Source organism: Hemitrygon akajei, unplaced genomic scaffold (assembly GCF_048418815.1).
Source record: "Hemitrygon akajei unplaced genomic scaffold, sHemAka1.3 Scf000060, whole genome shotgun sequence".
NCBI classification, from domain to species: domain Eukaryota; kingdom Metazoa; phylum Chordata; class Chondrichthyes; order Myliobatiformes; family Dasyatidae; genus Hemitrygon; species Hemitrygon akajei.
Genome location: NW_027331946.1, coordinates 54,056 through 198,234, shown reverse-complemented (window position 1 = coordinate 198,234; position 144,179 = coordinate 54,056). Strand labels below are relative to the sequence as shown.

Here is a 144,179-nt window from a genome sequence, read left to right as displayed (position 1 = left end):
TATATAATTGCCGCATTGGGATACAGGCTGGGCAAACATGAACAAGACTTAACTCTCGCATTAATAGGGCCAGACATCGGGAAACCCTGTCAGCATTTCGGCAAGTCGTAGCAATGGAAAGAAGAAGGAATTTAACTTCCCAGTCCCCCGAGAGGACGTGAGAGATCTGGATCTCACTGTCCTGTCTGAACGGGGAAAGATGAAACTACTCATACACGTGGAGGAGTCTCCCGAGGGTGCGATTACTCTGCTTAACCCTCGAGTCTGCAAGAACACAACGGGCTGAACGGCCGCTTCCAGTGTGCTGGAAATATGTAAAACAATTATCGACCCCAGGCGTCGATCCAGGTGAAGTTTGGATCCGATACCGGGCCGGGTGATGGAGGTAAAGTTCACCAGGTACATCTTAATGGATGGGTTCAGTCTCGGCATCACCACCTCATCCCGCTCCTGGGACCAGAACACCAGGGGCTGAGCGGCGGCTCATCTCAGGCGGTTCGGTGTGAAGGTCCCATAACCCGGACCGACCCCGGCAGGTTGTGTCCAGGAAGCGGGACGAGGCCGCCATTTCGAGGAAGTTAACGGGACTCTCTGCACAACATCAGGTTTCCCTCCCCTGGGATCGGCTTCAGTACTCACCGATGGGAAATCGTCGGTCGCGTTCACCCCGAGTGACCCGCCACAATATTGACCGATGAGAACTTGATCAATTTGCCCCGGAAACAGCGATCAGTCCACCGGCTCCACGCCAACGATCCACTTCAACAGAGAACGGAAATAAAACCCCGCCCATCCGGACACTGTGAGAGCGGGGGCGTGGCCTCGGAAGCGTAAACAGCGGATGCTGCTGATCTGCGTTTGAAATGCGAGCGAGAAACTTGTCGGGTGGAGGGTTTCCCGTCTGAACCGATGACTCTGCTCCTCGCCCCTCACACACTGCCCGACCCACCACATTTTAACCATACCTATAACGCATTTTACACGTTATTTCATATTTACACCAGCTACATTTTTTATTTTTCCCTCGGTACCTTTGGCGTCCCCATCGCTCCACCTCTCGGATCTCGGAGTTACGGGTTCGATTCCCATCCCGATCCGATACACAAGTCAGACCCGAAAAGGTTTCATTCAAATCACTTCTATCTTTATAAGTAATAATATTATTCACATTCCTCCAGCGTCACTGGACAGAATCACTGAAACATCAAGTGAGAAACAGCAGGATAAAGCCATTCAGCCCCTCTAACCATCAACAAGATGGAACCTGCTCTCCCATTTCAGCCACATGTTTCTGCCCGGTCCTCATTTCCTCAATCCCCTCGGTCCCCACACATCTGCCGCCCTCTGTTTTAAGTGAAGACGATCAGTGAAACTTCGTCGTCCTCCAGGAATTAGTGTGGTAAATCTCTAAACCATATACTCTATAACCTTTTTGTTAATACTCCATGGAATTAAATTCCATTTCTGCAGCCCCGTGTTGCCCACCACTCACCTCCCACCCTCTGTCACTATTTTCATTTTCCCACCTCCCCCTCACCTGGATCCACCTCTCACTCCCCAGTTCTTGCCCCATCCCCACCCCTCACCTCTTTTCTCTGACTATTTCCCGTCCACTCTCAGTCCAGAGGGAGGGTCTCGGCCTGAAGTGTTGACGGTCCATTTCCCTCCACAGATGCTGCCCAACCCACTGATTTCCTCGGGCAGTTTGTTCTTTGGTCTGTGTAACCCGTGTTAGTATGGCGAGCGGGATTTTACACCATATTCCAGGTACAATCTCAACAAAACCATAATAATTGTTACGGTATTTATCATACTTAAACAGTAGAAAGCTTGCAAAGGCTGGAAATCCAAGGCAACACACAGAGAATGCTGGAGGAACTCAGCACAACAGGCAGAATCTATGGGGAAGAGTAAATAGTCCACATTTTGGACCACGAGCCTTTTTCATTACTGAGGGATGGGGGGTGGAGAAGTGATCTGAATATAAAGGTCGGGGAAGGGAAAATGGCGAACTGGAAGCTGATAGGTGAAGTCAAGTCATGAGCGGGTCAAGGGCAGGAGATGAAAGAATTGGAGCATTGTCAATAGGACAAAGGGAAAGAGGAGACCCGGGGGGAAGTAATAGACTGGTGAGCAGAAATGAAAGTTCAGAGTGGGGAATAGAGAAGGGGGTGGGGGGGATTTGTTTAGTGGAAGGAGAACTCAATATCCATTCAATCAGGTTGGAGGGTACCCGGATGGAATATAAGGTGTTGCTCCTCCACCTTCTGGGTGGTCTCATCTTGGCACACGAGGAGGCCATTGATCGAGACGTCGGAATGGGAATCAGAATTGAAATGTTTGGCCACTGCGAAGTCCCCCTTGTGGCAGATGATACAGAGATGCTCGACAAAACGGTCTCCCAATTGATGGCGGGTCTCACCAATGTAAAGGAGGCCGCATCGGGAGCACCGGACATAACAGATGACCTCAGTAGATTCACAGTGAAGTGTTGCCTCACCTGGAAGGACTGTTTTGTGTCTGAATGGAGCTGAGGGAGGAGGGGTACGGGTAGGTGTAGCACTTAGGCCGTATGCAGGGATAAGTATCTGGAGGAAAATTAGTGAGGAGGGGTGAATGAGCAAGGGGATTGTGGAGGGAGTGGTCCCTGTTGACCCCTGTTTGTGACATCCTGAACAGATTTGTATCAATGCAATCCCTACATTCATTAGTTATCTCTCTATTGCAACTTAAATATCATATATTCCATACAGTGGATGCTCAAGGCATCCGGGCCTCCACACCGGCTCCTGAGGTCACTGAGGGGCGGCGACCAGAGAGCGATAACAATGTTCAACACTCTGTAGCTCTGCTGGGCTGTTACCCTGGTGATGGAGGAAGTGGCTCAGCAGAACTAACTGAAAATAGGAAATAAGGAACAACCTCACATACTTTGAGTTTCATTGTGACAAAGATGAATGCTGAGCTCTCAGCCATTTTGTAATTGGGAAACTACAATTCTAATGGCTGTTTTAACCCTGTCTCGAGGTACCTCCATTAAATCTGTTAGTAGTTTAATCTCTACAGAACTTAAAGCAGTGCCGAAGCTGTTACAAACTCAAAACAAATTGTTGGATGCGAAATGTCTGTTCCAAATGTGAAATATAGGATATTTACAAAGGGCCTCACACAATGCATTGTGGTGATAACCATTAAGGGTCCTTATTTATTCAATTAAGTAGTTAAAATGCCATTATATTCTTGGCCTGCAATTAACCTATAACTACGATCAACACTAGGCATTCATACAGGTGATATTCAGATCCTGTTACTGGACAGAAGTATGGAAGATAATGTCCCTATATACAACTGAATACATTGAGAGTGTGATCTCAGATCCTAGACTCCTCTCCTGTTTAAAACATCTTGTCCTATCACTCTATCCAGCACTCAGGATTTCATTGACATTTCTGTTCCCAGAGTCACCACCCCTCCATTGAGAATAGGCCCAGAGACACAAAATGCCCGTCATACATAAAACTTTTCATTCCATAATCACCCTTGTGAAATTTGTAAACAACAACTGTAATGAGCACATTTCCACGAATTGGTGCAGGATAATTTATTGGGAGAAACTGTGCTTTCCTTACTGCCCTGTTAACGGTCACAAGATATCTCCCGATGTTCAGTGTGCCAATCTGTGCATGGAGCCGAAAGAGATGGGAGAGATTTTCAACAAATTCTGTGTGCCTGTGTTTCCTTGGGAGACAGGAAGAGACAGTGGAAATGACGAAAGCCGGCCAGATCATGGATTGTGTACGGATTACACAACAGGTGCTTGCTGTCTTGTGGTAAATTAGGATGGATAAATCCCCATGAATAGGGTAGAGGCTGCAGGAGCCCTGCCGGACACGGATGTTGCTGGTGTTTAAGGAGTAGAGTTACAGGGGTCGGTTGAACAGGTTAGAAATTGATTCCCTGAAACACAGGAGAATGAGGGGAGATACTAGCAGGGGTTCCCAAATTTTTTGTTTGTCATGGATCCCTACCATTAACTGGAGGGTTTGTGGGCCCCAGGTTGGGAACCCCGGCTAGAGTTAAAGACAACTATGATGGTAGAAATAGGGTGAATGCAGGTAGGGTTTTGCCCCTCATGTTCAGTGTGGTCATGGGTTTGGGGCAAAAAGTGAAATATTAAACAGGAATCGGAGTAGGAACAATCTCACTCAGAAGGTGACATGAATGCGGATGCAGGTTTCAAATGCAAATAGGAGAAGTTTGTATGGGTGCATGGATGAGGGAGGTGTTCAGGGATATGGTCTGGGTGCATGTGGATGGGATCAGGCAGAGGAAGGCACAGTCTAGATGGGCCGAAAGCCCTGTTTCGGTGCTGTGAAATGGCGAATTTAAATTGAATGTCCTACACAAGTCTATTTACCAGGAGACTAAATCATTCCAACTTAATGTTCGAAAATCCTGCAAGCTCAAGGAACACTCTACAGATAAAGAATATCAGTGGAAAGGAACAAAGTTAATGCTCCAACCCCCCTATGTCGGAATGGTTTCAAACATTTTCTGATTTGATTTCAAATCAAATCAACTTGACTGTTTCTTTAATTTCCAGCTGCTCACAGACAGACGACAGTGAGTGGGGATTTCCAAACACGGAGAGAATACTGAACCCAGAGTAGATAAACAAGAATGCAAACACTGAACAGTTCGTTCCAGACACTCACTCGTTCTGTGTCTTGAGATTACCCCTCAGGCCTCTCTGGCCTCTCTGCTCCATTGTATCTGTGCTCTTTGGGTTTGGACTCCCCAACCCCGAGAAACAATCCTTGATATATATTGACTGGACATCAAAGGCAATACAGACTACGTTAGAAAAAAAAGCTTTGACTGTACCAGTGATACCACCTCCCCGGCCCCCCGTGCTTCGAGGCATCCAACACAAACCAGCCACGAAAGCTACCCACTCCTACGTTTGAATAGATTGCAATAGGTACACTTAATATCAAAGAAGTGTATAAAATATACATCCTGAAATTATCTTTCTTCGCAAACATCCATGAAAACAGAGGAGTGCCCTGAAGAATGAATGACAGTTAAATGTTAGAACCCCAAATCCCACCCCCAAGCTCCCCCTCCCATGCATAAGCAGCAGCAAAGCAACAACCGCTTCCCCCCCCCCAGCAAAAGAAAGCATCGGCAACCCCCATCGAACAATCAAGCCCGCAGCAAAGCATCAATAAAGACACAGACTTGCAGAACCCCAAAGACTACTCGTTCACCTGATAATTCGAAATACCACAGTGTGTGTGTCTCTCTCTCACCCTCTCTCTCTCACCCTCGCTCTCACACTCTCTTCCCCTCTCTCCGCCTCTCTCTCTTTCTCTCTCTCCCTCTCTCTCTCTCGCACCCTGTCTCTCTCCCTCTCTCTCACCTGTCTCATTCTGACACTCTCTCTCTCTCCCTCCCTCTCTCTCCCTCTCTCGCTCTCCCTTCCCCTCTCTCCCTCCCCCTCTCTTTCTCCCCCTCTCTCTCCCACCTCTCGCCCCTCCAAATAAGGGAAAAAGGTGTCATAATTTCACAGGTGAGCAGCCACTCTCTGTAACAACAATGAAAGGACTCTGCCGAGATCCAACCCCTGTGAGGCTGCCAGGGCAGAAACATCCCAGGCCGAGTGATCCGGCAGTGTGGGCACCAGCTCACTGATGACATCACGGCCATCGTCAACACTTCACTTAAGCAGGCTTCACATCGGCCAGCATCATCCCTGCACCAAAGAAGTATATACCTTCAGAATGAAACGACTACCGTCTGGTGGAACTGCCGCCAATCATCACAAAGAGCGTGAAACGGCCGGTAATGACACAAATCAATAACTCCAATCCTGCCGCACTGGTTACTCACCAATATTCTTACTGACGGAACCGCTCTGTAACAAAATCCAACTCTACCATCTAAATACAGCCCTGTGCAACTGGGTATTGGACTACTGAACCATCCGGCTTCAGAAAGTCAGGATGTAGAACTGCTCCTCACTCCCAGTCATCCTCAACACGGGCTGTGTGCTGAGCCCATTGCTGTACACTCTGTTCACACATGACCGCACGGCCAAACACCCGGGGAATCACATTGTCAAGTTCGCCAACGACACGACAGTGTGGGGTCCATCACTTATCAATGAGATGACATAGAGAGAGAAGGGCTCAAGGCCGGGTACACCCCAACCCACAAACTCACCCCACCACACCCTCATTACCCCGAGTTTAACATTTCCTGGCACCCACCATATGTACAGATACTCCTGTGCCTAACGTCACTTTATGGACATATCACCAATGTTTTAAGCTATGACATGTTTTTATATAATTCTGATATTTATCTCTGCGATTTTTGTTCCTGCATGAGATCCACAGCAACAATGATTTATGTTCCCCTTTACAACAGTTCACTGGATTGACATTAAACAATCCTGTGTATTGAACCTTGGGGAGAATACCACGACCACCCACATTATCTGTACACCCTCCTGATTTTATAACCTCCGATAATGTTACCCCCATTTTCCTGTGGAATAAAGATCCAGCTCGGCCAACCACTCCCTATAACTCGGCCCTCTAATCCAGGCAGCATCTTAAACAAACTCTTCTGCGCCCTGATAATGGCTTTCCTACGATAGTATGAAAAGAAAACACATATTTAATTTTCGGTATAGTCTTATCAACAATTTATATAACTACAATATAATGTCCGTAATCGAGAACTCAATGCCTAACTGATGAAGGCCAGCATGATTAAAGCCTTCTTTTCCACCCTCTATACTTGCCCGTCCACTTTCAGTGAACTGTACACCTGTACTCCCAGATCTCTCTGATCCACAACACTCCATGACCTCCCATTCACTATACCAGTCCCACCCTGGTTTGACTGCCAAAAGTCACCATCTCTCACTTGTCCAAGTTGAAACCATTTGCCATTTCTCAGCCCATCTCTATAACTGACCCAAGGGCCCCTTGAAATTATTTGTAACCTGTTGCAATATGAAAAACAAACTTGCTAACGGTGCCAGGTATTCATGTCAAATCAATGGCATGAATAATGAAATACAGAGGTCCCAATACTGACACGCACATCCCACCCGTCACAGGCATCCATTCGCTAAATCCAATTTCAGTCATCTCCCTCTGCTTCCTGTCATTGAACCCGGTGTGAATCCACCTCGCAAGCTCCCCGTGAATCTCACGTGACCGAACCTTCCAGATGAGCTGCCACGCAGGATCTTGTTAGAGGCTTCACCAAAGTCCGCTTAGACAAAATCTCTGCCCTACGTCATCTATCTCCATCGTTACCTTTTCGGACATCTCCAGAATATTTGTGAGGTATGATGTCCCAAAATATCTGAGAGGTATGATGTCCCAAAATATTTGAGAGGTATAATGTCCCACTGGGCATTGCGGACGATGATTTCCCCATAACCAATGTCTAACCACCCGAGACCTCAGCTTCACTGCAGATTGAGGAAATTCCAACCCGAGCTGTAGAATTACCAGCCTGGATCGAAGTCCATATACTGTAGGTTGCATGTTCTTAGAGACTCCATCCCTACATTATAACCCAGTCACAGATGCTTTGTTGCTGGCCATTTGACGTTGTGTTCCTGCCATTTTCGGTTCACAAACTAAGGTCAGAGGGGACCCTCAGGATCTTCTGCCTGCGTTGTTGTTCAGGCTGGTTACCAGGCTGTAGATTGTGAGAGGATACGGATACACTTCGGCTTGTCTGCAGCAGCTAAACTATCTCTGATCACTGTCTTCTTGCACTGTGGGATCTTGCCCAGCACAGTTGGCTGCGATGTTTCCCTCAGGTTAGCAGAAACACAATGTAAAATTATAAAACAGAAAATTCTGGGAACTCAGTACATCAGAGTACATCCGTGAAGGAGAAATGGTGGAAGACCCAGTTTCAGAACTGGGACTCTCCGAGATACTGCCGATCTGCTGAATGTTTCCAGCATTCTCTCTTTTTACTTTAAATTTCCTGCAGTAGCAGTTTGTCTTATTTTTAATGCAAAGATATTAACTGATTGGAGGGTTGCGGATGTTGTTCCTTTATTCAATAAAGGCAGTAGAGATCGCCCAGGAAATTATACACCAACGAGCCTTGCTTCAGAGTTTGGTAAATTGATCGGGAAGATCCTGAGAGGCAGGATTTATGGACATTTGGAGAGGCATAATATGATAAGGAATAGTCCGCATGGGTTAGTCAAAGGCAGGTCGTGCCTTACGAGACTGATTGAATTTTTTGAGGATGTGACTAAACGCATTGATGAAGGAAGAGTAGCAGATGTAATGTATATGCATTTCAGCAAGGCATTTGATAAGGTACACCATGCAAGGCTTATTAAGAAAGTAAGGAGGCACGAGGTCCGAGGGGTCATTGCTTTCTGGATCCAGAACTGGCTTGCCAATAGAAGGCAAAGTGTTGTTGTAGACGGGTCATATTCTGCATGGAGGTCAGTGACCAGTGCTGTGCCTCAAGGATCTGTTCTGGCACCATTTCTCTTCGTAATGTTTATAAATGACCTGGATAAGGAAGTGAAGGGATGGGTTAGTAAATTTGATGATGACACAAAGGTCGGGGGTGTTGTGGATAGTGTGGACGGCTGTCCATGGTTACAGCGGGACATTGATAGGATTCAAAACTGGGCTGAGAAGTGGCAGACGGAGGTCAACGCAGATAAGTGTGAAGTGGTTCATTTGGTACATCAAATATGACGGCAGAATATAGAATTAATTGCGACTCATGGCAGTGTGGAGGATCAGAGGGATCTTGGGATCCGAGTCCATAGGACACTCAAAACTGCTGCGCAGGTTGACTCTGTGGTTCAGAAGGCATGTGGTGTGTTGAACTTCATCAATCGTGGGATTGAGTTCAAGACCCAAGAGGTAATGTTACAGCTATACAGCATCCAGGTCAGACCCCACTTGGAGTACTGTGCTGAGTTCTGGTCACCTCACTACAGAAAGGATGTGGAAAACATAGAAAGGGTGCAAAAGAGATTTACAAGGATTTTTCTGGATTGGGAGCAACCCTTATGGGAATAGGTTGGGTGAACTTGTTCTTTTCTTCTTGAAATGGAGGATGAGAGGTGACCTGATAGAGGTGTATTAGATGATGAGAGGCATTGATCCTGTGGATTGTCAGCGGCTTTTTCCCAGGGCACAGTTTTCAAATGCTTGTAAGCAGGTACAGAGGCGATGTCAGGGCTAAGTTTCTTTTACGCAGACAGTGGTGAGTGCGAGGAATGGGCTGCCGGCGGCGGTGGTGGAGGCGGATACAGTATGGTCTTTTAAGAGACTTTTGGATAGGTATGTGAAGCTTAGAAGAAAAGAGGGCTGGTAACCCTAGGAAATCTCTAAAGTATGTTCATGTTTGGGACAGCACTGTTGACCGAAGGGTCTGTGCATTGTGCTGTAGGTTCTCTATGTTTCTATGCTTCTGTGTTCTCAGTTCATTCCATACAACCAATGCTCACAGCATCCTTTCCTCACACTATCATGCTGCTGTATTTACTCCCGAGGCCACTCTCCCTACCCTGAGAGGCAGTGAACACAGAGCGATAAAAAATGTGCAACTCTTCTTGCAGCTCTAGTGGGCTGTTACCCTGGAAACAGAGGAAGTGGCTCACCAAAAATAACCGAAAAGGGAAGTAACAAACTCAACATCGTATGCTGTGAGTTTAATTATGATAAAGTTTAACACTGCAGCCATTTTGAAATGAAGAATCTAAAATTGTGAAGTCTGCTTTTGACGTGCAACTTTTAATTAATCGTCTAGTAGCTCTGGCTAACAAAAATGATCAATACTTAGCGATCAATAATATATTAACCACTGCCGTGAATATACCCAGTGACAATCTCAATAACCATCTGTTGCAACAAACTCCACAAATCGACAAATTAAGGGGAACATAAATCATTGGTGCTGTGGATCACATGCAGGAACAAAAATCACAAAGAGATAAATATCAGAATTATTAAAAAAAAATGTCATAGCTTAAAACATTGGTGATATGTCCATAAAGTGACGTTAGGCACAGGAGTATCTGTACATATGGTGAGTGCCAGGAAATGTTAAACTCGTGGTAATGAGGGTGTGGTGGGGTGAGTTTGTGGGTTGGGGTGTACCCGGCCTTGAGCCCTTCTCTCTCTACGTCATCTCATTGATATGTGATGGACCCCACAATTGTCGTGTCGCTGGCGAACTTGACAATGTGATTCCCCGGGTGTTTGGCCGTGCGGTCATGTGTGAACAGAGTGTACAGCAATGGGCTCAGCACACAGTCCGTGTTGAGGATGATTGGGAGTGAGGAGCGGTTCTACATCCTGACTTTCTGAAGCCGGTTGTTTCAGTAGTCCAACACCCAGTTGCACAGGGGTTTATTTAGATGGTACTGCAAATCTGTGTTTTTATTGATGCATTGCTGCACGCTTGAGTGTTCGGTGGGGGTTCCAGATGTTTTTTTTTTGCAGGTGCGGGGGGGATGTTGCTTTGCTGCTGCTTACGCATGGGAGAGGAGCTTGGGGTGGGATTTTTTGGGTTCTAACATTTAACTGTCATTCATTCTTTAGGGCACTCCTCTGTTTTCATGGATTTTTGCGAAGAAAAATAATTTCAGGATGTATATCGTATACATTTCCCTAATATTAAATGTACCTATTACAATCTATTCAAACGTAGGATGGGGTAGCTTTCGTGGCTGGATTGTGTTGGGTGCCTCGAAGCATTGTTCAGAGTGCGTTACGTACCTAACGTAGTCTGCAATGCCGTTGATGCCCAGTCAAATATACGAAGGCTTGTTCCCCAGGGTTAGGGAGTCCGAAGCCAGAGGACACAGATACAATGGAGCAGAGAGATCAGAGAGACCTGCGATTTAATCTCAATACACAGAGCGAGTGAGTGTCTGGAACGAGCTGCGCAGTATTTGTATCGTTGGTTATCTACCCGGGGATCAGTATTCCCACCGTGTTTGGAAATTCCCGCTGCTGTCACCTATCTCTCAGCAGCTGGAAATTAAAGGAACGATCATATTGTTAGAGACCTGAAATCAGGTCAGAAAATTTTGAAGCCATTCCGACACAGGGGGTTGGAGCTGAAGCATTAACTTTGTTCCTCTCCATAGATATTCTTTATCTGCAGAGTGTTTCTTGTAGTTGCAGCGTTTTAGAACTTACGTTGAAATGATTTATTCTCCTAGGAAATAGACTTATGTAGGACGTTCAATTTAAATTCGCTCTCTTACAGCACAGAAAAAGGGCTTTCAGCCCATCTAGTCTGTGCCTTCCTCTGCCTGGACCCATCCACTTGCACCCAGACCATATCCCTCAATACCTCCCTCATCCATGTAACCATACAAACTTCTCCTATATACCACATTTGATACCGGCATCCGCGTTCGTGTCACCCTCTGAGTGAGATAGTTCCTAGTCCGATTCCCCTTAAATATTCCACTTTTTGCCCTAACCCCATGAGCACACCGAACATTTGGGGCGAAACCTATTCACGCTATTTCTACCATTATAGTTTTGTTTACCTCTAGCAGAGGTTCCCAACCTGAGGTCCACAGTCCCGCCAGTCTGGTAGAGGTCCACGGTCTTAAAAAGTTTGGGAACTCCTGCTAGCTTCTCTCCTCATTCTCCTGTGCTTCGCGGAATCAGCTTCTCACCTTTTCAACCTACCCCTGTAACTCTACTCCTTAAATCCCAGCATCATCCGTGTCCGACAGGGCTCCAGCTGTCTCTACCCTGTTCCGGGGGTTTATCCATCCAAATTCACCTCAAGACAGCAAGCACATGTTGTGTAATCCGTGCACAATCCATGACCTGGCCGGCTTTCGTCATTTCCACAGTCCCTTCCTGTCTCCCAAGGAAACACAGGCACACAGAATTTGATGAAAATCTCTCCCATCTCTTTCGGCTCCATGCATAGATAGGCACACTGAACATCGGGAGATATGTTGTGACTGTTCACAGGGCAGTAAGGAAAGCACAGTTTCTCACAATAAATTATCCTGTCACCAACTTGTCTATTATTCTGGAAATGTGCTCATGACAGTTATTGTTTACAAATTTCACAAGAATTATTCTGGAATGAAATGTTTTATGTATAAAGGGCATTTGGTGTCTTTGGGCCTATTCTCAATGGAGGGGTGGGGACTTGGAACAGAAATGTCAATGAAATCCTGAGGACTGGATAGAGTGATAGGACAAGATGTTTCCAGCAGTAGGAGATCCTAGGATCTGAGATCACAATCTCAATCTATTTAATTATATCTGGGGATCTTCTCTTCCATCCTTCGGTCCAGGAACAGGATCTGAATATCACCTGTATCAGTGCAGGGGTTTGATCGTAGTTATAGTTTATTCGCAGACACAAGAATATAATGGAATTTTTAACCACTTAATTGAACAATGAAGGACACTTAATGGTTATCGCCACAATGTATTGTGTGATATCCTTTGTAAATATCCTACAGTTGACATTTGAAACGGACAGGCCGCATTCAACAATGTGTTTTGATTTTGGAACAGCTTCTGCACTGCTGGAAGTTCTGTAGAGATGAAAGTACCGACAGATTTACTGGAGGCACCTCTAGACAGGGTTAAAACTGCCATTAGAATTTCAGCTTCCACATTACAAAATGGCTGAGAGCTCAGTATTCATCTTTGTCACAATGAAACTCAAAGTGTGTGAGGTTGTTCCTTATTTCCTATTTTCATTTAGTTCTGCTGAGCCATTTCTCCATCACCAGGTTAACAGCCCAGCAGAGCTATGGAGTGTTGAACATTTTTATCGCTCTCTGATCACCGCCCCTCAGTGGCCTCAGGAGCTGGTGTGGATGCCCGGATGCCGTGAGTTTTCACTGTATGGAATATATGACGTTCATGTTGCAATAAAGAGATAACTAATGAATGTAGGGATTGCATTAACTCCCCCGTCACGTGATCCACTTCTCGCTCCCATTTCAAACGCAGATCTGCAGCAGCTGCGGCTTTTCGAGGCCCCGCCCCCGCTCACGCGGTCCCCGGATGGGCGGGAGCTTTCTTTCCTTTCTGTGTCGAAACAGATCGTTGGCGGGGAGCCGGGGGTCGGATCACTGTCTGCGGGGGAAATTGATCAAATTCCCATCGGTGAGTAATGAGACCGGTCCTGAGAGGGAACCGGACCGACAATTTCTGGGGGGAGACCTGATGTTGTTCAGTGAGTCCCGTTAACGTCCCCGAACGGGCGGCCGCGTCCCGCTTCCTGGACACAGCCTGCTGAGGTTGGTCCGGGTTGTGGGACCTTCGCACCGAACCACCTGAGAGATGAGCCGCCGCACAGCCTCTGTTGCTCGGGTCACAGGAGCGGGATGAGGTGGTGATGCCCGGACTAAATCCATCCGTTCAGTTGTACCTGGGGAACTTCACCTCCATCACGCGGCCCGGTATCGGATCCAAACTTCACCTGGATCGATGCCTGGGGTCGATACTGGTTTTACAGCACACTGAAAGCGGCCATTCGGCCTTTATGTGTTCTTGCAGACAGAGAGGGTTAAACAGAGTAATCGCACCCTCGGGACACTGCTCCACGTGTATTGGTAGTTTCATCTTTCTTCCGTTCAGTCAGGACAGTGAAATCCAGATCTCTCACTTCCTGACGGGGAATTGGGAAATTTCTTTCCATCTTCCTTCCATTGCTATGACTTGCCGACATGCAGCCAATGTTTCCTATTATTTGACCGTATTAATGCAAGAATTAAGTCTTTTTCATTTATCCGAGTTTCTCGGAAATGTGTACACTCCCTCCGGAATTTCCAAAGGAGCCACCCAGGCTGTCTAATATTCCCACACGATTAAAATGGGGAATCTGTTTTTTTACATGAACCGAGGCACAGTGAAAATCCTGTCTTTGCCATCACCCACATAGGTCAAGCATTACAACAGTACATCGAGGTGATAAAAGTTAAAACAATAACAGAGGGTAACAATTCATTATGGTCACAGAGAAAGTAGAGTCCAAGTAGATATATGGTGCAAAGTCACATCTAGTTAGACTGTGAGGTCAGCTGTCCATCTCATCACACTGGGGAACATTCAGTTCGCTTATAACAGCAGAACGGAAACTGTCCTTGAGCCTGGTGTTACGTTTCTGTTTTATTTTATTTTCGACCCAATCGGAGACTGAGAAGTGAAGGGCATTTTCCATTATGTTGGCTGCTTTACTGAGGCAGCAGGGCGTATAGACAGAGTCCACGGAGGGGAGTTTGCCTTCTGTGATGTGCTCAGCTGTGTCCACTCTTCTCTGTTATTTCATTCATTTAAACGAAGTGCAATGGCCGTATGAAGATGTGAAGTATCGGGATGGGATACTTTCTGTGGAGCATTGGTAAAGCTTGTAGAGTGGAAAAGGACATATACCACAATTTTTATTGATTGTTCTGGCTTTGTTATATTGGAATCTGTTATCTATCAGTGTGTACTATTATTTCAGTATCTGTGTATTGCTGGAGGACCATCAGACATTGCCCTTGATTCCATCTCACTCCCGGTTTTATCTGCTTATTCCCTGCCCATCTTGTTCAACATCTGTCCAGCTTGCATCCCACCACCTTATTGATATATATCAGCAATCTCGCTACTAAACATTGTCTCAATTGTGAAGTTTTGTCTTGCACCTATTCCAGGTTTTTTTTTTTATTAGCTAGAGCTACCAGAGATTAAATTGAACACAGCACGTTGCAGGGTAAAAGCTGCCTTTACAATTTTTGTTTCACCGTTACAAAATGGCTGCAGTGTTAATCTTTGTCACGATGAAACACGCATCTGATGCTGAGTTTGTTATTATCTTTTTCGGTTAAATTTAGTGAGCCACTTCCTCCGTTTCCAGGGTAACAAACCACCAGAGCTGCAAGGATTGTTGCAGATCTTTATCGCTCCGTGATCACGGCCTCTCAGTGAACCTCCCCCTCAAATTACCCTTAATTATTAAAATTTTCGGCCCAAATCCATGCCCCCACCCATCCCGAAGGGCAATAGCCTACATGCATTCACCCTATTTATACCATTCTTGGTCTTGTATTCTCTAGGAGGGGTTCCCAACATGGGGTCCACAGGCCTCACCGTTCAGCATAGCAGAAAGTGGTTCAGAACCCCTGCGAGCATCTCTGCTGATTCTCATGTGCTCCAGGTTATCAATTTCTAATCTGTTCAACCTGTCCCTGTAACTCAGTTCCTTAAATGACAGCAACATCCGCGTCTGCCAGGCCTCCTGCACCGGCCTGCCACAGGGTCCGAGGGAGACCTTGTCAGGCCCTGGGGATTTATCCGTCCTAATTCTCCTGAAGGCAGCAAACTCCTGTTGTGTAATCCGTACACAATCCGTGACCTGACTGGCTTTTCTCATTTCTATAGTCTCTATCTGTCTCCCAAGTAAACACAGGCACTGAGATGTCATTGAAGATCTCTCCCATCTCTTACGGCTTCATGCGTAGATGAGCACGCTGATCTTCAGATGTTATTTTGTAACTGTTATCGGGGCGGGGAGGAAGTAACAGGTTTTCTCAATAATTTATCCTCCTACCACATTATCTGCTATTCGTGAGAATGTGTTCATTACAGTTGTTGTTTACAAAGTTCACAAGAGTGATTCTGGATTGAAAAGCTTTATGTATGAGGAATATACGAGGAAACCTGTAGATGCTGGAAATTCAGACAACAACAGACACAAAATGCTGGTGGAACACAGCAGGCCAGGCAGCATCTATAGGGAGAAGAGCTGTAGACGTTGCGGGCCGAGACCCTTCGTCAGGACTAACTGAAAGGAAAGATAGTAAGAGATTTGAAAATAGGAGCGGGAGGGGATAAAGCTAAATGATAGGAGAAGAACGGAGGGGGTGGGGTGAAGCTGAGAGCCAGAAAGGTGATAGGCAAAAGGGATACAGAGCTAAAGAAGGGAAAGGATCATGGGACGGGAGGCCTAGGGAGAAAGAAAGCGGTACGGGAGCATCAGGAGGAGGTGGAGAACAGGCAGAGTGATGGGCAGAGACAAAATGAAAAAAAGGGAGGGGGGAAATCTATATATCAGGGATGGGGCAAAAAGGGGAGGAGGGGAATTAACGGAAGTTGGATATGTCTCTGCTCTTATTATCGATGGAGGGATGGTGACTACGGGAACAGGAACCTCAGTGAAATCCTATGTTCTGGATAGAGTCGATGGGGACAAGATGTTTTCAACAGGAGGGGAGTCTGGAACCTGAGGTCACAATCTCAATCCATTCAATTGTATCTGAGGAAATTCCCTTTCATCATTCTGTCCAGTAGCAGGATCTGAAGTCCACCTGTATCAATGCCGGGGGTTTATCGCAGTTAGAAGATATTTGCAGACACAGGAATACGAGGAAAATTTTAACCACTTAACGAAGAAGGGAACTTCACGGTTATAACAACAATGCATTGTGCGATGCCCTTTGTAAATATCCCACAGTTGACATTTGGAACAGAGAGGCCGCATCCCACAATGTGTTTGATTTTGGACCAGCTTCTGCACTGCTGGAAGTTCTGTAGAGATGGAACTACCAATATATTTACTGCATGCACCTCGAGACAGGGTTAAAACAGCCACTGGAATTTTAGCTTCCCCATTACAAAATGGCTGAGAGCTCAGTATTCCTCTTTAACATAATGAAACTCAGAGCATGTGAGGTTGAGTTCATTATTTCCTTTTCCAGTTAGTTCTGCTTCCTACATCACCAGGGTAACAGACCACCAGAGCTCCAAGGAGTGTTGAACATTTGGGGTTTATTGAGATTGTACCTGGAATATGGTGTAAAATCCCGCTCCCCATAATAACGTGGGTTATATAGACCAAAGAACAAACTGTCAGAGGAACTCAGTGGGTCGGGCAGTGTCTGTGGAGGGGAACAACATTTTGGTCCGAGACCCTCCCACTGGACTGAGAGCAGACGGGAAAAAGTCAGAGAAAACAAGTGAGGGTTCGGGATGGGGCAAGAATTAGGGAGTGGGAGGTGAATACAAGTAATGGGGGAGGTGGGAAGTTGGAAATAATAACGGGGTGGAACATGAGTGGTTTGGGCAACACAGGGCAGCAGAAGATGGAATTTAATTCTATAGAGGATTAGCAAAGAGGTTAGAGAGCATTTATTTTAGAGATTCACCAGCCTGTTTCCTGGAGGGAAACAGAGATCAGCAGAACGAATGAATCGAGGAGAAACATGTGGCTGAGATAGGAGAGGAGCCGCCATCATAAACACAAAATACTCTGCAGATGCTGGGGTCAAGGCAACACGTACAACACGCTGGAGGACTCAGCAAGTCGGGCAGCATCCGTGGAAACCAACAGTCACGATCCGGGCCGAGACCCTTTGTCAGGACTGAAGAGGGAGGGGCAGGGGCCCTATCAAGAAGGTGGGGAAGGGTGGGAAGGAGAAGGCTGGCAGGTGCCAGTTGTAACAAATCATTCTGGTTCCAGAGAAAGTGCAGTGCAGGTAGATATGTGGTGCAAGGTCACATCGATTTAGACTGCGAGGTCAGGAGTCCATTCATCACGCTGTTCGCTTCTAACAGCAGAATGGACACCGTCCTCGAGCCTAGTGATATGTCTCGGTTTTATTTTATCTTCGGCTCGATGGGAGTATTAGAAATGATACGGTTGTGGGGATCTTTCATTATGTTGCCTGCTTTACTGAGTCAGTGGGAAGTATAGACAGAGTCCATGGAGGGGAGGTTAGTTTCTATGATGTACTCAGCTGTGCCCACAGTTCTCCGCTATTTCATTCAGTTAAAGGAAGAGCAGTAGCCGTATGAAGATGTGAAGTATCGGGAATTTCGTTTGGAGAAGGAAGTTGGAGGATAAGAACGGGAGTGCGGCGGGCACCATCTTAAATTTTTCTTTTTCTCATCGGAGTTCAGAGAGGCGGGACTGCGCAGGCGTGTGACGGTGGGAAGTGAAGCGGGGGAGATTTAAAAAGGACACAGTCTTATACAGCGAGGAGCGGAGTGAGCCTGGAGCAGAGTGAATGCTTAAGGGCTTGGGCTCAACGGGCTTAGACAGAAACGGTGAAATGGTTCATTTTGTTAGGTCAAATATGATGGCAGAATACAATATTAATGGTAAGACTCTTGGCAGTGTGGAGGATCAGAGGGATCTTGGGGTCCGACTCCATAGGACACTCAAAGCAGCTGCGCAGGTTGACTCTGAGGTTACGAAGGCCTATGGTGCATTGGCCATCAATCGTGGAATTGAATTTAGGAGCCGAGAGGTAATGTTGCAGCTATATAGGACCCTGGTTCCACCCCGCTTGGAGTACTGTGCTTAGTTCTGGTCGTCTCACTACAGGAAAGACGTGGAAGGCGTAGAAAGGGTGCAGAGGAGATTTACAGGGATGTTATCTGGATTGGGGAGCATGTCTTATGAGAATAGGTTGAGTGAACCCGGCCTTTTCTCGTTGGAACGACGAAGGATGAGAGGTGACCTGATAGAGTTGTATAAGATGATGAGAGGCATTGATCGTGTGGATAATCAGAGGCTTTTTCCTAGGGCTGAAATGGTTGCCACAAGAGGACACAGGTTTTAGGTGCTGGGACGTAGGTACAGAGGAAATGTCAAGGGTCAGTTTTTTCTCAGAGAGTGGTGAGTGCGTGGAATGGGCTGCAGGCAACAGTTGTGGAGGCGGATACGATAGGGTCTTTTAAGAGACTTTTACATAGGTTCCTTTGAGCTTAGTAAAATACAAGGCTATGGGTAAGCCGAGTATTTTCTAATGTAGGAACATGTTCGGCACAACTTTGTGGGCCGGAGAGCCTGTATGGTGCTGTTCGTTTTCTACGTTTCTATGATTCTATGTTCCATGTAGACACGGAGAAATCATTGAAAATCTCCCTCATCTCTTTTGCCTCTTGCATAGTTGAACACTCTGAACTTCCGAAGTTCTTTTGTCCAGTTAATAAACAGCAGAATTTCTCTTTTATTTATCCTGCCACCGAAAATGTTTTCATCTCAGTAGTTGTTTGCAAATATTTCTGGAATGAAAAGCTTTATGTATGTAATACATTTGCTGTCTCTGGGCCTGTTCTCAAAAGAGGAATGGGGGCACTGGGAGTACGAACCTCACTGAAACCTAACAAATACTGATGTCTCGATAGAGTGGGCGGGTGAAGATGTTTTCATCAGTAGTGGAGTCTGGAAACTGAGAGCAAAACCTCACAATCCATTCAGCTGCATCTAGAAACCTTCTCGAACATTCTGTCCAGTAGCAGGGGCCGAACTTGATTGTATTGTCAAATGTAGGTTTAGGTTATTTGAAGGTACAGAAATTTGAAAAATTTGAATTGCTGAATGAAGCAAAGACGGACACCTCATAAATATCACCACCATATAATTTCTTTTGTAAATAACAGATTACCGATGTTTGAAACAGACTGATCGTATTCAACAAACTGTTTTAGTTTGGAACAGCTTCTGCACTGCTGAAGTTCTGTAGAGCTGGAACTACCTCAAAACGGTTAAAACAGCAACTGGTATTTTAGTTTAACCATTCCAGAATGGCAGAGTCTTCAGTATTCATTGTGGTCATAAGGGAACTCAGAGCATGTGATGCTGAGAATGTAACTTCGCTTTTCGTTTAGTTCTGGTTGGACTCTTCCTCAGTCACCAGGGAAACAGCCCACCACAGCTTCAAGGAGTGTTGAAGATTTTTATCACTCTACACAGCCCTTCAGCGGAGATTCAGTGGCCTCAGGATCCAGTGTGGATTCGAGGATGTTTTGAGCATTTACTGTATGGAATGTATGATTTCTGTGCTGGAATGAAGAGATGACTAACGAATGTTGGGATTGTATTTATGCAAATCTTTTTAGAATGTCACAAACATCTTGCAATCGGTCAATAATTGTGAATCAAAAAAAAGAATAATCTCTATTCCCTGTTTCCAGGGCTATATTTACTATTTAATATTGAAATATATTGTTCCTGTTCCACTACGGGAAAAGTGGCGGCTAACTAACGTGGTGTAGATCCCACTCAACAATAAAATAAACAACAATATGCCCAGAGACATGAAATGTATCCGGGGCCATTTTGAGAATCATGGCGCGGAGGTCAAACCGATCCCCGTCCAGACAGCGGTTCCTCAGGTTGCAATTCTGCAATGGGTCGGTGTAGGGTTGTTAGATTTTTGAACTGGGAATAAGTGAGACACTGCAGCACATTTGCGACAGAAAGGAGTCCTGGGAGTGCTGGGCCATTCGTTATAATCCTGGGATGAGGAGTCCAGGAACATGGAAACTCCAGTGTTTGGTGTTCGTCCGATCTTGTTGCTTCTACAGGTGGAACTGGACATTCCTCCCTCCGCGATGAAGCAGACGTCTCGGACAGATAGGCACGGGTTGCGGGGAATTCTGATTACTGTGTGAGACAGGGGAAAGATGTGTGATCATCTTGGGGGTGGGTTGGGACCCTGTGAACATAGAACATAGAATAGTACAGCACATTACAGGCCCTTCGGCCCCCAATGTTGTGCCGACCCTCAAACCCTGCCTCCTATATAATCCCCCACCTTAAATTCCCCAATATACCTGTCTAGTAATCTCTTAAACTTCACTAGTGTATCTGCCTCCACCACTGACTCAGGGTCCTGGGATATCACACAGGTTTTGATACATACATAACAGACACGATGTTCAAGCTGCCCAGGAGTATGGGGTGATGCGTTAGTATTAATGTTCTGTGCTCAGATGTTTGGTTCTGGAGATCCTTTGGAAGCAAAGAACAGACGAAGTTGCCACTCCTTCCCCCATAGTGAGAGGCTAAGAGTTAATGGGCAGTTCCGTGTTTGCAGCAGTAAATCCGGGGTTTAGTGTTCAATCCGTGTTTGGAAAGTCCCTCTCACTGTCCCCTACAGTCAGCTAGTGGGAGTCAAATAGAAACTCCAGAAGGAGAAGCTAAAGACAGAGATATCGATATTACAGAATTACCAGCAATACAGTGGTGTACAGGGAATTACCGAGGCAGGAGAGGGGAATTCCCCAGAATTGATTGGAAACGGCCACTCGCAGGGATGGAAGCAGAGCAGCAATTTGTGGGAAGTTGGAGGATTGGCAAGTTTGTAAAAACAAACAGAAGGCAACAAAAGTTGTTAAAAAAACTGAGGTTGTATACCAAAGTAATCGAGCCGATAACATTAAAGAGGCTCCTAAACGTTTCTTCAGATACATAGAGGGAAAAAGAGAGACATGACTGGATATCAGAACACTGCAAACTGGGGATGTAGTAAATGGGGGACAAGGAATGGCGGACGAACTGAAGAAGTATTTTGCACTGATCTTCATGGAGGAAGTCTCTAGCAGTATATCGGAAGTTCAGGGGGCATCAAGTGTGTGAAGTTACCAGAACTAGAGAATGGTTTCTTGGGAAACTGAAAAGTTTGAAATTATATATGTCACCTAGACTTGATGGCGTGTACCCCAGAATGTGGGCTCAGGGTACCTGGAGACCCGTCATAAAATAGGCCGTAGTCTTGTCTGACAAAACTGATGGAGTTCTTTGAAGAAATAACGAGCAGGATAGACAAAGGGGAATTGGTTGATGCTGTGTATTTGGATTTTCAGAAGGTCTTTGTTACGCTTCAATACCTTAGGTTCCTTAACAAGCTACGAGATCATGGTATTACAAGAAAGATTCTAATATTGATAAAGCTGTGGTTGATTGAAAAGGGGCAAAGCGTCGGAATAAAAGGAAGCTTTTCTGGATTTCTCCCATTGACAGTGACAGTTATTTTCCACAGGGGTCTGTGTTGGGACCGATTATTTTACGTCATATGCTAATGACGATGGGATTGATGGTTCTGTTGCAAAGTGTGCAAACAGAATGAAGATAGGTAGAGGGGCAAGCGGTTTTGAGGAATTAGAAAGTCTACAGAAAGACTTACACAGTTAGGAAACTGGGCAAGGAAATGGAATACAGTGTTGGGAAATGTATGGTAGACGGAAGGAAAGAGTTAGTTATTTTCAAAATACAAAAGAAAACTGAGGTGCAAAGGGATTTGAAGGTCGTTGTGCAAGTTTCCCGAAAGGTTAATTTGCAGGTTGAGTCCGTGGTGAGGAAAGCAAATGCGATGTTAGCATTCATCTCAAGAAGACTAGAGTATTAAAGCAACGATGTAATTTTCAATCTGTATAAAGCACTAGTTAGGCCGCACTTGGAGTATTCAGAGCAGGTTTGGGCCTCTTAACTTCGAAAGGAATGTGCTGAAACTGCAGAGGATTCAAAGGGTGTTCGCAAAAGCGATTCCACGATTGAATGGCTTGTCATGTGAACCTCGTTTGATGGCTCTGGGCCAGTACTCACTGGAATTCAGAAGAATCAGTGGTGACTTTATTGAAACACATGGAATGGTGAATAGCCTTGATAGAGGTGATGTAGAGATAATGTTTCCTCTGGTGGGATACTATACGAGCAGATGACCCTACTTCAGAATAGAGGGGCCCCCTATTTGAACATGGCGAGCAGGAATTTATTTTACCAGAGAATGTTGAATCTGTGGAAGCTTTTTTGCCGCAGGCACCTATGAAGGCCTGATCTTTATATAAATTTAACACGGAGGTTGATTGGCTCTTGAATAGTGAGGGCATGAAAGGATTTGATGAGACGTCAGAAGATTGGGAATGTGAGGAAAATTTGATCAGCCATGCTGAAAGTGCGGAGCAGACTCGATGGGCCGAACGGCCTAATCCTGCTCCTATATCGTATGGTCAAATGGAGATAGGACATAACTTAGAACATAGAATAGTATATTACGAGAACACGTTCATTGGAATCAAACCTGGAATCATTTTCCTGAACCGCCTTTTAACCCTCCCCATTTCAATCATCCTTTCTCATGTTAGGGGCCCAAACCTGCGCACAATACTCTCAGTGTTGCCTCATCAGGTCTCTATAAATTCTGAACAGTACATCCTTCTTTTTATATTATTGTCCTCTTGAAATGAATTCAAACATCGCAATTGCCTTCTTCATCACCGACTCGGCCTGTATATTAACCTGTAGGGAAAACTGCACAAGCACTCCCAAGTCTCTTTGCGCCTTAGTAGGTTTTTTTGATTTTCGAAATTTTGACTCAACCTGTCCATGATCTCCACACAATTAAAATGGGATATCTGTGTATTTTTATCATGTACTGAGGTGCAATGAAAATATTGTTTAGCATACCATCCATACAGATCAATAGAGCACAACAGAACATTGAGGAGATATAGGGTAAGTGGAGCTACAGAGTGTAACAAAGCATCATTGTTTCAGAGAAACCAAAGCGCATTTTGGCATACGGTGCAAGGTCATAGCAAGTTACATTTTGAGGTTAAGGTGCATCTTATCTAGCTGTGGTGCATTCAGTTTGCTTATAGCAGCTGAATGGAAGCCGTCCTTGAGTCTGGTGATTTGTGTTTTCCACTGAGTGTGTAATCTTCGTCCCAGGTGGAAAGCGAGAATGACCAGGACTGTGAGGTTATTCTGCCTGCTTTACTGATACAACAGGAAGTTCATACACACCTCATGGCGGGCAGTCTGGTTTTCGCAATGTCTACAGCTCTCTCCAGTTCCTGGCAGTCATGAGTAAAGTAGTAGCAGTACGAACGCATAAAGTATCCTGTTGGGATACTTTCTATGGTAGGTTGATGAAACTTAGTGAAGGACAACGGTTATATGCCAAATTTCCTATTGTTCGTTCTATCTCTGTCATTTTAGAATCTTTTCCATGCAATAGTAGGTATTGTAAATTTACTGACTGTGTCTTGCTGGAGGACCACTTGTGATTGAACTTGATCCCTTCACCCAACTCTTTCATTCAGCTTATTCCATGCCGATTTTGTTCAACCTCTGTCCAGCCTGTATCCCATCACCGCAATGATATATATCAACCATCTTGTTCAACCTCTGTCCAGTCTGTATCCAGCACCTCAATGATATATATCAACCATCTTGTTCAACCTCTGTCCAGTCTGTATCCAGCACCTCAATGATATATATCAACCATCTTGTTCAACCTCTGTCCAGTCTGTATCCAGCACCTCAATGATATATATCAACCATCTTGTTCAACCTCTGTCCAGTCTGTATCCAGCACCTCAATGATATATATCAACCATCTTGTTCAACCTCTGTCCAGTCTGTATCCAGCACCTCAATGATATATATATCAACCATTTTGTTTTTTCTCTGCCCAGTCTATCCCACCACCTTAATGATATATATCAAACATATTTTTCAGTCTCTGTCCAGTCTGTATTCCACCACCTCAATGATATATATCGAACATTCTGTTCCACCTCTGTCCAGTGTGTATCCCAACACCGCAATGATATTTATCAAACATCTTTAACAAACTTTCACCAAAAATTATCCCACCGCCTCAATGATATATGCAAACAATCTTTTTCAATCTCCACCTATCCTATATACCAACAATCTTCCAATCTTTCATTGCCTTGTGAAGTACAGTTTTGCACCTCTCATCGCAATGAGTCATCCCGGACTCGGTTGTTGTTACCTAGAACTACCAGTGTTTTAATGGAATACAACACCAGGCAAGGTAAATCAGACATTACAATATTTGTTTCACAGATACAAATTTACTGTTGTGGTAATCTTTGTGATAATGAAACTCACAACACATGATGTGAAGTTTGTTATTTCACGTTTCGTTTATTTTCGGTTCCTTGTCTTTTGACTGTGCCTTGCATTTGTAGCTTGTTAAAGCAGCTAACTGTGGTGTCATTTTCAGTGAAATGTGGATCTGTATTCCATTGCAGTTTCTTTTGTCAGACCATTGGCATTCACTATATCAGTTATAGAACATAGAATATAGAATAGAACAGCACAATACAGGCCCTTAGGCCCACAATGTTGTGCAGACACTTAAAACCTGCCTCCCATATAATCCCCACCATAAATTCTTCCTTACACCTGTCCAGTATTCTCTTAAATTTCACTAGTGTATCAGCCTCCACAACTGACTCAAGACAGTGCATTCCACGCACCAACCACTCTCTGAGGAAAAAACATTCCTCTAATAACCCCCTTGAAATTCCCACCCCTTTCCTTAAAGCCATGTCCTCTTGTACTGAGCAGTGGTCCCCGGGGAGGAGGCGCTGGCTGTCCAGTCTATCTATTCCTCTTAATATCTTGTATAACTCTATCCTGTCACCCATCATCCTCCTTCTCTCCAAAGATGAAAGCCCCAGCTCCCTTAATCTCTGATCATAACGCATACTCTCTAAACCAGGCAGCATCTTGGTAAATCTCCTCTGTACCCTTTCCAATGCTTCCACATCCTACCTATAATGAGGCGACCAGAACTGGGCACAGTACTTCAAGTGTGGCCTAAGCAGAGCTTTATACAGCTGCATCATTACCTCCTGACTCTTAAACTCTATCCCTCGACTTATGAAGGCTAAGCTTTCTTAACTACTCTATCTAACTGTGAGGCAACATTCACGGATCTGTGGACATGTACCCCCAGATCCCTTTGCTCCTTCACACTACCAAGTATCCTGCCATTTACGTTGTACTCTGCCTTGGAGTTTGTCCTTCCAAAGTGTACCACCTCACACTTCTCCAGGTTGAACTCCATCTGCCACTTCTCAGCTCACTTCTGCATCCTATCAATGTCTCCCTGCAATCTTCGACAGTTCTCTACACTATCCACAAGATGACCAACCTTTGTGTCTGCTGAAAACTTGGAAACCCACCCCTCTACCCCCACATCGATGCTGTTAATAAAAACATATTCCTCAATGGACCGCTCTGATCCTTGCTTCCTAAACCTCATGTATGCTGCCTTGTTCCACCTGACTAGATTATCCACCTCACTTCATCCTACCATTCTTTATTTTCCTCACCGAGACAAATTTATCCCTAACATCCTGCAAGAGATACTCAAACATCGACCACATGCCCATAGTACAATTCGCTGCAAAACAAATATCAACCCAATTCGCACACGCAAGTTCTAGCCTTATAGCCTCACAATTTGCCCTTCCCCAATTAAAAATTTCCTGTCCTTTCTGATTCTATTCTTTTCCATGATAATGCCAAAGGTCAGGGAGCGATGATTGCTGTCCCCCAGATGCTCACCCACTGAGAGATCTGTGACCTGACCCGGTTCGTTACCTAATACTAGATCTGGTATGGCATTCCCCCTAGTAGGCCTGTCAACATACTGTGACAGTAATCCGTCCTGGACACACTTAACAAACTCTGCCACATCTAAACCCTTGGAACTAATCAGGTGCCAGTCAATATTAGGGAAGTTAAAGTCACCCATGATAACAACCCTATTACTTTTGTAGCTTTCCAAAATCTGCCCCCAATCTGCTCCTACCAGGGGGCCTACACAATATTCCCAATAGATTAACTGTTCCCTTCCTGTTCCAGACTCCCACCCATACTGACTCAAAAGAGGATCCTGCTAGATTAACTACCCTTCCTGTAGCTGTAATAGTATCCCTGACCAGTAATGCCACTTCACCCCCCTTTATCCCTTTTAAAGCACTGAAATCTAGAAATATTTATAATCCATTCCTGCTCTGGTCCCAGCCAAGTTTCTGTAACGGCCACTACATCATAATTCCATGAATGTATCCAAGCTCTCAGTTCATCACCTTTGTTCCTGATGTTTCTTACATTGAAGTACACACACTTTAGCCCTTCTACCTTACTACCTTTAGATCCTTTATTCTGCTTCTCATTCCTGAAAGCCTCTCTATATGTTAGATCTGGCTTTACTCTATGAACATCTTCTGCTGCTCTGTCTTTCTCTATTTGAGAGCCAGACACCTCTTCCCCAGTCTCTTCAGTTTGGCACCTGAAAACATTTCTATCAAATATAAACCTTTGATTTCAGTCCACAGAAGCAGTCCTCGCATGACCCTTATCCTCCTGCACCTCACCACCAGCTCTAACCCATTGGTTCCCCTCCCTCTGCAAATCCAGTGTAAACCCCCCCGGAGCAACATTAGCTAACCTAACCGCAAGGATGTTAGTTCCCCTCAAGTTCATGTGCAACCCGTCCCGTCGGAACAGGTCAACCTTCCCTGGAACAAAAGCCCTATTGTCCAGAAACGTGAAGCCCTCCCTCCTGCACCATCTCCTTAGCCACGTATTTAGCTGCATTATCTTCCTATTTCTAACCTCATTAGCATGTGGCACGGGGAACAATCCTGAGAAGGGATCCCTGGAGATTCTGTCCTTCAACTTTGCACCTAACTATTTAAACTCTTTGCAGGACCTCCTCCTTCTTCCTATCCACATTATCGGTCCCTACATGAATCACGACATCTGGCTTCTTACCCTCCCTCCTGAGCATACCGATAACTCGATCCGAGATAGCGCGGACCCTGGCACCCGGGAAGCAACAGACCATCCGAGATTTTCGATCTCTCCAACAGATCCTCTTCTTTGTCCCCCTAACTATCGAATCCCCTATCATCACTGCTCTCTTCTTTTCTTTCCTTCCCTTCTGAGCTGAGGGTCCAGTCTCGGTGCCAGAGACGCGACCACTGCAACTTGTCCCTGGTAGGTCGTCCCCATCAACAGTATCCAAAGCGGTATTCTTATTGTTGATGGGAATGGCCACAGGAGTGCTCTTCTCTTCCTGTCTATTCCCCTTCCCTCTCCTGACAGTCAGCCAACTACCGGCCTCCTGACTCTTAGGGGTAACTATCTCCCTGAAACTCCTGTCTATTTCTGCCTCTGCCTCCCGAATGATCCGACATTCATCCAGCTCCAGCTCCATCTCCCTAACTCGGTTTGTCAGGAACTGCAGTTGGATGCACCTTTTGGAGGTGTAGTCATCAGAGACAATTGTGCTCGCCCTGACTTCCCACATCCTGAATACGGAGCACTCCAATGCCCTAACTGCTCCCTCCATTTCCTACTCCGAAGTTAATTAAATTAATTAAAGAAACTTACCCGGCCTTACCTCACTGGGAGCAAACTCGTCCTCAGCCTCTGCTCGCCGAAACCTCTTGAGCCATAGCCTCAAAGCTCCACTCCTACCCTGATCCACTCACACCACTGGCCGCTCCTCTTCAGTTACCCGTCCTTTTATTTGTCCCTGCCAATTATCTCACGAGCCCTTCGCTCCTGCTCTTCCTTCTGCAACGGTCACACAGAACCGAAGGGTGCATGGCATCACCCTCAGACTATTCAGACTATTAAACTTCCTGAGCACTTGCTCAGTCGTTATTTTCACTGCACATAATCCGCTTCCCTGGCATTCTTAAATGTTGGGTATACTGCAGATGTCTTCCACTTGGCCTCTGATTACAATATCTCCGGCGTCATTTTCTATTATTCCTATATCTACCCTCAACTCTCTTTTAAGCTTTATATACTAAAAAAAAACCTCTCAGTAGCTTCTTTGAAATTAGTCGCCAGGTTCTTTTCATAATTCATCTCTTCTTTCCCAATGACCTTCTTAGTTTCCTTATGCAAGTTTTTAAGAGCTTCCCAATACACTATCTATCACTAGCTTCGGCTTCCTTCTATGGCCTCGGGTTTTGCTTTAACATTCGCTCTGTCTTCACTTGTCAGCCAAGACAGTGTCCTCTTTCCATTCGAAATTATCTTCCTATTTGAAATCTCGCTGTCTTGCACTTCCCTCACTTTTCGCAGAATCTCCAGCCATTGATGCTCTGCTGTCCTTCCTGCTACTGTCCTTTTCCCGTCAACCTTGGCCGGTTCCACTCTCATCCCATTGTAATTTGCCTCATTCCACTGAAATAACGATACATTAGAATTCAGTTTCTCCTTCTCAAATTTCAAAGTGAACTCGATTATATTGAGATCACTGTTCCCTAAGGGTCCCTTAACCTTAAGCTCTCTAATGACCTCCGGATCATTGCACAACACCCCAATGCAACACAGCCGATGCCCCAGTGGGCTCAACAACAAACTATTCTAAAAAGCCATCCCTTAAAAATTCTACAAATTCTCTTCCTTGCACTAACCTGGTATTCCCAATCCACTTTCATGTTAAATTCCCCAGCGATTATCATAACATTGCCCTTCTGACACGCTTTTTCTATCCCTTGCTGTAATCTGTAATGCTGCTGCTGTTTCGAGACCGGTATAAAATTGTCATTAGGGTCATTTCACCCTTGCCATTTCATAATTCAACCCACACAGACTCTACACCTTCCGATCCTATGTCATCCCTTTCACATGATTTAATATTATTTCTTATACGCAGGTCCACACCACTTCCCTCTACCTACTAACCTATCTTTCCGATACACCGTATATCCTTGGAGCGATTGTCTACTGAGACTCTCTGGGTGGAATTTAGGAAGAGAAAAGGGGCAAATCCTCTACTGAGTGTTTTTATAGACCACCCAATAGTAACAAGGACATCGAGGAGCATACAGGAAGACAGATTCTGGTATGGTGTAATAATAACAGGGTCATCGTGTTGCGAGACATTAATTTCCCAAATATTGATTGGCAGCTCCCTAGAGCAAGGGGTTTAGATGAGGTGAAGATTGTTAGGTGTGTTCAGGAAGGTTTCTTGATACAATATGTACAAACGTAGATAAGCCAATAGGAAGAGAGGCTGTTCTTGATCTGATATTGCGAAATGGGATCTCTCAGTGGGAGAGCATTTAGGAGATAGTGATCACAATTCTATCTCCTTTACCATAACATTGGAGAGGGATAGGAATAGACAAGTTATGAAAGCGTTCATTTGGAGTAAGAGAAATATGAGGCTATCAGTCAGGAACTTGGAAGCATAAAATGGGAACAGATGTTCTCAGGGAAATGGACGGCCGAAATGTGGAAAATGTTCAGGGAGAAGGTACAGGAGCCTCAAGTCCCACACCACCAGGTTCAGGGACAGTTATTACACCACGCAGCCATCAGGAAGAAGGTACAGGAGCCTTAGGAGATCTGCATAGATAATTTCCAATGAGACAGGGAAAGGATGGTAGGGTACAGGAACTGTGGTGTATAAAGTCTGTTGAAAATTTAGTCAAGAAGCAAAGAAATGCTTACGAAAGATTCAAAAATCTGGTAATAATAGAGATCTAGAATAATATAAGGGTAGCAGGAAAGAGCTGAAGAATTAAATTAGCGGAACCAGAAGGGGCCATGAGAAGGCATTGGTGGTTTAGTTGAAAGAAAGCCTCAAGGTATTCTACAAAATTGTGAAGAGCAAAAGGATAAGACGAGAGAGAATAGGACCAATCAAGTGTAACAGTAGAAAAATGTGTCTGGAACCGGAGGAGATTGCAGAGGTACTGAATGAATACTTTCCTTCAGTATTCACTTCAGAAAATGATCTTGACGATTGTAGGGATGACTTACAGCCGACTGAAAAGCTTGAGCATATGGATATTAAGAAAGAGGATGTGCTTGAGCATTTGGAAAGCATCAAGCTGGGTAATTCGCCGGGACCGGACGAGATTTACCCCAGGCTACTGTAGGAGGCGAGGAAGGAGATTGCTGAGCCTCTGCCGATGATTTTTGCATCATCAATGGGAACAGAGATTCCGGATGATGGGTGGGTTGGGGATATTGTTCTCTTATTCAAGAAATGGAGTAGAGATAGCCCAGGAAATTGTAGGCTAGTGAGTCATACGTCAGTGGTTGTTAAGCTGACGGAAAAGATCTTGAGAGGCAGGATTTATGAACATTTGGAGAGGTATAATATGATTAGGAATAGTCAACATTACTTTGTCAAAAGCAGTTCGTGCATTATGAGACTGACTGAATTTTTGACGATGTGACTAAACACATGAGGATAGAGCAGTAGATGCAGCGTATATGGATTTCAGTAAGGCATTTGATAAGGTACCCCATACAAGGCTTATTGAGAAAGTAAGGAGACATGGGATCCAAGGGGACATTGCTTTGTGGATCCAACTGGCTTGCCCACAGAAGGTAAATACTGGTTGTAGACGGGTCATATTTTGCATGGAGGTCGGTGACCAGTGGTGGGTCCCAGGAATCTGTTCTGGGACCACTGTTCTTCGTGAATTTTATAAATGACCTGAATAAGAAAGTGGAGGGATGGGTTAGTAAATTTGCTGAGAACACGGTTGGGGATGTTATGGATTGTGTGGAGGGCTGTCAGAGGTTACAGCGGGATATCGATAAGATGCAAAACCGGGCTGAAAGGTGGCAGATGAAGTTCAAACCAGATAGGTCTGAGGTGGTTCATTTTGGTAGTCAAATATGATGGCAGAATATAGAATTAATGGTAAGGCTCTTGGCAGTGTGGAGGATCAGAGGGATCTAGGTGTCCGAGTACATAGGATACTTAAAGCTGCTACACTGCTGCTCGAATCTTGACTCTGTGGTTAAAAAGGCATATGATGCATGGGCCTTCATCAACCGTGGGACTGAGTTTAGGAGCCGAGAGGTAATGTTTCAACAATATAGGACCCTGGTCAGACCACATTTGGAGTAGTGTGCTTAATTCTGGTCGCATCAGTACAGGAAGGATGTGGAAACCAGAGTGGGTGCAGAGAAGACTTACAAGGATGTTGCCTGGATTGGGGAGCATGCCTTATTAGAATACGTTGAGTGAACTCGGCCTTTTCTCTTTGGAGCGACGGAGGATGAGAGGTGACCTGATAGAGGTGTATAAGACGATGAGAGGCATTGATCGTGTGTGTAGTCAGATCACAGGGTGGGTAGTCAGAAACAGGGTGGGTTCGCAGGGCTGAAACGGATAACACCAGAGGGCACAGTTTTAAGGTGCTGGGAAGTAGGTACAGAGAAGATGTCAGGGGTAATATTGTTACTCAGAGAGTGGTGAGTGCATGGAATGGGCTGCCGGAGACGGTGGTGGAGGCGGATACGATAGGGACTTTGAAGGGTCTATGGATAGGTGCACGGAGCTTAGGAACACAGAGGGCTATGGATAACTCTAGGTAATTTATAAAAGAAGTACAAGTTCGTCACAGCATTGTGGGCCGAAGGGCATGTATTGTGCTGTAGGTTTTCTATGTTCTATGTACACCACTCGCTGTGAGATGTGGGGACGATGTCTGAGGTTTCCGGATAGTAAACACAAAGTACACTGCAGATGCTGTGGTCCAATCAACACATACAACAAACTTGGGGTACACAGCAGGTCGGGCAGCGTCTGTGGAAACGAGCAGTCAACGTTTCGGGCCGAGACCCTTCGTCAGGACTGAAGAAGGAGGGGGCAGGGGCCCCATAAAGAAGGTGGGGCGAAGGTGGGAAGGAGAAGCTGATAGGTACCAGGTGAAAAACCACAGAGGAAAGATCAAGGGGTGGGGGAGGGGAAGCAGGGAGGGGATAGGCAGGAAAGGTGAAGAAGAAATGTAAGGGGAAAGCACTATGGGTAGCAGAACAAGGCAGAGTTATGAGAGAGGTGATAGGGAGCTGGAAGAAGAGGCAGTGTGAAAGTGGAATGGGGAGGAGGGAGGGAGGTAATTACCGGAATTCGGAGAATTCAATGTTCATACCAAGGGGCTGGAGACAACCCAGACGGTAGATGAGGTGTTGCTTCTCCAGCCTGAGTTTGGCCTCATCATGGCAGTAGAGGAGGCCATGTATGGACATATCCAGATGGGAATGTGAAGGAGAGTTAATGTGGATGGCAACCGGGAGATCCTGTCTGTTGGGGCGGGCAGGTTTCCGTGGTCGGTGAGTAGCAGATTCAGCTGTGTGACCCTGTGAGGTTGGGTCCTGGGATCCAAGCCTTTTCTCCAAGTACAGTGCACCCGGGGATGAAGCTGCTCAGGGGTTTTGAGGTGTTGAGCCAGTATTTATTTTCTAAGCTCAGATGTTTGTTTCTGGAGTTCCTTTGGAATTAATGACTGCTAATCTGGGGAGAGGATGTGTTCCCATTCCATCCCTCTCAGATAGAGGCTGAAAGTAAATGGGCTGTTCCGTGTTTGCAACAGAAAGAGACCCGTGAGTTTGGTGTTCAAACTGTGTGTGGAAATCCACCCCACTCCCACTGTCCCTTGTCTTTCAGTCGGTGGAAAACAGGAAGAACCTCAAAATGGGGGAAATCTACACTAAAAATGGGAAATTGTTGACAATTTTAGATTCTTCATTTCAAAATGGCTGCAGTGCTAACATGTGTCACAATGGCACTCACAGCATATGATGTAGAGTTTCTTAATTCCCTTTTCGGTTAAGTTTGGAGTGCCATTTCCTCCGTTTCTAGGGTAACAGCGCACCAGAGCTGCAGGAAGTGTTGAACATATTTATGGCTCTGTGGTCATCGAGGAAGGGATGCCGTGAGCATTGAGTGTATGGGATGTATTACACCAGGTCCGGAATGGACTCAGAACTAACAAACCGGTGGAATGGGGTGGGATTTACACAGCTTGGGGTGTTGCTGACATTTTGCAATCAGTTACAATCTGCTCAATAAAATGAAGAGGAAAAATCTACAGTTGTAGGAAATTTAAAACAAGAAGGAGAAATTACAGGAAACGCTCCGCAGATCGCCATATCCACATTCCACTCTCTGAGTGAAGCAGTCTCCCTCAGATTCCCCTTAAATAGTTCAATTTTCACCCTAAACCCACGCAACCAACCTAAGGGACGAACGCCAACATGCCTTCTCCCTATTTATACCATCATAGTTTGCATACATCTAGCAGGGGTTCCCAACGGACCAAACGGATAATGTTAGGGATCCATGGTATAAAGAAGCTTGCGAACCCCTGTAACTTACTTCTATAAATACCAGCAACATGTTTGCCAAGGATGTATATTGTATGTATTTCTCTGACATTAAATGTACCTTTGAAACCTTTGTCTGCCAGGGCTCCTGCAGTCTCTACGCTAGCCTGCCGCAAGGTCCGAGGGACACCTTGTCAGGCATTGGGTATTCATCCATCCTAATTCATGTCAACACAGCTAGCACCTGTTATGCAATCTGTATACAATCCATGGCCCGACTCCCAGGTAAATATAGGCACAGAGAAGTTATTAAAAATCTCCCCATCTCTTTCGGCTCCATTGGTAGATGAGAACGCTGATCCTCAGGAGAAATTTTGTGACAGTTATTGGGACGGTGAGAAAACCACACGTTTTCTCAATGAATTATCCTGCCACCAAACTGTCTGTTATCCATGGAGATGTGCACAATACAGTTGTTGTTTACAAAGTTCATGAGTGATTCTGGAATGAAAAAAAAAATGGTGTAGGAGGGGCTTTTAGTGTCTCTGGGCCTGTGCTCAATGGAAGGACGGTGACTCTGAGAACAGCAACCTCAATGCAATCCTGCGGTCTGGGTAGATTGGATGTGAACAAGATGTTTTCAACAGCAGGGAGTCTAGGATCTGAGATCACCATCTGAACCCATTCAATTGTATCTGGGGACGTCCCCTTCCATCACTCTGTCGGTAGCAGGATCTGAATTGCACCTGTATCAATGCCGGGGGCTGATCGTAATTATACGTTACATGCAGAACAAGAATATGACGGAATTTGTAACCACTTAATTGAAAAAAGAGTGAAATTCATGATTATTACCACAATGTATTGTGTGATGTCTTTTGAAATAGCCCATAGTGGACATTTAGAGCCGACAGGCAACATCCAACAACCTGTTTTGATTTTGAAACAGCTTCTGCACTACTGGAAGTTCTCCAGAGATGGAACGACCAGCAGATCAACACATGTACTAGAGGCACCTCGAGACAGGTTTAAAACTACCACTGAAATTTTAGAGCTCAATATTCATTTTTGTCATAATGAAACAGAGCATGTGAGGTTGTTACTTATTTCCTATTTTCCGTTAGTTCTGTTGAGCCACTTCCTCCATCACCATGGTAACAGCCTACCAGCATTGCAAGGAGTGTTCAACATTTTTATCGCTCCCTGGTCACAGCCCCTCAGTGGCCTCAGGAGCAGGTATGGATGCAAAGATGCTTTGGGAATTTACTGTATGGAATAAGATGTCTGTGTTGGATGAGGAGATAACTAATGAATGTACTGTAGCTAGGGATTGCATATACGCAGATCTGCTCAGGATGTCAAAGACACCTTGCAGTCAGTCAATATTTGCGCACCAAAAGAAAAATAAAACCTGCACTGAGTTGCCAGCGATTTATCTTCAATGTTATTATTAAAATCATTTCTTTCTTGTTACACTGAAGGAAATGTGGCAGCGAATTGCTGCTCTAGATCCTACTCAGCAATAAGAAAATGGAATAATGTTCTCAATGTATATGCTGCAGAACAGTTAAAACATATTCTCACTCGCTGGTGACCGATATCCCGGTTCCCTAACCATTGAGAGCATCATCAGGTTCAAGTTCTGTTTGGGATGACGGGGTGTTAATTTTAAAACCGGGAATAGCCAAGACACTACAGCACCTTACCAGCACGAAAGAGTCCTGAGAGTGTTGCTGCTTGGGCTATAATCCTGGAATGGGGGCTCCAGGATTATGGAACTGGCAGTGTTAGGGTTTGGCTTTGGCCCAGCTTTGTTCTTCTGCAGATGAGGCTGAATGTTCCTCCATCTGCAGTAAAGCAGGTTTCCGGTCGGGTGGTTTGATGTAGGTTGTAGGACATGAGCTAGAATGAGAAGTTGTGCAAACTCTGTCCTGCATGGGAATTAATTTAAATTGAGCGTCTTACACAAGTCCATTTCCCAGGAAACGTGGATCATTTCACTGTAAAACTTGGGTTGATTCTCTGGAGTGGTGCAGGCTGAAGTTTTCTCAATAAATTGACATGCCACCAAATTGTCTGTTGTACACGAAAATGTGCACATTAGAGTTGTTGTTTACAAAGTTCACAAGAGTGATTTTAGAATGATGCGTTTGATGTAGGAGGGGCATTTGGTGTCTCTGGGCCTGTTCTCAATGGAAGGCTGGTGACTCTGGGAGCAGGAACCTCGATGAAATGCTGAGGTCCGGGTGGACTGGATGGGGACAAAATGTTATGGGGACCGTAGTGGGACGCATCTCTAAGAAAGATGAGTCAGCTTACAGTGAGGAGGTGCAGTGGCTAACAGACTGGTGCAGAGCCAACAAACTATCTCTGAATGTGAACAAACTAAAATTGACTTCAGGAGGGCAATGAGCGACCGCTCTCCGCTGAACATCGACTGCTCCTCCGTAGAGATCGGTAAGAGCACCATATTTATTAGTGTTCACCTGGCGGAGAATCTCACCTGGTCCCTCAACGCCAGCTCCATTGCAAAGAAAGCCCAGCAACGTCTCTACTTTCTTCAAAGGCTGAGAAAAGACCATCTCCCACCACCCCCCCCCCCCATCCTCACCACATTCTACAGAGGATGCATCGTGAGTATCCTGAGCAGCTGCATTACTGCCTGGTTCGGAAATTGCATCGCCTCGTATGCAAAACCCAGCAGCGGATAGTTAGGTCAGCTGAAGGGATCATAGGGGTCTGTCTTCCCGCCGCTACAGACAATTACACAACACGCTGCATCTGCAAAGCTACCAGCCTTCTGAGCGACCCCACGCACCACTCATACAAAATCTTCTCCCTCCTGATATCTGGCAAAAGGTACCGAAGCATTTGGGCTCTCACGAACAGCCTATGTAAAAGTTTCTTCCCCCAAGCTTTCGGACTCCTCAATGCCAAGAGTCTAGTCTGACAGCAGCCTACACGCAAACACACACACACACACACACACACAGACACACACACACACACACACACACACACACACACACACACACACACACACACACACACACAACTGAACATCAGTACAGCCCCTTTGCAATTTTTGCTCATGGCTTTTTAGCCATCAGTCAGCAATGAGCTCGAATCTGCTCAGGCATTCACAATCCTGCATGTTATAGCCAACCAAAGAACACGTCACAAATAATTCCTTATTTGGAAATGACCTCCAGTACAGCAGATTACCTGAAGAGTCTTTGTGTCTTCTTTAAAAGACTAATCAAGCCCAGCATGTCAAGCTCACAAAATGATGAATAGAGTGTCTTCACAAAATGGCAGTCTCCATCCCCCCAAGCACACGGCAAGAACAAAGACCGTTTCCACTGTCCTTGATTCATTTGAATTCACTGATTTGAAGATTGTCATTCCTTCTGGCCAACAGGCACATCTGTAGAAATCTGCAAATCTTTGGTCACATCCATAATCTCGTCAAACTCCTAATGAAATATAACCGCTGCCGTGAATTCTTTGTAACTGCATCGATATGCTGGGCCCTGGATAGATCCTCAGAGATGTTGACACACAGGAACATGAAGTTGTTCACTCTTTCCACTGCTGACTGATCAATGACGATTGGTGTGTGTGTGACCTCGTCTTACCCGTTCAGAAGTCCACAGTTAGTTTGTTGATCATACCGATGTTGAGTGCAAGTTTGTTGCTGCAACACCACTCATCCAGGTGATATATCTCGCTCCTGTTTGTCTTCTCCTCGCCACCTGATAATCTGCCAACAATAGCCGTGTCGCTGGTGATGTGCAGTTGTTATATCCAATCCTCAACAATTGCGGTTTTCCGGTGTGGAAATCAAGGATCCAGTTGCAGAGGGAGCTAGAAAGGCCCAGCCGTTCGAGCCTTTTGATCAGAACTGTAGAAATGATTGCATTACACGCTGAGCTCTGGTCGAGAAAGAGCATTCTGATGTAAGTATTTGTATTGTCAAGGTAATCCAAAGCCACGTGAGGAGCCGATGAGATTGCATTGTGACCTATTGTGGATACAGGCAAATTACAGTGGGACCAGGTCCTTGCTGAGAGAAGAGCTTGGGCACTGGTATAATTGTTAGCCTTTTAAGGGATGTGGAAGCTTCCAACTGCAGCAAAAATGACCCCATCTCTGAAGCATTCTCAGAATACAACTCGTGTTTTTCTGGGATGGCTGAAATCCCTTGTAAATCTGTGTGACGACAGCACCCACCACTTCCTCACTCTCCCAAAATCAATGGAAACACAAACGTTTTCCCACAATGTCCCAGGATTAGTCTCAGTAAGGGTCTCTATTAATGCCATCAGTGTCCTAAGATGTGGTGCAGAACGGTGCAGTGTAATGCTATACAAAGACCCAAGTGGGACTCGGTCTCAGACACCAGTCATGCCATCAGTATCCCAGGATAGGGCGCAGAATCAGATTCATTATCTCAGGGGTGAGGTTATGTGGGGGGAAAACCCGTTTGGCTGTGTGATGAGGTCGGTGGAGCTGGACTGTTTACTCCTGTCCCTGTTGCAGCCTGTCTGTTTAAAGTTGATTTGATAAATATCTCAGCAGTTGACTCTGGATCTGCAGACATGCTCGGACACGCTGCGGCACTGTAGTTTTATATCAATGCTGAATGACGGTGATAATTGTGGACAGTTTAACATTATTGTTAATTTGTTAATGATGGTGGATTTAAAGTCTGGAAGAAAATGTCGAAGTCGAATGGGTCAAGGACAGTAGAGTCACACAGATCAATTGTCTTTGCTCCTGCCAGGTGCTTGGAGATGGAAGCTGCTATTTTGTGGAACTGTTTTACATCCTCCATTTTGTGAGACAAAGTTGCTTTGCTTTTTGTGTTTTAAAATAGACACAGTGGGGTTTCAGGTCATTTACTAAACTAGAGATCCTTTCCAAAGAAGTTCTTTGATATAATACAACATGCAGTTTTGTGAATGCTGGGGATGGTGCCTGCCTGATGTGGTTCTAGCTGATTACTGAAGAGAATGCATTAGTGTTCTCTTCCTAGTCATCCTCCTCCTCTTGATGAATGTATTGAATGCCTTAGGATTCACCTTAATCTGACTTGCCAAGAATTTTTCATGACACCTCTTGCCTTTCGCAATTCCCTGTTTTAGTTATTTTCTGGTCTCTTTGTACTCCTCATGAGTTTTCTTTGATCCTAACTTCTGAATCTTTACATACATTTCCATTTCCTTCTTGACCAAATTTATCACCTCCCTGGCCATCTAACGTTCTTGTGTCTTTTCATCCTTCCTTTCTTTTAAGGAACTTTTGGTAAATATCAGAAGTTGATTGATTCACACAGTAATTTTCCAAGAATAGTCCCACAGCGTTTTGATGTCATTGTAAACTGCCACAGCCACTTTCCTCAGAAATGCTGTAATCAAATGGAACCGGTTCGACAAATCACTCTCATTCGGGTTTGAACAAAGTCACTTTAGTATTGTATTTAACCATTTCTGCTGCAGTGTAGTGATAGAGCCTTTGACATGACATAAAGAACATGACTTCGGGTCTCAAACCCATTACATTACCAGTTTCATTTGCTGCCTTGTTTGCTGTGAGTTTACAAAATTTTATTTTTACCTCAACTCTCATCATCTGCAGTTGTGTTTTTTCCATGATTTGTTCAAATAAACCAGTTCATGCCATTCCCAAATGTCACAATATTTAAATTAAAGAATATTACCCTAGGGTATGGAACCCACTAAGCTTTTAACTGCTGTTGATGTCAGGGTGAGTGACTGAGGGTAAGCAGGGGAGTGTTGGGGTGAGCAGGGTCAGGGGAAGGACAGGGTGAGTGTGTGGAAGGTGGAGAGGGGGAAGTAGAGGAAGTAGAGAGAGTGGGGAGAGTGGGAGTGAGAGATGGGGAATGAGGGGAGAGGGCAAGAGTGAGGGGAGGGAGAGGGCCAGAGAGAAGGGGAGTAAGAGAGTGATACATGGGGAGGGAAAGAAGGGGGAGTGAGAAGAGGAAAAGCAGGGTGTGAGAGGTCTAGAAAGAGGAGAGGGGGACAGATGGGGAGAGGGTCAGAGAGAGAAAGAAGGGGCAGAGAGAGGGAGGAATAAAGAGGGGGAAAGTGTGGGGAGTGAGGCTGAGAGAAAGGGAGTGAGAGGGTAATGGGAGGCATAGAGAGAGGGGAATGGAATAGGAGAGAGGGTGAAGGAAAAGAGGCAGAGAAAGAGAGGAGCAAGAGCGCCGAAGGATAAATGGTGGGGAGAGTGAGGGAGTGACAGGGAGTAGGAGGGGAAGGTAGAATAAATAGTGTCGAGGAGGGATTGAGTGAGTGGGAGGTTGAAGGAGGGGTGTGCAGGAGGCGGTGAGGAATGGGTGAGCAAGAGGGGCAAGTAGGTTAGCAAGGAGAGAGGGATAAGAGATGGGTGGTGAGGAGGGAGGGGTGGGATGTACAGTGAGGAAGGAAGAGTGACCGAGTTGGGTGGCGAAGAATGATGGGCGAGTGAAAATGACATCAGTGGCAGAGCAGTGAGGGAAATAGGATTGAGGCAGAAGGAATGAAGGTGTCGGGTAGGAGGGTGAGGACTGGGGTAATGATGAGAAAGGAGTGGGAGGTTGACGGGTAGCGAATAGTGTGGTGCTAGTTGGGAAGAGTGAGGGAGAGGGATAGAGAAGAGAGCAGGGTGAAGAGCGGTGGTGAGGAGGCAAGGATGAGTGAGGGAGGCCAAAATTATTGGACAAAATATTTATTCATCCACAATGGCAAGGATGTTCGTCATGGCTGATCACAAGTCACTGAACAACTCCACCATGAGGTTGTTGTTCCCGGTCTTGATATTCCATAGCAGGGGTGTTTACCACACATGTTTCCCGGTCTCCAATTCCACACGAGAATTTCTCTGCAAACAATTCCCGGTCTTTGGATCGTATTGCCCACCATTCCCAATCGCCATACCACACACCGGCTGCTTTACTGCGAATGATTCCTCTTCTCCCTTTCCCACACTGGGAGTTTTACTGTGCAGGGTTCCCGGTCTCCCTGTCGAACTGTTAATACGACGTGACCTTTTGACCTAACCTCCACCCCTCCCATCCATGCACCTATCCAAGTATCTCAAACAGATGTTGTTAAGACCTCAGACAAAGTCAGGAATCGAAGGTTAACCATGTTGTGATTAATATTCTGAGCTGCGTATATTTCAATGGAACAAGTATTGAAGGAAAGGCAGATGAGCTCAGGTCATGGATCAACACATGGCATTATGATACTGTCACCATTATTGAGACTGGCTTGCAGAGAACTGGCAGCTCAATATTCTGGTGTTCTGTTGCTTTAAATACAACAGAGCGTGAGGGATTAAAGGGGTAGGGTGGTTTCACTACTCAGGAAAACTGTCACAGCAGTGTGCAATAAGGACAGATGGGAGAACTCATCCAGTGAGGCTTTATGGGTAGACTGGAGAAATTAATTAGTACACTGAAGTCCTAAAGACTCAAATGTGATACTTGATCTCCTATTAGTGACTGAGACAGAACAGACGTAACAGATGTCTGTGTGGGGAAACTGTTTGCATCTGTGATCACAATACCATCAGATTCAAAGGAAGTATGGAGAACGACAGCTCTGCTCCGTGGTATTGAGGCTCTGCTATAGAAGAAAAAAATAGATGTATAACAGGTGTAGGCAGGTAGGGGAAAAAATCAGGTACTTATGAATTCGAGGAAATCAGGCTTTGGCGAGAACAGGCAGAGGTGAGGTTTGAACGGGGCACAACTGCGCAAGTGAGTGAAAGTCGGCCTGTGAGGCAGCGGGAGAATTTAAATAGTGAGCAGAGGCTGAGTACGAGCTTCACTCCAGGTGAGGTAAGGCCGGGTAAACTCCTTTAATTAATCTAATTAGCTTAGGAGTAGGTAATGGAGACAGCAGTTAGGGCAGTTGAGTGCTCTGTTTGCAGTATGTTGGAAGTTAGGGCGAGCACAGCTGTCTCTGATGACTACACCTGTAAAAGGTGCATCCAGCTGCAGCTCCTGACAAACCGTGTTAGGGAACTGGAACTGGAGCTGGATGAACTTCGGATCATTCGGGAGACAGAGGCAGAAATAGAGAGGGGTTTCAGGGTGATAGTCACCCGTAGGAGTCAGGAGACAGGTAGTTGGGTGACTGTCAGGAGAGGGAAGGGGAATAGACAGGAAGAGCAGAGCACCCCTGTGGCTGTTCCCATCAACAATAAATATACGATTTTGGATACTGTGGGGATGACCTACCAGGGACAAGTTGCAGTGGTTGTGTCTCTGGCGACGAGACTGGACCCTCAGATCAGAAGGGAAGGAGGGAAAAGAGGAGAGCAGTAAGTGATAGAGGATTCGATAGTTAAGGGGACAGATAGTAGGTTCTGTAGAAGAGATCGAGAATCCCGGATGGTCTGTTGCCTCCATGGTGCCAGGGTCCGCGTTATCTGGGATTGAGTTCTCATTATTCTCAAGAGGGAGGGTGAGCAGCCGGATGTCGTGGTCCATGTAGGGACTAATGACGTGGGTAGGAAGAGTGAGGAGGTCCTGAAAGGTGAGTTTAGGGAGCTACGTGCCAAGTTAAAGGACAGGACCTCCAGGGTAGCGATCTCAGGATTGCTACCAGTGCCCACCTGCAGGTGGGTTCAGAAATAGTAAGATAGTGCAGATCAACACATGGCTGAAGACATGGTACAGGAGGGAGAGCTTCAGATTTATAGATAATTGGGCAGTTTTCCAGGGAAGGTGGGACCTTGTCCGGCGGGACTGTTTACAGGTGAACTGGAGGGGGGGGACAAATATTCTTTTAGGCAGGTTTGCTAGAGAGGCTCCAGTGAATTCAAACTAGATATTAGGCGGGAGGGGAACCAGAGTGTAGAAACAGATGTATGGCAGAAGGAAGAAAAAGAAGACAGTAAAGTTCTGTATACTGTTAGAGATAAACAGAGAGGAAGAGCTGGAGAATTTCTTAAATGCACTTATTTTATTGCTAGGAGCATTGTAAGAAAGGTGGATGAGCTTAGAGCATGGATTGATATCTGGAAATATGATGTTGTAGATATTAGTGAAACATGGTTGCAGGACGGGTTTGATTGGCAACTAAATATTCCTAGATTTTGTTGCTTCAGGTGTGATAGTATCGGAGGGACAAGAGGGGGAGGTGTTGCGTTGCTTGTCAGAGAAAATATTACAGCGCTGATCTGGCAGGACAGATTAGAGGTCTCATCTAGGGAGACTATTTGGGTGGAATTGAGGAATTGGAAAGGTGTAGTAATACTAATAGGGGTGCATTATAGACCACGTAATGGGGAGTGAGTATTGGAGGAGCAAATTTGGAAGGAGATAGCAGATATTTGTAGTAAGCACGGGGTTGTGATTGTGGGAGATTTTAATTTCCACACATAGACTGGGGAGCCCATACTGTAAAAGGGATGGATGGTTTGGAGTTTGTAAAATGTGTGCAGGATAGTTTTTTGCAGCAATACATAGAGGTACCAACTAGAGAAGGGGCAGTGTTGGATCTTCTGTTAGGGAATGAAATAGGTCAGGTGACGGAGGTATGTGTTGGGGAGCACTTTGGGTCCAGTGATCACAATGCCATTAGTTTCAATATAATTATGGAAAAGGATAAGACTGGACCCAGGATTGAGATTTATCTGTATGGACTTCAGTAAGGCCTTTGAAGGTTAGTTAGGAAGGTTCAATCGTTAGATATTAATATTGAAGTAGTAAAATGGATTCTACAGTGGCTGGGTGGAAGATGGCACAGAGTAGTGTCAGATTGGACTCCGGTGACTAGCGATGTGCCACAGGGATCAAAGGCCTTACTGAAGTCCATATAGATAACATCCACTGCTTTACCCTCATCAACTCTCCTCAGAACTTCTTCAAAATATTCAATAAGATTTGTCAAACATGACCTTCCACGCACAAATCCATGTTGACTGTTCCTAATCAGACCCTGTCTATCCAGATAATTATATATACAATCTTTAAGAATACTTTCCATTAATTTACCCATCACTGGTACTGTGTCCAATGTTGTTTGTCATATAGATTAATGATCTGGATGATGTGGTGGTAAATTGGATTAGTAGGTATGCAGATGATAATAAGGTAGGTGGTGTTGTGGATAATGAAGTAGGTTTTCAAAGCTTGCAGAGAGATTTAGGACAGTTAGAAGATGGAGATGGCAGATGGAGTTTAATGCTGATAAGTGTGAGGTGCTACATTTTGGTAGGAACAATCCAAATAAGACATGCATGGTAAATGGTAGGGCGTTGAAGAATGCAGTAGAACAGAGTGATCTAGGAATAATGGTGCATAGTTCCCTGAAGGTGGAATCTCATATGGATAGGGTGGTGAAGAAAACTTTTGGTATACTGGCCTTTATAAATCAGAGCATTGAGTATAGGAGTTGGGATGTAATGTTAAAACTGTACAAGGCATTGGTACGGCCAAATTAGGAGTATTGTGTACAGTTCTGGTCACCGAATTATAGGAAAGATGTCAAAAAATGGAGAGAGTACAGAGAAGATTTACTAGAATGTTACCTCGGTTTCAGCACCTAAGTTAGAGGGAAAGATTGAACAAGTTAGGTCTTTATTCTTTGAAGCGTAGAAGGTTGAGGGGGGACTTGATAGAGGTATCAAAAATCATGAGGGGGATAGATAGAGTTGATGTGGATAGGCTTTTTCCATTGAGAGTAGTGGAGAATCAAACAAGAGGACATGAGTTGAGACTCAGGGGGCAAAAGTTTAAGGGTAACATGAGGGGGAATTTCTTTACTCAGAGAGTGGTAGCCGTGTGGAGTGAGCTTCCAGTAGAAGTGGTAGGGGCAGGTTCTGTATTGTAATTTAAAGCAAAATTGGATAGGTATATGGACAGGAAAGGAATGGAGGGTTTTGGGCTGAGTGCGGGTCAGTGGGACTAGGTGAGCGCAAGTGTTCGGCACAGACTAGAAGGACTGTTTACGTGTTGTAATTGTTATATGATTACATGTAAATGCAAGATAAGATTGAGGAAAGAAACCAGGAAGGCTATAGGGTGGCATAAGGTTGTCCTAACAGACAAGGTGAGGGATTATACAGATGTTTTAAAAGCAAAAAGATTGGAGGAGACACAATTGATTGATTGGGTTATCAGAATGGCAATGTCCACATGGAGCCAAAAAGCGTAGAGGAGTTCTTAAGTGGGTTTTTGCTTCTGTGTTCACTCGGGAAAAGACTCTATTGAAGTGAGGCCATGGATGTTATACAAATTACGGATGAGTAAGTGTTATGGGCAAATTGGACAACTTTGAGTGTATAAATCCCCAGCGACTGAGAAATTCAGTCCTCGGACCCCGATGGAGGTGGATGCAGAAATTGCAGGGACGTAACCTAATTTGGAATATTGTGTGCAGTTTACGTCACCTAAATGGGAAAGATGTTAATAAGGTTGACAGAGTACAACAAAAATGTACAAGGATTTGCTGCGATTGGAGGACCTGAGTTATAAGTGAAGATTGAATAGGTTACGAATTTGTTCCTTGGAACGCAGAAGATTTGGGGGAGATTTGATGGAGGTCTACAAAATCATGAGGATAGATGGGGTAGAGGGATGAAGATAGTGAGGGTTAGGTCAGGGGATAGAGAGGAGTGAGGCTCCCACTTTTAATCGGCACACAATTCCCCCTCCTCCCATACTCATTTCAATCAGTGCGTCCTTCCCTCCCTGTCGACCATTTTAACGAATGTGACAATTTTCAGTGAGTGCGTTACTCCCTCTCTCGGTAAAACTTCAGGCCATTTGGAATAAATGACTTTTAAAAGAAATAAATTTAACAAGTATTTTAGGCGGGGTGTCAATCAACAACCTCCGCTTGTGAAATGAAACCCGCTGTTATCTGTGGGCGAGGCGGTTTCTTGTGACAGTAGTTGTCCGGATGGAAATGCAATAATCTCTCCAGTTTTTTTTTCCAGTTACTGGAAATATATAGTCGAACGTGTTTGCTTTAATTTCAGCAGAAATGCGGCTCCCTGTACCTGAACAGGCGAGGGAGGTTTGAGCTGAAACTCTATCCATGTCAGGTAGACTTGCTTACACAGAGGGCGGAGTTCAGACCCTCCCAGAACCCGGGCTGGATCAAATCCGCAGCCTGGGACTCGCTGAGTTAAACACAGAAACTCCGCCCCACTGGTTACGATGAAAGAAAAAGGAGAGATCCACACGGAAACCCGGACAGAAAGGTTAACGCAGCCTGTTTGTTTCCCTCTTTAGGGTTGCTACATTGATCCCACTCCCGCCTCCTCCCGCTGTCAGACCCGTCCTGAGCCGGTGAGAGTTGGTGTGACCCGGACTGCGGCAGTCCCGCTCTACCCCGGCTCACCCGGCCCTGTCCATCTGTAATGAGCGACGGACACATCACAGCCGAGAGGCCTCGGGAGCAGCAGCTCAGACTCAACTCTCCGTACAGGGTGAGCACACCGGTGTAGGACCATTGTCGATCACCCGGGAAGTAAGACTGAGATTTCCCCAGACCACATTGAACGCCATCCGGTTAAACATCAGAGGTAAGTGTTGTCTATGATTCTGCACAACGATTCAGCGTTTACAGCGAGACTCGGCTTTGGTCGGGATCGGGAGTGAATTTAGTGGGAGAAGGGAGTCCTGACATGTTCATGTTAACGAGTCAATTACAGTCCAAATGGATTAAGAGAAACGAGAGTGGTTTCTACTGAGAACGAGCAGAAGAAATCTTTCACCCCGGTAGTAACATATGAAATACCCACGGGGCAGTGATCCGCCATTGATCTCTCTCGAACAAGAGAAAATAAGCAGATAAATGCTGGGAATCCGAGCAACACACACAAAATGCTGGAGGAACTCTGCAGGCCAGGCAGCATCAATGGAAAAAAGAATAGTCAAACTTCAAGAGTCCAGCTCATGTATGTTACATCACCTCATTGGTTCTATTGCTCCTCCTTGTAGTGCAAAGGGTTAAACTTTCTTCACGCTTGAATGACAGTGTTTTGCTGAACCGGTTTGGATTTGATTTCAGCGGAACGGCCGCTCCCTGTTCTGAGGAATGTGACGGACAGGCAGCTACTTGCTCGCAGACCCTGAGCACCGAGTCTCTCAGAACAACAAGCCACACCTTCCAAATCAGTCAATCATCTTCCCTCTTCCCCTTTCCAGTCCAGTCCGGATGAAGGGACTCGGACCATAACGTCGACTGTTTATTCCCATCCATAAATACTGCCTGACCTGCTGAGTTCCTCCAACATTGTGTGTGTTGCCATGGTTTCGAGAGATCCATGTGGGGCAGTGGGCGGGGTTATTTGTAAGAAAAGATACACAGTATCCTCACTATCAGAGTATTCGTGGGGAATTAAGATGAGAATAACTCAGCCTCTGATATTTATTTCAGAGATTTATTTCCCAACAACCAGTTGTCTGTGCGTTAAATCAGCGATCAAGGAGATATTTGTTTTTTTGAAGCCTCTTCTGGCTCTGGTGCCTTTTGTGTTCCAACTGTTTCCTGCTGGCATGATTTACATTTCCACAGGTTTGGTAAAGATTAAGATCTGCTCTAGAACAATGGCCACCTGTTTCAAAGCAAGGGTACGGGAGCTGTACAGCAAACACTTGTTCTGTTTTCAAAGTTTCTTATTGCAGGCAAATACATTGATTGTTCCTGTGTTCCTGTGTTGATTGTGATAAATTTGAATTCCTCAATCGCCAGTGGAAGCAAAGACTGTAATTCTGTTTAAGCACGGGATTCCTGATGAACAGTGGGTTAGAAGTGTTACAGGGATGGACACAGAGGAATACGTAATGAAATTTTAGATTCGACCAGTCATGATTTCTTGATCTACAGCAGTTTCGAGGGGCCGTGTGGTCCAGTTATGCATGTTGGTATGTTGACTGGAAAATCTCTGACAATTTAATTGATGTAAGCTGGTATAATGACTGCATGCAAAGGGAGGTAGGATTTAATTTATGCATTTGTACTGAAATCAAACATAAATAACACACAAAGCTGCATGCAAATAATTAATGTACCCCAGCTTCGAGAGGGGATCGAGCTTATGTCAAACTCGGAGTGCTGGAGAGCACAGTATTGGACCAAGAGACACTCTCCCCGTTTCCTCCTACTCCCGCTGCAGACTCCCTGGGGCTCTCACGCACCAGCTCACTGTCCCGCCCCGCCCACTGCCTGACATGCGTGATGTCATGGAGCTCGTTACCCTCCGCTCCCGGGCTCACACTGAGAGGATTTGAGAAACCTTGCGTGGCCGTCAGGAGACATGCGAGTTATTTAACTCCCATTGGTGCCAGAAAATGTCAATACAGGCCACATCGCAGACTGAAGTCTCCACGCAGGTTAAGCACTCTAGTCCAGGTCCACTGCCGCTCACCCAGGAAATCAGACTGTGGTTACCCGGGACCCCACCGAACGCCGTCGGGTTACAGCATCAGATGTAAGTGGTGTCTTCCATATCAGGGTATAGGTTTTATCGGTTTCCCAGCAGGAGAAAGAGTTAAAGTGACTTTGCTCATTTCCTAATGAGAGTGAATTGTCGGATAAATTGGATCTAATTTCATCAGAAAGGCCACTCCAGTGTGAGGAATGAGCACAGACAGGCAGCTGCTGACACACAGACCCGAGTCCCTCAGATAAACAACCCACGCATCCCTAATCAATCAATCATCTGGCTCTTCCTCTTTTATTTCCAGTACCGACGAAGTGTTTTGGCTCAATAGATCAACTGTTCATTTGCCCCCACGGATGTTGCCAGGACTGCTGAGTTCTTCATGCAATTTATGCATTGCCATGGCTACAAAAGATCAGTGAGGGACCGCTTGTGGGCCAGAGTGTGGAATCGGTTGAAATTAATTGAAATTAGTTGAAAGGAACGATGGATATTGAAATCATACCCACACTGTCAGAATATTCCTAGGGAATTGAGAAGAGATCTCAGTGGAGCCCCCCAGTGGCCGGAGGTCCCCACATCACCACCATTGTTCGGAAGCTGGAGGGACAACAGAGAGGTTTCGGCTGTCCGGCCGTTTCTCTGTGACACTCCCGACCTCTACATCAACTCCATCCATCCGACTGTGGCAAACTTTTACAAACAACAAACATAATTCCTCTCAGCCACCGTCTGTCTGCATGATCCCCTGGCTTTGAGGATATGAGGGTATCAATGGTCCGCACTGTCAGGGTTTCAGTCTACCAGGGGACAAAGACTGCAGGGACGAGAGATCTTCTGTTGTCTAATACACTGCATGTAGATCCCACTGGCAACTCTGGTTTACATTAGTGAAACAGTTGTTTTTCAAAATACTGAACAGCGAGACACTGCACTGATGAAACAATCCGAAACCAGATCAGCCTAGAAAGTCCTCCCCAAAAATTAGGGTTTTGTGATCCAACTCAAGACAAACAGCACGCTGTCCACTCCACCAGTGCGTTATTCGCAGCCGGGCGAATCCCATGATTGATTTTGTTGTCCCCCTGAAAACAAATTAAATGTCCATTCAGGTATTTCAAAATACAAGCGCTCCCCCACACTGGGGATCTGACGTCACGAGTGCGGTACTTGACGTCATACATGCACGGCCTGGCTTGCGCTGAGATTGGTTAACGGCTCAAGTACTAATCATGTCAGCCCACACCACTTGGTGCAGTCAACAGAGTATTTACAAGCCGTGTTAATTCTCATTGATGCGAAGAGATGTCAGTCACTGGTTACACCCAACAGCGCAGGCGGACCGACGAGGAGGGTGTTACCTCCAGTCCGATCTCCTGGTCAAAGCGGAACAAACAAAGTAAATGACCTGCTTTATGATTTATTCCCATTTCTCTCCAAGGGAAGTTGGGGCATTTGTGAAGCGTCTCCTGCGGCCGGAGTCTGATGTATCGCTGAGAGGTAAAAGGTGACCGCTCGTTCATCAACTTGATGCCGGTCCGCCGGGGAGGGACCCTGGCAGAAGACGGAGGGCGAGGGGGATTTTATTATCAGGATAAAGATGCTGTGAGAGGGAGTGGACAGGATTGATGTCCCACTGGGTCAAGAGGAGCTCATCTGTGGAAATGTCTGAACCCATGGTGGTGGCGAGCAGAGAGATTCACCACATTAGGGGGCAAACACGGGCAGACTGTTGACCAGCAGTGGGGCCAATAGTCTGGGGAAAGTAGGGGGAAAGAGTGGTGTTGGCGGGGTAAAGATGCACCGGCCCAGCGTCTTGTTGAATGACAGGACAGTTTGGAGGGGCCGGGTGGCCTGCTCCTTTTCCTGTTTGTGTGTTTAAATAGAAGGACCCTCGTGGACCTTCAGGATGTTCCAGTGTGTGTTGTAGGGACTGGTGCCTGGAGCCCAGTTTTTCACAAACTGGCAACAAGTGGGCTGAGGGGGCAAATTCAACAATTCCAAGTGTGCTCTCGATACAAAATGTGTATTTCCATATCTTTAATAACATAAAACCGATATTTCCATATTGTTACTGACAGAGAATCGTATAATTTATGTTCCATGTGTTATCTGAGTGTACTTGCCTGTGATGCTGCCACAAGTCAGTGTTTCTCTGTACCTGTACCTTCCCGTACTTGCTCACTTGGAAATAAATTCAATGTGATTCGAAAAGCTCAGTGAGATTTTATTAGTGATGATCATCTTGGCTCCTCGGTAGATCAAATGTAAATGTAAGACCCTTAGCAGTGTCGATGAGCACAGGGATCTTGGAATCCATTGCTCTCAGAAAGTGACTACACAGATTGATAGGGTGGTTACGAAGGCAAACAGTATCCTTAACTTTATTATTCGAGGCATTGAGTTCAAAAATCGGGAAGTTGTGTTGCAGCTTTTTAAAACTCTAGTTAGACCACATCTGGAGTGTTTCATACAGTTATGGTCGCCTCATTCCAGGAACGATGTCAGGGCTTTGGAGAAGGTGCAGAAGAGGTTTGCCAGGAAATTGCCTGGATTAGAGGGCATGAGCTGTAACAGGAGGTTGAACTGCTTGGGTTGTTTTCTCTGGAGCCCTGCAGGCTGGGGTGAGACTTGATAGACGTTTATAAGATTATGAGAGACATAGGTAGAGTAGATAGAAAATGTATTTTTACTATGGTAGGAATGTCTAAAACCAGAGGCCATGCATTTAAGGTGAGGGGGGAATTTTAAAGGAAATGTGAGGGGGCAAGTGTTTTTACACAGAGAGTGCTGGGTCGCTAGAAATTGCTGCCTGGGGTGCTGGTAGATCAGACACATTGGGGACTTTCCAGAGACATTTCAATAGGCCACGAATGTGAGGAAAATAGAGGAATATGGACATTTTGTAAACAGAAGGGATTTGATTCGTTAACATTCTGATAACAAATTTAATTGGTTGAGCACAACACTATGGGTCGAAGGGCCTGTTCCTGTGCTGTACTGTTCTTTGTTCTGTGTCTCTTGTCGAGAGATTTCAGCGTAACAGAGGCAAAAGGAGTGAGTGGGAACAACAGGTCAGCTGGTCCAATGTGGGAAATGTGAGATTACCCATTTCTGTAGGAGAAACAGAAACACTGGGTGTGTGTGTGGAGAGGGACTGAGGTGCAGTGGGCAGGGAAGGAAGTCAAAAGTACATTGTATTGATGGTAAGACTCATTGGTATAAGACTGAGAATTAGTTTAACAATTATTTGGGCTTTGTTGAGATTGTACCTGGAATATGGAGTAAAATCCCGCTCCCCATACTAACACGGGTTATACAGACCAAAGAACAAACTGCCGGAGGAACTCCGTGGGTCGGGCAGCATCTGTGGAGGGAAATGGACCATCAACATTTCGGGCCGAGACCATCCCTCTGGACTGAGAGTGGACGGGAAATAGTCAGAGAAAAGAGGTGAGGGGTGGGGATGGGGCAAGAGCTGGGGAGTGAGAGGTGCAAAGGTGGAAATAGTGACAGAGGTCAGCAGATGTGTGGAGACTGAAGTGATCAAGGAGATGAGGATTGGGATGAAACGTGGCTGAGATGGGAGAGCAGCCATAATCTTGTTGATGGTTCGAGGTGCTGAATGGCCACCTTCTGCTGTTTCTCACTTGATGTTTCAGTGTTCCTGACCACTGAACCCAGGGGAATGTGATAGAAATCGGTGTCTGTTCACATAGAAGTGGCTTGAATGCACAATTCCTTTTTGGGTCTGAATTGTCTGTTGGACAGTGATTTCTTGTGGATGGATGTGGCGGATCGTGTGTGGGGCTGGGATCAGGAGAGTGACCACTCCCCCTGGGGCGAGGAGCCGGGGAAGAGATCATTCTCTATGGGGCGAGATCAACGGGATTCCGTAGGTGAGAACTGAGGCCGGTCCCGAGTGATGTTGGGCAGTGATTCTCTGTTACTTCCCTGAACAACCTGCCACCCACCGTTTCCTGGACATTCAGACCGAACATCCTGAGATGAGCTGCCGCTCAGCCCCTCTTGCCCTGGTCCTGGGAGCGTGATGGGGTGGTGATACCGAGACTGCACTCATCCATTGTGGTTTATCCCGGGAACTTTACCTTCGTCACCCGGCCCCGCATCGGGTCCAAGCGTCACCTAGATCGATAGCCGATCTCTACAATTGTTTTACCTCATTCCAGGGTGCAGGAAGCGGCTCTTCCACCTGTTGTGTTCTTGCAGACAGAGAAGGTTAAACCGGGTAATCGCACCTTCGGGACACTGCTCCATCTGTCTGAGTAGATCCATCTTTCGCCCATTCAGACAAGGCAGTGAGATCCAGATTTCTCACGGCCTCTCGTTTTTGGTGGCCATCATTGTGTTTATTTTTGTTGAATCCATGCCACTGTTCCAACTTGCCGAAGCACAGCCAATGTTTCCGGTTGTATAACCCCATTAAATGCGAGAAATAAGCCTTTTCCAGTTACCCGGGCTGCTCAAAAGTGTACAGTATACATCGAGTTAGACTGTGGGATCAAGAGTCCAACTTATCACGCGGGAAACATTCAATGTGCTTACAACAGCAACCTGGAATATTTCCTGGAGCCTGGTGCTGTCTGTTTTCAATGTTATTTTAAATCTTCGACCCGGCTGAGAAGAGAGAATAGCGAGGGTTATGAGGATCTTTGATGCTGCCTGCTTTACTGATGCAATGGGAAGTGCAGTCACAGTCCAGGGAGGGGAGTCTGGTTTCTGTCATGTCCTCAGCGGTGCCCACAGTTTCCTGCAGTTCCTTGCAGTCAAGGGTAGAGCGGTAGCCTTATGAAGGCGTTATGTATCCGGATGGGATACTTTCTATGGTGCTTTGATAAGGTTTGGGGAGGGGCAATGTGCCTAAGCCAAATTTATTGTTGTTTGATCTAGGTTTGTCATTTTAGGATATTTTTCTATCGTATTATTCAGTCCCCATGTATTGCTGAATGACCACCAGTGACTGTCCTTGATCCCGCACCCACATGGTTCCATCTCTTTCACTCACATCTTGTGCAACCTCTCTCCAGCCCGTGTGAACCCACCTCGATGATATACAATACATCAATAAAGTTTCCTGTAACATTTGACTTCATTGTGAAGTATTATCTTGCACCTCCTATCTCATTGAGATTTCCAGGAATCGGTTTTTGTTAGCTAGAACGACGAGGTTTAACTTAATGCAGCACCTGGTAAGGTAAGAGTTACAAGCTATGATCCTAGGGTATGACAGAGAAGATTCCAGCATGTACAGAGCAGTAGTTGGTAGGCAGGAGACAAAGAGTGGGAATAAAGTGAGCCATTACTGTTCGGCTGCCGGTGACTAGAGGTTCCACAGGGGTCTGTGACGGGACCCATTTTTTTACCTTATATGTCGATGATTTGGATGCTGGAATTGATGGTTGTTGCAATGATTGCAGAGGATATGAAGGATGGCGGAAGGGCAGGTAGTTTTCTGGAGAAGGATTTAGGACAGATTAGGAGGACACACAAAGATGTGGCAAATGAAATAAAGTTTCGGGAAGGGTTTGGGCATTTACTTTGGTAGAAGAAATGAAATGGTTTACTATTTTTTTAATGGACAGAAAATACAAATAACTGAGACGCAAAGGGACTTGGGAGATATTGTACAGGATTCCATAAAGGTTAATTTGCAGATTGGGTCTGTGGTCAGGAAGGCAAATACAATGTTAACATTCATTTCAAGAGGACTAGAATATAAAAGCAATAATGTAATGTTGAGATTTCATAAAGCACTGGTGAGGCCTCACGTAGAATATTTTGAACAGTTCTGGACCGCGTATCTTTGATCGGATGTGCTGAAACAGGTGATGGTTCAAAGGAAGTTCACGAAAATGGTTCAGGATTCAGCGGCTTGTCAGATACAGAACGTCTGATGACTCTGGGTCAATTAATCACTGGCATTCAGAAGACTGAGCGGTGCCCTGATGGATCATATCAAATGGTGAAAAGCCTTGATAGAGTGGATGTGGAAAGTGCGCTTCCTCTGGTGGAAGAGCTTAATACTAGAAGTCACAGCTTCAGAATAGAGGTGCGCCATTTTAGAACGGAGATGAGCCGGAATCTCTTTAATCAGAGTGGTGAATCTGTGGATTTCCTTGCCGCAGGCAGCTGCGGAGGTCTTTTTTTATGTAGATTTAAAGTAGAGGTAATGGGGTAAGACAGAAGATTGGGGAAAGGCAGAAGATTGGGGCAGAAGAAAAATGTATCAGTCATGATAAAATGGCGGAGCAGACTCGATGGTCCAAATGGCCTAATTCTCCTCCTATAGCTATGGTCTTAAAGGGTAAAAGCAGCCATTACAGTTTTTAGTTTCACCATTACAAAATGGCTACAGCATTAATATTTGTCACAATGAAGCTCACAGCATGTGATGTTGTTTGTTATTTCTTTTTTAGGTTAATTAGCTTAGAAATGTTTCTTGCGTTTGTAGTTTTTTAAAAACATTACCTTGGAATGATTTGTGTTTTCTGGGAAATGGACTTACGTAAAACGCTTAGTTAAGATTTATTCCCCTACAGCGCAGAAACAGTCCTTTCAGCCCATCTAGTCCGTCACATTCTCTGCCTGGACTCATCCACCTGCATGCAAACCACAGCCTCAACACTTCTCTCAACGATGTACCCACGGAAACTTCTCTGAAACACTGCAATTGAACCCGCATCTACCAGTTCCGCTGGGAGCTGCTTCCACATTCGCCCTTCCCTCTGAGTGAAATAGTTCCCGCTCTGACTCCCCTTAAATATTTCACTTGTCACCCTAAATTACCTAAATTGTCACCTTACCAAAACTAAGGGGCAAGTACCTAAATGCATTCCAAAGAACCATAGAAAATTACAGCACAGAAACAGGCCTTTTGGCCCTTCTTGGCTGTGCCGAATGATTTTTCTGCCTAGTCCCACTGACCTGCACCTGGGCCATACCCTTCCAAACCCCTCTCATCCATATACCTGTCCAAGTTTTTCTTAAATATCAAAAGTGAGCCCGCATTCACCACTTCATCTGGCAGTTCATTCCACATTCCCACTCCTCTCTGCGTGATCCCTTTAAACTTTTCCCCCTTCACCCTTAACCCATGACCTCGGGTTTTTTTCTCCCCTGACCTCAATGGAAAAAGCCTGCTTGCATTCATTCTATCTATACCGTTCATAATTTCATACACCTCTATCAAATCACCCCTCATTCTCCTACGCTCCAAGGAATAAAGTCCTAACCTATTCAACCTTTCTCTATAACTCAGTTTCTCAAGTCCTGGCAACATCCTTGTAAACCGTCTCTGCACTGTTACAAACTTATTAATATCCTTCCTGTAATTAGGTGACCAAAACTGCACACAATACTCCAAATTCGGTCTCACGAATGTCTTATACAACCTCACCACTACATTCCATCTCTTTTACTCTATACTTTGATTTATAAAGGCCAATGTAACAAAAGCTCTCTTTACAACCCTATCTACTTGTGACACCACTTTTAGGGAATTATGTATATGTATTCCCAGATCCCTCTGTTCTACTGCACTCCTTAGTGTCCTACCATTTACCTTGTATGTTCTACCTTGGTTTGATCTTCTGAAGAGCAACACCTCACACCTGTCCGCATTAAACTCCAGCTACCATTTTTCTACCCATTCCTCCTTCAACCTATATTCACCCTATATCCAGCCTGTATCCCACCACCTCAATGATATATATCAACCACTTTGTTCAACCTCTGTCCTGTCTGTATCGAACCACCTTAATGATATATATCAACCATCTTGTTCAACCTCTGTCCAGTCTGTATCCCATCACCTCAATGATATATATCAACCATCTTGTTCAACCTCTGTCCAGTCTGTATCCCATCACCTCAATGAGATATATATCGACAATCCTGTTCAAACTCTGCCCAACTTGTATCCAATCCCTCAGTGCTATATAACAACACTCATATTCACCCTCTGTCCAGTCGTATCCCATGAACTCACTGATATATCTGCAATATTTATTCTAACATTTGTTTTCGCTGTGAATTACTTTCTTCCTCCTTTTCCCTCACGGAGTCTTCCAAGAATTTTTTGTTTTGTTTTTTTCTCTCTCCAGAAACACCAGAAGCTTAATTGCATGCAGCTTGAAGCAGGGCTAAATTAGCCATTACAATTTTTGTCTCACAATTATAAATTGGCTGTAGAGTTGATCCTTGTCACAATGAAACTCACAGCTGTGATTTGAGTTTGATATTTCCCTTTTCGTTTATTTTCAGTTCTTCAACTTTTTAGTTTTTTTTTCCATTTGTGGCTTCTTAAGACATTACTCTGAAATGTTTTAATTCTTCTGGGAAATGGACTTGCATGGAACGCTCAGTTTAGATTCATTCTCCTATAGCACAAAAGCAGGCCTTTCAGCCCATCTAATCCATGCCATTCCTTGATTGGCCCCATCCACCTGCACCTAGACTATTCGCTTCCAGAACTCTTTCATCCAGGTACTGTACATATAAACAACTGCTCTTAAATGCTGCAATTCAACCTGCAGTTACCACCTCTGCTGGGAGATGGTTCAATACACCCCTCGGTTAATCAGAGGGTGCATGATATTAAAAAGTGTAGGAACCCCAGCTGGGATCTCCGCTGACTTTCCTATGCACCATTTAATTAAGTTCAAATCTGTTCATCTTACCCCTGCCATCTTTTCTTTAAATACCAGCCACATCCGTGTAATTTTCCCTGGATTCTTTCACGATTATTCAGATCTTGCCTTCAAGAAGCTGATGAGCAGTCCACACAATTCAGCGAATCTAGATTCACAGTGTCATCTACAACTTTAGCGTTAACATCCCAATTCCCCTGACCATCCCCTGATTTATTAAGACTAATATTCCCGGAGCTCTCTTTAAATTGCCATCGAACTCTAGTCCCACTTTCTGGGGATTCTGGATCAGTATTCCCATGTCAATTTATTTTGTTCCACAGCGCAGACCTTTCCCATTCACTGTGTATGTCATGTCCTGGTTTCCCCTGTCAAACTGCAACAGCCCACCGTTGTCCGCATTAAATGCCCTCTTCTAGATTTAGCCCAACTTCCCAGCTGGTCCGGAGCACTGAGCAACTTCAGTAGCGTTTCTCACTGTCTCCTACATCCCCATCTCGGTATAATCCATAGATTTACCGGTCCAGCTTGGTACTTTTCCTCTTTCATCTAAATCATTAATATTAATACTAAGGAGCCCGTCCCTTTCCCTGCAGCACCCCGCAGGTCACTTGTCTCTATTCAGCCGAGATGGACAATAATCTGCAAGCATTCTCTGGCTTCTACCCATGATTCATCCTGAATTCTACGCACCTTACTGTTTTTGGATCAGCCTCCCATGCAGAATGTTATTAAACACCTTGTTAACGTCAATATCGGCAAAGACCCCCACATTCACTTCATCAAGCTTCTTGATAATTTCCTCAAAAACGTCTATAATCAGATTAGATAAGGCCTGCCAGGTTGACTAATCCTTTCTATCGAAATCTTACATATCTCATTCCTTGTGATCCCTTCCAATAACTTACCCAGGCCTGATGTCAGTTTCCCTTCATATGTACCGAACCTTCCCAACACAAATGAGAACATTATGGCTCTCCTCTGGTCGGCTGGCACATCATCTGTAGCTATGACCATTTTATATGTCTCTGCCAGCATTCGCGCAGTTTCAACACTAGAGTCCCAAATGCTTCCAGGGAATATGTTGTCAAGCCCTGAGATTTATCCATCCCAATTCAGCTCCACAGAGCAAGCACCTGTTCTGTAAACTGGATACAATCCATAACTTGACTAATGTTTCCTCATTTCTTTCGTCTCTATATCTGTATCCCTAGTATATGTACACCCAGGGAAATCATTGAAGATCTCCCCCATTTCTTTTGGCTCCATGCATACATGAGCAGGCTGATCTTCAGAAGTTCGTTTGTCCAGTTAATGGGGCTATAAGGATACAACAGGTTTTCTCAAATAAATATACTGCCATCAAATAGTTTGTTACTTGTGGAAATGTACTCATTACAGTAGTTGTTTATAATTATGATTTCTGGAATGAAATGTTTAATGTATGTGGAGCATTTACTGTCCCTGGGCCTGCTCTCAAAGGGATGATGGGGCACGCTAGCAGGGGGAAATTCATTGAAACATAGCAAATATTGGTGACTCCATAGAGTGGACGGATAAAGATGTTTTCATCAGGAGAGGTGTCTTGGAACAGGGAACAAAACCTCGCGAATCACTGAGTTGTATCTACAAATCTTCTCCTCCATAATTCTATCCAGTAGTAGGGTCAGAATCTGGCCTGTATATTCAACTGTACTTCTACGTTTTTCGAAGCTACAACTAATTGTTTAAACATTTTTAGTCGCTTAACTAAGCAAAGAAGGAAACTTCATGAATATCACCACAACGCAGTGTCATGTAGTTTGTAAATAACAGATAACCGACTTTTAAAGCAGAATGACCGTATTTAATGACCAGCTTCAGCACTGCTGAAAGTACTGTGGAGAAGGAGCTGACAGCAGATCTACTGGTATATCAGTTTGAACATTAAAACATTGCTGAGTGTTCAGTTTTCATTGTGGTCATAAAGAAACTCACAGCATGTGAGTTTGAGACTGTTACTTCCTTTTTCATTTACTTCTGGTGGGCCTCTTGCTCAGTTACCAGGGTAACAGCCCACCAGAACTTCAAGGAGGGTTGAAAGTTTTATCGCACTGTAATCACTGTGGATACACAGTAGCCTCAGAAATAGGTGTGGATCCCAGGATGCTTTGAGCATTTACTGTATGGAATATATGATGCCTGTGTTGGAATGAAGAGATGAGTAATGAATGTTGGGATTGCATTTATGGAAATCCTTTCAGGCTGTCACGAACATCTTGCAATCAGTCAATATTTTTGTATCGGTAGAAAAGGCAAATCTTCTCCCTCCACTCAACAATAAAATAATCAAGAAGTGGTTTTCAGTTTACCTGCGGAGACTAGCTGAAATATATCCGTGTCCGCGCTGTGACCCAAGGCCCAGGATCCAACCCCGATTCCCGTCCAGACAAAGCTGCCACTGGTTACTGAGATTTATCCATCACAATTCAGCTCAACAGAGCAAGTACCTGTTCTGTAAACTGGATGCAATCCAACACCTGGCGAACGTTTCCTCATTTCTATCATCTCTATAGCTGTCTCCCGAATACATGCACGCCCAGATAAATCATTGAAGATCCCCCCCATTTCTTTTGGCTCCATGCACACATGAGCAGGCTGATCTTCAGAAGTTCGTTTGTCCAGTTAATGGGGCTGTAAGGAAACAACAGGTGTTCTCAAATAAATATACTGCCACCAAATAGTTTGTTACTCATGGAAATGTGCTCATTACAGTAGTTGTTTATAATAATGATTTCTGGAATGAAAAGCTTAATGTATGTGAAGCATTTACTGTCCCTGGGCCTGCTCTCAAAGGGATGATGGGGCACGCAAGGAGGGGGAAATTCACTGAAACGTAGCAAATACTGATGACTCCATAGAGTGGACGGATGAAGATGTTTTCATCAGGAGAGATGTCTTGGAACAGATAACAAAACCTCACAAATCACTGAGTTGTATCTACAAATCTTCTCCTCCATAATTCTATCCAGCAGTGCGGTCAGAATGTTGCCTGTACTGTCAACTCTACTTTTACGTCATTCGAAGCTACAAAAATTTGTTAGAATTTTTAATCGCTTAACTAAGCAAAAAAGGAAACTTCATGAATATCACCACAATGTGTTGTGTGATATATTTTGCAAATAACAGATAACCGACTTTTGAAGCAGACTGACCGTATTTAATGTCCAGCTTCAACACTGCTGAAAGTGCTGTGCAGAAGGAGCTGACAGCAGATTTACTGGTATTTCAGTTTCAACATTAAAACATTGTTGAGTGTTCAGTTTTCATTGGGGCATAAAGAAATTCACAGCATGTGAGTTTGCTTCCTTTTTCCTTTACTTGTGCTGGGCCTCTTCCTCAGTCACCAGGGTAACAGAGCACCAGAACTTCAAGAAGGGAAGATTTTATCCAACTGTAGTCACTGTGGAGACAGAGTGGCCTTAGGAACCAGTGTGGATTCCAGGATGCTTTGAGCATTTACTGTATGGAAATAAGGCGGCTAACTTAACTGTTCGAGGTCTCACTCAACAATAAAATAATCACCAAGTATGCTCAGTTTAGATTAGCTGAAATGTATCCGCGTCCGCGTTGTGACCCAAGGCCTGGAATTCAACCCCGATTCCCGTCCAGACAAAGCTTCCTCTATGTTACTATTCCGTCATGGGTTGGTTCAGGCGTGTTAGATTTGAACTGGGAATAGCTGAGACACTGCAGCACGTTACTGGGCAGTAAAAAGTCCTGGGCCATGGGTTATAAGGCTAGGATGGGGAGACCAGGAATATAGTATTTGCAGTGTTTGGGCTTCACCCGACCCCATTGCTTCAACAGATGGGACTGGCCTTTCCTCCTTCTGGAGGTCGTTTGGAATCAGTGAAGAAAATGATCTGTCTTTCCTCTCACAGTGAGAGGCTGTGAGTTAATGGGCTGCTCCGTGTTTACCACTGAACATGGTCTGGGGTTTAGTGTTCAATCCGTGTTTGGAAAGTCCCTCTCACTGTTCCCTGTCTCTCAGCTAGTGGCAGTCAAATAGAAACTCCAGAAGGAGAAGCTGAAGACAGACGTATCGATATTACAGAGGTACCAGCATTGCAGTGGTGAACAGGGAATTACAGAGGCAGTTGAGGGGAATTGGCCAGAATTGATTGGAAACAATGGGATGGCAGCAGAGCAGCAATTTGTGGGAAGTAGTTCGATTGGTAAAGTTGTAAAAACAAACAGAAGACAACAAAAAGTCATAAGAAAGGTAAAGGTGAAATACTACAGAAAACGAGCCAATAATATTAAAGATGTTACTAAACATTTCTTCAGATATATGAAGTGTAAAAGAGAGGCTCGACTGGATATCAGAAAGCTGGAAAACGACACTGGGGAGGTAGTAAAGGGGGTGGGGCAGTAATGGCGGCAGAACTGAAGATATATTTTACACCAGTCTTCATAGAGGAAGACACTAGCAGTGTATTGGAAGTTCCGGGTGTCAGGGGGCATGAAGTGTGTGAAGTTAGCACATTTCGAGAGAGAGATTTCTTGGGAAACTGAAAGGTCTGAAGTTAGATATGTCACCTGGGCTAGATGGCATGTACCCCAGAGTTCTAAAAGCGGTGGCTGAATAGATCGTGAGACATTAATAATGTTCTTTCAAGAATCACTCGCTTCTGTAATGGTTCCGGAAGTCTTAAAATTTGCAAATGTCACTTCACTCTTCAAGAAAGGAATGGGGCAGAAGGGAGCCCATATGTCAGTTTGTTTGACCTCAGTATTTAGGACGATATAGAAGTTGATTATTAAGGATGTGTTCTCAGGGTACTTTGAGATCCATCAGAAAATAGGACGTAGCCTTGCCTGATAAATCTAATGGGGCATTATTTGAAGAAATAACAAGCATGATAGACAAAGGAGAATCTGTTGATGCTGCACATTTGGATTTTCAGAAGGTCTTTGTTACGCTGCCACACATAAGGTTGCTTAACAAGCTACGAGATCATGGCGTTACCAGACAGATTCTGAAATGGATAAAGCAGTGTTTGATTGGAAACCACTTCCAGTAACTAGTGATACTCCACAGGAGTCTGCTTTGGGATCGATTCTCTTACGTCATATGTTAATGATTTGGAGAATGGTATTAATGACTTTGTTGCAATGTTTGCAGGTGGTATGAAGATAGTTCGAGGAGCATGTGGTTTTGAGGATTTAGAAATGCTACAGAAGGACATAGAATAATTAGGAAACTGGGCAATGAAATGGAATACAGTGTCGAGAAGTGTATGGTCATGCACTTTGGTAGACAAAATGGAAGTGTTAAATTTTTTCAAGATAGAAAAGAAAACTGAGGTGCAAAGGCACTTGGGGATCCTTGTGTAGGATTCTCTAAAGTTTAATTTGCAGGTTAAGTCTGAGGTGGGGAAGTCAAATGCGATGTTAGCATTCATCTCAAGAGGAATAGAATATAAAAGCAGGGATGTAATGTTGAAACTTCATAAAGCACCGCTGAGGCCGCACTTGGAGTGTTTTGAGCAGGTTTGGGCCTCTTAACTTCGAAAGGAATGTGTTTTACCTATATAGGTTTCAAAGGTTGTTCACGGAAGTGATTCAATGATTGAATGGTTTGTCATATGACCCGCGTTTGATGCCTCTGGGCCAGTATTCACTAGAATTCAGAAGCATGAGGGGTGACCTTATTGAAGCCTGACGAATGGTGAAAATAACTTTGATAGAGATGCTATGGAGATGATGGTTCCTCTGGTGGGATAGTCTACAAGCAGATGACCGTACCTCAGAATAGAGGGGCGCCCTATTAGAACGGGGTGAGCAGGAATTTATTTTACCATGGAATGTTGAATCTGTGGAAATTTAGCTTTTGCCACAGGCAGCTGTGGTGGCCAAATCTTTGTGTATATTTAAGAGAGAGGTTGATATATTCCTGATTGGTCAGAGCATGAATGGATATGGCGAAAATGCAGGAGACTGGGAATGAGAGCAAACTTGGATCGGACATGATGAAATTGTGGACTAGACTCGGTGGGTCAAATGGCCTAATTCTGCTCCTATATCGTATGGTCGAGTGGAGCTGGAACATAACATAGAACTTAGAACATAGAATTGGAACATCATAGGAACACGCTCTTTGGGATCAAACCTGGAATCATTTTCCTGAGCCGCCTTTTAATCCTCTCCTTTGTTAACGCATCTTTTCATATGTTAGGGGCCCAAACGTGCTAAGAATGCTCTAAGTGTTGCCTCATCAGGACTTTATAAATTCTCAACAGTACATCCTTTCTTTTATATTACAGTCCTCTTGAAATGAATCTAAAGATCGCATTTGCCTTCTTCACCACCGAATTATCCTGAACACTAACCTGCAGGAAAACTACACAAGTACTCCCAAGTCTCTTTGCACCCTTTGCAAATAATTTTTGGCCCAATTTGTCCATTATCTACACACAATTAAAATCTGCTTATTATTCTCCTGTAACTAGGTGCAATGAAAATCCTGTTGAGCATGCTATCCATACAGATCAATAGAAAAAACAGTAAATTGAGGTGATATCAGATAAACAATAACAGAGCGTAGCAATGCATTATTGTTTCACAGAAACAGCAGGGCAGGTAGACAAATGGCGCAAGGACATAACAAGTTATATTGTGAGGTTAAAGTCCACCTTATCTTGCTGGTGACCGTTCATTTTGCTTATAACAGCAGAATGGATGCCGTCCTTAAGTCTGTTTGTAGTGTTTTCAATTTCCTTTCTATATTCTACCCAAGTAGGATTCCAGGCTGTCCAGCGTTGTAAGGTAACTCTGTGCCTGCTTTACCGATCACACAGGAAGTATAGGCACAGTCCATGGTGGGCAGACAGGTTTCCGTGATGTCCTCAGCTGTCCACAGCTCTCTGCAGTTCCTTGCAGTCATGAGCAAAACAGTAGCCGTACGAACGTGTGCAGTACCCTGATGGGATACTCTCTATGGTAGATTGATGAAAAATAGTGAGGGACAGAGGTCACAATTCAAAGTTCCTGTTGTTTGCTCCATCTTTATCATTTGAGAATCGTTTTATTCATAAGTAATTTATATCCGCATATTGCCGGAGGACCATCTGTGATTGTCATTGATCCTTTCTCCAACGAAGTTCCATCAGTTTACTCCATGACGATTTTGTTCAACATCTTTCCAGTCTGTATCCCACCAACTCATTGATATATATATCAACCATCATATTCAACCTCTCTCCAATCCGCATCCCTCCACCTCAAGGAGAAAGATAAACCATCTTGTTCAACCTCTGTACAGTCTGGTTCCCTCCACCTCAATGATATATATCAAATATCTTGTCCAACCTCTGTCCAGTCTGTATCCCACCACCTCTATGATATATATCAACCATCTTGTTCAACCTCTGTCCAGTCTTTATCCCTCCACCTCAATGATATATATCAACCATCTTGTTCAACCTCTGTCCAGTCTGTATCCCACCACCTCAATGATATATACCAACCATCTTGTTCAACCTCTGTCCAGTCTGCATCCCATCACCTCAGTGGTATATATCAAACATCTTGTTCAACCTCTGTACAGCCTGCATCCTACTAACACAATGATATACATCAACCATCTTGTTCAATCTTTGTCCAGTCTGTATCCCTCCACCTCAATGATATATATCAATCATCTTGTTCAATCTCTGTACAGTCTGATTCCCTGCACCTCAATGGTATATATGAACCATCTTGTTCAACCTCTGTCCAGTCTGTATCCCACCACCTCAATGATATATATCAACCATCATGTTCAACCTCTGTCCTGCCTGCATCCCATTACCTCAATGATATATATCAACCATCTTGTTCAATCTCTGTCCAGTCTGTATCCCACCAACTCAATGATATATATCAACCATCCTGTTCAACCTCTGCCCAGACTGTAACCCAACAGCTCAGTTGTTATTTACCCTTTCGGTTCCTTATCTCTGGAGTGTCCCTTGCATTTGTAGCTTGTTAATGCAGCTAACTGTTGGGTCAATTTTAAGCAATTCTAGATCTGTATTCCCATGTAAGTTCACTCTGTCACATACCACAGATCATTGCCATTACCTCTGCAAATCATACCGCAGTGTATCTTGCAAAATAGCAACAGCTCGCTGTTGTTTACATTAAATTCCCTCTGCTGGTTTGTAACCTGACTTCCCAGCTGGTCCAGAGAACAATGCACCTTTGGTAGCCTTTCTCACTGCCTGCTACATCCCATCTCGGCATATTTCACAAATTTGCTGCTTTAGTTTGCCAGATTTTCATCTGTTATCGCAAACATTAACGTTAGTACCAAGCACCCAGTCGCTGTCCTTGCAGCACCTTGCGAGTCTCATGCCTACATTCAGAGAGGCAACCATCTGCCAGCACTCTCCGTGTTCTCCACTTGCTTCCACCTGAATCTTATTTACCTTTCCCTTTTGGACCAGCCTCCTATGCAGAATAATTTGATTAGACATGAACTCCCAGTCTGACTATCCCTCATCAAGCCCAGTATTTCGAAAACTATGAATTCCATTTCTTAAAATACCTTCCAAGGACATACCCAAGACTGGCGTCAGGATCACGTGCCTATAGTATCCCTTCTTATTTTTCTAGCCTTTCTAACACAAATGAGCAAAACCAGCTATCCTCCCATCCTCTGGCATATCATCTATACCTCTGTGCATTTCATATGTATCTGACAGTGTTCAGCAGTTTGTGCACTGGCCTTCCACAATGTCCGAGGGAACACCTTGTCAGGCCCGGGATATTTATCCATTCTAATTCACCAAGCACCTGTTCTGTAATCTGCATACAATCTAAAACAAGACGAACTTTTCCGGATTTCTATAGTCACTGTATCTGTCTCCCAGGTAAATGCAGGCAAACAAAAATTATTGAAGATCTAACCCATCCCTTTCAGTGCCTGGACTAGATAGGACGCTGATCATTTTTGACAGTTAATTTGGCAGTACGAAGTAGTACATGTGTCTCAATAAATTATTCCGACACCAAATTGTCTGTATCCGAGGGAATGTGCTCTTTACTGTTGTTGTTTACAAAGTTCACAAGAGTGATTCTGGAATGAAAAGTTTTATGTATGAGGAGCATTTGGTGTTTCTGGGCCTGTTCGCAATGGAGGGGTGGTGACTCCGGGAAAAGGAACCTCAATGAAATCCTGAGGTCTGGATAGAGTGGATAGGCACAAGATGTATTTAGCAGTAGGGGAGTCTAGTAACTGAGGTTACAAGCTCAATCTATTCAATTTTATCTGGGGACCTGCTCTTCCATCATTCTGTCCAGTAACAGGATCTGAATTGAACCAGTATCAATGCCTAGAGTTGATTATAGATATAAGCTATTGGCAGCCACAAGAACATGATGGAATTTTAACCACTTAATTGAACAAAGAAGTAAACTTTGTTTATCACCACAATGTATTGTGTGATATATTTTTAAGTATCCCATAGTTGTCATTTGAAGCAGATAGGCCACATCCAACAACGTGTTTTGATTTTTGACCAGCTTCTGCTCTGCTGGAAGTTCTGTAGAGATGGATATACCAGCAGAATTACTGGATTCACCTTGGAACAGGGTTCAAACAGCAACTGGAATTTTAGCTTCCCCATTCCAAAACGACTGAGAGCTCAGTATTCATCTTTGTCATCTTTGTCACAATTAAACTCAAAGTATGTGAGGTTGTTCCTTATTTCCTATTTTCAGTTAGTTCTGCTGAGCCACTTCCTCCATCACCAGGGTAACAGCCCAGCAGAGCTGCAGAGTGTTGAACATATTTATCGCTCTCTGGTCACCGCCCCTCAGTGGCCTCAGGAGCCAGTGTGGATGCCAGGATGCCTTGAGCATTTACTACATGGAATATATGATGTTTATGTTGGAATAAAGAGATAACGAATAAATGTATGTATTTATTTATGCAAATCTCTTCAGGATGCCACAAACATCTTGCAGTTAGCCAATATCTGTGCATCAAAAAGACAAAAACCTGTCCTGAGTTTCCAGTGATTTATTTTCACTTTTATATTAAAAGCATTTACTTGTAGTTTCACTGTGAGAGAAGTGGCGGCGAATTGCACTGATCCTGGTCCCGCTCCGCAATACGATAATAAACAGAAGCGCTCAAATTACCTGCTGGAGACAAGTTAAATATATATTCCCACCCACTGGCGACCCATGGCCCGGGTTCCCCGCCCAGTTACAGCGTCATCAAGTTCTAGTTCGATTATGGGATGGAGCGGAGTGTTAATTTTAGAACTTTGATTAGACCAGACACTGCTGAACATTACCAAAAGGAAAGAGTCCTGGAAGTGTTGGTGCTTGGGCTATAATCCTGCGATGGGACTCCAGGATTACGGAACTGGCAGTCTTCTCCTGAGAGATATTACAACTAAACATATCTTTACCTTCCTCGCTCGCAGCCTGCCTTCTTCTTTCAACAGGGATCAGTCTCTCAACAATTCCCTTGTTCATTCATCCCTCCTCACTGATCTCCCTCTGACAATTTATCCCTGCAAGCGGCCTAAGCGCTACACCTACCCGTACACCACCTCCCTCACCTCTATTCAGACACAAAACAGTCCTTCCAGGTGAGGCAACACTTCACCTGCGAATCTGCTGAGGTCGTTTATTGTATTCCCTGCTCCCGATGCGGCCTCCTTTACATTGGTGAGACCCACCATAAATTGAGAGACCGTTTTGTCAAGAATCTCTGTACCATCTGCCACAAGGGAGACTTCCTAGTGGCCTAAGAATTTAATTCTATTTCCCATTCCGACATCACGACCAATGGCCTCCTCTTGTGCCTAGATGAGACCGCCCTCAGGGTGGAGGAACAACACCTTATATTCCATCTGGTACCCTCCAACTTGATTGTATGAATATTGAATTCTCCTTCCAGTAAACAAATCGCCCCCCACTTCACTCTTCTCCACTCTGAAATTTCATTTCCGCTCACGAGCCTATTACTTCCCCCGGGTCTCCACTTTCCCTTTCTCCTATTGACAACTCTCCGATTCTTTATTCTCCAGCCCTTGACCTGTCCATCACTTGACTTCACCAATCACCTTCCAGCTCCCCTCTTTATCCTCGCCGACATTTTTATTCACTATCTTCCCCCTCCTCCTCAGGAATGAAAAGGCTCATGGTCCAAACTGTCGACTGTTCACTCTTTTCGATACATACTGCCTGGTGTGCTGAGATCCTCCAGAATTTTGTGTGTGTTGCTTTGGATTTCCAGCATTTGCAAGCTTTCTCGTGTTTAAGTGTGGCAATTACCGTAACAATTATTTGTGCTTTGTTGAGATTGTACCTGGAATATGGTGTAAAATCCCGATCCGCATACTAACACGGGTTATACAGACCAAAGAACAAACTGCCGGAGGAACTCAGTGGATCGGGCAGCATCTGTGGAGGGAAATGGACCGTCAACATTTCGGGCCGAGACCCTCCCTCTGGACTGAGAGTGGACGGGAAATAGTCAGAGAAAAGAGGTGAAGGGTGGGGATGGGGCAAGAGCTGGATCCAGGTGAAGGGGGGGGGGGGGGGTGTGGGAAGGTTGAAATAGTGACAGGGGTGGGAGGTGAGTGATTGGGACAACACGGGGCTGCAGAAATGGAATTCAATTCCATGGAGGATTATAAGAAGTTAGAGAGTGTTTGCTTTAGAGATTCACCAGACTGATTCATGGAGGACGATAAAGTCTCAGTGATCGTCTTCACATTAATCGGAGGCCGGCAGATGTATGGACACCAAAGGGATTGAGGATATGAGGATAAGGCAGAAACATGTGGCTGAGATGGGAGAGCAGCCGCCATCTTGTTGATGGTTTGAGGGGCTGAATGGCCACCTCCTCCTGTTTCTCACTTGAAGTTTCAGTGTTCCTGTCCAATGAGGCTCTGGAGGAATGTGAATAGAAATTAGTGTTTATAAACATAGAAGTGATTTCAATGAAACCTGCACAATTCTTCGGGTGGGAATTCAGTGTCGGACCGGGATGAGAATTGATCCAGTAACTCTGAGAACCGGGTGGTGGAGCAATGGGGACGGCGAAGATGCAGAGGGAGAGATTAAAAATGTAGCCTGGCTAAATATGAAATAATATGTAAAATGCGGTTCGTAGATCGGGCAGTGTGTGAGGGGCGAGGAGCAGAGTCACCGGTTCAGGTGGGAAACCCTCCACCCGTCATGTGATCCAGGTTCTCACTCCCATTTCAAACGTAGATCTGCAGCATCTGAGGTTCTCACTTCCGAGGCCCCGCCCCCATTTCACAGTCTCCGGAAGGGCGATGGTTTTCGTTCCGTTCTCTGTAAAACCGGGTTGTCGTCTGGGAGCCGGAGGACCGATCGCTGTCTGCGGGAACAATTGATCAAGTTCTCATCAGTGAGTATTGATAACCGGTCACTAGGGGTGAACGCGACCGACATTTTCCCATCGGCGAGTGATCCCTGGAAACGGGAGCACCTGATGATGGGCAGGGAGTCCTGTTAACATCCTCGAACTGGTGGTCTCGTCCCGCTTCCTGGACACAACCTGTCGTGGTCGGTCCGGGTTATGGGACTTTCACACCGAACCGCCTGAGATGAGCTGCCGCTCAACCCCTGGTGTTCTGGTCCCAGGAGCGGGATGAGGTGGTGATGCAGAGACTGAACCCATCCATTAAGATATACCTGGTGAACTTTACCTCCATCACCCGGCCCGGTATCGGATCCAAACTTCACCTGGATCGACGCCTGGCGTCGATAATATTTTAAATATTTCCAGCACATTGGAAGCAGCTGTTTGGCCTGTTGTGTTCTTGCAGACAAAGGGTTAAACAGAGTAATCGCACCCTCGGGAGACTCCTCCACGTGTATGAGAAGTTCATCTTTCCCCGTTCAGACAGGACAGTGAGATCCAGATCTCTCACGTCCTCTCAGGGGACTGTGAAGTTTATTTCCATCTTCTTTCCATTGCTACGACTTGCCGAAATGCTGACAGTGTTTCCCGATATCTGGCCCTATTAATGCGAGAATTAAGTCTTCTTCATTTATCTGGGTTTCTCGGAAATGTGTACACTCCCTCCGGAATTTCCAAAGGAGCAACCCAGGCTGTCTAATATTCCCACACGATTGGAACGGGGAATCTTTATTTTGTTTTCCATGTACAGAGGTAGAGTGAAAATCGTGTCTCCGGTATTCTCCACACAGATCAATACATTGCAGCAGTACATTGAGGTAAAACAAATCATTCTGGTTACAGAGAAAGTGCAGTGCAGGTAGATATGTGGTGCAAGGTCACATCAATTTAGACTGTGAGGTCAGGAGTCCACTCATCCCGCTGTTTGCTTCTAACAGCAAAATGGACACCGTCCTTGAGTCCGGTGGCATGTTTCTGTTCTATTTTAACTTCGCCCCTATGGAGTATTAGAAGTGAGAATGTTCAGGGTTGTGGGGATCTTTCATTATGTTGGCTGTTTTACTGAGGCAGTGGGAAGAATAGACAGAGTCCATGGGGGGGAGGTTGGTTTCTATTACGTACTCAGCTCTATCACTGTTCTCCACTATTTCATTCAATTAAAGGAAGAGCAGTAGCTATATGAAGATGTGAAGTTTCGGATGTGATACTTTCTGTGGTGAATTGATAAAGTGTATCGAGTAGAAAATGGCATATACCAAAATTCTTATTGTTTGTTCTGGTTTTGTAAAATTGGAATCTGTCATCTACTCGTGCGTACTATTATTTCAGGGTCTGTGTATTGCGGGAGGAACATCAGAGATCGCCCTTCATCCCCTTCCCCCTTCAGGCTCCATCTGCTCATTCCCTGCCGATCTGGTTCAACCTCTGTCCAGCCTCTGTTCCACCAACTCAGTGATATATATCAACCATCTTATCCAATCTTTGTCCAATCTGTATCCAACCAACTCAGTGATATATATCAACCATATTGTTCAACCTCTGTCCAACCTGTATCCCATCAGTATATATCAACCATCTTGTTAATCCTCGGTCCAGTCTGTATCCCACCACCTCAATGATATATATATCAACCATCTTGTTCAACCTCTGCCCAGACTGCTCCCATTGCTGCAATGATATATTTCAGCAATCTCTCTTTCAAATTTTGTCTTCATGTGAAGTTTTGCTTTGCATCTTTTCCAGAATTGTTCTTTTGACAGTTAGGACTACCAGAGGTTTAATTGAACACAGCACGTGGCAGGGTAAAAGCAGCCATTTCAAATTTAGTTTCACCGTTACAAAATGGCTACAGTGTAACCTTTGCCATAATGTAATCCATAGCATCTGAAGTTGAGTTTGTAATTTCATTTTTTCTTTATTTTCGGTGATTTCCTTCCTCTGTTTCCAGGGTAACGGCCCGTCAGAGCTGCAGCAAGTGTTGTAGTTTTTATCGCTCTGTGGTCACCGCCTCTCAGCGTAGAGACAGTGGCCTCGGGAGCAAATGTAACAGAGTGATAGTGGGAGGAAAGGATGCTGTGAGAATTGACTGTATGGGATGTGTTACACCAGGGTCAGAATGAACTGAGAACTAACAAATTGGTTGGGGTGGGGGTGGCATTTACAGTTCAGGGTGGCAATCAGTTTACTATCTGTGCATTAAAATGAAGAGGGAGAAATACTACAGTTGCAGGAAATTTAAAGTGAAGAGCAGAAAATACTGGAAACGCTCAGCAGATCGGCAGCATCTTGGACAGTCTCAGTTCCGGAACTGGGTCTTCCACCATTTGTTCTTTCAGAGATGTAGTCTGATGTACTGAGTTCCCAGCATTTTCTACTTTATAATTTTATATTTTGTTCCTGCTACACTGCAGGAAACATGGCAGCCAGCTGTGCTGGGCAAGATCCCACACAGCAGGAAGATTGTGATCAAATGTGCTCGGTTTAGCTGCTGGGGTCTGGCTGAAGTGTATCCGCATCCTCTATACAGACCGTGGAACCACCCTGAGCACCGGCTCCGGCAGAGGGTCATTTGGCTCCAATTCCACCTTAGTCTGTGAATCGGAAATGGCAGGAACACCACGGAAAATCGCCGGCATCAAATCGTCTTTGTATGGGTGATAATATTGGGCTGGTGATTCTGAAGATATGGAACTGGCAGTATACGGGCTTCAGTCCAGGTTGGTAATTCTGCAGCTGGGATCGGAATTTTCTCAGTCTGCAGTGAAGCTGAAGTCTCGGGATGTTGGACATTGGTTATCGGATAATCACCATCTACATTGCCTAATAGGATATCATATCTGTCAAGTATTTTGGAGAGTATATAAGAGTTAACTGGGGAGTTGGATGAAGTTGGGCAGTGATATTCATCTGAACTTTGGTAAAGTCTGTAACAAGATCCCGCATGGCAGCTGATCGGGAAGGTTCGGTCACGTGGGTTTCACGGGGAGCTGGCGAGGTGGATTCACACCGGGCTCGAGAACAAGAAACAGAGGGAGATGATTAAAGATGATTTTAGCGAATTGAGCCCTGTGATGAGTGGGATGTGTGTGTCAGTGTCGAGACCTCTGTAATTCACTGTTCATGCCATTGATTTGTATATGAATGCACACGGCACGGTAAGCAAGTTTGAATTAAATTGAATTGATTTCTTAAATCCTTCACATACATGTGGAATAAATTTTTTTACGTTACGTCTCGGTCAAAATGTGCAATGTGCAATGAAAGTAATTTATAATAATTTATAATATATTGAACAGTCCATATAATATAGAGTACACTCAATTGAGTGTGAGTTAACTAGTCTGATGGCCTGGTGGAAGAAGCTGTTCCGGAGCCTGTTGGTCCTGGCTTTTATGCTGCTGTAACATTTCTCGGATGGTAACAGCTGGAATAGATTGTGGTTGGGATGACTCTAGTCCCCAATGATCCTTCGGGCCCTTTTTACACACCTGTCCTTGTAAATGTCCTGAATAGTGGGAAGTTCACAACTACAGATACGCTGGGCTGAACGCACCACTCTCTGCAGAGTCCTGCAATTGAAGGAAGTAAAGTTCCCATACCAGATAGAGATGCAGTCAGTCAGGATGCTCTCAGTTGTGTCCCTGTAGAAAGTTCTTAGGATTTGGGGGCCGATACCGAACTTCCTCAACCGTCTGAGGTGAAAGACGTGCTTTTGTGCCTTTGTCACCGCACAGCTGGTGTGAACAGACCACTTGAGATCCTCGGTGATGTGGATGCCGAGGAACTTAAAGCTGTTCACCCCCTCAACCCCAGATCGATTGATGTCAATAGGGGTTAGCCCGTCTCCATTCCTCCTGTCGTCCACAACCAGCTCCTTTGTTTTTGCGACATTGAGAGGAAGGTTGTTACTTTGCCACCACTGTGTCAGAGAGATGACCTCTTCCCTGTAGGCCACCTCCTTATTGCTTGAGAGGAGGCCAATCTATGTGGTGTCGTCGACAAACTTAATTAGCAGATTAGAGCTGTGGGTGGCGACACGGTCATGTGCATACAGGGAGACTAAATTCGGGAGACTGGCTTATAAGGCAACAGGTGATAATGAATTTCAAAGACATCTTGGTCAGTTACGGAGATGGGCTGAGTAATGCCAAATGGTTTTCAACGTGTACAAGTGAGCGATGGTGCATTTTGGACAGTCAAACTAAGCGGGGCTGGTATAGTGAATGGGAGGGCACCAGGTGTTGTGGAACAGAGCGACCTGGGAGTACAAGAGTAGTCACTGAAAGTGGACGGGCAAGTACAGAGGGTGGAAAAGAAGGATTTGCTCATGCTGGCCTTCATCAGTTAGGGCATTGAGTTCTGGATTATGGGTATTGTATTGTTGGGGTCGCTACACAGAGTATTCTGTACAGTTGTGTTGACCTTGCTGTAGGAAACATACTATCAAGTTGGATAGGGTGCAGACGAGATTGCTGAAGATGTTGCCTGGACTAGAGGGCTGAGTCATAGGAAGAGGTTGGCCGAGCTTGATCGTCATTCCAGAGGAGAATGAGGGTGACATTGTAGGAGTTTATGAAATCAAGTGGGAGCATAGATAATGTGGTTGGTCGTGGTATTATCCACAGGTTTCAAGATTCAAAATTGTTTACAAGTGTAAAGGAGAAGAAAGCAATTGTTATTCTGGATCCAAAGCAAGTTCTTGTAAACCTCCTCTGTGCTCCCTCTATAGCAGCCATATCGTTTCCTGTAGTGAGGTGGCCAGAACTGAACACAGTACTCCCAAGTGGGTTCTAATCAAGGTCTTTCTTTTTCTTTCTTTCTTTTCAATGTTTTTATTATTATTATTAATATCAACATAATAAGATTAATACATAGATAATGGTATTACAAACATACACATTTCAACTGAACATGAAAGAATACATAAGCAGTAGTTACAATATAAATGAGTCTTCCCAAATCATGGACGATACAAGTAACATATAAACAAAGCAAACCTAGGTATATCATAATATATATTTAAAAAAAAACAAAGAGAAAAAGAAAAAAAATTATGCAAGAAAAACTAACCTAACAATCTAATAACTAATACGGAAAAAAACGAAAAAAGAAAAAAACGAAAAAAAAGAAAAAAAGGGCTGTTTATAATATCTAACAAAAATACAAAATCAACGGTGTCGTCAACTCCGATCCTCTGAACATATGTAAAATCAAAACGGGAAAAAGAAATAGGCTTGGAAAAGGGTCACATTCAATCATATGAAAATATTGAATAAATGGCCTCCATATCATTTCAAATTTAATAGAAGTATCAAATACAACACTTCTAATTTTTTTCTAAATTTAGACATAACATAGTTTGAGAAAACCACTGAAATACGGTAGGAGGATTAATTTCTTTCCAATTCAACAAAATAGATCTTCTGGCCATTAATGTAAGAAATGCAATCATTCGACAAGCAGAAGAGGATAAATGGACTGAGTACATCATTGGTAACCCAAAAATTGCAGTAATAGGATAAGGTTGTAAATCAATGTTCAATACCGTGGGAATAATATCAAAAATGTCTTTCCAATATTTTTTTCAAAAGCGGACAAGACCAAAACATATGAGGCAATACAGGAGTCAATAAAAATTGAAACTCCCTTTACTTTAGCATTCGAATTCGAATGGTACTGTTGACCCCTCCAAAGCCTTAAAAACAATGATTATCCTCTTTCCTCACATGAGTTTCTTGTACAAAAACAATATGTGCATTCAGTCTTTGGAATACTATGAAAATCTTTTTTCTGTTTAATCGGATGGTATAAGCCATTAGTATTCCAAGAGACAAAATTAATGGTCTGAGCCATATTTCTGAAATCAACCCTTTGGGTTATAAAGGGTTAACCAAATTATGAACTCATGCACCCGGAACAAAAATAAGGGGCGGACCCGGAAGTGACGACAACACGGATATTTTAGTAGTTTAAAATCAGCCCAAATGAAAAAAACAAACAAAAAAAAACTGATATAAAGAACATAAGATTTAGAAAAAAAATCCTCACTCGCACCCAAGAGGAGAAAGCAGGAGAAGGCTGGGAAGAAAGAGAAATGAAACTAAATCTATCCCCATATCAGCAGAAGGCAACTCCGTATATAAAGGAAAAAAAAGATCCACCCAAACACTAAAGAAATAATGATCACTATACTAAAACCAAACTTCTTATTATAATTGCTAGTAAAAAAAACAAAAAGAATATAATCACTAGTAACTTATAAATCCGGTTAAAACCCAAACGAACCAAAAAAAATTAAACTGTGATAAGAAATGCATTATAGGTAGAAGACGAGGGAAAAAAAATGGTGAAATCAAACAAAGCGCCAAAAATATTTTAGAGAAGAAATGGCCATTTTAGTAAAAAAATAAATTCGCCTTCGAAGAATTAATAATAATGACCAAAGATAAAGTACAGTGACTGAAGTATGTAAAATAAAAAGATTAGTACATCAAAAAAAAACTTTAACTGGAGTATAAAATATAGAGTAATCCTACACCAATAGCCAGAAACAAAATCTGGTTTTGGAAACAAAAACCATCTTGCAACGATCAAAATCACTCATTTATTAGAGACGAGAATCTGCAGCAGTAGGGAAGTTCTCATTCAGAAAACTTCGGGCTTCAGATGTAGAAAGGAAAACACGCCGTGATGCATTGGGAGGAGAGATTCCGAGCTTCGCAGGGTATAAGAGCGCAGGTTTTAGATTTTTCTTATTACATTCGGACATCAGAGGTTTAAAAAGAAGCCTTGCCTTCATTACTTCTGGACTAAAATTCTCCACTAATCGAAAATCGAATTCTTGGAATTTGACCATCCCTACACGCCGAGCCACACGAATAAGTTGCTCTTTAACATGCACATTGTGAAATCGGACGATTACAACCGGTGGTTTAGCTGAAGCACTTGGTGATCGACACATAATTCTGTGAGCACGATCAAGTAACGGAGGACTGTCTGGGAATACAGAGGGAACGCATCCTTTAAAAGTTGAGCAAAATACTTCGAGGGGTCCCCTTCTTCAATACCTTCCGGGAGACCAAGTATGCGTAAGTTCTGTCTTCTGGACCGATTTTCAAAGTCGACACACTTGGCTTTAAGTGTTTCCACCTTTTTAATCGTCGAAGATAATTTCTGCTCCAGTTTTCCGATTACCAAGTCTCGCTTCCGAGCGTCCTCTTGCAAAGTTGCGATTAGAGCTTGCTGCTGGTTAACTACTGAATCAGTTTTATCCATATAATCCTGAAAAACCTTTACATCCTGTTTGAAAATTTGTCGTTGTTCTTCAAATTTTTCATTTAAAAGCTCCAATAACATTTCATTAGTCAATTCAGTGCGCTTAGGATCGGTCTTTTTCTTCTTTCCGTTCCCGTTAGAATCTTTCCCAGGCTCTCGCCCTTTAGATCTCAAAGCCATTTCTGTACTCATTTCTTCAAAATTCACAATAAACTCTTAAAGTTAAGTCCAAAAAAGTAGCAAGAATCTTTTGGTGTAGGTAAATGTAAGATAAATAAGGGTGATCATAGGTTAAATAAAGTAAAGGTTATGGAGCGAATCTGAAATCGTTCTCACTCCATGAGTGTCTCCTGCTGACCTCAAGGTCTTATATATCTGTAACATTACCTCACGCTCTTGAACTCAATCCCATGGTTGATAAATGCCAACACACCATATGTTTTCTTATCAACACTGTCAACGTGTGCAGCAGCTCTGAGTGTTCTATCGACACGGACCCCAAGATCTCACTGATCCTCCAGATTGACCATTAATATTATATTATCTTGAAATTTGACCGAAATGAACCGCTTCACACTTATCAGTATTGAACTCCATCTGCCACTTCTCTGCCCAGTTCTGCATCCACAAAGCTATGTCTCCTTGGATCCCATCCCTCATTATTTTCTAAAAGAGCTTTCCATGGGGAACCTTAGCTAACCTCTTCCTGAAATCCATATACAGTACTTCCACTGCTCTACCTTTATCAATGTGCTTTGTTACATCGGGTTCATCAGCCATGACCTGCCCTCGGCAAAGTCGTGTTGACTATCCCTAATCAGATTATGTCTCTCCAAATGCTCATAAACCCTGTCTCTCAGGATCTTTTCCAGAACTGGCCCACCACTTAAGTAAGACTCACTGGTCTATAATTTCTTGACTTACCTCTACTCCATTTCTCGAACAAAAGAGCAACAATTGCAAACTTCCAATCCTCTGTTACCTCTCCCCACATAATTGATGATGCAAAGATCATCGTCAGGGGACTAGCAATCTCCTCCCTCAATTCCTACAGTACCATGGGGTATATCTCGCTCAGTCCTGGCGACTTATCTAACTTAACACCTCTCAAAAGATCCAGTGCTTGCTCTTTCTTCAAGTCTGTACAGTCATGCATTTCAGTCCACTGTTAGTCATCCCCACAATTGCCAAGGTCCTTTTCATTGGTGAAAACTGAAGCAAAATACTCAGCATCTCAGAATACTTAAGTGATCGGCAGGTTGAGAAATATCTGTTGAGAATGTAGCGGTGAAATTTAACCAAGCTAATTTGCCACTGCTGGCGACCCACCCCCCAGGTTTGTTCTACTTACATGACGTGACCTCAAATCCAATAATGATTGTTACAAATGTCAATGATAAGTATTCAATCCTTTATTAGCAATCAGTAAGCATACATTCGAGAAGTTTAAGTTTAAGTTCAGCGTAAATGAGTGGATAATAACAAAATATATGACATCCGTCAGTCCCCAGCTGGGTAGGGTACTCGGCCTCCGTTAGTCTCGATAGACATGGATTTGCACCTTGGAAAGTTTCCAGGGCGCAAGCCTGGGCAAGGTATTTTTCTTATGGAAGATCGGCAGTAGCCCAAGCTGCAAGTCTCCCCTCTCCACGCCACCAATGTTGACCGAAGGAAGGGCATTAGGGCTGTGTACTGCATGGAACAAAGCACAAATATATAACTGACTCCCTTTGCGCGTACCACAACCCCACTGATGCTACTATTTACCATAAAAAACATCATAAATTCACAACGCAGGATGCAATGCTGATAGAGAACAGATAGATGGCTCCTACACACAGGCTCAGCTCTGATACGGGTCCTCCACCTGAAATATTAACATACTCTCTGTCTTGCTGAATAACTCAAGCATGTTATTTTATTTATGTTAATTACTTTTCCCAACTTGTTGTTTTGGATGTATGGCATGCCGACATTGTGTCTGACATTGTGTCATATAAATAACTATCTGATAATGGCCAGGTGATAAGTTGAAAGAAATATTAACTGAGTTTTGCTGCAAATAATGGTCTTAAAGCCCTGCCGGAAAAACTATAGTGGTTCAGGGCAAGATGTCCCAATGCAATGGGTGATATTGCATTGTTCAGGATGTCAGAGTGTCTCTCGAAAGACTCAAATCCTATATTGCCGTAGGTGTCAAGGCCAGGCAATGATAACCTGGAAGGAGACGGTGAGAATCAGGTGTGACTGAGAAATCTGTATAATCCAGTGACGAGAGGAATAGAAGTCTCATCGTCAGCAGAAATGTTTCACGCCACACTGCAGTAACACTTGTCCATTACTCACCACAGTGCTACCAGTGGTAGGAGGACCAAAGCAGTGGACGCTGTCTGCTCAATCTGCCTTGCCATTCCGTAGACGCAACACTCCTGGTCCAGGACACAAGATTGGTTCCAAAAAGGGAATTGCCTGCAATACAGAGAGTAGATACCCCGGAGAAGCCTGGTCCAGTGTACAATCCATGGAGATATCGGAAATGGACGTTGTGTGACTGTGGGTGGATGGGCACAGGTGGATCAAGCCATGTCAAGGCTTCAGTGGATCGGCCCAAGATGTTTGGAAGTGTTTGCCTCCGTTTAAAAACAAAACAGTATTCTCCTTTAATTAATGTCTGACCCTCCTGTTGTTGTTTTGTTTTGTTACAGAACAGTAAAAACTGATCACACCTGTCCCCAAAATGCGTCAAGGTTCGAGCAGTGGAGGAGCTCCAGTGACATCCTCATCGGGAAAGGACACGGGTATGATGGCGAAATATTTTAATTTATAAATACTCTGCAGATTCTACGCCTGAGTTTAATGCAATATAGGCAATTTACAAAATATTTTTGATAACTGAGCAGGGAGATGAGAGAGAGAGAGAGAGTGTTAACATCTCTGGGGGAAACACAGTCACACGTGGAAGGAGTACAGTTACCGTCTGCTCCTGCTCCTCTAACAGATTGTGATGCACATTAAAATAGCGAGTTCCTCCAGAAGACAAGACATTCTGCAGATGCTGAAAGTTTCGGGCAACAAAAGGGCACACAAAATATTGACAGAACTCAGTAGGTCAGGCAGCATCCATGGAGAGGAATAAACAGTCGACGTTTCAGATCAGGGCCACATGGAATATAAAGTAATGTGACAATATCTAGAATTTCTGTCCCCTTATTTCCAGTTCGAATGAAGGGCCTTGGCCCAAAACATTGATTGTTTATTCTGCTCCATAGATGCTCCCTGACATGCTGTGTATTGTGAGATTTTGTGAGATATCCCAGAGATTTGCTGAGGAAGGGTTGACCAGGTAGGCAGACAGTAACGCAGTGCAAAGCGGTGGTGATGGGCAGTACCAGGAGAGTGATGGTGATGGGTTACTATATTCTCAACAATAAGCAGAGTCCTTTCAAAACAGGGAGGTATATTCCTGGGGACACGAAAGAGCAGACTTCAACAGATGGAACTATGCCACGCCCTACACCCCGATGACCCCTACCCCCCGGTCCAAACCGGTTCTCCTCACCACCCACCCCTGCCCCCCCCCCCCCCCCCCCCCCCCCCACCGGCTCCCATATATATATTTCGGACTGTGTTTTGTTGTGATCTTTAGGTTCCAGAGAGAAAGTTACTACCCAGTATGGTGTTGTAATTTCTTTAATGCTCCTCATTTTCCTTCACAGGTCCAAGCTCAGTGATCACCGAGCTCCTGGCAAGCTGGGATGATTTCCAGCTGCTGCAGTTGACGGACTTCTACCGGGACAGGCTGGAGCAGGCGATGGAAGGAGGGGTGCACGGAGTGAGCCTGGCGTTAACGGCCGAGAATCAGTTCAGTGGAGAGGAACATCGGGTGAGTGGGAGGGAGAATGGGTTTAAATTTTCACACATCACAGGACTGATGGGTGTCGGAACTCTGACTCATGGATATTAAGTTAGACAAAAGAACAACTGGGAAATAAATACTGTACCTGTAAACAGAAAAAGGTGAATCTGAACCAGTGATAGAAAGGGGTGAAAAGACCCCGCGGACTGGTGTGTGGCTGCTCAATGTTCAGAGTGAGTTGAGCAGGTAACAGTTGTGTGGGATTACAGTATTAAATGGAAATATGTTTGAAAAGACCGTGCAGTATGACGGCAGGATGTCAGTGAGAAGCGGGGCACTATTACTGGATGCCACAGGAGGTCGAGTGTGTTCTGCTCTGGTGGAGATGATTGTGTTACAATCTGCAACTGTAAACAGTGTGGACCGAGGAATACTGCCATGTTGTAATGTGTAATCACTGAATAAACCTCCACTAGAAAAGGCAAAGGAAAGGTATCAGGGGTCAGCCGGTAATCCGCTGTCATGTTGGACACTGGCGGACAGAGGGGATGAACCACATAATCTTTTCTGCAACTTCCCTGTGACTGCTCACTCTGTTATAAAAACCTTCCTGAATTCTTTCTTCATCTGTGATAGTTATTTTCTGATTTTGTTTTGCACCGTCAAATCCGGTGAGGAATTATTTATGGATTTGGAGCCACGTCAATGAAGCGGTCACAGACCAGCCAGGATCTCATTGACTGGTGGACCAGGTTCACGGTGAATGTCCCTCCGTGTGCTCTGCACTCAGAATGTACAGTCCATGTCCAGACAGGATCAGCACCCGTCCGGGGGACTGCTCAGTGTGATCCCGTTACAGAGCACATCATTTACTTCTCATTCTCTGTGTGAATCTGTCAGTCCCCAATATGTTCATTGTTACTCTTCACAGAAAATCTCTGATCTCGCTGATAAGGGAGAGTGGGCGGACAGTTCTAAACTCCTCCTGAGCCTGGTGATGGAGAAAGGGTCCCGCGCCCGGCGGGTGATGTGGGAAACAGTTGCGAAAATGCGGATTGGTGTCCCAAAGCTGGACAAACTATTGAAAGAAATTCAGGAACATGGTGAGATAATATCAGAGATGAATTTAATTTTGGATTCAAATACTATCCACTTTATAATTTTACACATTTCAATTCCTCAATTTATTTAAATCCGAACAGGTTGTGTTCCGGTCCATCAACCCGTACAGGAGATTCCCAGAGAGCTGAAAGGTAAGTGAAGAAATGGATGTTTCCTCCAATGTTTGATATTGTGTAGGGATCTCGTTGCTGAGCTACCCGGATTTGACCAGGTAAATGTTTGCAACATAGAACAATTGGACACATGGAAAATGTTTTCGCAGAAGGGGATCACACCACTCTGGCTCCTGGAATGACTGGTCCTCTACCGGTGTCAGAATGGAGAAGAGGACGATCTGAATGTGTGAAAAACAGAATTTGCTTCTTTTTTTTTCCCCACGAAAGGTGAAATAACTTCCTTGCAGCTACCCAACCCATGGAACAGCCCTCATCCTAAATCACTTTTCTAAATTCCCTCAGATCCTACAGGTCATCATTTTTAGAATTGGGAGTTCATTGAAGTTCTCGTCACAGAATAACAATGATAGCTTCCTTTTAATGAGAAAATCATGTAACACCCTACCTAGTCTTTTCAACTGTAAAGCATCATATAGACACGACTCTGTTCACATCTGCAATCCAATGGTGCAAACACTGCTACAGTTATCCAGTTTAATTTCGCACTCAGTAATCCTGGGAATTCCATCAGGAGACAGTGTTAGTGAGGGTGTGATGGGATACAAAATCCTCAGCAAAGTCTAGAGAAGATGAAATTCGTGTGTGCCGGTGTTATATGATGGAAACTTCGGAAGTGTAATAGATGGGGATTCGGACAGAGAAACCAAGGGTCGTGGGATTGCGGCAATTTCCGTGCAAGCCTCTTCTTTACTATTCTTCATGTTGTTTGCCAAGGGAACAGGCACGGCAGTGAAATTCTCTCAGCCATTCTGAATCCGAAACATATTTTCTTCCTGATTATTGAAGAGCATCATATTTACCACTGTCACATCCTCTAAAAAGTAACTATTTCAACAATCAGTCTTTCCCTAATTCATTGAAATAAGTTGAATGGAGAGCCCACTGGCTCGCAGCATGGTCCTGACACACTGTGAAACCCCATACACCCCTGACGGGGTCCTGATACACTGTTAGTCCCCACACAGCCCTGACAGCGTCCTGACACACTGTGAGTCCCCACACATCCCTGACAGGATCCTGACACACTGTGAGTCCCCACACAGCCCTGACAGCGTCCTGACACACTGTGAGTCCCCACACATCCCTGACAGGATCCTGACACACTGTGAGTCCCCACACACCCCTGACAGGGTCCTGACACACTGTGAAACCCCACACACCTCTGACAGGGTCTTGACACACGGTGCGACTCCACACACCCTTGGCAAGCTTCCGACGCACTGTGAGAATCTACACACCCCTGGTAGACTGCTGACATGCAGTGAGCTCCCGCAGACCCCTAACAGGCACTTCAAACTCTGTGAAACCCTGTACACACATGGCATGGTTCAAACATACTATGAGATCCAACACTGTTTTAAAAGACTTTCTTCAGGTGTGGTGTAGCTGCAAGTAACTGTTTCCACTCGTCATCTATACCCTGTCATATTGGCATCGACTTTCCCCTAATTCATGACCTCATACTCGGGCCATGGCCATCCCTTTCCATAACTGAGACCCATGGTCTGTATGTCCAGAATGATCTCCACTGACACTCCAAACAATTGCCCAGCTACATTATCTCCTGCCTATTCGGGTCGAAGGAAGATACAGGTTAGGCTAATAAACCTCATTGTAAGGCAGACAGGGCCGGGTAAATGAATAGGATGGGATGGTTGGGCCTCAACTAGTTAGTTCAGTGGACAGAGTTTTGGAGGTCCGGTAGTTGGACCTTGAGAGTGAATCAGCACATGCATGTGTGATGCTGTGGCCTTTGTGAAGACTTGGTTGACAGAAGCAGAATTGGCAGATCGATGTTCCAGAGTTGTGATAATTCAGATTAGAGAGGGGAGGTAATTCATTTGGAGAGGTTCATTTACTATCTGAGGAATTTCACAGCTGCACTCAAAGAGGACATACTGAGGAGTTCCAGTACTGAGGCAATATGGAGAGAGCTCAGCAATAAGATAGATAAAGTCACTGATGGGTTGTTACTAAATATCCCCCATAGTCATCAGGAGATAGAACAATTGATATGTCGGAAAAATTCTGGAAAGATGCAATAGCATCAAGTTCGCTGCAGTGGGTAATTTTAACTTTCCCTCTGTGGCTGATAGCTCAGCATATTCTGCCCAGTGTTTCCTTAATGCAAGAATGTTATAGGAATCTCCGAATGTGGATGTGTTCTGGGAATAATGTGTGCCATGTCCGAACGACCGAAGAGGCCATGCTGCACCTGATATTGGGACTGCAAAAGATGCTCGGTTTCAGTGGGAGAGCCTTTGGAAACAGTGAACACAACTCCTATTCTCAGATGGTTATCAATAAGGAGAGGTCTAAGTGGAAGAGGCGTGTCAAAGAATCTGTCGGGATATCAATTAGTTGCAGATGCGGATGGGGAAATATCATATGAAGTTTAATCGAGAGGAGTGTGAGTTGTTGCAATTCAGGAGATCAAGTGTATGGGGGAAGTGAAGAGTAAAGGTCATGACCCTGACATCTTTCATGTCTTGATGTCCATGTCCATTGCTCCCAGAATGTGAATCTTTATGTTCCCAGCTGCATAAAACTTCGGTTTGTCTGCATTGGTGTCATGGTCCGGTCCGTAAAGTCTGCATTCGGGTTCACGGTCCGGTCCATTGACCCTTATTCCAGGTTTTCCTGTTTTTCCTGTTTCTGTTGGGTGCCTTAATTTGAGGCACACGATTCTCATTTTGGGCTGGCTACATAAATAGTTCCTGGGCTCAGCTTCAGTTGTTGGACTGTTCCCTTCCCTTCCCCTTCCTTCTGAAGCCTCGCCTGAACACTTGCCTGCAACCCTCGCCTGAACACTTGCCTGCAACCCTCGCCTGAAGCCTTCGCCTGCAACCGCTGTCAAGTTCATCGGTCGGAGCGAGATCGGAGCCTTGCCACGGCAAAATGAGACACTATCTGTCGTTGATTTGGAACTGTCCCTCTGTGTCCCCGTGTTTTGTGTCCGTGTCTAAGACTAGTCCTGGCCCTTTGTCCTGTTCCTAACGAGGGTTCCTGACTCTGTGTAAAGCCCCGTCCCGAAGTCCTGCACTCTAAGAGGGGTCCTGTCTCTGTGTTCTGTGTATGAGTTCCGGTCCTACGCCCTGTTCCCAAGAAAGGGTCCCGGCTCTGTGATATGTCTTCCTGTGACCGAGTTCCGGGCTCTGAGCGTCCAGTCCACGTCTTCCCCTAGCCATATTTCTGGTCCTCACGTCCTTGCCTAGACCCGGGCTCCGATTCCGAGTCAAGACCCAGTTTCTGGGTCCTTGCCCAGGTTCAGGTTTCAGAGTTCCGAGTTCCAGGCTGCTTATTCTAAGTTCCACTTCCCAGTCCCGTGTTCCTGGTCCTGTTTTCAGTACTTCAGTGTCTGTGTCTTGCATTTGGGTCCGCTCCCAAAGCCATTTTATGACACTTGGACTATTGGTGAAATTCTGTCCCCCATTAGAGGAAAGGTGTGAAGGCCTCATTGGGTGTTGAAGAGATATACCACTCACATTCTAAATTAAAGGGCATAAACTTTATGGAGTGGGTAGACAAATTGGAATTATTTTTTATGAAGTGTAAAGGGTTGAAGGGAGACCATATATGGTGTTAATAAATTGAGAGGTGAAGATAGAGTGTTTCCGGTGTAGATATATCAGTTAACAAAGGTTATTCATTTGGGGTGAGGTGAGAGGAAAGATGAACAGTGCATTGTCTTTTGCATAGAATGACGTGTGCCTGCAATATGCTTCCAGGAGTGGAGATGCAGACAACTGTTGGAGATTTCAACAGGCACGTTGACAGTCAGGGAACGGGGGGAGTAATTACCACTGGAGGCAGTTGTCATGAGTTTAATGTGGCATCATGCTGGCACCAACGTTGTGGGCCGAAGGGCCTATTCCTGTGCTGTTCTGTGTTCTACGCAGGTTCTGTAACAGCTGAAATCCTGAACCACCAGCTACTGAAATTCCTCGGTCTCTGCTCTCTTCTTCAACACTCGACCTGTAATCGGTGTGGTTTTCAAACTTGTATTTAAAGTCACAGACTATTAGCATCTCCCCTGTCTCCCCTTTCCACAGACGTTATCTGACCTGTACTCAACATCTACACTCCTGCCCTTCTACAGCTGTGCTGCAGAGGGTAGGCCAACATGCTGCATAACTGTTGTGGACTGGAAGGCTCTACAACGGGTAGTCATAACTGTCCAACGCATCACCGGCATCCCCAGACTACCTTCCATCCGTATACACAGAAAGGCTCTGGAAAAGGGCCAGCAGTATCAGGAAGGATCCCACCTATCCTGCCTATGGGCTGTTTGATCCTCTTCCATGAGGGAGGAAGCTACGTAGCATCCACAGCAGGACCACCAGACTCAAAATCATTTACTTTCCTCAAGCAGTAAGACTGATCATCACCTCCAATGCCTTAGCCACCCCACCACCCGCACGGTTTGAAAATTTTCTGTCAGAACCACCCGTGGTTAGAGTGACTCCTGTGTCGTATATATTTACATTTAATGTGTTTTCCATTGCGATCTTTATCTGAGTTTTCTGTGCTATATCAGATCCGGAATAACAATTATTTCCTTCTCCTTTACACTTGTCTATCTTGAATCTTGAATCTGTTGAGTGTTTACAACACATACCCTTTAAGAGATCTGAGCAGCATCTGTGATGATTGTGGGGGGCGGGACTGTCTGCGTTTTGCGTTTTCCTGAACAAGACATTGACATTTTCCCCCCCAGTTGTTCCCCACAGTGCAGGTACTGATCAACAAACGTGCTGATAAAATACTTTAAGAATAAAATTTTGATCATCAAAGCTACTTCTTTGCAGTTTGAATCAGTGACGGTGGGATGGGAAGGGGGGCTATGATTCCCTGAACTGTTCCTATGACAGAATGTCCACTACCCTTTTATCCACCTCCATACGCCACAACAGCACTGGGGATTAACAGTTTCTTCCAGGGGAACAATGATAGCTGTGACAGGAGTGAGAGGCAGTCCAGTACGGTACAGCCGGGGGGGGGGGGGGGGGGGGGAAGAGGAGGCTTCAGTAAATTACCAGGGAAATACTCACCTTCACGGCACAATTAATGCGGAAATGTGTTGATCTGTCCATTTTGGGGTCTGTTAATCGAATTTACTTTACGAACAAAGCGGATGAGCTTAGAGCGTGGAACAGTACTTGGAGATATGATGTAGTGGCCATTACAGAGACTTGGATGGCTCAGGGGCAGGAATGGTTACTTCAAGTGCCGGGTTTTACATATTTCAGAAAGGACAGGGAGGGAGGCCAAAGAGGTGGGGCCGTGGCACTGTTGATCAGAGATAGTGTCACGGCTACAGAAAAGGTGGAAGTCATGGAAGGATTGTCTGTGGAGTCTCTGTGGGTGGAGGTTAGGAACAGGAAGGGGTAAATAACTTTACTGGGTGTTTTTTATAGGCCGCTCAATAGTAGCAAGGATATCGAGGAACGGATAGAGAAACAGATCCTGGAAAGGTATAATAATAACAGAGTTGTCGTGATGGGAGATTATAATTTCCCAAATATCTATTGGCATCTCTGTCACACTGTGGAGGGCAATGGTGCTGGAGGAGGACCCAAATGCAGGACATAAATACGTTTTTGTAAGGTTAACTAAAATAGAGTTTATTACTCTTTACAAGGAGAACCGTGATGCAAGGATAGAACAGGGAAAGCAAGGAGAGCAAAGAGGAAACGGGAATAAGCGTAATGGACGAGGGCTCAGGCCCGAGACTAGGCTGGGACTCAGGGTCTGGGGGGCCAGGACTTGGAGATAGGGGATCAGAGCCAGGACTAGGAACACAGACCTTGGACTTGGAGACTAGGCAAACGGAACGCCAAGGCCAGAACATGGATACTTGGAACACCACAGCCAGGACTTGGAGACTTGGGACTTGGAACACCAGGGCCAGGACTTGATACTCAAACACTTGACATGAAACACTGAGCCGGGACTCCGCCTTAAGATACCAGGCACGGAGTTGGGTCTGTTTAATACGGGGTCAGGACCATTCTAGGGTACAGGATCGGGACCCCTCTTTAGACAGGACATGGATACGGAAAACACACAATGACAGTCCATTTGAGTAGCGGCAACCGGCCTGCCTACTGAGCTGGATACATGACGACAAAACAACAGACGGTACTATCATTGGACCCAAGTTTGTTTCAAGCTGCGGGAGCTCTTAACTCACCCTTGCGGGTTAACCTTGCCCGGACCCTCCCTGGCAATGGAAGGCGAATTGCTGGGACTTGCTGCAAGAGGAGTCTTGGCTTGCTCCGTCAGGAAACTTAGTTGGATCCGGCTAGATGACTTTGGCTCGTGGTAGCTACGGTGACTTCACTAATGCTCCATAACGCTTTCGCCCCGAACAACTGAAGCCAGGGGCTTATAAACTGCCGGTTCGGTCAAGAGTAAATTGCCTTAATGACCAAGCTCGAGGGACACGGGAAACAGGGAATTAAAGGGGAACAAGGAGTTAACGGTCCGGATCGTAACACAACCTAGATAAATCTGAAGGGAACCTGATCCGGACCATGACAATCTCTCTAGAGCAAGGGCATTAGATGGCGTGTAGTTTGTTAGGTGTGTTCAGGAAGGTTTCTCGACACAATAAGCCAACAAGAGGAGAGACTGCACTTGAATTGGTATTGGGAAATGAAACTGGTCAGGTGTCTGATCTCTCAGTGGGAGAGCATTTTGGAGATAGTGATCATAATTCTATCTCCTTTACAGTAGCATTGGAGAGAGATAGGAACAGACAAGTTAGAAAAGCGTTCAATTGGAGTAACGGGAATTATGAGGCTCTAAGGCAGGAAATTGGAAGCAGATGTTTTCAGGGAAAAGTATGGAAGAAATGTGGCAAATGTTCAGGGGATATTTGAATGGAGTTCTGCATAGGTACGTTACAAGGAGACGGGGAAGCTATGGAAGGGTACAGGAACCGTGGTGTAAAAGTCTGTAACAAAAATAGTCAAGAAGAAATGAAACGTTTTCAAAAGGCTCAGAAAGCTAGGTAATGTTAGAGATCTTGAAAATTATAAGGCTAATAGGAAGGAGCTAAAAAAATGAAGTTAGGAGAGCCAGAAGGGACCATGAGAAGGCCTTGCCACAAGGCATTCTACAAGTATGTGCAGAGCAGGAGAATAAGACGTGAAAGAATAGGTCCTATCAAGTGTGACAGTGGGAAAGTGTATATGGAACCGGAGGAAATAGCTGAGGTACTTAATGGACACTTTACTTCAGTAGTCACTATGAAAAAAAGATCTTGGTGATTGTAGTGCTGACTCGCAGCAGTCTGAAAAGCTTAAGCATGTAGATATTAAGAAAGGGGATGGGCTGGAGCTTTTGGAAAACATCAATCTGGATAAGTAGACGGGACCGGATGAAATGTACCCCAAGCTACTGTGGGAGGCGAGGGAAGAGATTGCTGAGCCTCTGGCAATGATCTATGAATCATCAGTAGGGATTGGAGGGTTGCGGAGTTTGTACCTTTATTCAATAAAGGGAGTGAAGATAGACACGGAAATTATAGACCAGTGAGTCAATAGACAATAGTGCAGGAGTTGGCCATTCGGCCCTTCTAGCCAACACCGCCATTCACTGTGACATGGCTGATCATACACAATCAGTACCCCGTTCCTAACCTCTCCCCATATCCCTTGACCCCGCTATCTGTAAGAGCTCCATCTAACTCTCTCTTGAATGCATCCAGAGACTTGGCCTCCCCTACCTTCTGTGGCAGAGCATTCCACATATCCACCACTCTCTGGGTGAAAAATATTTTCCGCATCTCAGTTCTAAATGGCCTACCCCTTATCCATAAACTGTGGCCTCTAGTTCTGGACTCACCCATCAACAGGAATATGCATCCTGCCTCCAGCGTGTCCAATCCTTTAATAACCTTATATGACTCAATCAGATCCCCTATCATCCTTCTAAATTCCAGTGTATACAAGCCCAGTCGCTCCAATCTTTCAACATATGACAGTCCCGTCATTCCGGGAATTAACCTTGTGAACCTACGCTGCACTCACTGAATAGCAAGAATGTCCTTCCTCAAATTTGGAGACCAAAACTGCACACAATACTCCAGGTGGGGTCTCACCAGGGCCCTGTACAGCTGCAGAAGGAACTTTTTACTCCTATACTCGATTCCTCTTGTTATAAAGGCCAGCATGCCATTGGCTTTTTTCACTGCCTGCTGTACCTGTATGCTTGCTTTCATTGACTGATGAACAGGAAGACCTATATCTTGTTGTACTTACTCTTCTCCTAACTTGACTCCATTTAGATAGTAATCTGCCTTCCTGTTCTTGCCACCAAAGTGGATGACCTAACATTTATCCACATTAAACTGCATCTGCCATACATTTGTCCACTCACCCAACCTGTCCAAGTCATCCTGCTTTCTCATAACATCTTCCTGATAGTTCATACTGCCACCCAGCTTTGTATCATCAGCAAATTTGCTAATGTTACTTTTAATCCCTTCATCTAAATCATTAATGCATATTGTAAACAGCTGTGGTCCTAGCACAGAACCTTGCGGTACCCCACTGTTCACAACCTGCCATTCCGAAAGGGACCCGTTAATCGCTACTCTTTGTTTCCTGTCGGCCAGCCAATTTTCAATCCATGTCAGTACTCTGCCCCCAATACCATGTGCCCTAATTTTGCCCACTAATCTCCTATGTGGGACTTTTTCAAAAGCTTTCTGGAATTCCAGGTATACTACATCCACTGGCCCTCCCTTGTCCATTTTCATAGTTACATCCTCAAAAAACTCCAGAAAATTAGTCAAGCATGATCTTCCCTTCATACATCCATGCTGACTCGGACTGATCCTTCTACTGCTATCCAAATGTGTCATATTTTCATCTTTTATAATTGACTCCAGCATCTTTCCCACCACTGACGTCAGGCTAACTGGTCTATAATTCCCTGTTTTCTCTCTCCCTCCTTTCTTGAAAAGTAGGACAACATTGGCCACCCTCCAGTCAGCAGGAACTGTTCCTGAATCTATAGAACATTGGACAATGATTACCAATGCGTCCACGATTTCCAGAGCCAGCTCCTTAAGTACTCTGGGATGCAGACCATCAGGTCCCAGGGACTTAACAGCCTTCAGACTCAACAGTCTATCCAACACAGTTTCTTGCCTAATATAAATTTCCTTCAGTTCATCCTTTACCCTTGTTCCTTTGGCTGCTATTACATCTGGGAGATTGTTTGTGTCTTCCCTAGTGAAGACAGATCCACAATACTTGTTCAACTCATCTGCCATTTCCTTCTTCCCCATAATAAATTCACCCGTTTTTGTCTTCAATGGTCCAATTTTGGTCTTAACTATTTTTTTGCTATTCACATACCTAAAGAAGCTTTTACTATATTTCTTTATATTCTTGGCTAGGTTACCTTCGTACCTCATTTTTTCTTGGCGTATTGCCTTTATTGTTATCTTCTGTTGCTCTTTAAAAGCTTCCCAGTCTTCTGGTTTCACGCTCATCTTTGCTATGTTATACTTCTCTTTTATTTTCATACTGCCCTTTTCTTCCCTCGTCAGCCACGGTCGCCCTTTACTCCCCTTAGTATCTTTTTTCCTCTTTGGAATGAACCGATCCTGTACCTTCTGCATTATTCCCAGAAATACCTGCTATTGTTGTTCCACTGTCTTCCCTGCTAGGGTATTATTCCATTGAACTTTGGCCAGCTCTTCCCTCATAGCTCCATAGTTCCCTTTGTTCAACTGTAATACTGACACATCCGATTTTCCCCTCTCCTTCTCAAATTGTAAGTTAAAACATATCATATTATGGTCACTACCTCCTAATGATTCCTTTACCTCCAGGTCCCTGATTAAATCTGGTACATTGCACAACAGTAAATTTAGAATTGTCTTTTCCCTGGTAGGCTCCAGTACAAGCTGTTCTAAGAATCCATCTCGGAGGCACTCCACAAACTCCCTTTCTTGGGTTCCAGTAACATCCTGATTCTCCCAGTCTACCTGCATTTTGAAATCCCCAGTGTCAACTGTATCTTTACCTTTGCGACATGCCAATTTTAACTCTTCATTGAACTTACACCCTACATCCAGACTTCTGTTTGAGGGCCTGTAGATAACTCCCATTAGAGTCTTTCTACCCTTAGAATTTCTCAGTTCTATCCATACTGTATCTACATCTCCTGATTCTATGTCCCCCCTCACAAGGGACTGAATATCATTCCTCACCAACAGAGGCACCCCAACACCTCTGCCATTCAGTCTGTCCTTTCAATAAGATGTATATCTTTGAATATTCATTTTCCAAGCCCTGTTCGCTTAAAACCATGTCTCTGTTATTCCCACAACATCGTACTTGCCAATTTCCAAATGAGCCTCAAGCTCATCTACTTTATTCCTTAAACTTCGTGCATTCATATATAATACTTTTAATTCGTTACTCACCTCTCCTTTCATATCAATTCCTATTTCACTTGACCATACTGTATGATCTCTTCTTGAGCTTTCTACTCCATTGATTCTGTTGTCCTCTTTAACATTTCTTATTTTCACTTTCTCTTTAACTCCATCCTTATATTTCCAGTTCATCCTTTCCGGCCACATCGTCGGCCCCTTTCTCTCTTCCGGTATACTCGGTGTAACAAACTCACTGTAGGTCCTGTCCAGAAAACTCTCATTTTCGCGGGTGAACCTGAAGTCATCCAGTTCTTTATTCAATGCTGCAACATGCTCCTTCAGAAGCTGAATCTGAACACATTTTCCACAGCTGTAGCAGCCGGGGGCACCATCATTGTCGCTGACCTCCCACATCATGCACATAGCACAATGAATCAGCTTAGCGGTCATGTCTTCACCTTCTCCAATTGTGCCTGACTTCGTCTCCTCCCTCAGCCTCCTCGACGAAGACTCTCGATCCAAAGACTAGCACTTCTCACACCACATACTTCCCTCAACCAGCCCGCTCCGCTGGAGGTCTCCCTCTTTTTATTAGCTTGAGCTTTGCTAGCTGCAAGGTCACCTGACCTTGATTGCCCAGTCAGCTGTTTTCTGCTGAGTCTGAGCTATTCAAATCTTGATTGCCAATCAACTGCTAATCAATTCTTGATTGCACATTCCAACTGCCAAAACTGCCAGAATCTCCTGAGCCAAAGACGCGCAGTTCTCACACCAGGCACTTCCCTCAACCAGGCCGCTTTCTTCAGTGGTTGGTAAGTTGATGGAGAAGATCCTGAGAGGCAAGATTTATGAACACTTGAAGAGGTATAATATGATTAGGAATAGTCAGCATAACTATGTCAAGCGCAGGTCGTGCCTTACGAGGTTGATTGAATGTTTTGAGGATGTGAATAAACACAATGATGAAGGAAAAGCAGTAGATGCAGTGTATATGGATTCCAGCAAGGCATTTGTTAAGGTACCCAATGCCAAGTTATTGAGAAAGTAAGGAGGCATGGGATCCAAGGGGAAATGGCTTTGTGGATCCAGAAATGGCTTTCCCACAGAAGGCAAAGAGTGGTTGTAGATTGGTCATATTCTGCCTGGAGGTCGATGACCAGTGGTGATCCTCTGGGACCGGTTCTGGGACCCCGACTCTTTGTGATTTTTACAAATGACCTGGATGAGGAAGTGGAAGGATAGGTTAGTAAATTTGCTGATGACACGAAGTTTGGAGGTGTTGTGGATAGTGTGGAGGGCTGTCTGAGGTTTCGGCGGGACATTGATAGGATGCAAAACTGGGTTGAGAAGTGGCAGATGGAGTTCAACCCAGATAAGTGTGAAGTTTTTTTTTGAGTAGGTCAAATATGATGGCAAAATACAGCACTAATGGCAAGACTCTTGGCAGTGTGGAGAATCAGAGGGATCTTGGGGTCCGAGTGCATAGGACACTCAAAGCAGCTACGCGGGTTGATTCTGTGGTTAAGATGGCCTTCATCGATAGTGGAATTGAAGTTTGGAGACGAAAAGTAATGTTCCAGCTATATAGGATCCTGGTCAGACCCCACTTGGAGTACTGTGCTCAGTTCGGTTCACCTCACTGGAGGAAGAATGTATAAGGCATAGAAAGGGTGCAGAGGAGATTTACATGTTACACGGGGGCGACGGAGGAGAACTCAAGTGCAGGACACTGACACGTCAACTGAATAGGAGAGGCTGGCGTGGACCTGAACGTAGAGCAGGAAACCAGAGGGATCTTGACAAGGAAACGGGATTCACAGGGACTCTCTAGAATCTAGAGCGGAACTTAGAGCTAACGGTTCTAATCGGAACAGGGAACGAAGTAACACACGAGAATTGACCAACGAACTGGCACCTTCTGGTAGTGGCCACAGGACTCTTATGCTGCTCTGTTTGATGCAATGCAGGTGTTTGTAATTATTGGAACCTGGGAATAGATTGGGAAATAAACGAGGGGTGAAAGGCCCAATTCCTGAGTCAGGCAGCCAGGTGCCAGAAGGGACCATGACATTACAAGGATGTTGCCTGGATTAGGGGAGCATGCCTTATGGAAACAGGTTGAGTGAACTTGGCCTTTTCTCCTTGGAGAGAAGGAGGATGTGAGGTGACCTGATAGAGGTGTATAAAATGATGAGAGGCATTGAACGTGTAGATCGTCAGAGGCTTTTTCCCAGGTCTGTTATGGTTGTCACAAGAGGACACAGCTTTAAGGTGCTGTGGAGTAGGTACAGAGGAGATGTCAGGGGTAAGTTTTATACTCAGAGTGGTGAGTGCGTGGAATGGGCTGTCGGCAACGGTGGTGGCAGCGGATACGATAGGGTCTTTCAAGAGACTTTTGGATAGGTACATGGAGCTTTGAAAATTATAGGGCTGTGGGTAAGCCTAGTAATTTCTAAGGTAGGGACATGTTCGGCACCACTTAGTGGGCCGAAGTGCCTGTATTGTGCTGTAGGTTGTCTATGTTTCTAACATTCATTGATGAATTCAATTAATGTAATAGCTTCGAGCTAACACTTCTGCAGTTAAATACTTTTTTCTAAATTCAGGCATCTAACAGTTTGTCCACTATCTGTTCCCATTGAAGATGTCCAACAGAAACACAAGGAGACTCTGCGGGCACAAACTGAAACACTGAGGGTGAACACGATCCTGATGACAGAGAAGGTGAAGGTTTTCCAGCTGGTTGATCGATACGCTGAGCTCACGGTCATTTCTACTGTTCGAGATCGGACACTGGTGGAACATGAGCTGCTGGCAAGAGGCAGAGACCATGAGGAGTGGAGACAGAAACATCTCCACAGAGAACTGGAAAAACTCCGGACGGATCACTTGTTCCAGAGCAGCTTTTCCTGGAGAAAATCCAAATCTGGGAGTTCGGCAGCAGTGGCCGGAGTCTCTGGGATTGGCAAAACAACAATGGTACAAAAGATTGTTTATGACTGGGCCATGGGGAAAATATACCAACAATTCCAGTTTGTCTTCAGTTTCAAATTCCGGGAATTGAACTCCATTAACTGTTTAATAAATCTGAAAGAACTGATTCTGCATCAGTATCCTTACTTTGGGAATATCCTTGAAGAAATCTGGAAGAACCCAGAGGGATTGATGTTTATATTGGATGGTTTGGATGAATTCAATGACACAATTGATTTTGCTGACAGTCAGAGAGACACCGAACCTCGGTCCACATGCACAGATCCTGAATTCAAGTGCAAGGTGTCTGACATTGTGTACAGTTTAATCCAGGGCAAGCTGCTCCCAGGGTGTTCAGTGCTGGTGACCACCCGCCCCACTGTGTTACATTTATTGAAAAAGGCGAAGATCAGTGTCTGGGCTGAAATCCTTGGATTTTCTGGTGAGGAACGGAAGGAATATTTCATCAGGCATTTTGAAGATCAGACGGTGGCAGAAGCTGTTTTCAAACACGTGAAGGAGAACGAGATCCTGTACACCATGAGCTACAACCCCTCCTACTGCTGGATCCTCGCTCTGGCACTGGGCCCCTTCTTCACACAAAGAGTCAGCGACCCACAGCGAGTTCCCAAGACCATCACCCAACTGTACTCCTACTATATTTACAACATCCTGAAAAACCACGGCCGAGAGATTGAGAACCCCCGTGATGTGTTACTCAGGGTTGGTCAGATGGCCTTCAGAGGAGTGTCCGAGAGGAAGATTGTGTTTACAGATGGAGATTTGATCAACTACAATCTGCAGCCTTCCCAGTTCCTGTCCGGGTTCCTGATGGAGCTTTTGGAGAGAGAGAATTCTGCCCGATGTGTGGTGTACACATTCCCACACCTCACCATCCAAGAATTTGTAGCTGCGGTCGCACAATTTCTAAATCCACATCCCGGGGATATCCTGAAATTCCTCACTGAAGCCGACAACACAACAGATGGGCGATTTGAGGTATTTCTCCGTTTTGTTGCTGGTCTCTCCTCCCCAATGACAGCTCGGGGCCTGGAGGAGTTTCTGGGTCCATTTCCTCATGAAACAACCTGCCGGGTGATTGACTGGGTGAAGGAAGAGGTTAAGCGCCAGATTGGAAACACACAGGTTGAAGCTGGTAAAAGGAGATTCTTGAACACTTGTCACTACCTGTTTGAGACTCAGAATAGTGGACTGGCTCGGGCCACACTGGGATCTGTGGAGTTCCTTTCATTCAGTAGAGTGGGTTTGACCCCGATTGACTGCGCTGTCCTGTCACATGTCACCGGACTCTGTGATACAATAAAAAACCTCGACCTGGAGAAATGCTACATTCGGTGTGAAGGAATCCAGCGACTTGGACCCGTGCTGCACAAGTGCCAGGACTTGAAGTAAGTTGTCTTACCTCTCACTCTGAACTGTTTAACTGTTCCATTGTGTTGTTTCAATGTAAACGGATTTGGGTACAACTGTAGTAAATCAGATTGTGAAGAATTGTGACAAATAACCAGGGAATCGGTCAGTAATTCCCCAAGGACGAGAGGGTTCTGTTATTCCTTGTGAAGGGATGTTGGAGACTTCATCAGATCAGTGAACAACGGCCATTGGTTCAATGGTAGTAAATCACAGGAATGGCCGTGTTTCTCGCTGCCTGTGATACGTCCATTGACAATGTTCCTTCTCACTGTTATTGACACCCAGACCGACACTGACTGCAGCAGGTGGGTCAGAGACTCACTCCCTTCCCGGTGAAGGACAAGAGACCGTCAGCAGACCCCCAGTGAGAAGGAAATAAATATCATTGTGAGATTGTCCTCCCCTGCCCTTCCCTCTGTGTGATGATCACCATCAGTTCACCTCTGTGACTGTGCTCACGACTAGCCACCCAGACCCCATGGGTGCATCTCTCGATTTTGGGCCTCAGTTCACACCCCTCCCATGCAATCTATTTTCGTCATCTTGTGGTATGTTTTTTTCCATCCTCCTTCCTCCTGTGGATCTCTGTTCCTCATCCTCCTGACTTCTGTGGGATCTCTCTTCCCAATCCCCCTTCCTCCTGTGGGGATCTTTCCCTCATCTTCGCATCCCTTTTCCTCAGGTGGGGTCTCTTCCACCATCTCCAATCGACACTTTACAAATCTTCCTCATAGTGGGTATTTCTTCCACAATTCAACCCCGCCCATCCGGCCCTCTCACGTCAGGAACATTTTTTCTCACCATCGGGGAATGGGACAGAATATGTGGAGTTTACAGAGTTATACCAACAGACTAAATTACTGACATTCGGCGAACACCCCAGAGCTGGGCAGTGAGGGACATTGACAGTGATGGGAACTCCGATCAGTGATTTACTGAAGGGTTTCATGTTTCCTGAAATATCCGAGTGAGAGAAATTCCCTCAGACCCACGGTTTAAATCATTTTGTTCAGCAATTTGTCTGTTTGTGTTTAGCCTTCGAGAGAATGAACTGGGAGATTCAGGAGTGAAGCTGGTGTCTGCGGCTCTGAGGAACCCAGAGTGTAAAATACAGACACTGGGGTAAGTACCAGAATGTGGGAGATTGTGTTTACAGTCACTGGGTGTCTGACACTGAACATGAATGTGATCAGTAATTATGTTACTGATAAACACTGGGGATTTGTACCGTCTCCTGTCTGTCTGTGTCCTTCACCCTCACTCTCTCTATCTCCAGGCTGTTCAGTGATGGTCTCACAGATTCTGGTGCCGAGGATCTCGCCTCCGCTCTCAGTACAAACACATCACTGAGGTGCCTGGAGCTGAGTTTCAATAAACTGGGAGATTCAGGAGTGAAACTGGTGTCTGCGGCTCTGAGGAACCCGGAGTGTAAAATACATAAATTGTGGTAAGTACCAGACTGTGGGAGATTGTGTTTACAGTCTTTGGGTGTCTGACACTGAACATTAATGTGATCAGTAATTGTGTTACTGATAAACACTGGGGATTTGTACCGTCTCCTGTCTGTCTGTGTCCTTCACCCTCACTCTCTCTCATCTCCAGGCTGGACAATGTCGGACTCACAGATTCTGGTGCCGAGGATCTCGTCTCCGCTCTCAGTACAAACCGATCACTGACGGTGCTAAGCTTGCTGTGCAACTCTCTCACAGACCGATCTGTCCCCACACTCCGCCGCCTCATACTGACCCTCCCGAGTCTGGAGTGGATCGGGTGAGTGTTTGTGTTCATGTTCAATGTGATAGAATATCAGCGGATCTGTGGGTTTTCTGGTGATATTTGTCTGTGAGTGTTGTTGAAACATTAACCCCGGTCCCCTGTTACTGACACTGTTGTGTAATCTGTTTATTTCATCTTTATTCTTCTATCTGTTTCAGGCTGCTCGGGGACAGTCAGTTCAGTGAGAGAGGGAAGAAGGAACTGAAATCTCTGGAGGAAGCCAGACACGGACTGTTTGTGTACGTGTGAACATCCCCGGCCGCGGGATGTGGACATTTTGGCCGTTTCACCTAAAATACAATATAATATAATTCCCAACATCTGACGTAATTCGGCCTGCGTGTCCACGTTCGAGAGCTCCTTCAAGAAAGGAAGAGCACGGGGCTTGGCTCCGTCTGGGACTCCGGGGGAGAAAGTCCTTTTGCTCCCTTTGCTGAGGACGGTGCATTCGGCAGCCTGGCCGATATGATGATGTTAAATGGACAAATCCCTCGGCAGTGACCCTGGATCTGCAGCGATATCGGACACGGCCCTGAAGTGTGATTTTATAATCATCGGTTCCCCAATGCAGAGTGACGGTGAGAAACGGGACTGATTATTCAACCGGTCACTCGTTGTTGCCGGTCAGTTAATTGTGTGTGACTGTGAGTGAGTCGGGAGCAGCTTATTTATTCCCACACGTCAGCAGCTCACACATTGTTTAATTTACATTTCTCATGATGAAATCAATAAACCGCTGTAACTTCCTATCCTGGTGCCGGACTCGAGTTTTATTTGAGGTTTCTCCTGCCCCCCGCACCCTGTGCACTGCAACAGTGGGTCTGAGCTCCACACACTGACACAGTCGCGTCTCAGCTCCAGGCTGAGGAAGGTCGGACTGGCTGAGTCTGGGTGCCCAGGATCTCGTCTCCACCCAACCCCCTTCCTGGCTAACTGACCCGCTCCTGCACCCGCCACCCCCCCCCACCCCCGCCGCAGACAGATAAAATCGACGTGAGTCTACTGAGGTCCCGAGTACGAGAGAGATGGGGATAGAAAACCGGAGTAAAGCACGGAGTGAAGCTTCCTCCACACAGTCCCATCACACACTCCCGGGAGACAGACACAGAGTGAATCTCCCTCCACACCGTCCCATCACACACTCCCGGGGTCAGACACAGAGTGAAGCTCTCTGCTCACCGTCCCATCACACATTCCCGGGGTCAGATAGATACATATATAAACATATAACAATTACAGCACGGAAACAGTCAATGTCGACCCGTCTAGTCCGTGCTGAATGGTTACTCTCACCTAATCCCTGTGACCCGCACTCAGCCCATAAACCTCCATTCTTTTCCTGTCTATATACATATCCAATTTTATTTTAAATTACAATACTGAACCTGCCTCTACCACTTCTTCCGGAAGCAAATTGCACACAGCTACCACTCTCTGAGTAAAGAAATCCCCCCTTATGTTACCCTTAAAATTTGCCCCCTAAGTCTCAACTCATGTCCTCTTGTTTGAAACTCCCCTACTCTCAATGGAATAAAGCCTATCCACGTCAACTTTATCTATCCCCCTCATAAATTAAAATACCTCTATCAAGTCCCCCTCAAACTTCTACGCTCCAAAGAATAAAGACCTAACTTGTTCAATCATTCCTTGTAACTTAGGTGCTGAAACCCAGGTAACACTGTAGTAAATCTTCTCTGTACTCTCTCTATTTTGTTCACATATTTTCTATAATACAGAGAGAAGCTTCCTCCACACTGTCCCATCACACACTGCCAGGGTCAGGCACAGAGTGAAGCTCCCTCCTCACCGGCCGATCACACACACCCGGTGTCAGACGCAGAGTGATGTTCCCTCCAGAACATCCCATCACACACTCCCGGCGTCAGACACCGAGTGAAGCTCCCCCCACCCTGTCCCATCATACACTCCTGGGAACAGACATGGAGGTGGGGAGGGGAAGGTCTGTATTGTGAGATATATCAACTGAGTTCTCGAGTCATATATCTCTGAAACAGATTACAGAGGAGACTGTCATTGTGTTCACCTTGGAACTGTAGCACAGGGACAACCCAACCCCACACACACACACAAAATGAATATATGTAGAAGAGGTCACAGAGATGGGGGGGGGGGGGTGATGCAGTGTGCACAGACCAGGAGAGAATGGGAGGGGGCACAAACAGGCAGCGGAGTGCAGATCGGAATCATAACCATAGCAGTTAACAATCACATTTGACGTCTAGGGTCGAGAAGTTGCCCAGGATGAAATCGAAGTTGTGGATAATTATACAAAACGGGTCTCCGCCCCCTCTCGTCCTCTTCCACTGTCCGCACTCCTCACAGGACGTCGTCCCTTCCCGTCCACTCACAGGGACCGCGATCCCAATCAAATGCCATTCTTTCCCATTCATTCCCACCATCCGCACTCCCAATGGAACCACCCTTTCCTATTCACTCCACCTATCCACATTCCTAACGGGACGCACTCCTACCCATTCGCTTACATCGCCCAAACTGCTCCCATCTGCCTCCCAGTGGGACTCCATCCAGTTCATTCGGAATGGTTCTGTGAACCTGGAAATTGGCGGGTCGCCCGAATTCCGTGTTTGACAGAACTCAGGTCTGCATTTAGGAAATTTGACGAGAACGCTGATGGTTTAATATTTACAAGGAAAATCGAGGGTCGTGTAGATGTTGACGGCTTTGTAAAACTGATGATGCTCTATCTTCTGGCGGAGACGGTGGATACGATCGGATGGATGGACCTTCGACGCGCCTTCCTGAAAATGGTGGGGGTGGGGTTGCGTGTGAGAGAGGTTTATGGATTCCGTGTCCCCACTCCGGGAGATCCATTGTGCCCGGTTCCCGGTGTCCGCATAGCACACAGGGAGTTATACAGGGCACGGTTCCCGGTCTTCATATACCAAACTGGGAATATTGCCAGGCCCGGATCCCGATCTCTGTCTCCACACCGAGAGTTTTACTGCGCACGGTATCGGGTCTCTGTATCGACACCGGGAATATTACCGCACACGTTTCCTGATGTCTATATCCTCCTCTCTCCACAACACTCGGAGTGATGACGCACAGGATCCGGAGATGAGGATGTCGGATCGGTCTCTATTGTTTGCAATATATTTATTATTTGTGATAAACAGTCTGCGCAATCGAGTGGAGGGTGGTCGAGAGTGTCTGTCCTGCGAGGGGCTCCTGATTGAAAATGGTGAATAGGGAGGGAACGACAGAAGGATTTAGAATGGTCACTAGGGGGGGGAGTGAAAGGTTGACTGAAAATGGTCTCCGGGGAGAAAGTGATGGGCTGAGTGACAATGGGCGCCAGGGAGGGGGCGATGGGTGAAATTAAGATGGCCGTGGTCACCTTGTTTCTCATGGCCGACAGGGAGGGAGTGATACACCGACAATAGAGTAGGAGTGAGAGGCTGAGTTAAAATGACCGGCAGGGTGGGGATGACGCACTGATTGAACACTCGCTCGTTCTCAAAGTATCTGTTTCCTGGATATTGTATATAATTTGTGGGCGTCAGCGAGCCGCTATCAATATGTGGGAGATTCCCGGAAATTCCGGGAGAGGTGGGATGTCCGACGCTTCACTTCAAATGGACGCTGGGGAGGGAGTGACGGCTTTGGTAGAAGTGAGCACAAGAGAGGGAGGGACGCGCTGATTTGAAATGGGCGAATCCTTGGTTAATGTGGCCGCCAGGGATGGAGTGAGACACTGACTTACAATGGCCACTGTCACACACAGAATCTATGGCGAAGGAACATGCGGTGTCCATGGATACAATCCTAGGATCGAGTGTGTTACTGATTGTAATAACAGTATTTTAATTTGTGTTTTATATTGTCTTCCATATTGTATATGTTTTAATTCTAATGATTTTGTCATTGAATAAACTAATGTATATATCTCAGATATTCACACAAACCCATATACATGTGGGTTTTCGGGAGGAGGGGCGAGGTGTTTGGGAGGAAGAGGAGTGACGGGACGAGGAGTGGACTGATGAGACGGTGAGCGCGGCGAAGTTATTGACTCAATAGGGGACGAAAAGAAGAGAGGCGGAATTTCCAAACTGGTGGCCGACATGGAGAAGATAAAGACGGGGTGAGGAGTGAAACGACAGGAGGGGAGCGGGAGTGATAGCACGTGGAGGGAGGGGAAGTAACGGGAAAGAGGGGAAGTGATGGAACTTGAATGGAGGGTAAGTAATGGGACGGGGAGGGAGGGCGCTGATTGGTCAGGGTGGGGAGGAACAGGATGGGGAGTGAGGGAGAGTGATTCACGGTAACCTAGAGAGAGAGGGCGATGAGGAGAGGTGAAAATTGGCATCGCAAAATGGCAGCCAACCTGCATACGGTGTACAACATCGATCTGGTGGGGAGGGAGGGAAGGGGTTTGCAAGTGATGGGATGGGAAGGAGGGTCACAAGATGGTGAGTGTGAAGGAGTGGCTGTTGGGAGACGGTTAGCTGGAGAATTGTTAGAGCGGGTAGCGAGGGAAAGGAGAGGGAGGATGTGAAGTTGAGATTGAATAAACAGAAGATGGGCGGTGAGCAAAAGGGTGCAGCTCAGTCGGCGATGCTGGGAGAGCGGTGAACCGTGGTACCCATCACAAAATGGCCGCCAGCCAGGATGAGATGGGCGGTCCTAGTGGAGAGAGAAGGGGAACGGAGAGTGATGTGTTTCAGGAGTGACGGTGGGAGAGGACGACTCGTAACAAGGGAGCTGGAACTGGGGGTACCCACAGGGAGGAATATTGCTGAGAGCAGAGGCTGCCACAGACACCCTACCCCCAGCCCCGTCTCCAAAATACCAACTTGATTTTTCTTTTTTTTTTTGCTACGTGCTACAGGTTGGTCTGTCCAAATCCTTCAAGCTGTCCCCTGCAGTGGGGAACATGTTGTTCCTGGGGCCTATCAAAGGCTGGAGTGGGATGGGCTTGCTGGAGAAGATGGAGGCGAGGTCTGGCGGTGCGGGCTGTTTAGCGTGGATCACCACCATTTGCTGCAGGTTGGGGGAGAGAGGGATAAGATTGAGGAGGGGAGGGGAGAAAGAGGACGTGAGGAGAGGAGGGGAGACGAGTTAAACCATCATCGCATCTGCGTCATCCATTTGCCACTCCCTCAGCCACTCTCCTCTCTTCCCCCTCTCTATTCCCTCTTCTCTCTCCATATCTTCCTCCCATCTCTCTCCCCCACCCTATCCTAATCAATCCACCCCCTCTTCCCACCCTTTTTTCCTTTCTCCCTTCTGTCCCCATCGCTCTCTCTACCCCCTCCGCTCTCTTGCTACCGTTCGTCACTCCCATCCTCTATTCATCTCCCCATCTCTCTCTTTTAATCTTTTTATTAGTATTAAAAATATTATGAACAAAATACAATTAAAATATTAATAAGGGATTACAAACATATAAACTCCCATTACACATGAAGGAATACATAAACAATGAATACAGTATAAGTAAGCTTTCCCAAAACATAAACCATATAGTATATATATATGAACAAGGTAAGTCTAGATATTCCATAATATATAATATAAAAAAAGAGAAAAAAATAAATCTATATATGAAAGTTAACTAATCTACTAATCTAATATCTAAGAAAAAAAACAAAAAAGGAAGAAAAAACTAAAAAAAACTAAAAAAAAGAGAAAAAAAAGGGCTGTTCATAGTATCTCACAAGCATACATAAACATCAATGTCGTCAACTCCGATCCTCTCAACATACATAACGATTAAAGCTGAAAAAACCAATAAGCCTGGCACAGGGCCATTACATCATATGAAAATATTGAATAAATGGTCTCCATATCTTTTCAAATTTAATAGAAGTATCAAATACAGCACTTCTAATTTTTTCTAAATTTAGACATAACATAGTTTGAGAAAGCCAATGAAATACCGTGGGAGGATTAATTTCCTTCCAATTCAACAAAATAGATCTTCTAGCCATCAAAATGAGAAAAGCAATCATTCGACAGGCGGAAGGAGATAAGTGAAGTGAGCCCATCATCGGTAAACCAAAAATTGCGGTAATAGGATGGGGTTGTAAATCAATGTTCAGTACCGCCGAAATAATATCAAAAATATCTTTCCAATATTTTTCCAAAATCGGACATGACCAAAACATATGAGTTAAAGACGCGATTTCTGATTGACATCTGTCACAAATAGGGTTTATATGAGAATAAAAATGAGCTAATTTATCCTTGGACATATGGGCCCTATGCACAACCTTAAATTGTATTAATGAATGTTTGGCACATATAGATGATGTATTAATTAATTGAAGAATTCTATCCCAATTCTCAATAGGAATAATAAGATTAAGCTCTCTTTCCCAATCATTTTTGGTCTTATCAAAGGGCACTGAACGTATCTTCATAATTATATTATAAAGTTTTGATATAAGCCCTTTTTGAAAAGGGTTTAATTCAAACAAACTCTCCAAAATATCTGAAGACACAAAATTTGGGAATGAAGGAAGTACCGTACTTAAAAAATTCCTAACCTGTAAGTATCTAAAAAAATGAAATCTAGGCAAATTATATTTATTTGCTAATTGCTCAAAAGACATAAAACAGTTGTCCAAAAATAAGTCAGAAAATCTTAATAATCCCTTAGTTTTCCAAGCCAAAAAAGCTTGATCTATACTTGAGGGGTGGAAAAAACAATTAGATACAATAGGACTATTTAACACGAATTGAGTCAACCCGAAAAATTTCCGAAATTGAAACCATATACGTACGGTATATTTAACTATCGGGTTGTCGATTCGATTCGGCAATTTAGAAAGAGCAAAAGGGAGAGATGTCCCTAAAATAGAACCCAGAGCATAAGCAGATACAGATTTAGTTTCCAAACTCACCCAATGAGGGCCAAAAGGACCATCCCATTCTTTCAACCAACATATCAAATATCTAATATTAACTGCCCAATAGTAAATTCTGAAATTGGGTAATGCCAACCCACCATCCTTCCTTGTCTTCTGTAAGTATATTTTACCTAACCTGGGATTTTTATTCTGCCATATATATGAGGAAATTTTTGAATCAACATTAGTAAAAAAGGATTTCGGAATAAAAATTGGTACCGCTTGAAAAATATATAAAAATTTAGGTAAAATAACCATCTTAATAGCATTAATCCTACCTATCAGAGACAAAGATAATGGTGACCACTTAGTAAACAAGCCTTTAATCTGATCAATTAAGGGTAGAAAATTAAACCTAAATAATTCTTTATGTTTTTTTGTAATTTTAATCCCTAAGTAAGTAAAAGAGTCTTTAACTAATTTAAACGGTAAAATACCATAGTTTGGGACCTGTCTATTCAAAGGAAACAATTCACTCTTATTAAGATTTAACTTATACCCAGAAAACTCACTAAATTGAGCCAACAATGATAAGACTGCTGGAATAGATTTCTCAGGGTTAGAGATGAATAATAATAAATCATCTGCGTATAAAGATACCTTAAGAATATCTGTTCCACGATTAATACCCAAAATATCCTGTGATTCTCTGATGGCAATTGCCAAAGGTTCTAAAGCGATGTTAAATAGTAATGGACGAAGAGGACAACCTTGTCTAGTGCCCCGAAATAAACGAAAAAATGGAGATCTTTGCTTATTAGTAAACACCGAGGCTACTGGAGTTTGATATATCAGTTTAATCCAAGAAATAAAGGTCGGACTGAAATTAAACTTCTCCAGCACATAAAATAAGTAAAGCCATTCAACTCTATCAAATGCTTTCTCCGCATCTAATGAAATAACACATTCTGAAGTATTGTGTGAAGGAGTATAAACAATATTCAATAATCTCCTAACATTGAAAAAAGAATAGCGATTTTTAATAAAACCGGTTTGGTCTTCCGAAATAATTTGGGGTAGTACCTTCTCCAGCCTGGAAGCCAGTAACTTGGAAAAAATCTTAGACTCCACATTCAATAAAGATATTGGTCTATAAGATGCACAATCAGTCGGGTCTTTATCTTTCTTCAGTATTAAGGAAATGGAAGCTCTATAAAAAGATTGAGGCAAATTCCCCAATCTAATTGCTTCTTCAAAAACCTTGCATAGCCAAGGAGATAGAGTAGCAGAAAAACATTTAAAAAATTCTACTGTGTACCCACCTGGACCTGATGCTTTCCCAGAATTCATTGAGGAAATGACCCTTTTAATTTCCGCATCCGTAAACGGAGTATCTATTACTGAAAGTTCATCAGATGATAGTTTTGGAAAATTCAATTTCCCGAGAAAATCACACATGGTATTATGATCCTGAGGGAATTCAGATTGATACAGGGAGGTATAAAAGTCTTGAAAAGACTTATTTATCTCATCATGGTTAACTGTCAAATCCCCGTTCTGCTGACGAACCATAGTGATTTGACGTTTAACTGAAACATTCTTCAGCTGACTAGCTAACCGTTTTCCCGATTTATCACTATGTATAAAAAAATCAGATCTGGTTTTCATTAATTGATTTTCAATCGGAGATGTGAGTAATAAACTATGTTCCATTTGAAGTTCAACCCTTTGTTTGTAAAACTCCTTACTAGGAGTAGTCGAATATTTCTTGTCAATCTCTTTAATTTTATCAACCAATAAAAGAGTTTCCTTCTTAATGCGTTTTCTCAGACCAGCAGAATAAGAGATAATCTGTCCAGGTATATACGCTTTAAAAATGTCCCAAAGTATTCCGCAAGATATATCCTCCGTGGAATTAGTTGAAAAGAAGAAATCGATCTGTTCCTTCATAAATTTAATAAAGTCCGGCTCTTGCAATAAGGTAGAGTCAAATCGCCATTGTCTAGCACTTAAATCTGTATCCGTAAAATTAATAGAAAGTTTTAATGGAACATGGTCGGAAATAGCTATAATATCATAATTACAACCAATTACCAATGGAATAAAACAAGAGTCAATAAAAAAATTATCAATTCTCGAATAGGACCGATAAACATGTGAGAAAAAAGAAAACTCTTTGTCATTAGGATGACGAAATCTCCAAATATCAAAAACTCCATTATCAGTCAAAAAGGAGTTAATACATGTGGCCGACTTATTGGGTAGAGTCTGAATAGGTGTAGATTTGTCCATCAAAGGAATTAGACAACAATTAAAGTCACCACCCATTATTAACTTATATTCATTTAAATTAGGTAAAGAAGTAAATAAGGACTTAAAGAAATCAGGACAATCCACATTTGGGGCATAAACATTAACCATAGCAACCTTTTTATTACCGAGTAAACCCGTAATTAACAAAAATCTACCATTCGGATCTGAAAGGATATCATGTTGAACAAATGCAATAGAGGAGTCAATAAAAATTGAAACTCCCTTAACTTTGGCATTCGAATTAGAATGATATTGTTGACCCCGCCAAGACCTAAAAAAGCGATATTTGTCCTCCTTCCTCACATGAGTTTCTTGTACAAAAATGATATGAGCATTAAGTCTTTGGAATACTTTGAAAATCTTCTTTCGTTTAATCGGATGGTTTAAACCATTAGTATTCCAAGACACAAAGTTAATGGTTTGAGCCATGTTTCTAAAGTTATCCCTTTGGTATATAAAGGGTTAACCATGTTATAAACTCATGCACCCGGAAGAGGAACAAAAATAAAGAGCGGACCCGGAAGTGACGACATCGTAGACATATTTGTAGTTCAAGAACAGCCCAAGTAAAAAAACTAAAACAAATTGATAAGAGAAAAATTAAAAAGGAAAACAGACCAACCCCCACCTCCACATGAAAAAGAAAAAAAGCCAAAATATGGCTAGAAAAAAGAAAAAAATGAGACTAACTCTACCCCCATATCAGCGGCAGACCACTCCGTGTTTAAAGGATATATAAAAGGAACCACCTGAACTTTAAGAATTATGATCGCAGTACTAAAAACTACGCTTCTTAATATGCTGAGTTGTAAAGAAAAAGGGAGTATAATCACTAAAAGTTTATAAATCGGGTTATAACCCAAACAAATCAAGAAGTATTTAAACTATGATAAGCGATGCATTATAGGAAGAAGACGAAAAAAAAAGAAACAATAACGCCATCTTAAACAAAACCAATACTTTGCAAAAAACCATTATCTTGATATTAAACAAAAAATTCACTTCGGAAGGTTAAAAATATACCTTCAAGGGAACAAAAATAATAGACAAAAATATAGTATAGTAGTTAAAGTGTATAAGACAAAGCGATTAATGTAACGAAAATACACTTTAACTTAAATATGAAGTATAGGATAAACCTACACCAATAACCAGAGTCTAACCCTGGTTTAAGGAATCGAAAACCATCTTTCACGATCAGAATCACTCATTTATTGGAGAGTAGTAACTGAATCAGTAGGGAAGTTCTCCTCCAAATACATTTTCGCTTCGAAGGTAGACAGAAATACTTTACGCGGAGCATTCGGGTGGGGGGGGGGGGGAAATCCTGAGCTTCGCCGGGTATAAGAGCGCAGGTTTTAGATTTTTCTCATAACATTCAGACATCAGAGGTTTAAAAAGCAGCCTTTTCTTCATAACTTCTGGACTAAAATCTTCCACCAAACGAAAGCTATAATCATGAAATTTAATCATCCCAGCCCTTCGAGCTTCACGAATGAGTTGTTCTTTGTCGTGTACGTAATGAAATCGGACGATAACCACCGGGGGCTTATCTGAAACCGTCGGTGAACGACTCCAAATTCTATGTGCTCGGTCAAGTACCGGGGGGTTTTCTGGAAAAACCGACGGAAACGCATCTTTTAGAAATTGAGCAAAGTATTTCGAAGGATCGCCTTTTTCTATGCCGTCTGGGAGACCAAGTATGCGTAGGTTCTGTCTTCTGGACCGATTCTCCAAATCGACACTCTTGGCTTTAAGTGTCTCCACCAGTTTACTGGTCGAAATTAAATCCTGTTGCAATTTTTCAATTGTCAAATCTCGTTTCCGCGCTTCATGTTGCAGAGACGCGATAAGCGCTTGCTGCTGGTTAATTACTGAATCCGTCTTAACCATATAATCTTGAAAAGCCTTTATATCTCGTTGAAAAGCCTGATGTTGTTCCTCAAATTTTCTATCCAAAACCTCCATAAGCAGTTCATAAGTTAACTCAGTGCGTTGCGGTTGAGCTAGCTTCTTTCCATTACCGTTCGGGTTTCGACCCGGTTCTCGTCCTTTGGATCTAAGAGCCATTTCTGTTTGCATATCTTCCAAAATTCACAATAAAATATTAACAATAAGCCCGAGAAAGTAGCAAAAATCTTTTGGTGTAGGTAACAATAAGTTGAATAAGGGTGATCAAAGGTTAGAAAAAGTAAAGGTTATGGAGCGGATCTGAAACAGTACTCACTCCATGAGCGTCTCCCGCTGATTCCCTGTGGTCTGAGATCTGAGGGTCCGAATGTCGGGGACGCTCAGAGGAGACCGTTGGTGGAAGAAGTACTACTGAGTGAGCTCCAACGTGACTCTGACTTGACTTGGGCCCCTTTTTAATTTTCATTGTTAACCCTATATTCGTATTAAGATTAATAAAGTTCAATCATTTAATTGCATATGGTGGACTGTCTGATATTTTGCGTTGTGGGTTTGTAACTGGGGGTACATTACACAGCAGCCACACAAACGTGATTTCCCAGTTTGACAGGGCCAAAGGCTGCTTCCCTAGACGAACACGAGCTGGGCGAGCCTGAGGGTTACACAGGTAAAGAAGTGAATTGTCTGCATAGCAACAGCATCGGCAGCTTTGCTCTTGTTTGTAATTGTGTGTACAGAATGAGATTTCAGAACTCTCAGATAGTTGGGAATTAATTGTAGCAAGCCGCGTCCGCCGATGATAGGAAAGATCCTTTAAGGTACAGCACGGGGACGTAAACGAGCGCTTCAGAAACAGACAGATTTTTTTCCCGGCGGCTGCGTAGATGGAAGCATGTTTTACCCACTGTAAATTGACTGTGCAGCTGTATTTCAGACGTCAAACTGTACGAATTCGGAACAGAGCCTACAATAAAAATTCTGTAACCTGGGTAGAACTATAATTAGGCGCCACAGCAGCTTAGCGGGAAGCGCGACCCCATTACAGCTTGGGGTGTCAGGGTTCGGAGTTCCATTCCGGCGTCCTCCGTAAGAATGTCATACGTCCTTCCCCAGAGCACGTGGCTTTCCCTGCGTGCTCCGATTTCCTGCTGCGGATCAAAGTTGTAGTGACACACTACTGGTCACTGTAAAATAGGTCAGTAGGAGGCCTGCCGGAACGGTCCGTTCGGCCCTGCGTCTCCAAATCAATTAATAAATCAGGAAAATTGTTATTTTGCTATTTACTGCGAAGTGAATTTCAGACACATATTTAGGAAGTTGTATGCCCACAGAGGGATTTGGATTGTCCGCGCATCCTGAGAAAGCCACTGAGAATTTAAAACAAGTACAGTGAATATCATCGGCGCTGAGGAAGTCGGGCACCGTCTGTACAAAGACAGGCGCTGGAATGAAATTTGAGCAAATAAGCGAATCCAATTACAATGTGATTAGGGAGGTCATGACTCGGGCAAAGGGAGTTCGGAAGTAGTTTGGTCATTTCCGAAGATCAGATTAGGGGTCTCTAATATTGATGGTGGCTCGAGGCCTAAGGGGAAAAGAAATGCCAGCAGTGTTAATAGTTAAATGCTTACTGCGCTCGTCGCTGACAGGTGGAGACCCCTTCCCAGAAAACACAAAACAACTCGACGTGATCGGTTTAACTGCCAGTTTCCACTGGCATCTATTGTTCAATCCGCATCCTCATCGCAAACTGTTACTCCGTGGTTCCGGTGAGATTGAGTAGTTTCAATTCATCTTCCACCTGCGTGGAACGCACAATTCCTGTGAGGCGCATTTCAGAAAATCCTTGTGTTCTGTCTGTTCGTCCGCCTCGACACCCTCTTTCCGCTCATTTGCGTGTTCTGTCTCTGACCTGCGTGTGTCCGTCTGGCTGCCTCGCTCTCTCTCTCTCTATTCTCTATCACCCCGCTCTTTCTCTCACGCAAACCCTCTCTCTCTCAATCACTCTGTCCCTCTCTGTCCCTTCTCTATCTATTTGCATCTCCCTCCTCACCTCGACTTAGCACAGAAATAAACGAGAGTCACTGGGGTCCATCAGCGACACTGATGCCCGGTCTAAAAACTAAATCCGGCACACACATCCTTGATGAAAGTTCTGGAAGTGCTACAGTATGAAAGTTTATCCTTGCATATATTCTGCCCAACCGGCTGACTATTGGGTAATGTACCGTTTATTATTGTGAACTTATTTGAACCGTCAGAGGGATGAGACGCTTCTCCCCCTGATGTCGGGACAAAGTTCCCTCGCCGGCGGAACTCGAAGAAATAAACTGGTGAAAAGATAAATAATGATCTTTTTTCTGCTGTGGTTATTTGGTCCGGTGAATTGAAGTTTCTGGACCAAATGATGAACATCTCAGAGTTCCGAAAGAGGTGGCTGAAGAGAGTGCAGTTACTTTACTTCCTTTACTTTATTGTCACCAAACAATTGATACTAGAGCGTACAATCATCATAGCGATATCTGCCTCTGTGCTTCGCGCTCCCTGAAGTACAAATCGAAGTAAATATAATTTTAAAAATTACATTATAAATCATAATTAGAAAATAGAAAAGGGAAAGTAAGGTAATGCAAGCCAGGTCCAGATATTTGGAAGGTACGTCCCAGATCCGAGTGGAGATCAGATCAGTGTGGAGATAAAGTGATAGTTTTTCAAGAATTAAAGGATTCTGTTATGGTTCTGGAAGACAGGAATGTTGGAAATATCACTTCACCCTTCAAGTAGGTAGAGAGGTAGAAGAACCGAAATTATAGGCCAATTAGTCTGACCTCACTGGTTGCGAAGATATTGGAGTCGGATGTTGAGGATGTGTTTTCAGTGTATTTCAGTAAATCGGCCATTTTCAGTATGTTTTCCTGAAGGGAAATTCTTGTCTCACAAGTATGTTGAAATCTTTTGAATGCATTGCATAACTAACAAGCAAGATAGAGAAAAGAGAATTGGTTGATGATGTGCACCTGTAGTTTCAAAAGGTTGTTGACAAGGTGCCACACATGAGGCCATAATTTTACAGGAAACATTTTTGCATGCATAAAACAGTAGCTGTTTTGCTGGAGGCAAAGAATAGTAATAAGGGGTACCTACCGGTGACCAGTGGAATTCCACAGGGATCTGTGTTGAAACGATTCTTTTTATGTTGTATGGCAACTGCTTGATGGCAGAATTGATGACTTTATAGCAAAGTTTGCGGATGATCCCAAGGTAATTGCAGGGACAGGCAGTTTTGAGGAAGTAGCGAGGCTGCAAAAGCATCTCGACAGTCTGGAGAAATGGGCAAAGTCTTGCAGATGGAATACAGTGTGGGGAAGTGTATAGTCATGCACTTTGGAAAAAAAATAAAAGAGTAGACTATTTTCTAAATAGGGAGAAAATTTCAAAAAAAATCGATGTGCAAAAGGACCTGGGAGTCCATGTGCAGGATTTTCTGCAGGAGAATTTGGAGCTTGAGTCGGCGGTGAGGAAGACAAATACGACTTTAGCACTCATTTCAAGAGGACTAGAATATAAAGCAATAACAATTTTGTGGCTTTATTTTGAGGGTTCATTTAGAATATTGTAAGCAGTTTTGTGCCCCTGGTCTTAGAAAGGATAGACTAACACTGGAGTAAGTTTAATGGAGGTTTACGAAAATGATTTCAGGATTGAATATCTTGTCATATGAAGATAATTTGACGGGTGATATACCGTAATTGAAGTGTATCTAATGTCCTCGATGGGTTGGACGTGGAGGGGATGTGTCCTATAGGGGGGAGAGACTAGGAACAGAGGAGACACGTTCTGAATAGAGGGGCGTCCTTTTGGAACGAAGATGAGGTTAACCAGAGAGTGGTGATTCTGTGTAATTCTGTGGCAGCTGTGGAGGCCAAATCTTTATGAGTATTTAAGACAGAGGTTGGTAGATTCTTGATTGGTCAAGCCATGAAGGAATATGGGGAGAAGCAGGAGACTGGGGCTACGAAGGAAATTGGATCAGCCATGATGAAATGGCGGAGCAGTCTCAATGGGCCAAATAAACTAATTCTGCCCCTACTTCTTTTGGTCTTATGTTTCATATTTATATCTCTGTTGTATTGTATCTGGCTGATCTGTTTCATATTCTACCAGCTCTATTGCAGCTTCCATGTTTTTTTTTTTTTTGCTCTGTACTTATCCCGTCCAAAGTTCATGTTTAGATCTCGAAAATAGTCCTGCTATTTAAATTAATTGTTCTGCCTTTGATGAAGGAGCGATCGTACGCCTATAGAGAGTTTCTCAAAATATAATAATATTATTTTGTCGTTTCCCAGCTCCAGCTGGTAAAAATTCGGGTACGGGCATCGCGAAGCGCACTCATTTTTCAGTTTGCTAAGAACGTTTCTGCTCAAATCGCAGGGATGTCTTCTACATAGGGAAATGAGTAGTTAACTTTATCTTCTATAGTGACTATTTCTTCACATTTCTCAGTTGTGTTTTCATTTAAGTTTAGTGGTGTGTACTTCTTATTAGTTTTACATATTCCAGCATGGAGTGTGGCATCCTGGCTTCGGAGATTGTTTTTATTTCATCTCTCCCACTCTCCCTCTTTCACGAATAACTTACCATCTTGTAACGCTTCCTTTTGTCTCCCCTAAACGTCTTACTCTGAATTATCATCTTTGTTTCCCCCAAAAATGCCAATACCGCCAGAGTATTGGGGACAGATGTGAGTATAGACGCTATGAATTAGGAGGGAATGTGCGACTCTATAGAAAACTCCAAATGAGGTGATCGCGCTCTTCATGTCTGTGTGTTAGTCTCACAATCAATTAGCAAACCCACGCTCCACGTTCCCCTCCCTTTCTGCAGCGGCGATTCCACAACCCCTTGTGGAAGTGGTTTCTTCTTTTATGTTACAGCTGAGGCTAATAAAATGGCTTCTTATTTATGTTAAAAGTAGAAACACTTCTTTGTTATGTTAACTGGTGACAGAGCGCGTTCTCTCGCAGATTGTTTGGATTATAATCACTGATAACGAGAATTGGATTCATTTGTTAATCAATTGGGATAGGTGTTATTCTTTCTTGTGGGGCTGTAGGCTAGTGTTGACGGGCTTTCGGGGAGTCGGCGCGAGGGGGTTAGAGAGAGAGGACGCGATGCTGTAAGCTGGGCGACGGAACGGACCCCGAGCGGGGGTCGGAGGCCCAGGTTTTCGTCGAGGAGAGGAGATGAGGACAGATTCGTGTGGAGCTTCTGCTCGAGCACCGTTGTTGGTCCCAGGCGGCGAGTCGAGGAGGTCGGAGGGGATCGAATGTTGGCAAGAAGACGTCGTTAACTGAGCTCCAACGGTTGTGCAAGAAGTGGTTGGACTTGGTAAGTTTGGCGCCTTTTACTTTAACTTTTCTCTATTAAGTACATAGTTCCAGTAAGATCTATAAAGTGCAATCATTTAATCGCATATGGTGTACTGTCTGTTATTTGGCGTGGTGGGGACATCACACAGCTGATCTACACACATCTACACACTCTGATTAGCCAGACTGGCGGGGCCTGAGGCTGCTCCCCTGAGACGGAAGCGATCTGAGCAAGCCTGAGTCTTACCAGGGGGCTACACCTGTTTGGCATCGCGCTCGCCTTACACTCTTTTACCCGACGCTGTCCATTTAAAAAAATATAAAACCCATAATGTTCTGAAGCCATTCTTGCCCTTATGACAATCGAGTGTCTGTGATAGTTCGGAACATACTTCAACCATTGTAACAATCACGCCAGCAGCATTGAGCGTTTCTATCGCTACCTACCTGAACTGTATGAAGTCAGCAATCTTCCGCAGATTCTGTAATTCCCGGATGACAAGGCATAAGATCGTTTGAATTAATGACATATTTGCCAACCCTGTTCATTGTAAAACGGCTTTAATTGAAAATTCCGCTGAATTGCCATTAGACACGGGTGTTATCTACACAGATGGCCATTTAATGTAAACACATACGTCATTCCATTCCTCAGCTCTTCTCTGAATTTCCTCTGTGTCAGTGTATAGATACAAGTGTTGGTGCACACGCTGAGAATTTGCAACATGAACCCAAATTGTTGTAGGATGTATACCGGGGAACTCAAATATCTGTTCTCGTAAAAGTAGTTTTCCGTTTGCCATTTCAGGGAATGGGCTACATTGGGCATCCAAAGTAATATGAAATTAGCTGATATAGAAAACAACAAAATTATCGATTTTCTGCGTTTTTCCACCTCGGCATCTTTCTGATTGTCGCTGCTGTGCCGAAGACTTCTGCGGACTCTATTTGCAGCAACGATATGTCTTACGGTTAACCCGTTAAACACCAGGATTAATCCGATTGGTAGCAATGGTGTTAAAATACTGTCCAGTAATTGGTATCCTCTCCACACGGGTGATGTAGCGTATTCATGTGTGGCGGTGCAACGCCACGGCATGTTGTCAATGATGACGTAAGGTTCAAGAGTAAAGTAAACCGGAGCACATCTCCCGCAGCTCACTATAACCACGGTCACGATAACCACCGTTGCTGTTCTCTCGGTGCAGTATCGGTCCCGCAGCTTTCGGCAACATATTGCGATAAAGCGATCGAAGGTAAAAATGACCGTAAACCAAACAGAACAGTCTGTCGCTACGACCCGAAATACAAGTGTCAGAGCGCATACAGGAGTGATGAGCAGGGATCTGGAATAAAGGTAGATATTGTTGGTCTGTTCCACTAAAGCGACAACGATAACCACCATCAGATCCGCTGTTGCCATTCCAACCAGATAACGGGTGATGCATTTGGAGAGTCCGCATTTTCCCCGAGATAGGATCACAATCGCCGTTAAATTAACTGCAAGAAATTTGGAAAGAAAATAGAAATATGGTCAGCTCCCTGAATGCCCCCATTCTACCGATGCTATGCAGGGTATGGTCTGTTTGGAAGTGGAAAGCGGGAATCCAGTGTGTGCGGTCTCGGTCGCTGCACTCCGGCTGGAGGACAATGACGGATGTGAGTGTCAGTGAATTGGCGACCTTCCCACAGTTTAGAGCGAGGCATCCGAGTTCCACGACTCACAGACCGGTGAGCAGTCGATCGGTCCTGTAAGCAACACCATTTCCATTATTAGAGGAGAAAGAACAGGCAGGATTATTTGTAGCGGTGTCAAAGTGGCATCGTGGAGATATAAAGCAGGAGTTCTGATTTACTGACTTACAGAAAAACAGACCTACGTGTCGTAAATAGACTGGACCGTCATTTAAATAAGCTGCAACGCTGTTATAAGATCGACGAATTTACACTGATCGAGACTCGGGCCTAGAAAATGCAGAAACCAGCATCACTTCAGAAAGCCTAGCGAGGTGAAATTATGAAACATTGACAATATCGACACCAACTTAATTAACAAAAGAAGAAAACACTGCGATCAAAGTATGGAAAATGGAAATAAAACTTTTAGATGCCTGAATCCTCCATTCCGGAAACACGTTTCAGCCGACTGTAGCATCTGTGCTCAGTAACAGTGCGGATACCGCAGCAGAATAACGACGGCACCATACATAAAGTGACCAGCTCCGGCATCTTACCGGGGACACCAACTGCTACAAGTGTGGGATAGAAAATGGCCGCGATGTTGTAAATCGCCGGATATCCCATATTCCGTCAGAAGCAGCGTTCAGTTGTACGGAACGTTTCAGCCGCTCAGATTGACTGGGGATCGGTTTAGCAGACATTTATTGAGGTGAGAGCAATTCCACTGAGGCAATTAGCGTGGCTATCACGTCAGGGACATTAGTGACGACCAACTGCACAAACAATTACGTTAAACTATTTTTATTCACTGTTCGAGTGTCATTAATTTGACTCCTCAAGGGATATTGCAATCTATTTACTTTAAATAAAATATGATGTGTATTTTCCATGTTATTTTCCATGATACCTGGCTTGAGCTATTTAAATAGGACTTTTTTATATCGGTGTTGCTTTTAAAGTAGGCATGCATATTGAAGTCGATTTATTTTGTAACATTTAGCGGAGCACATTCTCTTCTGAAATTGAGGGAAGGAGTTTGTTCTGGCGGGTGAACTGGAGAACACTTCTTTATTAAAGGGGAACATCCGTTCATTCTTTTCTTTCGTTTGTTCCAGTAATTCCGGGCGGTGTGAGTGGTGGAACTGACAATGACAGCTGACATGTATTACAATAACACTGCACTTATATTCCTACAAACAATTCTAAAGATCCACAGCGGTATTCCAAAGACCTGTGATCAAAAAGAAATCGTGTCCTCGGGAAATTAGCGAGGGCTGTGGACAGTTTGAAGAACAATGTTTTCCAGCGCACACATGGGCCGTTTGGAAGGAACCTGATCTCTTCCAGTGAATGACTTGACCACCCCGTACCTGTGAGCTGCAATGAAGCCGACTTAACTTTCAAGATATCCTCAAACCAGCCATAATGCTAACATCATTTCGCCATCCATTCTCTGTTTGAACAAAAGCAACAAGTAAAAATTGTGACCATTCCGCAGGTTTTCAGGCTGTTTTATTATTTGCCAGGAAGTTGTCTGTTTCTCTCCTGATCTGCTTTCAGGTATATTGTCTTTCATACAAACATAGAAACATAGAAAACTTACAGCACAATACAGGCCCTTCGGCCCACAAAACTGTGCCGAACATGTCCCTACCTTAGAAATTACTCGGCTTACCCCTAGCCATCTATTTTTCTAAGCTCCATGTCCCTCTCCAAAAGTCTGTTAAAAGACCCTATCGTATCCGCCTCCACTACCGTTGCTGGCAGCCCATTCCACGCACTCACCGCACTCTGCATAAGAAACTTACCCCTGATATCTCTTCACTACCTAATCCCAAGCACCGTAATCCTGTATTTTCTTGTGGCAACCATTGCCGCCCGGGGAAATAGCCTCTGACTATCCACATGATCAATGCCTCTCATCACCCTGTACACCTCTATCAAGTCACCTCCCAGGTCGGGAAGTGGCCTGGTCGAGGGAAGTGCCCGGTGTGAAAAGTGCTAGTCTTTGGCTCGAGAGTCTTCGGCGAGAAGAGTACGCCAGGCACAATTACAGAGGGTGAAGACATGACCACTAAGCTGATTCAGTGTGCTACGTGCATGATGTGGGAGATCAGGGACACTGATGGTGCCCCCGGCTGCTGCAGCTGTGGAAAGTGTGTCCAGATTCAGCTTCTGAAGGAGCATGTTGCAGCACTGAAGAAAGAACTGGATGATCTCAGGTTCATCCGCGAAAACGAGAGTTTTCTAGACAGGACCTGCAGTGAGGTCGTTACACCGAGGATACCGGAAGAGAGAAAGGGGGTGACGATGAGGAAGGAAAGGATGATTGAAGTACAGGAGACCCCAGGGGATGTACCTCTCGTAAACAGGTTCACCTTCTTAGAAGCTGTCAGGACAGAAGATACTGCCAGTCTGAGAGGCGGAATGGTCTGCGAGCCGAACATTGGTGCAGAAGCATAGCCGAGAAGTCAGATATCAGGAAGAGCCGTAGTAGTAGGGGACTCCATAGTAAGAGGTACGGAAAGGTGTTTCTGCTGCAACAGGCGAGATTTAAGGATGGTGTGTTGCCTCCCTGGTGCTAGTATCCAGGACATCACGGACCGATTGCAGGGAATCCTCAAGGGTGAAGGTGAACAGCCGGAAGTGGTAGTGCATGTCGGCACAAATGACATCGGGAAGAGGAGGAAGGACATTCTGCAGCGGGACTTCAGAGAACTCGGAAGAAGACTGAAAAGCAGGACTTCCAGGGTGGTTATCTCTGGTTTGCTTCCAGTTCCTCGTGCTGGAGAGGACAGGAACAGGGAGATAAAGGATCTGAATGTGTGGCTGACGAACTGGAGCAGGAAGCAAGGATTTACATTCTTGGACCACTGGGATCTGTTTTGAAGTAGGGATGAATTGTACAAAAGGGACGGGTTGCACCTTAATAGGCGGGGGACCAGCATTCTGGCAGGCAGGTTTGCCTCTGCAGCACGAATGTGTTTGAACTAAGTAGTGGGGGGAAAAGGGATGAACTGGAAATATAAGGATGGAGTTAAAGAGAAAGTGAAAATAAGAAAAGTTAAAAAGGACAACAGAATCAATGGAGTAGAAGGCTCAAGAAGGGATCATACAGTATGGCCAAGTGAAATAGGAATTGATATGAAAGGAGAGGGGAGTACCGAATTAAAAGTATTATATATGAATGCACGAAGTATAAGGAATAAAGTAGATGAGTTTGAGGCTCAGTTGGAAATTGGCAAGTACGATGTTGTGGGAATAACTGAGACATGGCTTCAAGTGGACAGGGCCTGGCAAATGAATAATCAAGGATATACATCTTATCGAAAGGACAGACTGACTGGAAGAGGGTGTGGGGAGGCTATGTTGGTGAGGAATGATATTCGGTCCCTTGCGAGAGGAGACATAGAATCTGGGGATGTAGTCAGTATGGATAGAGCTGAGAAATTCTAAGGGTAGAAAGACCCTAATGGGAGTTATCTACAGGCCCCCAAACAGTAGTCTGGAGGTAGGGTGTAAATTGAATGAAGAGTTAAAATTGGCATGTCGCAAATGTAATGCTACAGTTGTGATGGGGGATTTTAACATGCAGGTAGACTAGGAGAATCAGAATGGTACTGAACCCCAAGAAAGGGAGTTTGTGGAGTGCCTCCGAGATGGATTCTTAGAACTGCTTGTACTGGAGCCTACCAGGGAGAAGGCAATTCTAGATTTAGTGTTGTGCAATGAACCGGATTTGATCAGGGACCTCGAGGTAAAGGAACCATTAGGAGGTAGTGACCATAATATGATATGTTTTAACGTACAATTTGAGAGGGAAAATCGGATGTGTCAGTATTACAGTTGAACAAAGGGAACTATGGAGCTTTGAGGCAGGAGCTGGCCAAAGTTCAATGGAACGATACCCTAGCAGGGAAGACAGTGGAACAACAATGGCAGGTATTTCTGTGAATAATGCAGAAGGTGCAGGATCGGTTCATTCCAAAGAGGAAGAAAGATCTTAAGGGTAGTACGGGGCGGCCGTGGCTGACGAGGGAAGTAAAGGGCGGTATAAAACTAAAAGAGAAGAAGTATAACATAGCAAAGATGAGCGAGAAACCGGAGGACTTGGAAGGTTTTAAAGAGGAACAGAAGATAACAAAAAAGGCAATACGTCAAGAAAAAATGACTTACGAAAGTAAACTAGCCAAGAATATAAAGGAGGATAGTAAAAGCTTCTTTAGGTATTTGAATAGCGAAAAAACAGTTAAGACCAAAATTGGACCATTGAAGACAGAAACGGGTGAAATTATTATGGGGAACAAGGAAATGGCAGACGAGTTGAGCAGGTACTTTAGATCTGTCTTCACTAGAGAAGACACAAACAACCTCCCAGATATAATAGTGGCCAAAGGAACCAGGGTAAAGCTTGAACTGAAGGAAGTTTATATTAGGCAAGAAACGATGTTGGATAGACTGTTGAGTCTGAAGGCTGATAAGTCCCCAGGACCTGATGGTCTGCATCCCAGTGTACTTAAAGAGGTGGCTCGAGAAATCGTGGGCGCATTGGTAATCATTTTCTTATGTTCTATAGATTCAGGAACAGTTCCTGCTAATTGGAGGGTGGCTAATGTTCTCCCACTTTTCAAGAAGGGGGGGGGGGAGAGAGAAAAGAGGGAGTTATAGACCGGTTAGCCTGACGTCAGTGGTGGGAAAGATGCTGGATTCAATTATAAAAGAGGGAATTACGACACATTTGGATAGCCGTAGAAGGATCAGTGCGAGTCAGCATGGATTTATGAAGGGAAGGTCATACTTGACTAATCTTCTGGAGTTTTTTGAGGATGTAACTATGAAAATGGACAAGAGAGAGCCAGTCGATGTAGTGTACCTGGACTTACAGAAAGCTATTGATAAAGTCCCACATCGGAGATTAGTGGGCAAAGTTAGGGGACATGGTATTGGGGGCAGAGTACTGACATGGATTGAAAATTGGCTGGCTGACAGGAAACGAAGAGTAGTGATTAACAGGTCACTTTCAGAATGGCAGGCTGTGACTAATGGGGTACCACAAGGTTCTGTGCTGGGACCGCAGCTGTTTACAATATACATTAATGATTTAGATGAAGGGATTAAAAGTAACATTAACAAATTTGCTGATGATGCAAAGCTGGGTGGCAGTGTGAAATGTCACGAGGATGTTATGAGAATGCAGGGTAACAAGGACAGGTTGGGTGAGTGGGCAAATGTATGGCAGATGCAGTTTAATGTGGATAATTGTGAAGTTATCCACTTTGGTGGCAAGAACAGGAAGGCAGATTACTATCTAAATGGAGTCAAGTTAGGAAAAGGGGAAGTACAACGAGATCTAGGTGTTCTTGTGCATCAGTCAATGAAAGCAAGCATGCAGGTACTGCAGGCAGTGAAGAAAGCTAATGGCATGCTGGCTTTTATAACAAGAGGAATTGAGCATAGGAGTAAAGAGGTCCTTCTGCAGCTGTACAGGGCCCTGGTGAGACCCCACCTGGAGTGTTGTGTGCAGTTTTGGTCTCCAAATTTGAGGAAGGACATTCTTGCTATTGAGGGAGTGCATCGTAGGTTCACAAGGTTAATTCCCGGAATGGCGGGACAGTAATATGTTGAAAGATTGGAGCGACTGGGCTTGTATACACTGGAATTTAGAAGGATGAGAGGGGAGCTGATTGAGACATATAAGATTATTAAGGGATTGGACACACTGGAGTAAAGAACCATGCTCCCGCTGATGGGTGAGTCCAGAACTAGAGGCCACAGTTTCAGAATAAGGGGTAGGCCATTTAGAACAGAGATGCGGAAAATCTTTTTCTCCCAGAGTGTGGTGGATTGGTGGAATGCTCTGCCCCAGAAGGCAGTAGAGGCCAAGTCTCTGGATACATTCAAGAGAGAGTTAGATAGAGCTCTTATAGACAGCGGGGTTAAGGGATATGGGGAGAGGGGAGGAACGGGGTACTGATTGTGTATGATCAACCATGATCACAGTGAATGGCGGTGATGGCTAGAAGGGCCGAATGGCCTACTCCTGCACCTACTGTCTATGTCTATTGTCTATTGTCTCTCAACCTCCGTCGCTCCAAGGAGGAAAGGCCGAGATCACTCAACCTGTTTTCATAAGGCAATGTTCACTATGAGTATGTGCAGAACAGCGGATGTGTTCAAGCTCACCCGTCAGTCACACTTCCTTCTGCTCCTGCTGGTCCTGGTACCGATGCGTGGCCATCGGCTTATTGGAGAAAGTATCACCACTCTGTTTCCATTGTGGAACTCCTACTGATGTGCGGCCCTCGGTTTACTCTAGAAAGTATCATCTCTGCCTTCAAATCCATTCTCCAAAAGAGAATAACTTAGTACCTTTCAGGTTGAACTCCATCTGTAACTTCTCAGCGCTGCTCTGCGTCCTGTCACTGTCCTGTTGTAATCTGTGACTTCCTTCTATACTATCCATAATTCCACCAAACTTCACATCATTGCAAATACAATAATCGACCCTTCCACCTCCTCATCCAAATCATTCATAAAAACACAAAAGCAGTGGGTCTCAAACTGATCAGTGCAAGACACCACTGGTCACCAACATCCAGGGAGAAAACGTTCCACCCACAACTACAGTCTGCCTTCTGTGGGCGTCAGCCCTGAATCCACCAGCCAACTCTCCCTGACTTCTGACGTTATGAACAGTCCTACCATGGTTAACAGTACCAAATGTCTTACAAAATGGAGTCAAAGAGATACAATGCACGATTTCCCATTTATTGACTTACAGCAGAAGAGACCTACGTGTCCAAAATAGACTGCACCGTCATTTAAATAAACTGCCACATTGTTATAAGGTCGAAGTGTCTGCACTGATAGAGACTCGGACCGAGAAAAGCAGAAACCAGCATCACCTCAGAAACTCTAACGAGGTGAAATTATGAAAAGTTGTCAAAATAATTTCGATCGAATTACGGAAAATGAAAATAAAGCAATCAGATGCCTGAACCCCCCATTGCGGAAACATGTTTTTATTTCGTTTGTTCCAGTCAATCAGTGATGGAAATCAGGGACAGCTGACATGTGTTACAGTAAAATATAGTGTACATATTCCTGCAAACACATTAAAAGATCTACAGCCATATTCCAGAGACCTGTGATCAAAGTGGGAACGTGTCCTCGGGAGATTAGCGAGGGCTGCGGACCGTTTGAAGAACAATGTTTTCCAGCGCACACGATGGCCGTTTGGCACAATCTTGGCCTCTGTCAGTGAATGACCTGACCACCTCATACCCGTAACATGTGATACAGTTTGTTTAACTTTAAAGATATTCTAAAAACTGCCACAATTCTACACCTATTTTTCCATCCATTCGGTCTTTGAACAGAAGTAGCAAGTGAAATCTGTGAACAATCCGTAGGTTCCCGGGCTGTTCTATTATTTGCCACGAAGTTGTCTTTTTTCCTCCTGATTTACTGTCAGGTATATTGTCTTTTGAGTGTCACTAAAAGTATGTGCAGAAGAGCGAAAGTGTTCAAGCTCACCTGTCAATCACACTTCTTCCTGCTCCTGCAGTGCAGCGCCCCGTGCCGATTGTGGTTCCCGTACCGATGAACGGCCCTCGGCTTATTGGAGAATGTCTCACCACTCTGTTTCCATTCTGAAACACGTACTAATGTGCAGCCCTCGGTTGACTGGAGAAAGTATCACCTCTGCCTTCAAATTCATCCTTCCAACGTGAATCACTCCGTAATGTTCCGGGTTGAACTCCATCTGTAACTTCTCAGCGCTGCTCTGCGTCCTGTCACTGTCTTGTTGTAATCTGTGACTGCCTTCTGTACTATTCATATTTCCACCGACCTCCACATCATTGGAAATGCAATAACTCACCGTTCCACTTCCTTATTCACATCATTTTTAAAGCACAAAAATCCGGGGGGCTCAGAACAGATCTCTGCAGGACACCTGTCACCAACATCCAGGGAGGAAACGCTCCATCCACAACTATCTTCTGCCTTCTTGAGCGTCAGTCCTGAATCCACCAGTCAGCTTTTCCAGGATACCAAGCCTTCTGACGTTCTGAAAGGTCTTACCTGGTTAACCGAAGGATGACCGTCACATCCTCACAGAATTGAAGCAGGCTCGTGAAACATGATCTGCCCCTCACAAAGCCTTACTGATTCTCCCAAATCAGGCATTGCTTCTCCAAATTCTCCTAAATCCTGTTTCTAAGAACGTTCTCCAATAATTTGCCCCTCACTGAAGCAGTGCCTTCCGGCAGTCACCCAGGGATTCTCCCGACCTCACAAGAGGACTTATCTGTCCTATGTATTTGTTTTCATAAGTTTCAGTACATCCTCTCTCTTGACCTCGATATGTTGTCGCACATCGACCCGTTTAACGCTCTCCTCACAAATGTCCCTGTGACTGGTGAATACTGAACGGAAGTCTTCATTCAGGACCTACCCTTCTTCCCCTAACCTCAGGGACTTATTTCATATTCTATCCCCGACCAGTCCTACACTGATTCCAGTCATCTTTTTTTCACATTCATCTTGGATGGCTTGGTGTTTTCCTTAAAGTTACTGCGGACCTTCTCTAGACGTTTCTAGTGATCCTAATTCCAGTCTTCAGTTTGTCCCCGGCTACTTTGTAAATCTACAGTAATGTCTGATCCGTTCCCGATTTATGTTTCGATGTTCCAGCTTAATATCATCATAATTCCACTTACACAGTTAATTACATCGGGAACTGACACAGCGCTGGGGGACGGGAGCGGGTACAGTGATTAATTTGGACCCTTACACGGTGCAGTGGGCAGAGAGTTGGGCAATGGGATGGGTATGGAGAATGACACGAGGTTGTGGGGACACAGCGGGGCATTGAGATTACTTGGTGACTAACACGGGCCTATCTCATTAGTGTATGTAACCCTTTCACGAAAGGAGGGTGCTGAACCCCTTATAATTTGCCTACTGACGCAACCGATCCACAGACGGCGCAATAACCGCTGCTCTACATACCGTACTTACACATCTAGAGAAAGTGAATGCTTATGTAGGAATGCTGCTTTTGGACTACGGTTCAGTATTCAACACCATAATTCCCCCCAGGCTCGACAGGAAGCTCAGAGATCTCGTCCTTGACCCTGCCTCTCAGATCGCCAGCAGGTTGTAAGAATGGGCTCCTTCACCTCCACCCCTCTGACTTTCAACACAGGATCCACTCAGGGCCATGTACTGAGTTGCTTCCTTTACTCCCTGTATACCCATGACTGTATCGCCACCCACAGCTCCAATCTGTTAATTAAATTTGCCGACGACACTACATTTATTGGCCTAGTATCAAAAAATAACGAAGTGGCCTACAGGGAAGAAGTTATCTCTTTGGTGTCAAGTAAACAACCTCTCCTTCAATGTTGCAAAAACGAAGGAGATGGTTGTGGATTTCAGGAGGAATGGAGATGGGCTAACCCCTATTAACATCAATGTATTTGCGGTTGACAGGGTAAACAGCTTTAGGTTCCTGGCATCCACATCACCGAGGACCTCACGTGGCCTGCACAGGCCAGCTTTGAAGTAAAGAAAAAAAGGCAAAACAGCGCCTCTTTCACCTCAGACGGTGGAGGAAGATTGGTATGGCCCAGAAATCCTAAGAATTTTCTGCAGGGACACAATTGAGAGCATCATGACTGGCGGCATCACTGCCTGGTATGGGAACTGTACCTCCCTTAATCGTAGTACTCTACAGAGAGTGGTGCGGACAGCCCAGCACATCTGTAGATGTTAATTTCCCATGATTCAGGACATTTACAAGGACAGGTGTGTAAAAAAGGCCAGAAGGTTCATTGGGGATCCTAGTCACCCCAACCACCATCTATTCCAGCTGCTACCATCCGGTAAGTGGTACCACAGCATAAAACCCAGGACCAACAGGCTCCGGGACAGCTTCCACCAGGACATCAGGCTGATTAACTCACGCTGATTTGTTTGTACTCTATGCTACATTGACTGTTCTATTTACTATAAATTATTATAAATTACTATGATTGCACATTTAGATAGAGACGTGACGTGAAGATTTTTACTCCTCATGTATGTGAAGGTTATAAGAAATCAAGTTAATTCATTTGAATTCATTTCAGAGTGAAGGACGATGAAATATTCGTTTTAATATATTTTCGAAAGACTTTTTATTATTTATAGTAAAATTGTACGGAACTACAGTAATTTAAAAACATCGAAGTGCTCCCCCTAACGGCCTAACCCAGTATTTCCGCTTTCTCAACCCACCCTCCCTTTGACCTCAGGACCATGGAATCCCCGAGCCTAGGAGCACGAACAAACCCACCAGTGCCAGGACTACGGAGCTGCCACCTACCGGGTCGCCGCTCCCCAATGGATCGGACCCACGGAGGCGAGTTAAGTCTCCAGCTTTCACCCACCATTCCACAGCCCCTTCGGTCTGAAGACCCTATCGACTCGAAACCCCTCGCAAGCGAGCAGCAGCACCTCACTCTCAGGGGAGCGAAACCCCACCAGCTACGATTGCGGCGGACTGGAAGTGGGAGAGTGTCCTGCCCCCTCCTGTATTTAACAGACTCTGGAGTGGTGGTGCACTGTTCTACTGTGCAGAGAGAACTGTACAAATATGACCTTGATGGAAGAATCGTCAGAAGAAAACTTTTCCTGCGTCCTCACCACAAAATTCAGCGTCAGAAGTTTGCAAAGGAACATCTAAACAAGCCTGAAGCATTTTGGAAACAAGTCCCGTGGACTGATTACGTTAAAGTGGATTTTTTTTGGCCTCATTGAGCTAAGGTATATTTGGAGAAAAAAGGGTGCAGAATTTCATGAACACGGCGGTGGATCGATCATGCTTTAGGGTTGTGTTGCTGGCAGGTGGCACGGGAAACATTTCACTGGTGGAGGGAAGAATGAATTCAACTAAATAGATGAAAATTCTGGAAGCAAATCACACCGTCTGTAAAAAAACTGAATATGAAAAGAGGATGGTTTCTACAACAGGATAATGATCCTAAACACACCTCAAAATCCACAATGGACTACCTCAAGAGGCGCAAGCTGAAGGTTTTCCCATGGACCTGACAGTCCACCGACCTAAACATCATCGAACATCTGTGGCTAGACTTCAAAAGAGCAACGCGGCCCAAAACTCTGACAGAACTAGAAGCCTCTTGCAAGGAGGAATGGGCGAAATTCCATCAACCGAGAACTGAAAGACTATTAGCGTCTGCAGAAAGCGTCTACAATCTGTGATACTTGCCAAAGGGGGTATTACTAAGTACTGCCATGCAGGATAACCAAACTTTTGCTTCGGGCTCTTTTAATTTTTTGTCATTTTGAAACTGTAAAAGATGAAAATAAAATGTAATCTTTCTTAAAGTATAAAAGAAATGTGTAATCTTTAACTTTATGCCTTTTGGAAATCAGGTCATCTTTTACTCGCTTAGCTATTGATGCGCCATCAATAACTCTCGGAGACGTGAGCCGAGATATGTGCTTTAATTAGCTGAAAGATAGAGCACTATCAGCAGCAGAGCAGCAAGAGATCAACACCCACATCCCGGAGACTGAGGGAGGAGCCGTGCCTCCAATCGTCTTTATACAGGGGTCTGTGGGAGGAGCCACAGGATCAGTCAGCAAGGGGGGGGGGGGTGGCCTGTCCAGACAGGTATGTGTAGTTCACCACAGCTATTCACAGTAAAAGAAATTTTGACTAGGGGTGTCCAAACTTTTGCACGCCGCTATATATAGAAGAAAAGTGAGAGTTAAGGATATTGGGGCGAGAGGAGTAAGACAGTGGGAAGGAGAATGTGAGGATGGAGGAAAGAGGCTGGGGGAGAGGAAGATGTGCTGAGAGATTGATAAGTGGTGAGAGAATGGTGAGAGTGAGGAAGAAGGGAGGGCCAAAGCAGTAGATTGCGTTGTGGAGAGGGGAGGGAGGAAGATGCTCGGGGAGCTGCTCACATTCAGACACGGTGTTGGGGCAGTTCCATTCCTTCTGTGGCAATATAGGACCAGGTGGGTAACATGAAATTATCGAAAATACACAACAAAAGACACAACAAATTCGAGACGATGAAGGCAGAAAGTAAGAGAAACCAGAAATGATCCAACACATTACAGGATCCTGAAACAGCTTAACTCAAGCTGATTACTTACACTGGCACAATCTGTTGTTAAGCATCATTCACCAAAATCATGCTTTAATTTGCAAACTCATGAAAGTGACTATCCAGTACTACAAATAGAATCCTGAGGGAGTTTTAGGGTTAGAGTCCGACAATTTTATTATGACCTAGAGATAGAGCAATACATGATACACATCCAGATATAATATCACAGGATAAAGCAGCAAAAACAATTTACTTAATAATCAACCAACCCAAATAAGAAATAAATCTGCAGGTATGTGTGTTTCATTCCAAATGCACAAGATATACAGAAATCAGTACGTGTAAAACAATAGAAATATGCTGACTTGAAGTAGAAAATTGAAAGACTATGGTATATAAACAGGGTATACTTGGCCCCAATTGTAATATCTACTGGTGGTTTCATCCCAAAGTCACTGCACAACAATAATTGTACCTACACAAGTATATTTATGTGAATCTCCAGAAAACTACCATAATAAACATCACTAGAATAGTAGGAAAGTTCCCAGCAATTGAAAAATGAGTTTTAGCTGACAAAACAAAAGAAAAAATATTAATAGACATGCGTTTGCACTGGATTGAATGCAGAGCAGATTGAACATGTAGCTTGTGCTGGAATGAATGGAGAGGAGGTTAAACATGTAGTTTGTTCTGGAGTGAATGCAAAGGAGATTGAACATGTAGTTTGCACTGGAGTGAATGCAGAGGAGATTGAACATGCAGTTTGTACTGGAGTGAATGCAGAGGAGATTGAACATGTAGATTGTACTGGAGTGAATGCAGAGGAGATTGAACATGCAGTTTGTACTGGAGTGAATGCAGAGGAGATTGAACATGCAGTTTGTACTGGAGTGAATGGAGAGGAGATTGAACATGTAGTTTCTATTGGAGTGAATGCAGAAGAGATTGCATATGTAGTTTGCTTGGATTATGAGATTATGAGCAAGCCTGGTAGGGTGGGGGGCGAAACTACGATTTAGAGAGAGAGAGACGGCAGACCAAGTGTCGGGGAAAGAGACAGCGTCCCTAGGGGCTGTCAGAGAGAAATTGGGATGAGGAAGGGTGGGGCTTTGTGAGTCAATGAAAAGGCTTCTGTTCGCTATGGATTTAGAGGGCTTTCTGAACCGCAGGACATTATGGGATTGCACTCGCACCATTGTGCAGTCCCTGTGAAACACGCACACATTTCCATTGGGCTGACCCCTCCCTCCCCGCCACCTTGAATCAACACATTCCAACACGTATCGCGATCTCCCTTCCCAATCCGTCTTCGCCAGCTTCACCCTCCCTTCCTGACTCCACAATCTCCACCTCCGTGACTCCCTGTCTCTCCGACCTGGCCCTCACCCTCTCTATCTCCTACACTCCGCAGAGATAGCCCTACTTGCCATGTGCGGCGCCCCTTGCAGTTCTCGGGCGGGACGGCCCCTGAGTGATCCATGCAGTCCGTGAACACAGCCGGCCTTCCCTCCCGTCAGCTGGTTGGAGACGCAGCTGGAGCTCAGTGCAGGCTGGAGGTGTGTCCGAGAGGCATCTTCCCCTCCCTGATCGAGAAGCTAGCTCGGGCCGTTGTAGCCCTTACATCGGCGATTCCGGCTCCCCACTCCTCTCTCTTTTACCTGTTCTTCGAAACGAAGACCCTGGGGTGCCTAGTCTCCTCCTGGGACTCAAAATGTCCCCAACCTCCAGCCTAACATTTTAGGCTTGCCGCATGCTTCTGTCCCAAGCGCAAAGGGAACTAACGTAGAGGGACCTTCCCGGGACTGTGTACAGAGCAGCCTCTCATCCGTTCCGTGCCCTGTACCGGCGGGGTCGAGGGTAAGCATTCACCTCAACCAGAACAGTTCCTGTAGTTTAAGGAGAACTCCAAGGCATGGTAGAAATGGACTTTAATATAGCATTCAGTACCGTTAACCATGGTAGGACCTTTCAGAACGATAGATAGATTGGTATCCAGGGAGAGTTGGCTGGTGGATTCAGAACTGATTCCCAGAGGAGACAGAGGATAGTTGTGGATGGAGCGTTTTCTCTCTGGATGCCGGTACAATAGTGTCCTACAGAGATCTGTTCTGATACCCAAGGATTTTGTGCTTTGAAATGTTTTGAACAATGAAGTGGAAAAGTGGTTTATTGTATTTGCAATGATGTGGTGGTTGGTGTGAAATGGATAGTGTGAAAGTTTGTCACAGGTTAAAACGGGACAGCGACAGGACGCGGAGAAACGCTGAGAAGTTACAGATGGAGTTTAACAGGGAATGTTACGAAGTGATACACTTTGGGAGAGTGGATTTGAAGGCAGAGGTGATACTTCCGGGAGTCAACCGAGGGCCGCACGTTAGTACGAGTTCCACAATGGAAACAGAGTGATGAGACTTTCTCCAATAAGCCGAGGCCCGCTCATCGATACGAGTATCACAATCGGCACGGAGCGGTGAACTGCAGGAGCAGGAGCAAGTGTGATTGACAGGTGATCTTGAACACTTCCGCTGTTCTGCACATACTCATAGTGACGCTCGAAAGGCAGTAAATCAGGAGAGAAAAAAAGGCAGTTTCATTGCAAATAATACATGTCGCCTGGGAACCAGCAAACTGTTAATAGATTTTACTAACTATATTCGTTCAAACAGAGAATGGATGAAGAAATATTGGTAAAACGATTGCAGGTTTGAGAATATCTTTAAAGTTGTGTGGTTCTTGTGACGTCATCGTCGAGAATGGCAGCTTAAGTTACTAGCTCCTCCGGAAAACGCATATCAAGCCCCGTTAACTCATCAAATATAATATTTTTCGAAAAATATTTGAACAGAAAAGAGGGGCAAGAATTGGGAAAAGGAATGGTAATAAAAAAGCGACACTGCGGAACTTGCATCCCAGAGGAGTGCAGCGAGCGGCTCTCCGACCCGATCGCGTGTGAGCGAGGCGGACGCTGAGCCTCGCTCAGTCGAAGCGGCGAATGTCTTTGAAATCCTGAAAGAAATAATGGAGGTCCAGAAAGATATAAAACAGCAGTTCCGTGATATTAAGGCAGAGCTCGCCAGCGTCAAATAAAAAATTGCGGCGGCAGAGACCTGATTTGAGAAGGTAGTAGATCGCGTTTAAAACGTGGAACGGATACTGAGCAAGACAATAAAAATCATACATCGCCAAGAGGGTAAACTGTTTGATCTGGAGGGAAGATCACGGCGGAAAAATATCAGAATCTACAACGTTCCAAAAGGAGCGGGGGGCTCGTCTATGGCAGAGTTTGTCGGAAAGTTACAGCGGGACGCGTTGGATCTTCCCCCGGCTATGGAGCTGGAAGTCGAAAGAGTCCAACGCGCGCTCGTCCCGAAACCTACCCGGGATAGAAAGCCATGCCGAATAATAATTAAATTCCTTCGGTACAGCACCAAGGCGGAGATTCTACAAAGGGCCTGGGGTAAGAAGAGAGTGCTTTTCGACGATAAATGAATATATTTCGACCAAGATTACCACTCCCCCCCCCCGCGGTCCTGTAGAAACGCAAAGAATACTCTGAAGTAAAACGAGTACAAAAGCAAAATAAGATTAGACTTCAAACTCCGTACCCTGCTAAACTTCGAGTGTTTTATGACAACAGGACCCGGTTATACCAGATAGTGGAAGAGGCGACTACAGACGTGAAGGCAGAGGGTTGCCCGTCAGGTTGACCAAAACGAGAGAAAGCCTGACTGAGGAATTATCCCGCTCCACTTGGGAAATAGTGCGAGCATCGAGAAGGCAGGAGACGGGAGGTGGCCGAGAAAAATATATCAGAAAGAGACCGGGAGTTTCCCAAAGACAGTCCTCACCCCCTTCAGAAGCGCCATAAGGTCTGGCTAACTTTAAAAATGTTGAGAAGCTAAACGGAAGCAAAAGTACACGGTGATATACCTATCTCGAGAAATACTTATTAAAATATGGATTTTATATTACTCTGTTGTTATTCATTATTCGCTCACTTACTCCTTTTTCCCCACCAAAATGAGAATATGTATATATGTATATAATATATGTGTGTGTGTGTGTGTGTGTGTGTGTGTGTGTGTGTGTGTGTGTGTGTGTGTGTGTGTGTGTGTGTGTGTGAGTGTGTGTGTGTGTGTGTGTGTGTGTGTTTGTGCGTGCTATAGCTATATCTATAGAAGGAGTACACAGGAAAATCTTTTCTGTGTAATGGATTTATTCACTGACTTGTATGAATACTGTAATGGGGGCCCTCAACTCACAAGTAGGAAGGGGTTATCACCCACAGCTAGACATTTCCTCTAGCTCAACGCAGGGTCATCTACTAGATACCTCAGCCTTGGTATCACACGTTCGTTGACATTTTTATTATTATTTGCGTTTCTTGGTTCTTATTGTTCAGGCAGTAGATCGATTAAGTTTCATTCTAATTTCAATGATACATTGACAGATAAATACAGATGGCTAAGGACAAGGTAAAATTCATTTCTTTTAATGTCAATGGGCTATTAAATCCAATCAAACGTAAGAGAATTTTATCCAATTTGGAACAATTTGATTCATACTGTGACAAATGGATTAACTACATAATGCCACATATGCCTGATTTTATTCTCACAAATCAATAAATCTGATGTAAAAAAAAATCTCTCCCTACTTGTACATAGTTCTTTCCTTTTGCTTGTTTTTTCCCCACTCCTTTCAATAAGTGTGTACCTCAGATAAATACGTTGTGGAGATTTGTGATATATATGATTATATGATATATCTGTACAATGTCTGAAATACATCTTATGCAAATATTTATTTGATGATGAACTTCAATAAAAAAATAAAATACAAAATAAAAGAGAAAATCTTTAAAGTTAAACCAACGGCATCTCACGCCTCGGGTCTGGGAGGTCGTCATTCACTGGCAGAGGTCAAGTTCCTGCCAAACAGCCCATGTGTGCGCTGGAAAACATTGTTCTTCAAAACGTCCACAACCCTCCCTAATCTCCCGAGGTCACGCTCCCTTTTTGATCACAGGTCTCTGGAATATAGCTGTGGAACTTTTAAAAGTGTTTGGAGGAATATGTGCAGTGTTATTGTAACACATGTTAGCTGTCATTGTTTATTCCATCACTCACAACGCCCGGAACGACTGCAACGAACAAAAGAAAAGAATGAACGAATGTTTCTCCTTAATAAAGAAGTAATCTCCATTTCATCCGCCAGAACAAACTCCTTCCCTCAATTTCAGAAGCGAATGTGTTTCGTCAAATGTTACAAAATAAATCGACTTCAGAATGAATGGCTGTTTTAAAGCAAGAATGATATAAATTTATGCTATTTAAATAGCTAAAGCCAGGTACCATGGACGATAACATGGAAAAAAAAGCTCATCGTCTTTTGTTTTAATGTAAATGGATTGCAAAATCCCTTGAGGAGTCAAATTCATGACACGGGAACAGTGAGTAAAAATAGTTTAACATAAATGTTTGTGCAGTTGGTTGTCACTAATGTCCCTGACGTGACAGCCACGCTAATTGCCTCAGTGGAATTGCTCTCACCTCAATAAAAGTCTGCTAAACCGATCCCCAGTCCATCTGAGCAGCTGAAACGTTCCGTACAACTGAACGCTGCTTCTGACGGAATATGGGATATGCGGCGATTTACTACATCGCAGCAATTTTCTTTCCCACACTTGTAGCGGTTGGTGTCCCCGGTAAGATGCCGGAGCTGGTTACTTTATGTATGGTGCCGTCGTTACTCTGCTGCGGTATCCGCACTGTTACTAAGCACAGATGCTACCATCGGCTGAAACGTGTTTCCGGAATGGAGGATTCAGGCATCTAATCGTTTTATTTCCATTTTCCATATCTCGATCGCAGTGTTTTCTTCTTTTGTCAATTAAGTTGGTGTCGACATTGTCACTGTTTCATAATTTCACCTCGCTAGGCTTTCTGAAGTGATTCTGGTCTCTGCTTTTCCAGGTCCGAGACTCTATCAGTGCAGACACTTCGAACGTATAACAACGTGGCAGCTTATTTAAATGACGGTCCAGTCTATTTTCGACACGTAGGTCTGTTCTTCTGTGTTAGTAAATGAGAACTCGTGCTTTATATCTCCTTGACTCCACTTTGTCACCGCTACAAACAATCCCCTCAGCTATTTCACCTCTAATGATGGAAATGGTGTTGTTTACAGGAGCGATCGACTGCTCACCGGTACGAGAGTCGTGGAACTCGGATGCCTCGCTCTAAACTGTGGGAAGGTCGCCAACCCACTGACACTCACATCCGTCATTGTCCTCCAGTCGGAGTGCAGCGACTGAGACCACACACAGTGGATTCCCGCTTTCCACTTCCAAACAGACCATACCCTGCATAGCATCGGAAGAATGGGGGCAATCAGGGAGCTGACCATTTTTCTATTTTGTTTCCAAATTTCTTGCAGTTAACTTAGTGGCCATTCTGATCCTTTCTCGGGGGTAATGCGGACTGTCCAAATGCATCACCCGTTACCTGGTTGGAATGGCAACAGCGGATCTGATGGTGGTTATCGTTGTCGCTTTAGTGGAACAGACCAACAATATCTACATTTATTCCAGATCCCTGCTCATCACTCCTGTGTGCGCTCTGACACTTGTATTTGTGGCTATGACGACGGACTGTTCTGTTTGGTTTACGGTCGGTTTTACCTTCGATCGCTTCATCGCAATATGTTGCCAAAATCTGCGGGGTCGGTACTGCACCGAGAGAACAGCAACGGTGGTTATCGTGATCGTGGTTATAGTGACCTGTGGGAAATGTGCCCCGTTTTACTTTGCCATTGAACCTTACGTCATCATTGACAACACGCCGTGGCGGTGCACCGCCACATATCAATACGCTACTTCACCCGTGTGGAAAGGATACCAATTACTACTCAGTATTTTAACCCCATTGCTACCAATCGGATTAATCCTAGTGTTTAACGGGTTAACCATAAGGCATATCGTTGTGGCAAATAGAGTCCGGAGAAAGCTTCGGCACAGCAGCGACAATCAGAAAGATGCCGAAGTGGAAAAACGCAGGAAGTCGATAATTTTGTTGTTTTCTATATCAGCTAATTTCATATTATTTTGGATGCCCTCTGTCGCCCATACCGTGAAATGGCAGAAGGAAAACTATTTTTACGAGGACAGATATTTGAGTTCCCCGCTATACATCCTACAACAATTTGGGTACATGCTGCAGCTTCTCAGCGTGTGCACCAATACTTGCATCTATACACTGACACAGAGGAAATTCAGAGAAGAGCTGAGCAATGGAATGATGTATGTGTTTACATTAAATGGCCATCTGTGTAGATAACGCCCGTGTCTAACGGCAATTCAGCGGAGTTTTCAAATAAAGCCGTTTTACAATGAACAGGTTTGGCAAATATGTCATGAATTAAAACATTCATATGCCCTTTCATCCGGAAACTGCAGGTTTGGCGGGAGATTGCTGACTTCATACAGTTCAGGTAGGTAGAAATACAAACGCTCAATGCTGCTGGCGTGATTGTCACTTTGGTTGAAGTATGTTCCAAACTATCACACACACTCGACTGTCACAAGGACAGGGATGGCTTCAGGATTTTCTGGGTTTTCGATGTTGAAAAATGGACAGGGTCGGGTAACAGAATGTAAAGGGAGTGCGATGGGAAACCAGGGATGGTATCACAGCTGCAGAAAGGGAGGGCAACGTGGAGCCTTCATTTGTTATTAGACTGTGAGACGAACACAGAAGCATGATCACCCCATTTGGAGTATTCTATACAGTCGCCCACCAAACCAACCAAATTAGTGCAACGGGAACGGTGAAAAACCAATCGGGAAGCGGATATTGGACATCGGCAATGTTATTGGCACGGGTAGCAGAAACTTCCACTATATTGTTTGCACCTCCCCAGAGTAAAAGGTCTCTGTATGACATAATTTTTCAGTTGTGCCCAGGAAGGATTCATGTCACTATATGAAGGCAGGCGGACTAGCGAACAGTCCATACCGGATCTAATATTACAGGTGACAGATCTCTCGGTGGGTCATCATTTCAGAGCAGTAGGGCAGAACTGCCCTCTGTTTACCTCGCACATGGATAGGACCAGGGAACATAGAATGTGTTTAATTGGAAGTCTGAGAATTATGGTGCTACCTGTCAGAAATTTGGGAACGAACATTGGAAGATGAGGCACTCAGGGAAATGCACGACAGATATGTGGAAATTGTTTAGGGAACACTGACATGGGGTTCAGTAAGGGCTTGTCTCATTGACGCAGGGCATAAAATAATCCTGGGTGACGAGAAGTTTGGAACAACTCGTCAAGAGGAAGAAAGAAAGGTACTTAAGGTTTAGGGCGAACGAATCTGGTAGGGATATGGAGGGTCACAAAGCAGACAGGGGAGAATTTGACAATGGGGTTTGAAAAGTTATAAGGGGAGTTGAGAAATCCTTGACGAGTTGCACTGTGAAGAACAGGAGGAGACTGGAGAGAGTGTGGGCAGATCAGAGGTAAAAGAGGAAAACTTGTGTCTGGAGTCCAAGGAGGCGGTGAAGCTCCTCACTGAATACATTGATCAATATGAACACAGCGTCAAAAGGCAGATTTGCTCGAACATGCCGACGCTGATAAAGAGAATGAGCTGGAAACTTGGAAAACATTATGACAGATGATTCCACGGCGCCGGAAGCGATATAGCCCAGGTGATTTGGGAAGGGAAACGAAGACATTGCTGAGCTTCTGGACAGGATAGTTGTGTTTTCCTTGCCACGGCAGTAGAACTAGAAGATTAAAAGGTAGCAAATGTTATTCATTTGTTGAAGCAAGATAATAGGGATCTTCGTTGGAAGTATAGACCAGTGAGTCTTTCAGCAGTCGTGGGTAAAATATTGTAGAGGATAATTGAAGATGGAATTTATGTGTGCTTTGAGAAACGTAGTCTGGCTACGGAGAGACAACATGGCTCTTTGAGAGGTATGCTGTGCTATATGAGCCAGATTGAATTATTTGTAAAACTGAAAATAAAATAAACAAAAGAATCTGAATAGTCGATTTAGGTGTATTCATTCCGAGAGTCAGGGGGCATGGGATCTAGGTAATCCTGCGTTGATTCAGAATTGGCTTCCGAACGGAAGGCAAATGGTGTAGTTGATAGAGTGAATACTGGCTGGAAGACAGCGGGCAGCCGCGTGCCGCTAGGAGTGTGGAAATTTCGGGACACTTTACAACTTTTGGACACTGTAGTTACCGTGTTCCGAGAAATAGGGCTGAGGGAAATAATCGATTTAATCTGACCACACAACAGCAGCTGGATAATTTATGGAATTAGGCTGATGACTCAAGCAAATCGCTGAGCTATTGACTACATCGCCACGTTATCTAAACTGACCTGTCAATTACATATTACAGGGCTTATCCTACAATGACCTCCGAATAATTTTTTCCCCCAATGGAGGCCTACATCTTAAAACCAGCATTTAAAGGTGTTCAGAGCAGCTTCTGGTGCTCATTAAAATAACCGGACTTTCAGAATGACAATCCAAGTACGCACCAATTTATCCCAATACCTCTGAAACATGGTTTCATCGTATCGGGTGTAAACACGCTCAAAACTCGATCCATTTAACGCTGCATCCATATGGCCAGTGTGAAATCCGTGTCTCCCTCTGAACTTAATAATAAATGAAATATACAAAACGACACTAACTAAAACACAGCGAGCAAAGCTATCACTCGGTCTCACACTTGTCTTCCTTCAACACCATCGCAGGCAATTGCAGAATACAGAACAAACAGCTTCCAAAGCAAAAGGCCTCAGCGTGTATTTAGAAAAAAACAGCTTAGGAGAGTGAGATGTGGAGAGCAGAGGCTCACATACACCAGTACTTCATAGAATTTCGGAAAGATATGCAGCCTCCGAATTTCGCATCAGTTCCTGGAAATCACTTCCAGCAAGGTAACACCATTTTTTGTCAGGTGTATAGAGAAAAAAGAAGATTAATTCAATCATCCCACCAACACAAACAAAAGAAACACGCAACTCACATAAAGCCATTCATGGCCGCAATCTTTCTCATTCTCTTTCAATTGAGCTCATTATGTCCAAATCTCGTGCTATATTTCAAAACTGCAATGCATTCTTGACATCTTTCCTTTCCAAAGAAATTTCCTTACATATTTGTTCAGTTCTTGAAAAAACTTCTGAGGTAATTGTATTGGTAAAGTTTGAAATAAATATTGCAATCTAGGAAATATATTCATTTTTACAGCATTAACTCTACCTATTAATGTTATTGGTAACATCATCCATTTATCAAGATCCTCTTTTATTTTTTTTTAATAATGGCGAATAATTTTGTTTATATAATCAAGAAATTGGTACTTTTTTACATTCTACTTGGTCTTGTTTTAAAATTCAACCATTTTGGATAAATCTAAGACTCTTATTGGAACAAATTACTGGAGTACAACTCCCACATAGTCCAGTATTATTTTTATTAGGAGACATGGAAGGGACAATACCGAAACTTAAATTGAATAAGTATCAGAAAAAAATTATTAAAATTGCATTGGCAGTAGCCAAAAAAGTTATTGCAGTTACTTGGAAATCTGATTTATATTTAACTATGGATCGTTGGAATAATGAAATGCATAGCTGTATTCCACTTGAAAAAATTACATACAATCTAAGAAATGAATATGATATATTTTTGAAAATTTGGCTCCCATACTTACAAAAGATAGGATTAAATACATAGGTCATATGAAAATAAAATTATAAAGTAATTGGGGAAAGTAAAAATAAATATTAAAATTATTTTGAACTCCATGGAGCATGTGGGGATCCTCCGATATCCAGGCAATCTTTCTCTTTTTTTTTCTTTCTTTAGATAAGGGTTAAGGGGGGGAGATTTAAGGGGAGGGGGAGGGTTAATATTATTTTTCTCACTTTTCTTACTTTTTATCAACACATTTATTCTTTGTAATTTTCTAAAATTTAATAAATAAATAAATATAAAAAACTGCAATGCATTTATATTTTCAAAATATCTCAGAAAATGACATACACTTATTTGTTTAATGGTTAACAAACATCTGTAATTGGAAACATAGAACACTTTTTAAACCCTTTCGACTCCAAGACAAAGAAACGCAGAAGGTAACATTTCGTCCACGAGATACTATTCAACACAATTAAAGCATGACGTCCACACAACTCCAAGCCTCCAACGACTTCCAGGATTTCTGACCTCCAATTTCTGACCAAGGATAGGATTCGGATTAATTGACCATTTGTAGTATAGTATTGGGGTTAATGATCCTCATTACCACCGCTGAAGGAACAGATTTGTTCACTGTACTGGGACCACTGTCGCACCTGCCTCCAACCCGGAGCTACTGTCTTTACTGCCTTACGTGCAGTGTCATACTCCCTTCATCATCTCACATCTGCGAGATGATCTCAGCATCTTCTCATGCTGTAACCATCCACTATCTCAATCTCCGTTCTTCAGTATGTGCAAGGACAGAGGGATCGAACGGTATCAAAGAATTTCTAGATTTGTCGGTCCTGCGAGACGCTGAAGTTCTAACCCAGATATACAGTCAGACAGACATAGGGAACCACTGCACAAAAACAGGGTCTTCAGCCCGTCAGGTCAGTGAGGAATTATTTGAAATGCCTACTCCCATCGACCTCACCCGGACCGTGGCAATCCATATCCCTTTCATCCGTGTACTCATCCGATCACCTCTTAAACGTTGACATCGGAACCTCAATTACCATTTGCTTTGGCAACAGTGTCTACGCTCCGACGACCGTCTGGGTGAAGAAGTTTCCCGTCTTGTTTCTCTTAAACATTTCACATTTCACCCTTCACCCATGTTCTCCAGTTGTATTCGCACCCAACATCAGTGGAGAAAGCCTACTTGCATTTACGTCTCTATACGCCTCATAATGTTGTATACCTCTATCAAATCTCCCCTTAGTCTTCTACCCGCTCAAGAATAAAGTGCTGACAGAAGTAATCTTTCCTTTTAATTCAAAGCATTTAGTCCCGGCAATGGTCGTGTAATATTTTTCTGTATTCTTTCAAACTTATTTACATCTTTCCTGCAGGTAGTTGAGCCGAATAGCACACAATATTCCAAATTAGGCCCCAGTAAAGTCCTAAACAGCATCAACATAACATCCTCACTGTTGTACACAGTATTTTGGTCTATGAAGTCAAATGTGGGAAAAGCTTCCTTTTTTTACGACCCTGTGTAACTGCGACACAACTTTCATTGAATTATGGACCTGTATTCCCAGATTCGTTTGTTCTATCGTACTCCTCAGTGCCCTATTTCTCATTGTGTCAGACCGACCCTGGCTGGTCCTCCCAAAGTGCAACATCTAACATTTGCCGGGGCTAAATCCGATCTGCCATTGTTCAGCCCATCTCTCCAGCTGGTCCAGATCCCGCCTGATGCTCCGGTAGTCTTCCTCGCTGTGGACTGCACCCAGAGTGTAGGTGTCATCGGCAAAATTGCTGATCCAGTTAACGACATTTTTATCGAGATCGTTTATATAGATTACAAATATCAACCGACACAACAACGATCCCTGCGGCACTCCTCTCGGCACTGGCCTCCAAACAGCGAGACAACCGTCCGTTCCTACACTCCAGCTTCCCCAACACAGCCAATGGCTAATCCATCTTACTACCTCACCGAGAAAGCCAAGTGACTGAACCATCCCGAGCATCCTCCCATAAGGAACCTTGCGAAATTCCTTGCTGAAGTCCCTGTAGACGGCATCCGCTGCCTTGCTGTCAACACCATCCCTGGTAACTACCTCGTAAAGCTTTGTAAGTTTGGTTAGACATGACCTACTAGGCGCTGGCCATTCCTGACTATCGCTGATGTACCTCTTTGTCCGGATACTTCACTTCATAGCCCATGACCAGCGTAGTCTGAACACCGAAGACAATTCCTGATTGCATAATAGCTGACAAGTCCATTCTGAGCAAAACTATCATTATCATCCTGTGGCCGGCATTGACATCTATGTCCTATTGTTGATAAATTATCCTGCAATATTATCAGGCGTATTGAGAGTAGTTAATTAATAATTAACTACTAAAGAATAATTAATCGACTGGACTTAAATAGTGAGATGCGGTACACTCGATAGAGCACAGAACATAGAATATTACAGCACAGTACAACCCTTCGACTCATGAGGTTCTGACAGGCTTTCAACTAATTCAGAATGACACATCACCTTTGCAACTGAATAAGAATTAGAACCAGATTTAATATCACAGGTATACGTCGTCAAATTTGTTAACTTTACGGTAGCAGTACAATTAATCTCCATCTCGATGGTAACTCTGTGTAGAGGGCGTGTCCTGTTGGTGGGCAACTTTAATGATGGACACTACTGTTACAAAAATCATCCGTTATAATAATAAACAGTGAGTTACCGAGAATCCGCATTTACCAGCAAGTACATTTTATTATTTCAACTATAATACGCGTAGGTTCATACGCCATCTTCACTCCATGACTCTCCATGAACAGTCAATGAAGAGAAAAGATATTACCCGGGAAAGGAGTCGACGCCGGCCAGAGAGACGGGAGAGAGGGACTGAGGAGAAAGAGACGGGGACAGAGTCTGGTGAGGTAGCGAGAGAAAGGTGAGGGTAGAGAAGTCCGGGAGGTCTAGGGATCTGGCGTGGAAAGAGATTGGGGGTTGGGGAAAGATTTTAGATGGGGAGGGAGATCGGAGTCGGGAGTGTGGTGTCGGTAGAGAACGAGAGGGGGATAGTCGGGAGAGAGAAACGCGGAGTGGGACTTTGTAGAGACCGGGGGCCGAGGGAGTGACTGGCTGAGAAACAGATGGAAGAGGGAAAGTCCGGAGGGAGGGCGAGTGTTGGGGTAGATAGAGGGAGAGAGAGTCTGGGAAAGAGAAGCTGCGGTTACGGAGAGACCGGATAGAGAGAATGTGAGAGACCGGTGGGGGATGAAAGAGACTGGGGAATGTAGAGAGACATTGGTGAGAGTCTGAGAATAGAAGGACGGGGGGAGGGGAGGGGAGAGAGAGAGACGGCCGACATTCTAGGAGAGGAGAAACAGCAGAGAGAGACGGAAACTGAGTGAGACAGAGTGGGGGCGGGGTAGACGGATAATTCTATGACAGAGCTAGGGTAGAGAGATGAGACAGAGACTTGGGACGGAGGGAGTGAGGGGAGAGTCTGGGAGCGAGACCGGTAAAGTAGAGGGAGATCGACGGGTTAGAGAAAGACGAGGGGGAGGGGGCCGGGAAAGTCGAGAGATCATGGGTGAGGAGAGATATTTGTGAATCGGAGTGAGGAGGGAGATTGGAAGAGAACTCGGAAGGGGAGAATCCAAGACGCGGCTGTGTGATGGGTAACGCAGGAGTGACGGCAGGTTGAGAGAGAAACTCGTGGGAGGGAGAGGTGGGAGGGAGAAACTAGGATTGGGAAGGCAATGGAGAGAGATAGAGGCGGGTTTACTTACTGATGGCCGGTGAGGATGAAGAGACGGGTGAATACAGGGAAACGGGAGATTATAAGAGCTGGGGAGCGAAATAGACACTGGGGGTTGAGAGAGCGAGACTGGGATAAGGTAGGGAAATGTGAGTCAGAGATACTGTCCAAAAATGCACTGAGCGGTCAGAGGACTTTACTACTTGCAGGGCATTCTGGGATTACAGCGCTTCCATTCTATAGACCCTCTGAAACAAGCAACCCTTGCCATCTCGCTGACCTCTTCCACACCGCACGCTTGACCCGACTCCTTCCCACACCGTATCCGCGATTTCTCTTTCCTCAACCGGCCTTCGCGATATTCACCCTCCCTCACCGTCTCTGTGACCAGAAAACACTGCTGCTGTAACGAAAGCGCAGAGTGGTAAGATGAAACTCTTATACTGAGTCATGTTAGTAACGGAACACTCTGGGCAATTTACAGCGTGGGAGTTAGGAACCGAACCTACCCAGAGATGAAAAATACGGACACTCGAACGTCCGCGCGAAGACAGCGCCTAGTACGCGCAAGAGTTCCAATCGACAACGGAGGGTTCAACTCTATTTTGATTCAGGATTTAAATTTTATTAATTTCATTAAAGTACAGATTGCATTTTTCTTTTCCACTAACTCAAAAAGAAATTTCCATTGGGATATTATGGGATTCATTGGTTGTTGAGATTAAAAACATTGAAAAAAAATTCTATTGCTCCCAATCTGGAGCTTTATAAAGAGAGAATTGAACTTCAGATGCAAAATAGTTTGTTATTAACATCCCCGATTAAAAATCAATTACTTAAAACGAAGTTGACGTTAGATACATGGTGATAAATCGGGTAAATTATTGGCTAAGCAATTGATAGTTGCTTTGGCAAAACGTCAGATTAACAAAGTTTGCAGACGGGATGGTATTTTTACGGTTGATCATGATGAAATTAATAAATTTTTTTCAAGAATTTTATACCAATTTATGCCAATCAGAATTTCCTGATGATCCTATCATAATGCATGAATTTCTAAGGAAACTGAATATTCCGAAATTACCAGCTGATGAACTTTTAGCATTAGATGCTCCCATTACTGAAGAGGAAATAAAGAAAGCAATTTTGTCGATGTTCTCTAGTAAAACACCTGGCCCGGTTAGGTATACAGCTGAGGT

The 144,179-nt window shown here is 44.4% G+C and overlaps 1 protein-coding gene across 3 annotated transcripts; it reads left to right on the top strand.

Annotated features, from left to right (window-relative positions):
- Positions 1-38,514: 38,514 nt before the first annotated feature.
- On the top strand, positions 38,515-98,983 carry LOC140721722 (NACHT, LRR and PYD domains-containing protein 3-like). 3 transcript variants are annotated; one of them, XM_073036510.1, is made up of 11 exons: positions 38,515-38,548; positions 45,965-46,257; positions 79,206-79,298; positions 80,217-80,383; positions 81,288-81,459; positions 81,559-81,609; positions 94,698-96,435; positions 97,496-97,582; positions 97,737-97,907; positions 98,063-98,230; positions 98,395-98,983. In XM_073036510.1, the coding sequence occupies exons 3-11, from the start codon at positions 79,238-79,240 to the stop codon at positions 98,483-98,485; spliced, it is 2,706 nt and encodes a 901-aa protein (XP_072892611.1). In that variant the 5' UTR covers positions 38,515-38,548; positions 45,965-46,257; positions 79,206-79,237; the 3' UTR covers positions 98,486-98,983. The 3 variants fall into 3 exon arrangements, with proteins under 3 accessions (XP_072892611.1, XP_072892610.1, XP_072892612.1); XM_073036509.1 differs by lacking the exon at positions 38,515-38,548 and having other exon boundaries at positions 45,946-46,257; XM_073036511.1 differs by lacking the exons at positions 38,515-38,548; positions 45,965-46,257 and adding an exon at positions 68,939-69,210.
- The last annotated feature ends 45,196 nt before the right edge of the window (positions 98,984-144,179 follow it).

Excerpts from the sequence above, each read along its gene's own strand:
- LOC140721722 (XM_073036510.1), top strand. The coding sequence starts at position 79,238 with ATGCGTCAAGGTTCGAGCAGTGGAGGAGCTCCAGTGACATCCTCATCG. Across the intron at positions 96,436-97,495 it reads CACAAGTGCCAGGACTTGAA|CCTTCGAGAGAATGAACTGG; the intron begins GTAAGTTGTCTT and ends GTTTGTGTTTAG. Across the intron at positions 97,908-98,062 it reads TGTAAAATACATAAATTGTG|GCTGGACAATGTCGGACTCA; the intron begins GTAAGTACCAGA and ends TCTCATCTCCAG.